Raw genomic sequence first — 144179 nt, 5'->3', positions numbered from 1 at the left:
CTGCTTCTTTAAACCTCATTCCTCTCCTGTATGTATTGTTCCCACAATTCCCATTTTTCCTATGTCGTTTACTCCTACTCATTTCTAAAGATCTCAATTCAAGCTGTTTTATCTGTGTCACTATATTCACTACTTCTAATATACTTGGTTTAGATTTTGATTTCCATTTCTAGTAATTGCTTTTTTGGCAGCCACCATAATTAGAAACAGCAAGACTCTACCATGTCTAGGCAGTTCCAATTCTTTATCATAGCTCAGAAAAAATCATCTCCCTTGTCACACCAATCTGCCCACCCAGCGTCTCCGACAATGCATCCTTCAGGCAATCCTTAAAGTCTGCAAACTCACCACACTCACAGAAAATATGTCCCCAAGTACCTCTTTCTTCCCTGTCACACCTCCAACATTTGCTGTCTACCTGAGGAAAAATCCTCTGGAGTCTACCTTGGGTATAAAAATATCAATATAAATATTTCCAAGCAAAATCCTAAATTTTCTAGATTTTGTTGCATATTTGGGAAACATACATATATCCTCCTATTGTTTATTTGTGAATTGTTTATCCAGTCTCTCTTCCCAATTCTTTCTAACTCCGCTGATTGATTCCTATAGTTATCATGCAAAATGTTATATGCTCTACTAATTATTCCTTTGCACTTCTGACTCAATTGTAGAATGTAAATACTTTTTAACTTGCTTTAATATTATGAAAGCACATTCACTCAAAACCATCAATGCAGGCAGACTGCTTAATCTATTAGTTATATACAACTGCTCAATAAGTTATTGTCATACTGGACAAAACTCTAGTTGTGATGCTAATAACCCATGTGCATGTCACATTTGTTACTGGTCTCCTTTGTATTTGGAAGAAGATACTGTAATTGTTTATTTGAAACCCCAGCTGTTTCTTTTATATTTGTAATACACTTATTCATCTAATTGGTATTTGCAATGAGAATAGCAATGTGTGTCATACCTCTCAACCTCTTAGAGCAAGAAATCTAGACAAAGCTATAAACAAAAGTGGGACAAAGGCCCAAAAATAGGGACAATTGTTAAATATTGTTCTTTCAAACTTAGAAAGTTGATAGGTTAACAGGTTTTGCATTAGGATGAATTTTCTGAAGGGTCTAACTTTAGTCTTTAATGATTTGCCACTAATTTGCTAGAAAACCACAATTTTATGGAAAACAGACCAAAAATATGAGGCAAAAATCTGGACATTCTACAAAAATCTGTACAGTTGAGAGGTATGGTGTTTGTGTGTGTGTGTGTGTGTGTGTGTGTGTGTGTGTGTGTGTGTGTGTGTGTGTGTGTGTGTGTGTGTGTGTGTGTGTGTGTGTGTGTGTGTGTGTGTGACACCAAGTTAAACCTGGTTAGGCAGCAAACTAAACCTCTAAACCTGATATGACACACTATTTATTCATGTACTTCACATACCTGTTACTTGTCTACTGTATACAATTAAACAAATAACTAAATAAACAGGAGGATTTCTTGTTTTTTGGAGGAATTCTTTTGGTCTGCAAAAAGATTTAAAATGCGTGTATATATTTAAATAGAAAGCCCAATTCAGTTAGTTTTGATGAAATTTTCATTTTGTACTTTTTCAGGAACTGCACTGCTGCTAAACCTATATCCTCATTGCTTAGCTCCCTATATTTCCAACGGAACCCAATGGAGGCATACAGCTGCATTTCCCACAGTGACTTATATTGATAGAGTATGTTAGAACACGGCACATATTAGTTCTATGCTGGGTCTCAGCATCTAACTGAATAGAGAAGTTGTGACCAATAGAAAATTCTACTGAAATACAAATATCATGGTTGCACTAATTGATTCAGTAATTATTTCTCCTTACCAGTTACAAATTTGTTAAACATCTTTAAAAATTCCTTCAGTGTCATTTTTTTTTCAAACATTTCTCACTTGTATAGTTAGTTTAATGAATTAAGTAAGTTGCTTCTTACATTTCTTAAAAAAACATGTCTGGCAATTAACACAGAGGAGGTAGACCATAATCTTTTAGTAAGTATCCTATGGTTTAATTACCTCAACCTCCATTTGTCCATTGTGTGATTCTAAGTCATTAAACCAAGATGAGCCTGAAAATGGTCCTTGTGGATCAGTGCTCTACTGCAGATAATTAATGCAAACGAACGATAAAACTTCATCCATATGGATGAGGAGATGCATATTCACTTCTCTACTGATCATAATTCAATATTACCTTGAGATGCGAGAGTGGGATCTTCAATTTCTTTTAAAACATTTCTCAAAAGAATCAGTCTAAAAGGAAGAGTACAGCTGAATTTTGCTGACCGTGAAGTGAAGAAGGAATATGCTTAATGAAAATCCCCCACATTAGAGAACATGATTCAACAAAGTCAACCCCAACAAGAATGAGCTTGTGGTTTCCAAAGTTAGAGAAAAAAAAAGAAAACAGCTATATTGTGTTCTAAATAAACTGCTGTGTACTCTCCAGGCAGTCTTAGATTCATAGGTTCATAAGCGATTACTACTTAACAGCTTAAGAGCCCTTTCAAGCCTAGCAAATATAATTCAATTTTATGCAATATATGGCCCCTTTGGGGAAGAAGATGGGATGGGTTTGGGCCTATGCTGTGAATATCTTACAGATTACAGATTGCCCTGTATTTATGTAGTGTCATAAACTTGTTAAAAATCGTGAAAATATAAACCTAGATTTCTTAATATCCTCTAGAACTCTGGAAGTAATGTATTTAGCAGTTGTATCTTTGAAGTTATCAAACAAAAAAAAAATGTCTGAAATGTTTTCAAAATGATTATAGCTTTAGGAACATAATGCCCACATGCTTGAGTTGCATCAGGAATAACTGAAAAGCACATTAAAGTTTGCATCTCTTTTTAGATTTATGTACACAACCATATCATATGTCAGTGACCTCATTCTGTATTCTTTGAGAAAGATAATTAACCTGCATTAATTTCTGATTATAGTGTGCTTCCTTCACATACTTAACATTCTATAATAACAGTGAGTCATACCTGCTAAAATGTTCAGTAATTCTAAACAGCTTTCCATTTTTTTGGGTAACCTATATGCTGACTTTTGCCACAGAAAGCTTGTTCTCTTTCAGAAAGGAAAATTATGACATTAACTACAGAATTTCTCTCTTTTATATCATTTTCAGTATTACATCCAAGTGACGCCTCCAGGTGTATCTGCAGTAATTTACCACTGACATCTCTAAGCATCAAATATTGCTTGTCCAGTTTTGTATCAATAATTCCAAAACCATGCTATGTACAAGGCTTTAAAATATTTCTTCTTCAATCTTACACAATGGCAAATTCAGTTGCATTAGTATTTGACCTCCGTCTAGTGCAAGAAACAAGATATTAACTGTTGTTTTTATGATATTCATTTATATAGATATAATTTTCACAATTGTTTGAAATTTCTCAACAACCAAGTAACACAGACAGAACTCCTTAGCCTTGTATGAAAGTTCTCAGCTAGTTGAATGAAATGCTGCTGACAATATGCATGTAACTTGAGTGGTTGCTGAGATACTGTAAGTTGTTTACAAAATATTACAAACTTAATAGTTACTGTGTTTACTGTGACTTATAAAATTCAATTTAAGATCTAGAACCTAAAGAATATTACCATTATAAAACTAGTTTGTGCTGAAGGGTTTGCCATTTTATACTTCTTTCACAACCTCTGTGGTTTCAGAGCTATCAACATTTGTTTGAAATGTGAGGACATAATTTGATTCTCTCAAAAGGCTTAGGCTCGCCCACTTTCACCATATTTGTTTAATCTGTATATAGAAACAGTACTACTGCAAATTACTCAGAGAACATACCATCATTTTATCTATGTCTCCAACACCCAAAATAAATACACAGCATTTGTGGATGATCTTAATATCTACTTTCAATATCCAAATACTGACTTAAATAAAATACTATGTCTATAGATACTTTTTCCATGGTATCCAACTATGAGATTAATCCCAGGAAATCAATCATATATCCAATTAATCCAATAGGAAATAAAGAGTTTTACTTTCCAGAGACTAAGGTCAAAGTGCAATACACTCTGAAATATTTGGGTATAAACTTTAGTCATGTACAAGCAGAATTTTTCACTAACAATATTGGTAAAACATGGTACAATATAGTTGAGAGTATGAATAAATGCTAAATGCTTAAACTATCTACCTTATCAAAAGCCTCAATTATAAAAATGAACATTCTGCCTAAAATTTTATATCATCTCAATGCCATTTTTATAAAAATATCAGTTACTTTCTCCAACAAAATGAAAGTTAGACTGGCAGAATTCATATGGTACTCAAAGTATACGAGAATTAGCTATGATAAGCTAATACCCACAAAAGAAAAAGGTGGCCTAGGCCTTCCTGACTTTCAGTTATACTATGAAATTATCAATGCAAGCCATATCGTACAGATAGCGAATTATGACCCAGTAGGAAATACATGGTATCCATTATGGATCATATTACTATATAGGGACATAACACAATATAAAATCAATCCAAAATTAATTCCCTTTATATAACAGAAAACTCTTAAAACAATAAAAATTCATCCAATATTAATTAACAACTCTGAAATATTTAAAAAAACACTGATTTCAGTAAACTTAAAAGATACAATTACTCTCCTGCAACCAATTCACAATGATCCAGAGATAAAACTAGCAAACAATATGATAAATCTGGACAACTTTCCTTTAATAAAAAATTATACAGTTTGGGATTTTTATCAAATAAGAAATCTTTCATTGGAAGATATCACAAACTTAGTCAAAGTCAGTAAAAAATATAACCTGATAATTAAACAAATCATATATCTAGTAAATATTCTAACCAAAGATATCAAAGTAGTCGAGCAAGAAGTCAAGTTAGCACAACAAATTATAAAAATGCTATTAAGTAAAAAGAAAATCAAACACTTATAAATTGATAGTAACTATTAAATACAAAAACACTATCATCTTTTCAAAATTTTGGGATAGGAAGGACAACACCATAACAGATAACCAAAAGGAAGTAGCTATCAAAAACACTATAAAACTGACACCATATAAAAAGTTAATATATACACAACTCATGATTTTTAACAGTGCATACTTCACGCCTGTACATCTTAACAAATTTAACCCATCCAAGTCACCATATTGTCCCTTTTGCCCAAATAAAGAAGCAGACATCCTTCATATATTCTGGAGTTGTAAAACAGTATATAAGCTATGGTGTTCACTTAGAATTCTATTGTAGAATTCAGGATACTCAAAATTTACGCTCTCATGGCAAATAGTTATACTCCATTTATTTAAGGGTAATATTAACAAGTTATCTAAACCTATCGTAATAACACTTTGCACTGTGATGAAAGCTTATATAGCAAAAAACTGGATTGATAGATCAAAATTAACCTGGTTAGAATACAAAAGCGTAGCAAAAAAACACATATTAGCCAAAAGCTGTATACAAAAAGTTAGAGAAATCAAATAAATTATCAAGAGTACTGTAAAACATTAATTGAAATACTCTCTTAATAGTCTTGTATAGTCTATGTATTTTAAGGATAGTAAACATTACTGCTGGAATCAAACCTGCTACTAAAGGTACTGCAATACATTAATTGATATCTTGTCATGAATAGTATGTAAATACTATGTACATAAGAAATGTAAGCACACCACTCTGTTGAGATTAGCAACCAAAATAAGTAAGGTGACATATATGTATATATGCATGTGTTTTTTTTTTTTTTTTTTTTAGTAGAATAGAATGTTATCATATTATAGGTTGATGTTATGCATATAATATAGCTCACATTAGTAAAGTTGGTATAACAAATATGCCATATGAAAAACTTTTAGACAAACTTATAATTTAATTATATCAGTGTGATAATACTACAAAATATGAATGTTATTAGCATAATGGGCAATAACTATCATTACATGCTTATGAATGTACAATGTAACATCAACTGTACCACATGTAATTGTCTTGTTATTCTTTTTGTTTTGTTTTTATAACAGAAAAGTTTTCAATAAAAAGATATTTGATAAAAAAATCAAAAGGCTTAGGCTCTGCCCATTGGAAGTTACAGTGCAAACTTCCTGAGCTCCATTGGAGGGAATAAATTTCAATAGGGAAGCTGCTTGTTGTAGGTGGATGACTCAGATGACCTGAGTTCAATTAACAGCAACTGGGGGAGACTAGGGAAAGTTAAGTGTGAGATTCCTATGCCAGCTTGTTCATCATGGGCAGCAGGATCAGTGAGAACCACAGTAATTGTGGTACCTACTTGTAGGCAGATGCATCACTCTGTAGCATTAACATGGAAGGCTTCAATTGTCTAAAAGGAGCTTTTCTCTGTAGTAAGTGGAAAGATATATATATATATATATATATATATATATATATATATATATATATATATATATATATATATATATATATAGCAGCAGGCATGCCTCCTCTTCCTGACTAGGTATCAACTACTTGTTTACAAGCTGCTCATGTGAGGGACAGAGAGGACTCTCTTTGGGACTTTAAGCTGATCTTCCTAACACCTGACTCACACTAAAAGGAGGAACAAATAGTCTGATTAGTCTCCCCTGCTAGAAGGAATTGATGTAGGGCATTCATCTAGCCCAGCGATACCTGCTTATCACCTCTGACAGAATGAATTGATTAATGGGATGCAGGTAAAAGAGTGATTGAGCAGTTTTCAGACATGTTTGGGGTTAGGGATGGAGAAGTAAAAATTACATTTTAGTAATTTGTGAGCTGATGCTGCTCAACCAACAGGTTTCCACTAAAAATATGTTTTCTTTATGATGTGATACATTTTTATGTGATGGTTTGTCATATTTTAAACTTTTTAATCAAAACCAACAGGTCAACAACCTAAAACAAAAAATAAAAAAAGAAAAAATTCACCGAAACAATGTAGCCGATGACGGTTTAATGCTCAATAATCCACAATACCAATGTTAACATCCACAAGAAGTTGTTCGTACTCTCCTTGTGGATGTTAACATTGGTATTGTGGATTATTGAGCATTAAACCATCATCGGCTACATTGTTTCGGTGAATTTTTTTTTTTTTATATTTTAAACTTTCTTGGTATGATACTACATCCTTGTGAATCAGACTATAATGAAAAATGTGTACTGCCACTGCTAAAAATAAACCGATACAAAGCAAAGAAATTTCTGTTCCATACTCAAGCAAAGCCAATTCCCTTTGTGGATCTTGCCATTTGAGAGAGATTTTGCCAATATACATGTAGGAAAAGCATGACTTTTGGCTTCTTTTGGAAAGTCTCTTGGAACAATAAAGTAACTAACCTTCAGAAATTCCTTCATCTATGAAGTATTGTTCTTACAAGAAGATGGGGTATAAGGAGTCACTATAGAAATGGCTAAATGCAGCTCATTAATCTTTTGCTGATCCTATAAAAATATGGAACATTCAGTCAATTTTTGCACATTGCTCTTTTCAAGACTAGACAAAAAAATCTGAAAGGTGGAAGTGTAATAAATATTAAAAAATGACAGGTAATCACTGATGAAGGAAGTGTAATTTTTACTATAACCATGAATTTGGCTTAAGGAATTCTTACTGTAATTTTTCTCTGTTGGCCTCCTCTGAAAATGGGTATACTTGACCCAGTCAGACTTTCCCAATAAATAAAGAAAGAAATAAAGACAGATCAGTCTGTAATATTACATTCCTGCTGTTAAAGATCTGCAGTCAATGTCCTAGTATAATGAATTGCACTACTGAAATTTCTACTGGGAATAATACCCTTGGCTTTGAGAATATAACTGCCTCTTCATCTAGGATCTCTCACCTTTGCATACTTGCATTCCTTTCAAGTCTTTTTTCATTCAGGGTAAATAAATATCTATAGAACAAGTCAAAAATGATTTACTAAGTAAAACAGTAGAATGATTCTCACTCAGTCATGGATTTTAATTTCATACCAACATCTATGTAAAGATATCTGCATACCTAAAACCCTCAGCTTATAAATAGTTCAGTGATAATTCTCCTCAGTGGATTTAGGCAAATAAGACTGAAAAGAAAAACACAGAGAGGTCTGTCAAAGGATGACTATAGTACCCAGGCACAGGAAAACATAGCAACATTTTCTGAGTTGCTTTCAGCTGGTAGCATATGCCAACAAACAGTACAATAAGTAGACCAAAATACTTATTATATTTTCATGGGAAATTTGCACATCTTCTATGATGCCTTGATACCATGATATTTGCAAGTAGATTCATAGCTTTGTACTGGGCTAACTACCCTCATGGGCTGTTTTAAGCCTAGCCAATTACCCCATGTGAGAATCAAACCCTGCAACTTGTACTTCTTAGGTAAGCACCTTAACCATTACACCAATCTCCTACCCAAGTATGCTTTGACAGATATTTCTCTGTACTGTGGGGGTTTCTCTTCTGGGGTCTTATATGCATCTGTTGTGGCACCTGTACTCTTTCATTTTCAAGCAATAATTCCTTAAGAGGAACTTTATTTATTTATTTGACATTTGAATTTCTTTACCAGGGAGGTTCAACCGGGGCAGTACCCCATTTTCTGTGGAAGCCCGGTGAGGAGAAAAGCTGCACATATAGATATACTGTTATATTTGATGATTTACAAGTAGATTTTTTAGAATGTATGCAAAATGTACAAAGTTACTTGATTGGGTACAACAATTACATCATTTTACATCTATTATACATTTTAGAATAGCTATAATAGACAGCACAGCCATGCTTTACATAGATTCTCTAATCACGTATTTGCTATCACTTACTTGCATACAGATGACAGATCTGTACAGAAAAAAAAATAGTCAGCAGGAGCAACCTGCTCGTGGGTTTTAACTGCTACAGGATTTAATCTCTGCCTCAGATTTATAAGAGGAGTTCAATGCTCTGAGTTTTTAAGTTAGTTTATATGAACGGTATACTGCTGGTGGCAAAATCTGAGGCTGAGATAAAACCCTGTAGATGCTAAAACCCAGGTGCAGGCTGAGACACTCTAAATAGTGTGGTTTATCACCTAAGTGACACATGGGATGGCCAATGTATGCATGAAAAACTATCGTTACCATACACGGTCATCAAATATATAACTAGATGGTCTATGTCAGAAAGTACAAAGTCTAGGAAGGAAAGTGTAAACAATGCGAAAAATGAAAAATATGCCTACTGATGATTTTTTGCAAATAACATTGTGTGTGTGCATGTGTATGTGTATGTGTGTGTATTTATAAATTCAACACAAAGGAGAAAGTAGCAAGAAAAGAAATGAGTCTTTGATGTTATGAACTATGACTCCAATGCAGAAATGATACAATATGATATAGACTAGGCTACAGAGACAAACCTTGTATTGGCTGAGACAATCAATTGCCAACATGTATACCGTCTGATAAACCTTAGGTTTGGTGACCTTTGCTTCCACAATTTAGTTTATTGAGCTTGTCTGTTGTTACAAAAACATTCATACACAAAAGGTAAAGTGAATGATTTTACCTAGTCAAATTAATTTTAGCTAGTTAAAATATACATAGGTTCATAGGTAAGTACTAGGCTATCAGCCCAAGGGGCTATGTAAGCCTAGCCAACAAGGTTCCCTATCGAGCAGAGGCACAGAAGTGATCTCCAGGGTGTATTTCCTATTTCCAATCTACTCAACAAGATTTTTCTTGAAGAGTGCTAATGAAGAACTTTACTTGACATAGATGGGTAACCATAACATTTTAAAGAAAAAAATCTTTCTTGAATTAGCACTTATAAAACAGGCAATCATACATTTATATAAATGAAAACAAACCATACTAACATATTTTCAGTTTCAAGCATTATATATCACATATAATCTTTTATACAGTTATTGTCAATCGAACATTACATAGGTCATTCAATTCCTGCCTTTCTTAAACCTCATTCCTCATACAAAACCTTATTCAGCATGTATTGTTCCCACATTTCCCATTTTTTTATTTAATTTGCTCCTACCCTTTTTTAAACATCACCCCACAGTTCTTTTATCTCTGTTACTATATTCACTACTTCTGTTTTGATTGGTTTAGACTTTGATTTCCATTTTCCAGTAATTACTTTTTGGTAGCCACCAGAATTAAACTCTGCAAGGCCTTACTATGTCTAGACAATTCAGATCCTGTATCACAGGTCAAAAAATAATTTCTGTAGTTACACCAATTTGCTCACCCAGTAATTCAGATAGAGTAATCTGCAGGGAATTTTTAAAGTTTGCCAACTCTTTACCCTCCCCAGATATGTTCCCTGTTATCACTTTCTTCCTCATCATACCTACAATATTTACAATCCATCTGAGGAAAAATTATTGGAAGTCTGCTTGGGGTATAACAATACCTATGCAACCACTTCCAAGCAAAGTCCTAAATCTGCTAGACTTTGTTGCATATTTGTTAGCCATGTGTATATTCTCCTGTTGTTTCTTTGTGAATTGCTTATCCAATCTCTCCTCCCAATCCTTTCTAACCTCTGATGATTGTTTCATATAGTTATCATACAATATTTTATATACCCTGACAATTATCCATTTTTAACAGCAGTTTCTGTTCTACATTAAACTAAAAGCTTTACCAGTGCTGGAATTTCACTTAGGATTTCCAATTCCTTTTTCTTTGCCAGTACTCTGATATCAATCAATGAATGGGATGGTCTTCTCTAGCCTGCAGTCCAAATGTATTCTTGGACTCTTCCTACTATATTCCCTTTCCCTCTCTAATTATTTTCTCCCAATACCTTGGCTCCTTTGCCAATCTTCTCCAGTAAATTCCAGGACCCTCTTGCCTACTCTACATACTTCTAATTGCAGTTATTCCTATCAGCAGAATCTCCTTGCTTCTTTCCCATGTTGGCTTAGTTCTTAGAATACTTTCTGCTACTTTAAGTATATAATATTATGAATGCTATTGTCATTCTCCTTAAGAATCTCCATTCGAAATCCCAGTCTCTCCTTATTTTTGAGCTTCCCTCTGTTTCATCATCATCCCTTTCCACACTGAACTATAACTGCCTGCATTTACTATGTATAGGAGTCTTAGGTTCATAGGTTCATAGGTTCATACTAGGCTATCTGCCCAAGGGCATTTATAAGCCTAGCCCATAGTTATTTGGCTTTCGCCACCCCTTTAGTTTGAATAAAACTATGCCTATTATTTTGCTGTGCCTCTGTCAAGCAGTGACACTGAAGTAATCCCTGGGGTATATCTGCGATCCCCCATCCATTGGTCAAGATTCCTCTTGAACAAGGCCAGCGAGGTGCTCTGCCTCACATGTACTGGGATTTTGTTCCACAGCATAGGGAGTCTCTGGGTGATGAATCTGTCCCTCCAGCACATTCTATTAATAACCGTGTCAAGGTTTAAGTCTCCCGCCCTTGTGGTTCTGAGGGATCTAGATTTTTTGAGGTGAAGCATATTCATCAAATCAGGGTTTGACATGGCCTTATACGTCAGGCACAGGTCACCTCTGAGCAAGCGGTATGAGACTGAATAGAGCTGGAGTTCTTTCAGTCGGGCAGCATAAGACATATTTTTGAGACCCTTTATCCTTTTGGTGAGGAACTTTTGGGGCCTTTCCAGCTGCTGCAGGTGTCGGGTCAGATACATTCCGAATGGGGCATTGTACTCAATCATAGGTCTAATGAGTGATGAGTACAGGGGGATGATGACCTCCCTTGATCTAGATGTGAATGCCTTCATGATCAGGTGGGCAATGTAGAAGGTTTTCCTAACCACTTTAGCAACATGAGTGTCAAACGAAAGGCTACTGTCAACCTGGGTCCCCAGATCCCTGATGACTTCTTCTGTGCTCAGTGGATTGCCACCTATATGGTAGCTAGGGGTAACCTTGTTTTTCCCGAAGGGTATGACTATGCATTTCTTGGCATTTAACTTTAGGCCATGGCTCTGGCACCAGTTATCCCTTTCTGTGAGGCCCTTCCGAAGGATATCTGTGTCAGATGTGTTTTCGACTATGGCGCCCAGTTTGCAGTCATCTGCAAACTTTGTCAGCCATAACCCTCCTGTGTTTGCTTGTACTTTAGAAAAGTAGATGCCGAACAAGAGTGGACCCAGGACTGAACCCTGTGGGACACCACTTGTGACAGGCTTTGAGTCTGACATGGCTCCAGCAACTCTGACCTTGTGGGTTCTGTCACTTAGCCAGTTTGCAACCCATCTTGTGATGTATGGGTTTACATTCAAGCTGATGAGTTTTTCGATGATACCTGAGTGGGGTATTGTGTCGAAGGCCTTTGCCAGGTCAAGGTAGGCTGTATGGACTGCCTTTCCTCATCAATGGCCTTGGTGACTGTCTCGAAAAAGTCAACCAAGTTTAAAAGGCATGATCTGCCTTTGACAAAGCCAAACTGGGTTGGATCCAAAGTCTGCAAGTTCCCTATGTCTTTATTTATGAGTTCCATTATGATCCTCTCCATGGCTTTGCAGATAAGGCTTGTCAAGCTAATGGGACGGTAATTTCCAGGGTCGGTGGAGGCACCGCCTTGTGAAGTGGGACCACAGTCGCCGTGCGCCACTCCTTGGGTACGTATCCTGAGGTGAGGCTAAGATTAAACAGCTGTCCTAACTGCGGGTTTAATTCCTCATTGAGTTCGTGGAGCACACAGCCAGGGACACCATCCGTCCCATGGATGCTGTGTTTTTGCTTTGGAGAGAGCAGTTCTCACCTGGGCGTTGGAGATGTTTGGGGCTACAATCCTCTGGTATAGATATCTCTCCTTTGGGGAGTTTGCACTGAACCTGTCAGCCAGTATGTTGGCAATGTGTGTAGGTTCAGTAATCTTCACATCATTTTGAACTAATTCTGAGCATATCTGGGAGTTTCCTCCTAGGTTTCTAACATAGCTAAAGAAGGCCTTATGATTGTCTTTTGAGTCCTTGGCGATTTTTCTCTCAAAATTTGCCTTGGATGATTTTATGAGAGCTCTTAGCTTTTTACTTATAATGATCAAAGGTGTCTTACCTTTCAAGGATTTTGCTCTATCTTGTAGTAGCTTCCTCCTTTTGTTGTAGAGCTTGTTTATGGCTGGGGTCCACCAGACTGGACGCTTGCCTTTGGTACAAAGAGTCTTAGTTTTGTTTGGGATTGCCTGATCCATGCAGTCCTGTAGGTGCTGGTAGAAGGCATTTGTAAGTGATTCAGCGGTTTGAGTAATGTTTACCACTGTCTCAGGGGCCTTAAAGGAGACCACACTAGTTTTTAGAAGTGTGAAGTCGGCTTTTGAGAAGTTTTTCACTGTGGTCTTTTTTATTTCAGGTGGGGGCGGGATGAGGACCTCCAGCGAGATTAGCTGTGTAGCTCTGAAATATCCCTTCAAATTAGTAATCCTAAACTGCATTGTTCTATCAGAAGGATCAACTTATTCCAGTTGACTCTTGACTGCTTCCCCTTCCAGACAAAATAATTAAATTCTGTATTAATTGCTATCTACAATTTATTTTCTGGTTCATAAAAATACACCTGACCTCTGTATAAAACTAAAGTGACTAAATACATTTTTACTGCTTGTATCCTGTTATCCATATCCATAAAACAGAACTTCCAGTTTCTCAGTTTTTGTATCATCTTTTGTTTAGTCTCTTCTCATATATCCGTAGCTGCCATAACAGAATCCATTTAATGCATAGTCCTAAGTACTTAATTTTATCATGTCCCCATAATCATGGGCGTTGCTGAACCAATTTGTGTGGGTACATAATCTACAGCTATTGCCTTTGTTTTATCTTCATTGATTTGTGTGCTGAAAAGACTTTAAACTGTCACAGAATGTTCCATAACACTGAAATGTCCTTTTCTGGTTTTATTTGGTACAAAATAATATCATCTTAAAATAAAGCCAACTTTTCTTGTTCACCATACCAATTATATCCTTGAATGTCTGTGTCCCTTACTTTCTATGTCAGTGGTTCTAAATATAATGCAAATAACATGGGGAAAGATGAAACCCTGCCTGGTTCCCCTGTTGAAAGAAAGCTTATCATCAGAAAGGAACCCCCCCCCCCACACACACACTTTAATTTTCACATCTGATTCCTCATATATCATCTTAATTAACCTTATTATTGTGTCAGGGAATGCAAATACTTCCATTGCCCTACTCATAAAGTCCCATTTTACTCTGTCATTCTCCACATCAAGACCCAGCAGCAACAGTGGTATTTTCTTATGTAGTGCTTCCTTTTTGAATCATCACTGTCCTATTAATCAGTGGCGGCTGGTGACTTCAAATCAAAGGGGGGCTGCGGGAGACAGCTGAATTGGTGGGGCCAATGGGAAGTGGTGTGGCCAACTAGAAAGCGGTGGAACTATGCTCAAAACCACAAAAACTGGGACTTTAATTAAATGCGCTGCCCTAGGTGCCAAACCGTCATTATGAGAGTCCAATCAAGACAAAATGAAGTGGAGAAGAAAAAATATTTCAATGCATTGGCTACACGACAGCTTACTTATTATCTAAATAGAAACAAAAAGGTTGTGAGGCATGAAAAAATAAATTACTTTTTACATACATTACTGGAATGCCAGTCGAAATCAGGTATAAAAAAACAAGCAACACTCAACTCAATCCACTTCTTGCACTGCAGTTCTAATTATAATTATATTTAGCTTTATAAAAGTACCAAGTAACATGCTGAAAGTAGCAATACCCCACTTGTAAAAATATTTCTTATCCAAAACAGACCTGCTGCCTGACAGCAACTATCTAGTTGTTTCATGGGGAAAACATGATCAAAGTAAAAAATGAACAGCAAACAAGAAACAAGCTCAAGATAAATTGCTTAAAGAATTACTGCACAGGTTATGGACCACACATGATAGACTGGCATTCTGTTTAGTTTACAGGTAAAGCCTGCAAAGATGTCTGAAATCTCCAACAAATATAATGAGCTTCTGAAAATACTGTAATCCTGTCCTTTATTACAAATACTGTCATACGCATTTCAGTACTTAAGGCTTATATGCTATCTAGTTATGTAAATATCCTCTGCATGACAACAACAAAAAGGCCTTCAATGTTAATAATTCTTTAACAGCATGCTTATTAAAGCTTACTTGTATCTTGCAGTCATAAACAAGCTTACCTGATGGTCATTAAAGCATTGCTACTTAAACACAGAGCAACAGGCACTGCAATGACATGCATTTTCTGAATAAGAAGCATAAATCAACAGTATAAAAATATGACAGAAAACCAGAATATTCTTCAAAATCAAGGACAGATTAAAAGACACTGTAGTACTTGTGTCTGCCTTGGATGGGGGGGGGGGGTAATCTGCACACTTACACTGCATAACTGCTCCTTGCCTTGCTTGGACACATCCAGAGTCTTTAAGTGGGGGAGTGGGGTGCAACAAGTATGTCACAATTAAATGTCTCTGGCTGACGGTGATGGCCCTGATACATTTGTCATATCTCTCAGCCTCAGAGCAAGAAATCTGGACAAAGCCATCAACAGAAGTGGGACAAAGGCCCAAAAATAAGGACAATTTTTAAATATTGCTCATATAAACTTAGGAAGATAATAGAATAGTAGGTCTTGCATTAGTATGCATTTTCTGAAGGGTATGAAATCTGAAACTCAAATGTCTGTCATTATTTTCTAATTTCAATCTTTAGTGATTTGCCACTAATTTGCAAGAAAACCACAAAATGTTATGAAAAACAGACCAAAAATGTGATGCAAAAATATAAAATACCCACACAATACAGCTGGGAACCTGTCAAAGAAGGGACCCTTTTAATATGAGTACTGTTAACTTGAGCAACTGACAAAATAAGAGAATCTACATGCATTTCTGAAATTAAAAGTAATGTATAATTGATCATTACAATTATTTATTAATTGTAAACCCTCCGACCCAGCCACAGGGGATGCACAAGCCAGTGCATTTCTTTGTGTCGGTCCCAAGCCCGGATAAATGGAGAGGGTTGTGTCAGGAAGGGCATCTGGTGTAAACTCTTGCCAAATCATACATGCAGACAACAGTACAGATAGATGATCTGCTGTGGTGACCCCTAACGAGAGCAGCCCAAAGAAGAAGAAGAAGATTAATTGTAAACCCTCCACATTTTCTTCCAAATTTGCCATTTTGCGGAGGGATTATTAGGGGGAGAGCAACATGCTGAGCTGAAGTCAGGGACAGTTGAGAGGTTTGGATATAAATAATTCTATAAAGTGATTTATTTGTGTGTACCTCTCATCCTTTTGGCACAGGAAATTTGGACAAGGCCAAATATATTGGGGGAACATACGAACAGTACTAGAAGTTGGTCTTGTATAAACATAGTCAGTTGACAGAACAACAGGTCTTGCTTTAGCATGCATTTTTCTGAAAAGTATGGAGTCTGAAACCCAATGTCTGTCATTATTTAGTGACTTCATTCCTAAATGATTTGCCAGAAAACCACAATTTTTATGACGAACAAACCAAAAATAAGAAGCAAACATCTATTCATTCTGCAGAAATCTGGACAGTTAAGAGGTATAGTTCAGCTGGGACTGTCTGGTTTGCCGCCCTTCCCCACCTCACAAAATCATGGTCAAAAGGGGCCTCCCCCCTGCAGCTATTCCAATGTACCATGACTTGGCTATTTCACCACATTTACCATAAACACTGTAATGTGCATACTGCTTTACTTCTACGATTATTTGGATTTCATTTAACGGTTTTATTTTACATTTTACAGCACAAACACTAATAGAAATCTGCTAAACAAAACAATGCAATCTCAAAATGAAAATAGACAGCATTAAAACTTCTCTGCCCTTGAAACTCACATTTATTGAAATAGCATTGAAACCCACATTCAAAGAAAATACATCTAGCCAGTGTCAGATAAAGATTAACTATGGGTTGTTTTCAAATCATAGACCCCTTGCACAGGAAACATACATGTGTTCTTTGATACACCTTCCTGATTGTATTAAATTGCATTCCTTGTATAATACAGTACAGCTGTTAGAGGGCATTTTAAATATATTGTTTTGAACATTTTTCCAGTAAACAAAACAAAATACATGCACTAATAATGACAAAACTGCCCAGTTCAGAACATTTCCATCATAAATGTCTACTCAAACTTCTACATCAACCAGTATCAGTAAATATGCACAATGTCTGCAGAAGTAAAAGTAATCCAAATACTTCCACATTAAAGAGATCTGTAACTAATGAAGAGGTTGCTGCTAGCAAATAACTTTATATTTCATTGTTTCATCTACAAATAAAGTGTCTGTTGCCATTGAGGAATAAATTGCCTATGTTGCAATAAAAAAATGATAAGCTAGTAATATTGTAATAGGGAATGGATGGCAAACTGATAACAGGTTCATAGTTACTAGGTATCTTCACTAAAAAGGACTGCAGCATCCACCCCTTCACAATACAGTACAGTATCAGCAATACATCTACCTACTGTGGGAGTAGAACCCAAAGCTTTTGGCATCAAAAGCAAATACACTACCTGTTGTGCTATTAACAATACAAGCAGACTCAGCATAAGCAGCACTAAACTTTTGTTCCCCTGCAGCTCTCAGCTCCTTGTAAAATCTACTCGACACTCAGCTATATCTCTGAACTTTGCAGCACAAGAAATCTGGAAAAAAACAAAATTTATGGGGGGGGGTGAAAGTCCAAAAACCAGGGACACATTTTAAACATTGCTTGTATAATGTTGGAAAGTTGCTAGAAAAAAATGCTGTGTTGCCATCATACATTTCACTGCCAAGTATTTAACCCAGGACCCTGTGCAAAACAGTCAGAGCAACATACCATTATGCCAAATCATCCATTTTGCAAAAGAGAGGAAGACTGAAACTTAAATGGCTACTATTTAGTGACTTCTGTTCTCACCATAGCTGTCAACCTCTTAGCACAAAACACCTAAACAAAGCCAATAGTGGGGGAATACAGCCCCCAAACATATTCAGTGAATTCAGATCTCACCATAGCTCTCAACCTTAGCACAGAAAACCTGGATGAAGCCAGTAATGGGGGGAATACAGTCCCAAAAACAGGAACAAATTTCAAATATCCATGTTATAAACTGCTAGAATAAAAGGTTTAGTGTTACCATGTACTTTTGGAAGAACATAAATTCAGAAATTGAAATGCCTGTTATTTCTTTAACATTTTAACCAACATGCAGACTCCACCCCGGCCAAGAATCAAACCAGAGAGCCTGTATCTGTCAGGCAACAATGCTATCAGTACACCACTGTACTACTGACTGTGTAAGGAAATAAAATACAGAAACCACAGATTTTATGAGTAACAGAACAGAACAAATATGAGGCAAAAATCTCAAATCTTTTACAAATGGTGGTTGGTAGGGAATTCAGGCCCTTGCCACCTGCACCCCAAGGTACAGGGTTCAAACCTGAGGTATTTTCTAGCCACAAGTATATAGCAACTGGGGCATTACACACACGTGAAGCTAAAAAGAGAAACCTAATAATTCTACTTTAATGAGAACTTTGTAGCCACCAAGTATGCATACTGTTTGAATGGAATGCTGTGATCTGGACATTATGATCACCAAAGTTGGCACAAATCTGTGAATGGATAAACCATCCTCATTTTTTTTTGGTGTGGGGAAGGGGAGGCAGCGGGGTTGAGGACAGCAATACGCAAGTAGCTGAATTATTCAAGAGATGCACATCCTTTGTGAAGGGAAACAGCTGATGACCTCTTGGACTTACAAATTCATTAATCAGTAGTGATACTGGATAAGCTATCCATTCAGCTACTAGCCTGACACTGAATGAGCCCCTCCTAGGGAAAGATCAGTACTGCAGTATATATCTAGGGACTCTGGTGTAGCACAAGTCCATGCATTTTAGCTAGAATTAGTGGCATCAGGAAACACACATTCATGGCACTGCATCACAATTTTAAAGGGGCCTACACAACAAAATCTACCAGCTTTCACTGAATAAAAGACATAATCCACAACGACTTCCCATTTCTGGTGTCTTAGAATGCCATCAGTTAGGGAGAATGACTATCAAAATGGAACAGGTGAATTGTGGTCAATGGGAGAGGAGGGACAGAAGCCAAAAATTATTTTTAGAAGTTGAATTAGGCACCCTGTGGGTCTGCACTACATGGGTTTAGCCCTATTGATCAATGTGTACATGACTAAATAGGAGGAGACCATGGTGGGATGGACCCACAGGTTTCTGAAGGACTTGCCACAGAAAACATACCAAAACTTGGCTTTATTGTCTTTCAAGCATTCCAAAGGTGTAATAATCTTATGTGTGTACACCTATCACATCCTCCAGTTTCTGTTTCACTCACTTGTCCTTGCTCCACAGCACACTGGCTTCTCATCTGTATCACTTTTTTTCATATGGAATTCACCAAGACCCCACATCAAAGGTGCCTTTTTTAATTTTAGGAATTTCTTTTTCTTTTGTAGCTAGATTTTCCCAAAACATTGCTGTTAGTAGGTTCTTAATTTGGACCATCTTATCCAGTGTACTTCATAGTGGTAAAGGGGGTTGGTCTGGGATCTTGTTGCCTATTTATTTATTGCTCAGATTACACAGCCCTAGCATTGGCATTCTGGCCCAACAATGAACATCTAGTTTGTTATTTTTACAGTTAAATTTGACAGGAATCACCTGGCAGTATGGTCTGGTAACACTGGTAAGACACCCTCATCCTCATGATAACATCCGATAGGTTTACAGACATTCTTGCACAACAAAAAGCAAACCACTGGCATCACAACTGCAGGCTACTTCAGCTCTTATAACAGACTGATGAAAAAGTTTATAAAGTATGACATACAAATGCCTCTGTTAAGCATGTGAGAGGGCAGGAGCTAGAGCAAGGACACATCTATTACTCTGTACACATTATCATTAGTATCTAGAGACAGGGGAGAGAGATGGAAGGGGGAGAGACAGAGGAGAGAGAGATACACACACACACACACACACACACACACACACACACACACACACACACACACACACACACACACACACACACACACACAAACTTATTAACTTACCTTACTTGGTCCAGGGCCTTCCGTTGCATAGCTCCATATTCCACTCATCGTGTGATGTCACCGATCCCATAGTGAAGTTTTTCCATTCCCTCGAGAGCAGGCCAGCCTGCCAATGTTGCAGTCCGATCCCTTTCCAAGTCTATGCAGTTGTAACTAACTGCATAGACTTCTGGGATTCTCCTGACTGCTGTGTTTCTAATCCAGACTGCTGCTGAATTAGTCTGGAGCTCTGTGCATGCTCCAGACTGGCTCAGAAGCAGTCTGGATGTCGGAAATGCCGGAAGTGCGCATGCGCGAAGTTCCTCGATTTTTTATTTTTATTTTTTAATTTTATATTTCTTTCTTCTCTTATCTTTACGGCTGGGGGGGGGCTGCAGTCCTGCAGTACAATAGCATGAGCTGCCCCTGCTATTAATGTTGTCAAATGTTTGCCTCCCCACCACAAAACTGCATTGATGCATACCTGCCAATGTTGGCAACAACTTTGCCACTACTTTAGCATCATAGACATAAACACTTTATAATCATGGTTTATAATCATAATGGGCTTATATGAAGCTGAATCTGATAGGTCTTTACCACTTGTAGGTAATACAGCCACCACAGCTTTCTTCAAGAATGTTGGTGCTTCATTTCCTTTTAAAATACTGTTAAACAAATCTGTCCAGATCTTTATCACTTTCTAACCCCTAGCTTCAGAACTTCCACAAGAATATCATCTATTCCTAGAGATGTTCCTGTAGATTTTCCATACATCATGGTTTTGTCTCATTGTCTCCTATTTTAACTGCTAATAACTGAGTCTCATCTACCTATAACCTTAGTATATTTAATTCTTCCATAAATATTTCCATTGATACTTTGTATTGATTTCCACATTTCTCTGCTTTATAAAGATTTTTATAAAATTTCTGAAATATTTCTAACACCTCTACAGGATCTCTTTTTATTTTCCATGTTATAGGCTCACTAAGCTTGGCAACAACCCTTTCTGCTTTTTGTTGTCTGAGCTGTTGTGCTTAAAGTTTTTGTGGTCTGGAGTTATCAAAAACAGTTGTGTAACAACAATCTACATTGAATAAGTAACATCTTTTTTCATCTGAATGGTCATTTTCTATGTGAGACCTGACTCAAATGACCCTCGTGTTCTCTCCTCCAATAGACAATTGTAGTGCACATTCTCTAATTACAATATACATCTTGCATTTTTATATTAATGTAATTATTTGCCTTTCTCCCTGGACATGTATTAAAATGCTCACTGAAACAACTAAAAAAAAATATTCTTTAGCCAATGATTTATTGTGAAGAGTTGAATGAGAATACAAATTATTGTCTTTGTGAAAAGTATGACAGATTGTCTGGAACGTGGATGTTTGCATATAAGTTACAGCACTAGTTTAGTAGGTGGTTAGGCTGATGACAGCCTTTTGTGTTTGAGAAGGCATGCTTTTTTCTTTATGAAATCTGACAACCTAATTAGTAGATTGTAACAATTTTATATGGGAGTTAGTTGAGAAATTTGAATAGTAGTCTGAACTTACATTGTATCCCATGGTGTGCCTAGCATTCCTTATTAATTATTTGTGGGCATTTACATTTACCCAACTGTAGATCATTAAACAATTTGTACTTGTATCAGTAGGTTAGTAATTTGGCAGAGAACCTATATGTAACTTTGTAACTTACAATGTATTTGCATAGGGAAGGAAAGAGAACATTGGTGTGCAGGAATCCATTATTATTATTTTGTACTGACTGACAGGATTAACAAATGCGGCTATGTGTATTATTTGGCATATGTTATGATTAGAGAATGAAAGGCAAATGGTTTGGAGACGGATTCCATTTTAGTTTAAGCTCCCCAGAGATAGCATAAAAGTCTTTGTGTACATATGGAATAGTCAAGGATAGCATGCTGGGGGGGGGGGGGCATGGCCAAGATGGTGACCTGGAAACAGCACTTTCTCACAGTTCTCTTACCTCAATAATATTTCTGATAGGAATTTTGAGAAATAAAGAACAATAAGAGGATACATTTACTACCAACTAGCTTTTAATACTCAGAGACATCTTCAGAAAGTTTTTACTGCTTGTCATCAAAAAATTCTTGTCAAATTAACTACCAGAAAATCAACAGCATCATCAGCTCTACAGAATGAGCTATCTCAAGAATTCAACTCAGGAACCATCCTTCTAAAAGGAATTACATTCACTTATTTCATATATTTAGAAACTGACAACCAAAATAGATAAGATGGACAACAAACTAGACTCTTTTAAAGAAAGGTGTTCTCAACAACATGAACAGCTTCAAGAAATGCTTACACAACAGAAAGGACAAATATCTCTCATAGAGTGCTTATTAAATGATATTTGGCTCCAGGCTCCTTCAAGAAGAAAAAACAAAAAAAACAAAAAAAACAAGAATTTTTACTACAACAGAATACGCAGTTATTGAGAAAATAGATGACATGGAAAACTGAATGAGAAGAAACAACATCCGAATATATGGTTTACCAGAAAAAGCTGAAGGGGAGAATAAAATAAACTTTCTTACCACTTGGATCACAAATATATTGAAATTGCCTGAAGCCCTTTCCTGTGGTATAGAACGTGCACACAGGTCATTAACAAACATAGGAAATAGATCTTTAATCAAAAATAAACCAAGATCCATAATTGTGAGACTTTTCTCTATGCAGGACAAGGAACGTATCCTTAAAAATGCCCGGACTAATTCATCTATCAAATATAATGATGCCTTAATAAAATTTGACAATGACTACACTACAAAAGTGGTTTCCAAAAGAAAATAATTCTGCCAATAATAAGAATAATAAAAAAGAAACCGCTAAAGACTCATCTTTTGTTACCAGTAAGACTTAGAATCTTCCTCCCAGAAGGAATACAATTCTTCAGAACAGTGGTTTCAGCAATAAAAAAACTTACTAATAATAACATCTTAACACAAGAAGAATCTATGGACTGGACAAACAGCACACCAAAAAAGAAATGCAGAAGTAAATAATTGGAAGACTATTGAACAGAAGAAAAAATTAAAGGACAAATAAATTATAAGTTACATATACTTCAAAAAAGTTTAAACAATGCCATAAAAAACAACAAGAAATCTTCCAGATATCAAACTCATTAAAATAACAGGTACTTTTTACATTTATATTTTCTTAAATACACTTAGACAGTATAAACTAAGTTAATTGTAAATATCAAAGTCAATACAAATATATTTAAAACATAAGAACAATTTTCTTAATTTAGTTATTAGAAGCCTGATTCTACCATCAACATGTAAAACATATAGAACAATATATGCCATGATTCATATAATTTAATATGGAATTTAAACTGATATAAGTGTCACTTCATGTATTTTCGTTGGTCTAGCAATGTGTTGTAAATTTTCTGAAATCTCAGAAATTATAGTGTTTTTAAGCAAAGCTTTTTCAGTGTGGAAAACATGCAGTTTGGGGATGGTGGGAGCATGCTAAATTATATTTGCAATTAGAGTTTTGATGTATGTATATTGCTATAGCAACTAATTACATCAAGGTGAAGTGATTGAATTGTGATTGTACAGGGTATACATGCAATGTTGTTTGCTTCATCTAAAAGCGCCATATAGATTATCTCGCACATAACACATCCACTCACGAACATGTTAGAACATTCGCACGAGCTTTACCTTGAAAGTAAAAGAGAAATGACCATCTCTTTTCCCACTCTGTCCTTGAGATATTAGCCTTAAATTTACACTCCTGGCTGTATCCAAACACATTAATTTTCATCTGCAAGTGTTTCAAGCTTACATATATTGACCTTTGAATAGACTGCAACCTCAACGTCAGAGGACAACAATGTAAATCTCAAAAGCCCACACTTTTTTAAAGTACTAGCCCTCCCAGAAATACAGAAAAGTAAACAGATGTAAAATAAACAACAATGTATTCAATTACATCTTCAAACATAATAAGCCAAAGAAAATCATCTGTAAACTAGCTAACTACACTGAAAAACAGGAAATAAAATGTAAGCTTTTCCATTTAAATTGATATTTATAATACAGTAAACACTAGCAGTCATGAAGACACAGCCCCCTTTACATTGCTGACAGTTGTTAATTCACCTAAGCTGAAAGGGGCAAAATCATTTGATTTGATTTAATAAACAGATACTTATGCATTTCTTGTTAGGCTGCGCACATATCAATTGAAGTAAGATCTTATACAAAGTTACTGCTTTGACATAGTTTAATTGAATTATTATTAGACATACTGAGAGACATTATTTTATGTGTTGATGTACAGATTTATGTTGAGAATTTCCATTGTTTGATTAGTACACATATATACAACAGATGATGTTCAGCTATATATTACACCAGTAATCTGTGGAAATGCCTCTAGAAACATTAATGTAGGTTTGTTTGTCTTAATAAATGGTGGCCAAGGAAATATATAGAGAAGTTTCATAATTAAATGAATGCTGTAAATATACTAGCTTTCTGGATATATCAGAGAGAGCAGGTGTCATAGGGGGTTCCTATTATATAATCAAAGATGGAATCCTTCGAATGCGTCTTGATCGAACTTGAAAGCACGAAATAGAAAATAGTAAAACAGGATATGAGCGATTTCTTTCCCTGGGAAAGAAATCACTTGGCCACCTCTGTTACTTTGCTGTTTTCGTCACTGTAGTGTGATCTCGGAGTTGATATATTTAAGCAGGGCTCACATCGGGGGGGGGTTATGTAATGTTTTGATGATTTTATTTTTTTTTTTGGTGGAACACCAATTTTTTTCCTTGGGAAAAAAATTGCTGTTCCGAGTGTTCGGGGTTGTAAGCTTTTGCTTACATGGGGTTGATAAATCAGCATTCGCTATTTTAAGTGTTCACTGATTTAATATCGACCCTATATCGACATTATGAAATATGTGTTGAAGGGAATGCAGATGTAGTTCCCTACATATAGACAACATACTTAAGTCATTCAAAATTGATACTTTCAGTCCAAAGTGTCTTACGATTCATTTATGAAATTTCTTATCTAGTAATAATTGTTATATTAAACGTTCAGTTTACAAGAAATTACTGGAAGAGATATTATAACACTGTTCTTTGAATATACTCATTACTATTGTACAACTGGAAATGTTTATTGAGAAGTTTATCACTAATATATAAACTGTTCTCTTACATGTTTAAACCAAAATAGAGATAATTAAATGTCCCTTCAGCAGAAAGGAAGAGAGAAGAGAAAAAAGAGGAACCTTAATAGCAAGCAAGTTTTAACAAATTCTAATGACATGTGAAGAAAGACAACACTATTTGCAACATATCTGTCAAGAGGCACATATAAAAAATTAAATCAATATTAGCTTGTTAAACACTCTACAGTTTTTAGATGCATAAATATTAATACTTCCACAGACATATCCATTCACTTACTTATTAGTTGATTGTGCTATACTTTAAGAGATGTAAATATTGTCACATTTATATAATCACATAAACTGCCACAATATTTTGAAGAGTCTTCAAATATGATTTGGAAAACTTGCTTTCCAAATCTTGATTGGTGGTAAAACTTAATTTTCTCTAGTGACATGGTAAAGAAAATGAGAACTATCAGCCACATATCTATGTGTTAGATAATATGTCTACAGCATAAATGTCATATGATATAGATTTTGGATGCAAAAAGAAAATAACAGTACATTTGCAGGCATTTGTCATAATGCCTTTGAAATGTCTTTTTTTTTAGCTGTATACACTTCAAGCATGATATGAGATTAATGATACTATGGTCTGAAAAGAACATAAAGAAAATAATTGGAAACTTGATCTAAGTACCTATTTCAAACTTCACACAAAGGTACCAGAATACTTTCATTATGAATTAAAAATAACTGTGTTGTATTAGAATGTCATGTAAATTGCTACACTGTTTTGAAGTGATTCTAAATGTAAAATTAGAAGCTTTGCTTTTCTAATCTTGGTTAGAAATAAGTTTACATATAAAAATTAAATCAATATTGGCATGTTAAACATTCTACAAATTCTAGATGTATAAATAATACTTTCACACACATTTTCATATACTTATTTATTAGCTGATTATATAATTATTTTAAGATATATAAATATTGTTATATTGAGTTATGAGGTTAATAGAGATTAATCTAAACACTATTTACAGGCTTAGAAGGTTTGCTTGGGTAGTTTCACTAGTCAGGCAAAGGTACATTACCTCATAGTGATAGCAAATGGGTTATAATACTAAAAATTACAAGTTTAGGTGTTCTTTTTTTATATAATGGTTTGGTGTCTACAGGAAATATACAGAACCTGTACATGAAAAATTTAAATAATTTTTACAAAGCAAAATCAAGGGTCAAAACTATTTGCATATACTGTCATACAAAATCAAACATAAAGTAAAACATGAACTGTTTGTCTATAAATGTTAATGGTCTGAATAATAGCAGTAAAAGGAGAAGGTTATTCAAGTACATACATTTACACAAGCCACACATAGTATTTCTTCAAGAGACACATTTATTAGATAAAAATATAAATAGTCTCAATATCAATAACTACACAGTACTCATAAGCTCTCAATATAAACAAAAGAAGAGAGGAGTAGCCATATTAACTTGTAATGCAACCATATCTCCCAGAATAATCAACACCTATCATTTCACATCTGGTATGTTTTGCCTAGTGTCTATGGCATTAAACAGAAAAATATAATCTTTAGTTAATTTATACTGGATACCAGGACTTGGAGTAGGAACAGTAAAATATAATTTTAAAAAAATAATACACTTAGCTAAAGGTAGCCTGGTAATAGCAGGAGACTTCAATTGTATAATAGATGACAAAGATAATGATTCAAAAATCACAAGAAAGAAAGTTACCTATATCAAAGGCACTTTTAAAGTTCACAGATACAGCATGCATAAAAGAAAGATATAAATGAATTTGCTGACCCAGACTCATTAATTTATTCCTTTTACTCACATAGACATATGACTTACTCTAGAATTGACATTAGATATACATATCTAATGACTCAACAACAAAAATTGACAAAGTTAAAATAATAAACTGTCCATTACTGGATCATAATGCTCTAGTTTTTAAGCTAGATCTTATAAAAACACAAATCTCATCACAAGAACACCCTCTTACATCACAAAATTAACAGAGTTTAAGGAATTCTATGAAAAAGAAATTAAAACTTTCTTGAATCGAATACCACAGAAGAGGACATCTCAGAAATATATATTTGGGATTCATTAAAAGTATATGTGTGTATATATATATATATATATATATATATATATATATATATATATATATATATATATATGGGAAAGTATTATCTTGGTACATCAATAAAAGAAAAACATGGAATAAAGACATGTTAGAACTACAAAAGAAAGCTGATAAACTGAAGTTAGAAGTTCAAAAAGGAAATATGGATCTAGTTCAAGAACTATTACAAATCAATAATAAATATGCAGAAATATTACACCATAAGATTATGACTAATCCAGAAAAGATAAAACACAATTCTTATTCCACAAATCCAGCACACCAGAGACAACTATCTAAAAGAACAAAAAAAAATAAATCTAATCCAAGCAAATAAAAGAATTATATATTCCCAATATCAAGAAAAAAAATTACAGATCTAAATGGTATTTAGATGCTTCTAGACTTCAATATAACAATGATAATTCTTCAAATTCCCAATAAATACCCACCAAAGATATAAAAAATTATATTGAAAATAGAATTCTCAATAGACTAGCACAAGAACAAATAGATACTATAAATACATCAATTATTATGATGGAACTGAAATCACAAATTAAAAAACTTAAAGTAAATAAAGCACCTGGCCCAGATAGTATACTACCATAAATGAATAAATCAACACTTAATCAAGCTATATATTTACTTTTAAAAGTATATACCATAGTTAAACAAGATAGAAATATTCCACCCTCTTGGAAATACTCATTGATATTCCCAATAATTAAAACAGACAAAGATGAGAAACAATGTTCATCATATAGGCCAATATCCTTATTAAACATAGACTACAAAATGTTCATGGCAATATATGCAGACAGGATCAAACACTTTCTCCCCATGTTAATTAATAAAGATCAGACAGGCTTTATCAAAGGAAAAAATACATATGACAACCTTAAAATAATTCTGACACTAATAGATTATAGTAAACATATAAACTTAGATTTAAACATAATTTTCCTAGACATTAGCAAAGCCTTTGATTCTGTTACTTCTAACCCTCTCAGACACTAACAAATCTTTGCAGGCTTTATTTAGTGATATAAATAATTTTCAAAGTGTCTCAGGTTTACAATTTAATGAAAACAAAACAAAAATCATGCCATGCAATGCTAAAAAGAAACATATAAACCAAACATATTCCAAATACATAGCAGTGGATAACAAAGTAATATATTTAGGTATATATCTACTTGAAGACTTAACTTACTTATTTTCAACTATAAAAAACACTAGATAAAATAGAGCAAACAATATCTAACTGGAACAAATATATGTTTACAATGGGAGACAGATTATCTCTTTTTAAATCAATAATTTTTCCCAGGGTATTATATCTAATACAAAGTTTTTCACTACCACCTCCAGAATATATCATTCAAAGATATAGCAAACTAATATTAAACTTTTTATGGTTCCCAAACAAACCTCAAATTGCTTTAAATAAACATTTGCCAAATTTTGAAGATGGTGGAATTAATTTACCAGACATTGAGACATACATTATATCCTCTGTTGTAAAAATATAACTTTATGGTTAAATGCCTACTATATACGTATTTGGAAACAAATGCACAAACAGGTTTATATAGAACTTAGTCACAACCATATGCAAGACTATTTAACTATCATACCATCACCCCTTGTTTGGATGTTAAAAGATCACTTAGAGGGAAAAATAAAAATAATAAACTTCCATCAAAATATAAAAATATTACACTAACAACATTTAAAATATACATAAACAAAGTCCCAAATATTAATTCTTATTTTTTTCTGACCTTTCCCATAGCCTTTACACCCACTATCTTTGATATATCCCAAACTGAGAAAATGAATACACTCAAGAAAGGCTCAATAAGCTATTGGTACCAATTGGTAGAACAAGGGAATATATTAACTAATGATCAAATGGTTAACAAATATAATATAAATAATGACTCATGGCTACTTCTGCAAAATCTAAGACAATACCTTATAAATAAAACTGAATAAATGCAAGTAACAGTCAGACATATTGTTCCAAAATTCATTGAATATTTTATTATAATCACAAGTCACCTTTATCAAGGTGGTGGTTACATGTCTAATATTTACATAAATGTTAAAAAAAAAAGTCTACCATGTAGACACTTACTGGGATTATTACACACAGATAACCACCCTCCTAATGAAGAAGAAAACAATATTATCTTAAAATCCTCAAAACAGACAACATTATCAATATACTGGCAAGTATTCACTTGGAGATATTTACACAGAAGTTTCTATACACCACACAAATCAGCCAAAATTTTTGCTAGTGATGATCAATGTTGGAGATGTCAAACTCAACCAAGAGCTCACTGGCAACATGTTTTCTATAAATGCAAGTGTCTCACTTTGTATTGAAATAATATTAATTATTTTTTCCAGACTGTCTTTAATGATAATTACCAATTAACAAAATCAATGATTTTATTCAATTCTCCCATCCTGGACTGTGTGCCAAAAATATTTTAAAATCCTATGGACATTAATGGCAAAATCATCACCATTCACTGCAAAAGGTGCTCCCATGTTCAAGGAATTTAAAAACTTATCTTTAACAGTTGGACATATTGAAATATCTACACTGAAGAACAGAACTACCAGACTTACATCATTTTATAATTGTTGGATGAAAATACTGGAAATATTTGAGAAAATGGTCAAAGATATATAAAGTACTATATCATTCTTCACAATGTGCTTAAATGTATTTAGTGCTTTCTTCTGTACAGACACCAATGTATATAGTTATATAATGTTCTGAAGTTTATAGGTTTTAAAATTGTATATATGTTATTCATTCTGAATTCATGTAGTGTTTGACAAAATATTATATTTTAAATTAAAATAAAAAATTTAAAGTAAAAAAAGGATAATATGCTATCTACAAGTTTGTGCATAGTAAGAAGGAAGTTGTAGTCAGCAGCAATATTTAGTATAAGATGGCTGCTTGAGGAGCACATGCAGATAACTCAACTGGGGCCATGGTTAGTGAAAGAAAGAAGAAAGTAGCCATTAGATGACAGAAGCTAGTGTCCTTGATAAATGTAGTCCTCCATGTGGACATTTTCCTGATATTATGCTAGAGTATGCTATGTATATTCCTCCATGTGGACAGTTTCCTGGTATTATGCTATGGTGTACTACATGTATCCCTCCATGTAGACATTTGCCTGGTATTATGATATGGCATGTTATATAACTGGAGGCTGATGCTATGGCATGTTATATAGCTGGAGGCTGAGTAGTAACTGACACTCATTTATACCAAATTTGTCAGGCTTGTGAGAAGGGTCTGTAAATCTACTAGCTCTAGGATGAATTCACATGTTAATATTGTCATGGAAAAACAGGACATGAAAGAAGAGATAGGAATGAATGTTTCTGCATATGGGAAGGAATGGGTATCCTGTGTACAGCTCTGGAATTATACAATAAGGTAAAATCTATGTATCTTGTTAAGATGTTAATGAGGAATAAAGAAATGAAGGTTTTGGAGGATGCATGAGATGAAACTGCAGGCACTATTTTTTTTCATTGACAGTCATACAAAACACAAGTGGATAATTTTAAAGGAACAGCATTGTGAGACAGAGTGACTAGCATAGGCTGTATTCTACTTTGACTATATTATTAGGAAAAATAACTTAGCGGTAAGATAGTTAAAGTACTGTGTGCTGGTAATGTGTAGGAGAAATAACAAAAAGTGCTACTACAGGATTGTTGTTAGGGGGAGGGTAAAACTTTTTTTTTTAATTGTAGGAATGAATCTTATCGAAGTTTAAATTGAGCAGTAGTTGTTAACTAAGAAAGTTATATTGATTTAGTTAAGAATTGAAATAGGTGAAGTTTAAAAGCTCTACCCCCTTGCTCCCCTTTAGTAATGGGTGCTAACCCTAACCTGTTGTAATGCTCCATCTTCCCCAAACCTAACCCCACACTTTACCTTAATAAAATCCTAGACCAAGCTGTTTTGCCACCACTTTTATTATAGATTCAGTACCTCAGCTATTCTCCTTCTCAGGTCTTGGTCTTGAGAAGACGAATAGCCGAGGTACCAGATCCATAATAAAAGTGGTAGCAGAACAGCTTGGTCTATTGTGTTGTTTGTTTGTCTTTTAGTCTTGTTACATTTTTTGTTGCTTAACAAAAACCTTCCTGTACCTCTGCCACTGAACAAAACACACTCGGACAAACAAGCCAGAGACACAAACTAGGACAGACAAACGGAGACACACACAAACAACAGTACATCTATCCCTCCACAATACACACTCGGACAAACAGAGACATAAACTAGGACAGACGAACAGAGACACACACTAACAACAGTGCATCTACCCCTTTACTTAGCCCTAACTCTAACCCTAAAATACACACAGGCACACAAACATACAAAACCTATCCCCTCACCTATCTCCAACCCTAACACTGACACACACACACACACACACACACACAGACATATATATATATATATGTGTGTGTGTGTGTGTGTGTGTGTGTGTGTGTGTGTGTGTGTGTGTGTGTATATATATATATATATATATATATATATATATATATATGGATCCCCTTATAAATCATGAAATCTATATATGGATCCCTTATAAATTATGAAATCTTACATTCTTGAAGACAAAAATACTGAGACCATTGTGCCAAAACAATATAAGACTGAAAATCCATAATACCGAATATGTCAAAATGTTGAATTGGCTATTACAGTAGTGCTGCTTAGCTTTTTACGGAATTAAAAAAAATAAAAAAAGATGGTTGCTGTTATGTCAGAAGCTCCGTGAGATATCATAGAGGTGTATGGAAGAGGAAGTCTCAGAAAGGTAAGGAAGGTTTACTTATAGCTTGGTTTGTATATTATTTAGAAAAGGGAATGTAACTAAACAGTAATGGTGTTGTTAGTTGAAGTCATCAGAGGAGCAGAACAGAATACTTACTGTTGTCATCATTTTTGTGTTATCTCAGAGTTGATATATTTAATTAGCAGGGGGTGTGGGGGAGCACAGCTCACCATATGGGGGATGCAGGGGGGGCTTGCCCCTCTGCTTAAATGTACAGAAGTCGACTGTGATTTGTTTGTGTTAGTTGATGTGTGTTTTGTGGTGGACTGTAATACGTACAGGTGTGCTTTTATTGTTTCTATATTTTGGGAGTTGATCTTTCGACATTTCAGGAAATTCATGTTTCGGCATTTTGGTCTTGGTATTCTGGTCTTTGGGAATGTGAGATGTGATTTGAAAGTACATATATATATGGGATCTGTACTGATCCCCAAACAACAACATCACTGAATCACTATTGGCCAGGCATACTTACGTGAAAGTGCTTTTCATTGAAGAAGTACTTTTGCGTAAATATGCCTGTTGTGGAGGTCATACTATGGAACAGATAAGGGAATATTCCATTTTCCTCACTATAGTGCAATCTTGGAGTAAGGATATTAAAGTTGGGGGGGGGTGTGGGGGCACAGCCACCCCCCCCCCCACATGAGGGGTGCAGGGGGGCTTGCTCCTGCATAAAAGTTGATTTAGTGTTTTTTTTGTTTGTTTTTTTAACACACTTCAACGAAAGTGCTGTTTTGGTGAAAACACTTTCATTAAAGTGTGTTCGGTGATTGTGGATTTGGATTATTGAACTTTCATTCAAAAGTCCTAGATCCATATATATATATATATATATATATATATATATATATATATATATATATATATATATATAGATATAGATATATATTTATATATGTAAATGCAGCACAGTCATGCACAGATTAATTCTAGTGTTAAAATTGTTTTGACTTTCTTGCATTAAAAACAGCTAAACAAATTCCCCTTCAAAAGAAATTTGAATTGTTAATAATCATATCTTTAACATAGCAATGCTTTCTGCTGTGTAAAGTTTATATAGTTTTGATACAGCAATCTGTGGCAAGATAATGCATCTGTGTTATATGGCTAAAACACTTAAGCAATAGGACTGCAAATTATAGCCACATATATTTTTATTCTCCCTTAAACAAATCATAAATTTCTAGAAGCATAAAATGGATCTAAAGGCAGTGACAAAAATAATTGTTTCAAAGTCCTATTAAGTGGTTATGATATAGCCCTAAAAGAAATACTGCATATGTTAGCTATCATATCACTTTTTGTATGACATTAGTGGATTTTAAGAGGTCTCTCTTGTAACTGCAAGATCCAGCTCAACTCTCAGATTATAAAAATTAAGCAGCAAATCAGATGGAAAACAACAAATTTCAACTCATTTTGTACTTATTTAAAAATATGTTTGCAGATTACAAACCTTCCTGCCTACACATACTAACTCCAAGAGCATTGTATGCTGGCATAAGGGGAATATTCTAAAAATATAAAATCATGGGCTACTCCTCTTTCTTTCAAATAATATCACCATACTGGGAATCACATTTGCATCAGTAAGAAATTAGATAATGCATATATAAGGCAGAAAATGCTGATGTATCCAGAGCATTACAACGTTCAGTTTACATACCATCAAAACTAACCATACCATATTTTCACAGTGAAGTGGCATAGCTGTGACTGAAAATATGCCACGCACAAGGAAAACTTAAACTGGTAAAGTGGCCGAATCAACTTGAAAGAAAAAAATAAAGCCCTACAATGAAAAATATGTAACTGCAGAATATACCTGAGTATCCAAATATAATTTCATGAAAATGCTAAAAATGACAAAGAGCATTGTAACTATTCTTTTTCTTTGCATGCTCCAAATGCAGACCTATGCATACCCTGTGCAACAATAGTCTATATATAAATAATTGCTATATAATTTTTTTCCCAATAAAACAAGTAATGCAGATTTTTCAGAATGTATCTGTAGCTGTTTGCCATAAGACCAAAACCAAGAATTATTTTTTATCCTTTAGTTTAAAACGTATGTCATACAAAATATATTAGTACGTGCACACACACACACACACACACACACACACACACACACACACACACACACACACACACACGCACACACGCACACACACACACGCACACACACACACACACACGCACACACACACACACACACACACACACACACACACACACACACACACACACACACACACACACACACACACACACACACACACAGAAACTTTACTACTGACAAGGACAAAATGCCCCACATGTTTAGAGTTGAGGGATGCTTGTAATTCCCTTTGAGTCAAAAAATCTAGTAAAGTCCAATACATATCTAAAAGTCCAAGTAAAAATTCTTAAAAAATATATTATAAAAAGTATCAAACAGTGGGTCTGATTCCAAAAGAAAGTTGTGGACAGTGAAGCATACCGAAGGAAGACATCAGCATATTAAAGTATGTTAAAACAACACCAAGTTATTATCTATTCAGAGTAGGATAATTATGTACTTTGTGCCGACCTTCCAAATTCCAAAATACAACGTGGACACCCACACAGTTTAAAAGCAAAAAGTACTTCACTGACAGCTTTCTGAAAGTCCTCTGTGGAGGCCATATGTGTTTAATTTTAACACCTCTATATTCCATAGATTCCTAGGTAATCTCTTTGATTCTGCAAACTTAACTAAAAAAAATTGATAAGCATTATATCTAGTACACCTGACTGGTGTACTGCAAGCCATAATAGACAACTATCTGTTAAGGCATCCTAGAAGGCAGCCAGCTAAGTGCAGAGCTAGGCTACAGTTAAGCCAGCTCTCTGAACAGGAAATAATAAATTGATACAGATTAGACAGATTGGCTGTGTTTAAGATGTATATACCCCACATGTGCACTCATATTCTGTGGGGCAAGCCAGTGCCGGCAGAAAAAAAGTGTGACTGAGTCTAGGTATATTGGTCCCTAGGACATTTCAGTGGCTTATGGGAAATGCCACAGGAGTGTCCCAGACAGATGCCAGTTGCGTTTGCACAGTTCCTGGCAATATGGATGGAAAGTGCCCCGAGGTCTGCTTTACGTGGTGGAGCTTCTACTAGGTAAGTACATGACCACCATTATATTGTAAGTAGTAGCTAGACATTGCCACAGAAAGCAAGATGAAAAATATTCCTTATCATGCCCCTGAAATCAGATGACTGTGGTTATCCACTGGATCCTCGGCTGATGACACCATACAGAGCCCCATCAGCCCCTGCTACGAATGTTTATAACAGGGTGCACAACGTGACATGAAATGCAATTGTGCATGTGTTTGGCATGCTAAAACCAAGATTCAGATCCCTTGGCACATCTGGGGTGCACTACAATATACACCAGAAAAGGCATCACAGATGGTCACCATGTGTGCCATGCTACACAACATGACAATAGCAAAACATGGTGGACTGCTAGCTGCAGCTGTGGGTGACCTACTCCAAGAACCGTGGATGTCTAATATTGATATAGCAGAACTGTCACAGAATGATTAGGAGGACCCAGGGTTGAGGAGAGATAGGTGTGTGTGTTGTTGGATGAAGACATATGCCATAGCTCAGGCAACATGGCTGTATCTGACACATACCTCTGAGTCACAACAAGCCACACATACAAATATCCACAGACTAAACAGTGATGTTCATGTGTTGCCCCACAACAGCAGCACAGAGCATGATTAATGGAAATAAACCATTAATTGTCCTCATTGAGTATCATACACAACAGAAGTATATGATAGACCTGTAAGACCATATACACAACACTCATCAAGGAACATATATGGATGTATACAAAGGAAACATCACCACAGGAAGTCTTTCTGTAAGGTACATCACCAAAGAGGACCACACAGGCAAATGTGAGGTAAAGAGGAGGTGTCATTGACAGACTTGATATAATTGTACAGATAACTAGCATGTGAAGGTAGCCATAAAATAGACTGTACCAGAAACATCTAGGCCTATGAAATACATAGGGATGATCGGCACAAACATAGATGAAAACATGGAGCTGTACGCTAACATTGATGCATCATACATAGAATTGTGTCATATGTTAACAGTGCAGTACAACACAGTAAACAGCACACAGCAGCACTAGCATGAGTAATTATAAGCACCTCAGGGGCCGATCAGAAAGAAAAAAAAATGCAAACAAGCCTCACATTCCACGCCTGACATAGAATACCATACATGAAGCAATGCTTTGATGCACAGGTTATTGCTCCAACATGATTCATTTAGAGGAAAGAATACATTCAGTCATGTAGAGCATCAATGACAGTGAGTACACAGCAATCACCAAACATGCAACAATGTTGAGGATACAGCAACATAGGTAAATACATGTGTGTGGAATCAGTGAGATATGTGAAAGGATATATGGGAACTACATGTCAGCATATGGATACAAAATGGAAACAGGTCCACAGAAGTGCAGTGAGTGATGAGGGTGAGGCATGAGCAGTACCATATTAAAATACCATAAGTAATGTGGTTATGCACACAGAGCTGTATCTGTGCATGTGGAATTGGCAGACAAAAAGGAAACATGTAATGTAGCAATCAATGTTGGATGCCAAAGATAACATGCAGTTAACCATGTAAATATGTGCTAATGTCAACTAGCAAGAGCTATAAACATAGAAGCATGGAGATAGTTACATATAGCATTACTGTCTTCAATATCTCTACTAACATATACTAATGAGAAAAAAGTATTACATGTCATTATTTGAAGCTAGTCACCTAGGTCAGAGAAATGATCAGAAAAATCCTGTTGTGTCACACATTAAAAAAAACACCTAGATATTAATTTTTCAGTGGTCAGCACAGTGGTCAATATTGGCACAGGGTCAGAATTATACAACAGACAAGACATCAGATCAACCATCAGTGTTACTGTAACACAATCTAAGCTGCCATGCTGATGGCTCACACCAGTCTCCTAGCTGCCCCAGCCATGTGTAGAAACACATGGCCCATAGTTCTGTACTGAGAAGGTGGATGTGGTAGCAGTAGTATTTTGTGACACAGTATGGGTGGGAGCAGTAGTGTGATGCATCTGTCTGGACATGACTGCTGGGTTCACAGCTAAGTAAGCAACAGCAGATATGCATGCATGTTGCTTCACAGGCATTGATGTCTGAGAGGTGTCAAACTACCTTCTGCTGCTGACCTGTGGATATAATGAGAGGTGGTCTGCCTCTCTCCACTGGAGGTAATCTGCTCAGTACAATTAGGGCATGTAGCACATGGTTTTCACTATAGCATTGCTTTAGCATGGCTGCAGCATGGCTTTCAACAGAGTGTGTGACAGATACAACACTGTCATGCAGTGCAATTAGTGCTGACATGATCTCTCCATGTCTGCATTCCTGACCTTCATGTAACATACGCAGATCATGTGCTACATGACTGGCGTCACAGGCAAGTGCATGCAGGACATAGTCAAGATATGGCTGTAAACATTCATGTGCCTCTAATTCTAAGCTGACACTCTCTGACAGAAAGCCATCCAGCCACATCAGCTGCACTCCCACATATAGTCCAGTGAGCAGTGTCGGTCTATTATGGGGAAGAGTTACTATCATAACCGAACTCTACATGAGACACTGGATTGTGGTCAACATTATGTCTGTCTTCTGATATACCCACATCATCAGAATGGACATTCTCTCTTTTGAGGTCTACTCTTTTAACCACATGGCTGTGACTTTCGGGGCTAGGTAATGAACCCAATGCACTAGCCCATGTGCCATGGGCCATACTTCACAGTGAAGCACATCATATCCCACTTCAGGATCAGTGATCAGGCTACTGGAGGAGGCAGGTAGTGGACATGCTACAAAAAGAGACAGATGACACATGTGACATACAGTCACAGAAATCAAATGATGCAACATAGTAATGACATATGGGACAACTATGAAACTACAATGCTAATGATGATATGAACTTACCAGGTCATTCTAGTGGTGGGTGGTTCAGGGACTCTGTATACCAGAGATATGCCATGTAATTTATATTTCAAACAAATATGACAGATTATCTCAATACAACTACTAAAACATACCTGACATGCCCTCTTCTGACTCAATCTCAGGTGGTGAGAGTTAAAATGCCACTGTCATCTGAAAAGAGAGATGTGAAAAACTTATTATTAAGTGCATTCAAAGCATCATGTAGCATTCCACCTGATGTATTACAAACAAATAAGATATGCACATACCTGATAGGTGATGATAATGTTCAGATTGCAGGTGTCCTATGCAGGTGAATAAGACCAGATTAGTCATAAAGGGCACAGATATAATTATCAATACATGGCAAATGGTGTGCACACTGTATAGATGTACCTGTGCAGGGAATAAGCCAACCTTAATATCCCAAATCACAGGTGTGCCAAACATTGGTCTACAGTAGCAACAACATGAAAAACTTTGCCAGTTCCATCTGTGAGTAAAGCTTTATGGCCTGTGAATTCCAAGGATGTAGCTGTAGGTTAAAATGGCACACGACCAACATTTAATTTATTTTTATTTTACATTTGTTAACCGGGATGGTCTGACTGGCCACAGGTCCATTTTCAGTGGAGGCCAAGGGAGAAAAGCTCCACAGTAAGTAAAGTTTTACACAATATGTTAAAATGCATTATACAGAGAATTATTTTTAAACAATATGTTAAAATACAGTATAGAGCGAAAGACATAACAAGACCTATATACACAGGAAAAATAGTTACACATGGTTAATAACAGAATAAGTATACAAATTCAATCAGCATTCGGAGAAGACCTAGACTGTAATATATATTACAGTAGGTATATTAGGAAGTGAGGTATATAAGAGGAATAATTTGAGGACTTATGTAATACATGGGCATAGCCACGTATTCTTTAAGTGTGTTCTAAGTGAGTTTTTAAAGTGAGAAGAGGTAGGGGCAGAAATCAGAGCAGGAGGGAGATTATTTGAGGTTCTAGCTATGGAGTGGGAGAACAGTGTTTTTCCTGCAGTACTGTTAGCCCTAGAGATACAGAGGAGGGGTTTGTCAGAAGATCTGAGAGGATGATTTGTATTATAGTGGGTGAGATGTTGGCCTAGTGCAGGGTTTTTTTCTGGATGTGTTACCACATTGTAGGCAATAATTAATTTGTGATAAGTTAGTATCTGGGGAAGTTCTAGCCATTACAGCTCCCTTAGAGCCTGACAATGGTGGTTATAAAGGTGGAGTTGTTTGCAAACTTGGTGATTTTATTATAACATGATTCGAGTATGGCAAGGTCAAGTTCTCTAAGCTGGGTAAGAATTGGAGCAGCATACATTAGGTAGACAAGAGGTGAGTTTGGGCTAGGGTAATCCATGCTTGTTTCGAGAGGAATTTCCTGTGCCTATATAGTATTCCCATTTTTTATGAACTTTTTTGATAGTTTGTGAAATGTGGATGTTGAAGTCTAGATTTTTATCAATTTCAACACCTAGGAGTTTGGCATGGTCAGAGGGAGAGATAATAGTGCCATTTTTGGAGGAAATAGTGAATGATAGAGGGGTGGAAATCATTTTGTTGGGGGTGAAAAGTAGTAATTTGGTTTTATTAGGGTTTAGGATAAGTTGGATCTGAGTGATCCAACTTTCCACAGAGCTAAAGGATTCCTGGGTGAGTAGGGTGGTGATGGATCTGAACAGATAAGAGTTGAATCATCAGCATATTGTATAAGTGAAGCATGCTGTATGGTGGTATGGAGATTATTGGTAAATATGGAGAAAAGAAGTAGGCCTAATATGGAGCCTTGTAGTACACCTATGGTAGTTGGGAGTAAGGGGGATAGTACACTTTGCCATTGGACAGATTATTGCCTATTTGGCAGCTAGCTTTTAAACCAGGCTATAGCAGAAGGGGCAAAGGATAGGGATGTCAGGCTGTCTAGTATTAAGGAATTTGAAACCATGTCAAATATTTTGGAGAGGTCTAGAAATATTGCAGATACAAAGTTATTATTATTTCTGTGTTGGTTGATCAGATTGGTGAAAGAGAGCAGAGCAGCGGTTGTGCTATGGTGTTGCCGGATGACATGCTGTGTGGGGAAGAGGAGATGTTGTGAGTTTAGGAATTATGTTACCTGAGAATGTATACATTTCTCTAGTTTTTTAGATAAGGGGTAGAATGGCAATGGGGCAATAATTTGAGTATTCATAAGAGTTTTTGCCTTTATGTAGTGGAATAATTTATGATACCTTCCATGGCTGTGGGACATATGCTTCTTGTATGGAGCCTATCGATAAGAATAGAAATAGGGTAGGATAAAGAATCAGCAGCTATTTTTAGGAAGTTAGCAGGTAGATTGTCAGTGGCAAGGGTGGTAGGTTTCAGTTTCAGGAGGTGTTTTTTAATTGTTGAGGTGGGAACAGGGGAGAGCGTAAAGGTTAGGATGTTGTCAGGGCATTTGGTTGGATTATATGTAGGACTGTTTTTGGATAGTTGGGAGGATAGTGTTAAGAGGGATTCTGTGAAATGGTGATTGAATTGGGAGGCAATGTCCCTGTTGTCATTCATGGAGTTAGGAGTGGGAGTGGGAGTTTTCCCTGGTTTTAGGAGAGAATCAATGGCATGCCAAAACATTTGGGGATCTTTTGAATATTTGTTTTGGATATTGAGGAAGTAATTTTGTCTGCCAAGTTTAGTTTGTCTCTTGGCCTGATTTCTAAGTTGTAGGTAACTTTGTTTGACTAGGCTAATATTGTATTTCTTCCAAATTCTAGTTAGCCATGGTGCGTACTTTGACTTGGCTCTTATTTTCCTAATTGGTGTGAGTCTATCAAAGATATTGATAAGAATATTGTTGAAGCAGTCAACAGCTTGGTCTAGATTTAGGGTTTGCAGTGGTTTCCAGTTACTATGTTTTAGAATACTGTTTAGTTCTTGTATATTTAGTTTACAATAATCTCTGACTTGTCTAAAAACAATGGGTTTGGCTATGTTGGAACATTTCCACAGAAGGAAGGTGGGGAGATGGTCACTAAGACCATCAGGAAGCAGTTAACTGTTGTCCAATCTAGAATAGACTGCTTGTGGGGGGTTTTTTTGTCGATTCTAGTGGGTTCTTGGAAATGTGAGTATAGGCACTTTTCTGACAAGTGTTGCTGATGTTCAGATGTTGATGGACCTATCAAATTGAAAAATAAAACATTACGTATGTTGTTGACATTGTTAGGTATGTACTTTGTTGGTAAGATAACAGGCTATAACACATTAGGTGAATTATTACATCCCTAGTGTTATTTAATGTCCTTCAATGAGAACTGGTGTATGCAGCAGTGTTTGTGAAGGTCTGCCTCAATACCTCCCTGGGTATCTGACGATCCTGGCAGATAGCATGATGGGAGGACAGGAGCATCATTATCTCATCCAGGGGATGGAATGCTGACCAACTTCCAGTAGTATCCATTGCCCTCTTATGGCAGCTGAGTCTGTTGGCTGCATGGGAGATCATGTCAGAGCAATGATGTATCTACTGTGACCACCCTTACCATTTACCATGTGTGTGTGTCAAATCCATCCTCACTAGATTCCACCACACAGTATTGTCCACCTGTCCAAGAGGTTGGGGCCATACTGGCACAGAGCCTCTATTATTATTTCATTTTCCATGTATTTAAAATTGTCTCTCTTATTGTGGGTTGACATCTAAAAGACAGGATGATTTTCACATCTTAGAGTTTACAAAGGGGCTCACATATTGACATGGCAATGTCCAAAGCATACATCAAATGAATGGTGTGCCTGTCATTTGCAGTGCATAGCTATAAAAAAACAGTCTGTGTGATGTATATTACTGTAATGTACAGATAATATGAATGACATCTGTGTTCTACTGACATGCATATTGATTTTAATTTGAATTAGTTGTGTGTGCTATTACTGATCATTTGCACAGCATGCAGTAGCAAACTTGTATATATCATGATGTTTCTTGGAGAATTATATGCTGTGCCTAGCTTACCTATTTTATTATGGAATGTGTGTCGACTGACTGAGCATTCCTAAAGTGTGTTGTTACACTTTTTATACATCTGTGTTTTATATTTAATTTTATTTCTGAATATACTCCTGATGTTAAAGCAGCAAGTGGTTTGAAAAAAAACTGTTGACTTAGTTTTTGTTTATGACGACACCTACAAAATAATGTCATGTTAGGTACTGGTGATAGTTTACATACACACACAAAAGCATTGTGGATAATTAAAAGCACCATACATCTTTATAGGAACTGCTTCTTATTTAAATCATACTTGTTACACATGTTAAATGTTCAAGGATGGGTGTTCCACCTATGAGAAATAGGTGACAAATTCTCATACTAGGATGTAAGACTCCTTTATTATCATGTATAGTATGGAAAAAATGGTAGCTTATACTTTAATGTAGGTAGTGAGAGATTATGGGTACATTCATTCATGATGTCATGTCAGGCATTTTCTGTTTCAAGAAAATATTCAAGGAGCAACACTTATGAATGAAATTAATTATGAAAACAGCACAATACTTGTCTCAAGCAGTAAAATTTGACATGGTGTGTGACAAGGACATTACTCTCATTACTAAGGGTTGATCATTTACATTCAATAAGGAAATTGTGCTGAAACACTTTCATGTTGTTTGAAGACCATTATGGCATATACTTCTTAAGCTCCACTTCTCTTGCAATGCTGCATAACTGCTCTGTAATGGTTTGTTAAACAAATTACTTCCATTTCTTGTCATCTGTGTGCCACAAGCCAATCATAGTTTTATTGTACTGTATGTCTGAGGTGTTGCATAATATATTCATGATCATTACATTTTTTTTGACTGTGCATGTACATATGTAAGCATAATACAAATGTGACAGTAATAAATTTGTTGAGGGACAGTTGCTATTATATGCTGCCACCATGCCTTTGATAATGTTCAATTGCTCAAAAGCTTTCAAATTCCATTCTGATTATATGGTGTTGTGATGCCAACATCCATGTTGTGTGGCTTATCTTATTTGCATATACATTTTAAGTGTACTGTTGATTACTAATCTTACAATACATTTTCAACACATATATTTCAAACATGGTAAGTAAACATAATGCATCAGTTGCAAAAAATTATAATTAATAGTGAGAATTTACATATGATACTGACACCTCAACATAAATATGTGAGGCACACATTGACTACCGAATAGGGACCATTTTCTCTAAGCAATTGCTCTCAGTGTTTGTGATTTATGTTGGTGTAATATCTGTCTGGCAACATGATTATATTAGGGACCACATTTCTAAAAATCTATTTGAATCAATCTGCCTGCTAGAATATCATAGCATACTTGTCTCGATACTTACTGATATGTTTATGTCTGTGTGCACGTTTGTGTTGCATTCACAACGAAGGCTGTCATGTGCATGTAATAAAAGAAGCATGTCTGATAAACTAAGGACTGTATCCCATATAATGCATTGGAGTAAATTAATGACAACATACAATGGGCACACTGACCCATTCTTTGCTTTCTATTCATATCATCAATATATGAATATTATGCCATTTAAAATGTCACATAATCATGATATTATGCTTGCTATTTTGTATAAATAAAACATATGGGACAAATCTGGTGAATGCTGTGGTATCACAACAAATGTATTGAACTGTGATGTAACTTACACAAACATTGCACATATCCACCTTCATATATTTTGATGTTGTTTATTGCATGTCATATAATCTCTTTACAATTACACTGCTGCACATGACATTGCAGTAATAAATAGTTGTTTAAAATGTCTGCCTTTAAATCTTGATTGCGTTATTTGACATATGCCAATACATACTGTTAAGCAGTAGATAGATGTGGCAATATAGTGCAACTTGCCATGAGCATTATATACATACATACCACTATTGAGTGACCTCCTTTCCAGGACCTTCATAATGCTTCATTAACACTTATTGTATGTTGTGTAATCTCACATTTGTTATGCTATACACATGCATGCCACTACTGTCAAGTTTTATAACAGACATGTCATAGCAACACATTGTACAGTGTCATACAATTTATGTTATTTCTTCCTTTATACATATCCAATGAAAATGTATGTTAGTTGCAATATGCTTTTATGTGCATGCCTTATCAATGATTTTGTTTTATTATAGACATGTTTGACACATGACCATGATGCATGTTCCACACCATTTTGTAATTTAGCATGGATTGGAGGTACGAGAGGGTAGTGAGACCAGCTATGTTATATGGGTTGGAGACAGTGGCATTGACAAAAAGGCAGGAGTCAGAGCTGGATGTGGCAAAGTTAAAGATATTGAGATTTGCACTGGGTGTGATGAGGGTAGCCAGGATTAGGAATAAATATATTAGAGGGTCAGCCCAGGTTGGACGGTTTGGAGACAAAGCCAGAGAGGCGAGATTGCGTTGGTTTGGACATACATGTGCTGAGAAGGGATGTTGGGTATATTGAGAAAAGGATGCTAAGGATGAAGCTGCCAGGTAAGAGGCAAAGAGGAAGGCCTAAGATAAGGTTTATGGATGTGGTTAGAGAGGACATGCAGGTGGTTGGTGTGACAGAACAAGATGCAGAGCACAGGAAGAAATGGAAACAGATGATCCGCTGTGGCAACCCCTAACAGGAACAGCCGAAAGAAAAAGAAGAAGAACGAAGTATATCTGACATCACATAAAGAGTTATAGTTGGAGAAGTTCAGATAATAGCGTAGCATCACATACCTAATTGTTGCAACATGCAGATTGTTTAAGTTTTGTAAGAATGTTTATTTATTCATTGATTTTTAGGTTAATACCTATTATGTATGTATAATGTTTTTTTCCTAAGTTGAAATTTGACAGAGTATGGGACTCATGCCAGCCAATCAGATGCCAGTAATGCCAACATTCCATACCACTGCCAGTTGAGTCAGGTTCTGAAGACCAGGATGATGACCTAGGTGGAGATGATGATAATGACAAAAGACTGGGACCTGAAGATGCTATTGCTCCTCTGGTTCAGCATAGAAGACGTTCAACACCACTCCAGGCAGATAATTTTCAGGACTAGATCCAGGACATAGAGACAGATATTTTCTGGATGCAGATGAGGGACTTGATAGGTAACTTAATTCAGGACATGGCTCAATCTATGTGTGATTCCTTCCATGAGATTGCTATACAGATCTTTTGTCATGTTTGACCCCCTCAGGATAGTCCCTCACAACTGTAAGTATTGTCTGTGTGATCTGCTTTTGTAATGCTGCCACCATTGTGATTTCCATGTTCAGATACTTAAAACCTTGGCATGCAGACATCCCATATAGCTGTCATGCTTTTCCTGACATATATCATAATGTACACTGCACATTTCATGCCATATGTGGTTTTATCTTGCTGCTGCAGTATGACACACATTACCAAATGACACATGCTGCAACCAGTTTGATTTACATGTTCATTATGCAACTGCTGCATACATTGCTCCTTAAATGTGTGTGTGTGTGTGTGTGTGTGTGTGTGTGTGTGTGTGTGTGTGTGTGTGTGTGTGTGTGTGTGTGTGCGTGTGTGTGTGCCTTCTCCTATGCATGTAGCACAGCATGATATTTTTATGTCACATTCTGGCCCAGTATGTGACAGATATGACAGCTGCAATTAACTTAATGCGAGTGGGACACAATTGCTCTGCTTATGTTCTTCCTGTATATACTTAGGAGGGATTAAAGCAATTTGCATGTTATATTATTCCCATTCCTCTCACATAACACAGTGTGGATAGTCAACTGTTTATTTGCACATTATCCATGTGTATGCATTGCACCCATTTGTGTATTGGTTGTTGCTGTCTCATGTCTGTTCATCAACATGACATGTCCTTAAATTTGTAACTTATGTAACATTCTTGGATTATGCTGTCCCACTGGCACAATGATCATGTGTGTGCCATGTACTGGCTATTATTGTGTCATGTTGCTTTACAGTACTGAGACAGGTATATATGATCATGTATCCTTCACATTCTGCCTTGGCATTGTCTAGTTCCTTAGTGAATATACAGGCATGATGCTTTGTTTACCATTATTAATGGCTCCCCTTTTTATCCATGTCTTGCTTATGTTGATAGCCATTATTTTTGGTCATAAATTATATTAGGACATGTATATAGGGGTTAGCATACATATGTCCATATGCATTTGTACTGATTTACATGGATGTACATGTGTATTGCCTTAATATGCTCAACACACAACTGGTTATGTGCACTTGTTTCATTTTTGTGCATACTAATGGACACAGAACTGTCCATTAATCAATCCTACACATGTATGGTGATATATATATATATATATATATATATATATATATATAATAAAAATAGGTTGATGTGTGTTATACTATATATGCATGGTGGTAGTATATATCATATATATTTTATTTATTTATTACCTACTGTTGTTTGTGTACAACATTGGTTGTTTTGTTAACCTTTGCATGTTTGTTGTTTGTTTTGTTTGTTGTTTATACTTGTTTATTATGACCCTGCACACATCAGATACTGGCTATTTGCTTCAATGTATCTTGCAAGGATTTGCAGTCCATCTTGTGTTGTGGACACATATGTATACACTGTGTCTCTTTAGTTAGCTGCTTTATTATGTGCCTGCCTTCTCTTTCTGGCATTTCCTTACTGAGGTGGGCCTATGTTGTCCATCTCCCTTCCCCCTTATAGTTTTGGCTTGCATGTTTTTTTTATTTGTTTAAGCCTTACCATCCTACTCTATACTGATAGTAATACAATGGACTTGACGATTAAAGGAAACATAAAGTAGCAACTAATTATGTAAAACAGGTAAACATTTTCAAAAAAGATCATATTAAGATAGTTGGCCTGCAAAATGGATAAGTATTTCATCTGCCCTTTTTCTTCTTTTTTTTCACAATAGGAACAACAAAGTCACACAAACACACTCTGTGGAAAATGGTGGTTTGCATCATTCAGAGCAAACTTTCTTTCCAACATACAACTAGGACTTCTTTGACATTAAATGTTTAATCTGCCAGAAAAATACTCCTCTAGTCCATCAGTTCTATGTGCTTACTGTTACTGAAAAACTCAAATCAAATCATAACTTTAATCAAAAGTGAGGAAGTGCAGACCAATGAATAAATACTTTTTCAGTTTAAGCTGCTTATACATCTCAGTTTTGAAATAATTAAAGTCTATAATTGCGCAGCCTCACAATAGCAGTGCAGAGAAGTATTATATTAGCAGGATTTGTTTATCTAAGTTGTAAATATTGCTTTCATTGGTGCTTTATAGCTCCACTGTCAAAAAATTCTCTCAACCCTTTCAAAACAAGGAATGCTTCATGCATGGGTGCTGACAACATACCAGGTTGCCTGACTATCTGTACCAAATATGTCCTATCTGAATACCTACTTAAACTCTTTAATTTAAGTCTCTCCATTGGTTACATTCCTGAAGCCTGAGAAACAGCCACTGTAATGCCATTACAAAGGGTGACCCAGTCATAGATCCTGGTAGGTTTAGATCCATTAGTCTCAGTAGCCTCATATGTAAAGCTACAGAGCACATTATCTCAGTCTTCATTAAACTGGACACCAAAAATCCTGGACCCTCATCAATTTAACTTTATCAAAGGAAAGTCCTCCCTCTTTAACCTCATTAATTTATTTGAAAAGTAACTGCAGCAGTGAGTAGTGCTTATTGCAAAGCATGTGGCATATCTAAAACTGGCATTGGCCTTTGACACAATTCCTCATGCAAGCATCACTGATAGAATTGTAAATCTAAATGTAAATTCTTATATTGTATGATGGATAGCTAACTGGTGTCTGACAGAACCCATGTGGTTAGAGTAGCAGGTGCCACTTCTGAAAACAAAAGTTACCAGTAGTGTACCACGGGGCTCAGTTTTGGGCCATCTCCTATCTGGCATATATTTCTCAGACCATCAAGCTGGGACATCTGACCTATGGTTAACTAAATTTGTAGATGACTGTAAATTGAGTGCTGTTATTTAATCTGAATGACTCACAATGGCTCCAACATGACTTAGACCATGTTAACAGTTGCTATAAGGACAATGGTTTGAAGGGCAATGCTATCAACAGTGTTCATGTGTGATGTACACATGTACTGCAATACTGACAAGGCAGATTTTGATCCAGTACATCAATAAACTACAAGCTGGCTCTGCTTACATTATGGTTAAATGTATACATGCACATACTGATCTATCTCTACAGCTATAGCTACTTTTTTTGTATACAAGTGAGCACATACTGTATCTGATCTCATGGGGTCTCACATTTGCACACAGTCATCTACTTATATATTTGGAACTGGTATGTGGCATACTATCATGTCCAGATGCTGATGGTAAACAGATTTTTATGCTAAGAACATAGCATAGCTATGGGCAACATAACTTTGTGGAAATTGTGAATCAGTACCCAAAAGAGGTGGCCAAAACAAATATTAAATTAGTAGCTGCACATTAAACAGCTCCCAAGGATGCCTCACAAATATATGCAGTATCACAATATACAGGTTATATTATTTTCCATGCAAAAGTGTTCCTCAACATCAACAAATGTCAGCAACACTATTGTCATAGATATATGCAACACACAACTAAAATGTGATACATCCTGTCTGGTGTAAAATAATAGATAAGTGAACATACTTTGCTATCAGGCAACTACACTTTCTGCCTATGTAGAGGTAATGATCCCATATATGTGCTTGTCTTAGAATATTACAGACTTGTATGACATAATGGCACATTATTAACTTCTCCAATACTATACATAACTAATGGGTCTCATTAGCATGCAACATTTCAGAATAGTATTCTCTGCCAAATGTGCACCTTTCCAGGGACCGATAGACACAGTGCCAATATTCACAAACATTTGCTGATCCAATAGTATGTGCCAAAGTCTGCATGTCTTGCAGTGCAAGCCAGCTATTTTAATGTAGACAGGTGACGCTCTGACAATGACTCTGACCTGACCTGGAAAGGGAAGAAATCACAGAGACATACCTGCTCACCTATTGATGGCAGGGATAATAACAATATGCCAGAGTGAGGCAGGTGGTACTTGTGGCTCAGGACCTTGAGCAAGACCAGAACTATGAATAGCATGTGTACTATGTGAATTCCAGGCCATAATTGGGTATTGTTACTTTTGCAGGGGACAGGGACACACCTAGAAGTGGTTGTGCCTAACAGGTCATAATATCATTTTAAGAAATGCCATCACATAGGGGTAGTGCCTCCAATCACTGTTTCAAGCAATATCATGTGAGCATCAGTGATAGTTCCCAGACTTGCTTTCATCTTGTGCTCAGCTGTTCACCTCAATACAGAGGGGTTAATTTCCTGAGAAACACTTAATAACTCACAGTCAAGGAGATGAATGCTTAGAGAAGACACATTCCCACAAAATTAAGCCCAGCTCATGTAGTCTTCATGAATTAAAAAACAATTTTTCAGAATATATATATATATATATATATATATATATATATATATATATATATATATATACACACACACACACATACGATATAGGACTTACCATCAAAGCAAGTGTAATTGCAGAAATCTGGACTTTGTGGCTATGTTGAGAATATCACATATAGTTAGAACACAATGCAGTATGGTTATGCTTAGGTAAACATAAAGCTGTTATCTCTTATCATTCCATAGCATGTGAAGTATGAGCTCATGTGTACAGTATTGATATGTGTATTATGTAAAGTAATATTAAACAGCAAGTAGGTAGAGGTTAATGCATTCTTGTACTGTGATGGATTGTTAAACTGTAGCAATACACTCACATATCACTCCTCAAGTGCACAAGATTCAATATTACCCCTTATTCCATACTATTATAATAGGTTTTGCCAAGCTGGTAAAATGTAGTTACATGAGCAGAGAACTTGAAAAATAACATTCGCATTTATGGCGAATGTATTACCTGGTTACCCTGATTAAGTAACATCAAACATGTGCTACAAACTGTACTGGCAGCAGTGGCATATACAGGTAATATAAAATATGCTCAATGTGTATTATGTCTACCAGGTAGTAAAGCAACTATGTGCAATGAATATTATAGCATAATACATTCTTAGCAGTAGCATGTTGTTTCTTATTATTGATCGTGGATAAGATGTTTGTAAATGTAATGGTATTGCACATTTCTCAAAGCCTGGTGCTGAAGGAGCTCTGTGTTGTAGTATCCCTAGTGAATTAATTATTGTAGAAAAAATGGAGTCCTCATGTACTGTGTTCCATTGGTCTCTTTCTACCTTTTTAAATCAAGTTATTTTGGAAGGCATTTAAAAGAAACTATGTTGCAATTCATGCATCCTTTTGGAACTACTACATCTGGATTCAGAGGTGCAATAAATTTCTGTTCAGCTATAATTTATATATTACCCATGAGTCCTTGTCAAATGCACATATTATATATGGTCTATTAACCCACCAGTGTACAAATGTGTATTAAGAGTGTACTTAGACAATATACTGGCATATAATATGTTATGCACACACTGTGCAAGCATATATTCTTGCCACCACAATTGTCATTTTATGTACCGTATCCTTCTAAGAAGTTATATGAATGGCTGACAATGAAGATAAGACAGATAACACGTCAAAATGGATAAAATTCTTCTTGCACTTTGTAAATATATACATACAAAGATTATATCAACCAGTTTACAACAGCATACTTATAAAATAACATTTTAAGAACTAAGCTCAAAATTAGTTAATAATTTCTCAAAATGAAAACAGGTATTTTGAATTTGTATTATCAATGTGATGACTGCACAGAATAATTATATCACACAGAATTGCTTGAACCTGTGTTCTCAGAGACTGCCTTACAGAATATCTGCAAATACAAAGAGCTGAGTATATATTTTTGGTCATATAGCTTGTTAATTGTTGCTTAGATCTCTGTTGAAACTGTTGTCTCACTGTTCTGAGAGACTGATCTGCAAATATACAGAGCTGAGTATATTTTTTCATTTTTAAGGTTTGTACTGTTAGTTGTTGCTTAGATCTCTGTTGAAACTATTTTCCTCACCCCCCCCCCATTTTCTGCCATGTCTTCAGTTGGTATAACTGTTTTATATTGTGTGTTATCTAACTCAATGATCACTTAATTTGACCTGTTAGTGACAGCCTGCATTCAAATTGCTGGAACCTGTGTTCTGAGAGAATGCCTTACAGACTGTCTGCAAATATACAGAGCTGAGTATATTTTTTGGTTATAGAGTTTGTTAATTGTTGCTCTCTGTTGAAACTGTTTTGTCCCACCCACCCTTCCTATTTTTGGTTTGTAGTTTAAATTTGGTGGCTTTTGCAGTTGCCCGCCCCACTGTAGATTTGATCTGGGACACTCCCCCAGTCCCATCACTTTACCACTTTCTACTTAATAAACTCTTTCTGCATTTGCTTTTAATCCTTTTTAATTTAATTGCATTTTTTAAACTGTGTTTGGTCTAATATTGCTACATACTCAAGTGTGCTAGCTTGCACTGCATGTGAATTGTTTTTACTACTGTTTTTGCTACTTTCCTGTAAAAAAAAAAAAAAAAAAAAAACTGTAAGCCTGTTTCCTACCTTTCTTGTAACTAGTGTACCAGATACAGATTTGCTATATCCAGGACTGTATGTAAGCTTCTGAGCCCCCCAAGACTTTCTGTGTTGGAGGGAAGCCTTCTAGCTTATCAGTGGGAGTGGTAAGCACTAGGTAACCTGTCTACCACATAAGGAGTGGTTCTGGCCCAGAAATTGTAGTTATTGGCCGTTTGGGCAATCTTCCATCTCTCTCAGCTTTCTGATTTGAAAGCATGCATTTGCACTTGTTTCAGTCATGTAACTCGTCTAGTGCCGATACAGATTCTTAGTTTTAGCACTTAAATTTGCTTATTCATGTTCAGCACTTGTTCAAAGCTTGAAAGCACTAAATAAGCTACTAATTACTTTAGCACTCAGTCTTCCTCATTACCTAGAGGAAAACAGTTTTGTACTTACTTTTCTCACTTGCTTAGAGAAAAGCCACTCTTGTACTCACTTTCCTCACTTATCTAGAGGAAAATAGTTTTTTTATTAAGGCATGTCCAAGGGTCAGCTCCCAGTGTTCTCTCCTGTCTATCTGATGAATCTGGGCATCTTGAGGCAATGTACAAATTGCCTCATGTACACAGACAACCCTCTCCTCCTACCAACCAACACTACAACCTGTGAGAGATGCACTTATCTAGCCAAACTGGAGGTAAAGCTCTCTCCAACCAAGACTGAACATGGCAGTCATGAGGAGAAGGTAAACATTTGCACAACACCACACTCATCACATAGTCTCACTAAATCTACACCACCAAAATTCACACATAGTAACACAAAAACATTCGCGGAGGCTCTCAATAATAATCTGTCTAAGCAACAGAGACCTCCAAAGCAGAAACACAAGCAACCTCCATCCCCCAACACAACCCAAATGACACATAGCTCACAGACTCAGTGTTCCACTCAACCACAGCCAATAAGGCAAAACAACGTACCCAACACATTAGTCATAGGTGACTCTATGGTCAGGCACACTGATGTCCCACTCACCAGGCTAAACAAGGAGAAGGTTACTGTCAGCTGCCTGTCAGGTGCCAGGATCCGATACATAACCCATGCACTCAGGTCACTCCACAAGAAGTACAAATATGACTCTGTCATTGTCCATGCTGGTTTGAATGACCTGAGATGTATCTCCCTGGGCTACATGAAAAGAGACATGGAAGAGCTCTCTGATCTTGTAACCCAGGCAGGTATGACCCTAGCTAGCCCTAAGTAGCATTCTGCCATTGCCCAGAATGATACTGCGGTACAAGGACAAAATGATTGACTTCAACAATTGGCTAAGCTTCTGGTGTCATTCTAAGGGGATCCAGTATCTGTCTGCTTGGGATGACATGGTCAACAGACCAGGATGCTTTGCCACAGATGGCCTGCACCTGTCATCCCTGAGATTCTGGATACTGGCTAAGGGTCTTGCTGCCCCTATAGTGCCTTTTTTAGGCAGGGTTCAAATGACAAATTCACCACCATAACAGGAACAGGAAAGCACAAACTGAGGGTAATGCTACTCAATGCTAGAAGTCTACATCTCAAAATGCACTCACTCGAGGCACTAATTAAAATGGAGAACATCGATATTTGTGCAGTGACTGAGACCTAGTTCAAGGCTCCAGAGAGTACCCCTGCACTACCAGGCTATAAGTCATACCACACTTTTCGGCCATGTAACCTGGACCGAAACACCAAAGGTGGAGGTGTGTCCATATTCATTAAGGATATCTACACCTCCAGGCTAGTTGCTCAGCATAATACATCCGAGGTTATCCAAGTGCAACTAACTCTGGGCAAAACGGCAATCCAAATTTTAGCTTGCTACAGAACCCCCACCATGCCCCAGGATTCCCACTCCTCTTTTCTTGATCTACTGGAAAATATTAGGGTTCAAACAAACACCCTAATAATGGGTGACTTCAACTACCCCACCATTAACTGGGAAAACTACTCATGTACCAATTCCTTAGCTCAACACTTTCTGGAATTCATAAACTCCAATGCCCTAGATCAACTTATCCACACCCCCACCAGGGGCAACAATATCCTAGACCTAGTCATTACCAATACGAGTGACCGGTGTTCCACACCTGAAGTCAACTCCTCATTGGTCTGATCCGACCATAAGCTTATCACCCTTGATATCCACATCCCGCCCCCACCCCCCATTAAGGAAGCCATAGTAAAAAATGTTTCCAAAGCCAACTTCATGCTTCTTAAGACAGAAGTGGTGAACTTCATGACACCCATGCAGATGGACAATACAGTCACAACTGCTGAATCCTACACAAATGCACTCTATAAGCACTTACACGAGTGCATGGATCGTGCTACCCAAACAGAACCAAGACGCTATCCTCCAAAAAAGGAAGCCAATCTGGTGGTCCCCTGCCATAAATAAACTGTACAACAGAAAGAAGAAACTGTTGCAAAAGAGAGTAAAATCCCATGAGTGGAGGAGCTCCCTGGTCAGCCTCAGTAAGAAGCTGAGATCCCTTATAAGATCCTCCAAAGCTAGCTATGAAAACAAAATCACCACTAAATTCAAGGACAACCACAAAGCATTATATAGCTATAACAAGAATCTAGATGGAAACTCCCAGATCTGCTCTGAGTTATAGCACAAAGGCACGAAAATTACAGAACCAACTGATATTGCCAACATCCTGGAAGATAGGTTCAGTGCTAACTTTACCCCGCTCTCACCCCCTAAATGGCCCATATCTATACAGGAAGAATGCAGAGTCCCTGTAATCACAACTATGCAGGTAAAAGCTGCATTCTCTAAAGCAAAAAACACAGCATCCATGGGACTGGACACATCCCAGGCTGTGTTTTACACGAACTTTAGAACAAACTGGCTCCCCACTTAAGCCTCATATTCAATAATAACCTCGCATTAAGCTTTGTGCCCACTGACTGGCACACAGCAACAGTTATCCCACTCCACAAAGGGGGAACTACTACTGATCCCGGGAACAATCGACCTATTAGCCTGATGAGCCTGGACTGCAAGGCCATGGAACGTATCATCATGGAATTCATAAACAAAGACATTGGTAACCTCCAAACTCTGGATCCCACACAGTTCGGGTTTGTGAAAGGCAGAGCATGCCTCCTGAACCTGATCGACTTCTTTGAGGCAGTCAACAAAGCCGTGGATGAGGGTAAGGTGGTTCACACAGCCTATCATGACCTCGCCAAGGCTTTCAACACCATCCCCCATTCTGGAATTTTAGCTAAACTCACTAAACTAGGTATAAATCCAGATGGGTTGCCAACTGTTTCACTGACAGAACCCACACTGCAAAAGTTGTAGACTGCAAATCTGACCTCAAAGCAGTGACAAGTGGAGCACCACAAGGTTCCATCCTTGGACCTCTCCTGTTTTATATCTACTTCTCTGAAGTACAGGCTAACACAGATGGCCTCCGGCTAATGAAGTTCACAGATGACTGCAAACTAGGAGCCATAGTCAAGTCCCCAAATGATGTGGACATCCTATAGAAGAGCCTCACTGAGACAGATGCCTGGTGTCAGAGCCATGGCCTCAAGCTCAATGCCAAAAAGTGCAGTGTCATCCTCTTTGGTAAAAACTCTGTACCCATGAACTACCACATAGGCAGCAATCTACTTAACACTGAATGCGTGATAAGAGACCTTGGGACCCAGGTGGACAGTAGTCTCTCCTTTGATAGTCACATCGCTACAGTAGTCAGGAAGTCCTTCTATGTGGCACACCTCATCATAAAAGGGTTCTCATCCAGGAAAAAAGAGGTCATTGTTCTACTCTACTCGACACTCATTAGACCCATTATAGAGTACAATGCCCCTTTTGGAATGTACCTCACAAGACATCTACAGCAGCTGGAAAGGCCACAGAAGTACCTCACAAAGAGGATTACTGGCCTCAAACAAATGCCCTACACTGATCATCTCAACAAACTCCAGCTTTACTCCATAGCATATCGTCTAGTCCAAGGTGATCTCTGCCCAACATATAAAGCTATGTCAAACCCAGAGCTGTTGGACATGCTACACCTAAAGAAATCCCAATCCCTCTGAGCTACACGCTGTAGGGACCTAAACCTTGTCACCACAATAAACAAGACAAGCTGGAAGGATAGATTCCTGTCCCAGAGGCTTCCTATACTCTGGAACAAGCTACCCATCTATGTCAAGCAAAGTTCTTCATTAGCACTCTTCAAGAAAAATCTTGATGAGTGGATGGGAAATAGGAAATGCACCCTGGGGATTACTTCTGTGTCTCTGCTCAACAGTGGCACAGGAAAATAACCTTCTTGGGTGGCGTAAGCCATGGAACCTTGTTGGCTAGGCTTACGTAGGCCCTTGGGCTGATAGCCTGGTACCTACCTATGAACCTATGAACGTGGAAAGTATAATGTGATTAGAATGTTATCTTCCTATGCTAGGAATACATAGTAATACCTGAGATAACTGATATTATAAGAGCATAGCTATAGCTGTCTCGATATATGCAAATTAATGAACATTTCTAGGCTGTCTACCAATATAAAATTGATTATTATTTCAGAGTCCCACTGTTAGTTTATATCCTCTATGTTTTTACCTGACAGCTCACCTTGGAAGATAGTTGGTGTACATGCCCCAGGATACATACTGCTGCCATATGTTTTACACTGCACATGAAAACACATAGCACATTATTTAATGATAGACACTTTCAGATATATGTCAAGACACATTATTAGCAAACAGAAAGCATCCAACCACCTATTACTTTACATAGCCATACTTTTCACTACACATGTGGCTACTAAACTGCTTGTGTGAAGATAATGCATGTTGAGTATATTTCATGGTACCTGTGTATGCCAATACTGGGATATGATAAGTGTCACATGTACCCTGTCATATAATCATATAACCTATCCTACAAGAAAACAAGTAGTAGTCATGGGTGATTGGATAATATGTTAATCATAAATATAAAGTTCCTTACATTTACAAGTATAACAGAGACGTTTATGACAGTTACAGATACTAGTTTGTACAGCTAGTAGTACTGCTTATGAGTAGTAAGTACCATATTCTTACAGTTAACATTTTTGCACAATAACTGCATTGCAAATATGTGTGAACCTATATCAATTGTGTGTTCCACAGTGTATTACTGACACTCATCAATATTGTACACACATAGACTCATACTGTTGAGAGTACAACATAAAAGCAAAGATCAGATATATGCATATCCAGGTATAACCATATTGCACTGTACTGTCTGCAGTATTCAGAACATATTTGAAAAGCCAGACACTTCTGAAGCTCTCATCATCTTTCTCTATCTCTCTCTCTTTCTCTAGTAATATCCTTTGCATCATAGAGATGTTTATCTAGAGGACTTTTTTCCTTTTGTAAATCTGTGGTGGTTCTGCTGGATGTGATAATTTCTATGAAGTGTGTCTCTACTGAGCCCTCCTCTCCATAATACCACAGTTATATAACATAACACAAGTATTAATCCCTCCCACATGGCCAGGTTCACTAGCTGGTATGAACTGGAGAAGACAAGGTGAGGTGCAGGAGGAGAGAGACTGGGAGCAATACTGTTGCTCTCAGACGATGGCTTGATGCAGTATGGAAGGCCTGACCCCTTTATGCTGGCGTCTCTCAGAAAAGCATTGTGAGCTGTTAGCCATGAGCATCTCTGTAGGTAAGTCCACAACCCTCCTAAAGTTGTGACTAGATTTTCACATACTCTGAAAACTGTTCATGTGTCTGGGCTTCACTGAGACTTCACAAATGTCTTCTATGAAGAGGTATGAGCAGGCCTAACCTAATCATTCTTCCCTTCATCCATCAGTTCTTACAGTTACTTGGGACACAGTAGCCTGCCTGGGTCATAGTAGAGAAACTCTATCTCTATATCAACAGGGTGGGCTTCCTCTGAAAGACATTTGAATTTTAGCACATACTTTTCAGTTAACAAGAGTTGGAAGACACTGCCATTGCTTGCTGTCATTCCCCAAAATTCTGAAATATTGCATACCTCTCTGGTCCATTAATGATATAAATAGTGCTGAAGGGCATAATATGGCAGCTAATATGTCATATAAGCTTGTAGTATTCTGACATGCTCACATATATGTGTCTACCTCTACAAGGAGAAATAATGTAGCTACCTGATACCAAGGTATGTTCATTTATTTTATGTTATGTATGTTGTGCTGTATCATCTTTTAGATCTGCATTCAATATATGCATGACTAGAATGATCCTGCCATGCTGAAGCTGAAGATTTGCTTGAAAGCTGTTCCATATATATTATGATATTGCATACATTTGCAAGGCTTCCTTTTCAATCCACTGTATGTAGTTGGCAATATATCCACTGTAGTGCTTGTTGTGGCAACTTTTGCAGACACTGATGCATAGTTTTCCACATGTGTATGCTGTTCATTGGTCTGTTGGGTTCTTACCATAGAATGCGGTTTGCTGCTCACAGCTACCCTTATGATAGTACACTGCATGCCCACAGGCTTTCTTTCTCTATATAAGCATATTGCAATTCTCTATCATACATACATACACACACATGTAATACACACATACAGTGTGTGTCAGTGTCTGTGTCTGTATAACCATAATATAAGCAGCTGCACACAAAATGTGTTACACTGCCAATTTAAGTATTCCGAAAATATTGCACTTTCCCTGTAATTACTTCTAAAACTTGAAGCAGCTTTGTTTAAGACTTTTCAGAATCCCACCCTAGGTGCAGATAATTGCATTTCCTAGAAATGCCTTTACACGTGTTTTGGTTCTGAAAATACTGAAGAGCTACAGATAGTCACTGATAACTAAATGCTTCAGGTAAGATATATTATGAGGAAGATTAAATTTTGAACACTCCCTCATGTATAGCATAAATTTATGTGTTAAGAGAATGTTATACATGACAGAAGAAAATAAGATATGTTATGACAAAGATTGATATTGTAATTTAATTTAACGTTGAACGCTCTCTAATGTATATCATAAACCTGTGCAATAACAGAATGCTGTGCATGACAGGTGAAAATGACAGATGTGTTCACCTGAGGGAATTTGGTGAAAAAAAAACAATGTTTGCATCTCTGAGCCTTAACAGCTAAAGATGATGCCACATATTTTATTAGGTCTTTAAATTCAGTTATCAACTTTGGCCCTCTAGCTTTCAAGAAGAATGATTGCTATAACTCTATATTCATTTTTCTACTTCTCAAATTAAAATTGTGTGTGTGTGTGTGTGTGTGCGTGTGTGTGTGTGTGTGTGTGTGTGTGTGTGTGTGTGTGTGTGTGTGTGTGTATCTGTTTATAATGCATTCATATGTTCTTATTGCCATAATGGAGATATACCATGTCTTAACTAAATTCACTCCATTTAAACTGCTATATGACAGATATTGCAAAAGCTTGCTAAATATAGCAAAGGAAACATGAGAAGAGGAAAATACCACCTTTAGAAGCATGACAGAACACTTTACAGATGTATAGCACAGGGTAAGAACAATAATACAGAGGGTAAAAATATGGAAAAATGTAGAAGAAACACACAGTAGATAGGAATGGCTTAGAGACTTCAAAACATTAAACAATGTACTTAAATGTGTGTCTACTGGTGAGAAGTAGTTCTCTGTAAAGAGACAAAGGCCTTTTGGATTTATAAAAAAGATAAATTATAAAGTGAAACAACCTGGAAAAAAGAAACTAGAAATGATAAAATCAAGTAAGTGTTTTGAAGCTTTGGAATGAAATGTATTTATCTGAAATTAGTATTTGTAGAAGAGGTTGAGGCCCCCACAACATATCCTGAAATCAAGATAAGATAAGTGAGACAGTATCGAGGATTTTATTTTTTTGTATGATTTTTGCCCCCACTGCCTACTGACCCTCAGGTCTATTGTCTCAGTCAATCAGCCCATTTGTTTCCTACTGGGCATGAGGCAACCATTAAGGGTCATCATTCAGGTAGCAAGCAGGGGTGCTTTGTGGTTCCTCTGTATTTTTTCCTGGTCCTAGTTGAGTGCACATTTGATGAGACACCATGGAGGGGACATGTAAGTGTCCTTAACTTCCACAGGTGCCATTGCCTTTAAGCATCCCTGCCCCCTCACAGCACACATGATGGTCTCTCTGGTCTCCAATAAGGAGTTAGACCATTCTCTGTGCCTTTGACTACATGCAAACCCACTCTCCTCCAGGGAGAGGTGAACAGTCCATGCTACATTAACTCTACCCACTCCCTGAGGCCACCAATTGAACCTATTTCCCATGGGTCATACTCTGGGCTTCATCACTCTGTGTCAAGCAGCCTAATAACTATCAAGCAATTTGTTCTGAAGAATAAGGACTTGGCTTCAGAGTTGCCTGACAAGATCAGTTTAGTCCAGTGCAACACAGAAGCAATTCATAAAACTAAATCCACACAAGTACCAGTATCTCCATGCCTAGAAGTTAAAGAAGAGTTAGAAAAAAATCTTCAATCATGAGGTCATATGAAAGAATCCCAGATTGAGAGAAAAATATCCCATTATATAGGACACCAAGCTTGGTGTACCTATTAAATTTTGCAATGACCTCAGAAAACTAAACAGCGGTGGGAATTCAAAAAATCCTACATATACTCATTTGCCATGTAAGCATAATGGCACGGTGCTTACATGGAAGCAAGCAGATTTGTGATCCAGAAAACAGAGCAGTGGGGCATGCGTGCTCGAGTGTGACAACATGGAAGTGTCTGTGGTGAGCAAATCACCTCATAAGCAGGTGAAATGCATGCAAATAGATAGGCAGTCATGCAGACCCCATGCTGGTCTCCATAATGTACACAGAAAAATTCTGTGTACATGATGTAAAATTGACAACAGGGGCTGTAAAAGTGTACTGACAGTGGGAGAAATAGCATAGAGGGCACAGCTATGTGCAAAACTTGGCACCTTGTGTCCCAAACCATATGGAAAACAATGTAATTTTTTAATACCCTGGGTATATTTGTGCAGTGCTACAGTGTGCAAACATGCCATTATGGAAAAAACAATATAAAAATGTTGTAAAAACCAGAACTGGTGAGTATGTAACAGTAATGCATTATAGGGCCCTGTGTGGAATATGTACAATGTTAGACTGCTGTGACTGCTAACGAGGTAGGGCCTGAAACCATGTAATTTCCAGGTACTGTGTACGGATCTGTATGCAAATGAGCTGGGGTTTCTGAATAGCACAAATGGGTATCAGTATCTGCAGATCCCATCTGTGTAGGCACAGAACTGTATAGGTGTCCACAAAAGAGGTAGCTGATATCAAAAGGGGGTGTGTCCACAAACCTTTAAGCTGATTGGAACCCAGCGGTGCCTATTTGTGCACAGAACCACTGAGTTGAGCAGGGGGGCCATGTGCACTGACTGCTACACTGTATTTCCCTATGAGGTGTGTATTTTATCGTGTTTGCCCATGTTTGCTCAGCGCACTACCATGCTGAGCATGACCTTTCCTAGGGGGTGTGTCTACTGCTTGCTAAGCTTTGTTTATCTTTGCAGAGCGGGTTTGCATGGTATGCTGCAGTGCTCAACAAGGAAGGCTATCAAAAAAAAAACTGGCTGAGAAAGCCAATGATTAATTACTGATGAGCCCTGTTTCACTTAAACTAGGGCCATTAAAACCTCTTAATGATGTACTTGGCAGGGGGAATGCATCATAGACAGACAACCACACATGCTACACCTACAGCAGAGCAATATAAAGGTTGCATACACCCTACAATCTGATTTTTCCTCCATAATCTGCACCACTGGAAATTTTAACTGAAATAATGCTAGGAGCTGCTGCAGGTCTGCTACATATGTATGTGTTAAATGCTGAGGCCAGTGCAGCTGCTGCTGCTGACAATAGGCCTAGACTGAGAAGGAGAAGAGTGTTCAGGCCCAAGGTAACCTACCAAGAACTACATGAGGTGGAGATTATAGAGGTCTACAGGGTGGACAGGGACGTACTACAACAACTTAGTGAGCTCTGTCACCATCAAGTCAGATCCAGAGCCAACAGAGGGAAACCCATCCCAGTGGAAACACAGGAATGTGTAGCCCTTAGGATACTAGATACAGGTACTTTCCAAAGACCGACTGGGGATATGATGGGGGTCTCACAGGCATCTGCTTCCAGGCTACTCCAGCAGTTCCTGGATTCCATGCTACCATATGCCAGTGAGCACATTTATTTTCCTCACACCCCTGAGGAGAGGGCCAGCAGTATGTGACTCTTCTACCATGTAGCACACTACCCTGAGGTACTGGGTGCCATAGATTGCACTCATGTACACATCTAAGCACCACCCAGTGAAGAGGGTAGAATGTACATCAACCACAAGGGATACCATTCCATCAACTCCGAAATCGTATGCAATGCCCAGGGCATTATCATGAATGTTTGTGCTGGCAGCCCTGGCAGTTATCATGACTCCTATGTTTGGCACTCATCACAGCTGTACCAGATGTTTGCTAGGAAGGGACATCCCACATGGCCATTTACTTGGGGTTTCTGGCTATGCACTGGATTCGTGGATAATGAAAGCCATCAGAAATGCACATACACCCACCAAAAAACACCATAATGAGGCACATGCTCAAATTAGGAACATCATAGAGCATGTGTTTGGGCTGCTGAAGTCACGGATCTAGAGCCTCAGTATATCTGGTGGAGCCCTGCAATACTTTCCAGCCACATGTGCACAGATGTTCACAGTGTGTACCATGCTACACAATATGATCCTGCTGAAAAAGCTGCAGCAGGATCAGCAAATGGAAGGGATAGACAGCCCCCCCATCACTGCCTCCACAGCGGCACCCACAGGGGGATTCAGATGAGGAACCCCCTGAGGCTGTCCCTGTAGGCAGACATAGGCATGCTCAATATGCCTTGGCCTTGGCCAAGAGACAATAAATAGCACATGCACTGACAACCTATGGCCCTAGGGACTGTCACCTTACTCTGATTCACATACATATTAGTAAAAATGATGCCAGCCAGACCACACAACCTGTATCTCACCATGTATTGGCTGTGGACTGCATGCATTAGACAGTCAGACCAGAACTACAGGTCTGTCAATTGCGGCATTCACAAGGTAACCGACTCTCCTATACTCCACTTGTAAAGGGTACTACACTATGGTAGCATATGTATGGACCTGTCGCATGTATGCAAAGAAATATAGTGGGCTATGTATAGTGTGCTACTGGGCTACTTGCGGAGATCTATAGTATGCTACTGGGCTAATTGTACAGATCTAACAGCCACTTGGGACAACAGGTACTCTGTTCACTAGTATGTGCCCCCATAATATCCACTAGGCCACATGGCTGGAAACTCCATGACATTATTCCAAGGAGATGCCAAACAGTGAGATCACAGAACAGTCACACCACTGTCAATGCTAGCTGAGCATAGGCTGGTCGCCCCCCACCCCAAACAAGTCATTGTCCCCATATAACTGCTGTAACAGTAAGACTGCAGTGACATACCAGCAGACAAGACAATTCCTGTATGTTGTTGATAGTGTGAGGAATGAAAACCCTCCATCTGGTGGCTGGTATGGCTCACTGGGCCAGGGACAGTTGCATGGTCAATGGTGCTGATGATTCAAATCTTGCAGCATCCAACATCTTTTGCATGTCAGGTACTCATATGATGGTATTCCCACATACTGTCATAACCCCTCAATCTGTTATTGGAAGAAAGCTGGACAAAGCCAGAGTGAATGCAGGCACAAAGGGCCATACCTAGAGACAGACATTATACATGCTCTGAGCAACCTATCAGGTAGCTAGTATAACAGCAGGCTGGAATAGGCAGATTAGCTGCAAGTTGTAAAGACCATCACTTAAGTATGTCAGTAGTTACAACAAGTCAATGACCACTGTTTACAGTATACTACTGGAAAACCACAAATGTATGAGGAACACAGCAGACATAAGGGGTGAAATGCTGGACATTCTGCAAAAACATGTACAGGGAGAGGTATGGAGACTGTCACAATGTGTGTGGTGTTATATCATGTACCTCAAGTCACATAATACTTCTCAACTTCTTAGAGCAGAAAATCTGGCCAAAGCCATGAATAAAAGTCGGAACAAGGTCCACAAATAGGGACAGGTTTTAAATCATTGCTCCTACAAACAAAGAATGTCAATACAATAACAAGCCTTGCATGAGCAAGAATCTCCTGATGTGTATGTAGTCTGAAACTCAAATGTCTGTCGTTAATTGTTGACTTCAATCTTCACTGATCTGCCATTAATTTTCCAGAAAGCCACAGTGTTATGTGAAATGTACCAAAAATATTAGGCAAACTTCTGAACAGTCTGTGAAGCTCTGTACAGTTGTGAGGTATGAGTAACATAATAAGGTAAGCAAACAACTGGGAAATGCCTTGGACAATATCAGGGAACTGCAGTACTGTGGTAACAGGTGCAGCAGCCAATGGTCTGCAGCACACAGTAATCCCAGACTGGAGGACAGGTAGCTCTGGCCTGGAGTCACCTTGTAAGTACTGACAATCACACTGGGATGCTCCTACACTTAGCTAACGTGAGCCAAAGTCTGTTGCCTCTACTGCCCAAATCTGTTTCTCCCAGTCCCCCTCACGCTTCATTAGTGTCTCTATCAGTATGTGGTACATATATACATATATATATATATATATATATATATATATATATATATACATATATAAGATGTATATATAGCTATTTAAAGTACAATGATAAATAGAGTCCCCACATATATGTACATAACACATTTACATAAAGTACACACACAACAATATTTAAGGAGACATCCCTGTTATACACATTTATATAGATATGATGGGTGGGGATGTACTAATGTCCCCACATACCCCAGAACATTGGGTTATCTGCACTTACACATCACAACAGTTGAACGATGGAACAAGTCAAATGCAGGAACAGTACATAATCTACTCACCCACAAACCCCTGTGCCTGCAGATTGTCACCCTGTAGACAGACACAGGTATGCAGGATGTACAATGGGTGCAATGCATGCCTTGGACAGGCCATATTGTCCATGGCCACATGTCCACCTACCAAACTGCAAACAACCACATATGGCCAGACAGGTAAGTGTACACACACAGCAGGGATACTACCAGGTGTCTCACTCCTAGGACACTACAATAAGTGTACCAAGCAGTATCACTCTGCAGGTCACACATGCTGTCTAACAGAAGGCCACTTTGTGTACTCCACAAGTACTGTGACTGTGGCAACATATACAACAGACATAACCTGTGGTGCATGCAAATAAGTACTGTGAGCAGTAATGTTTAATACGAGATAGGTAGGAGTTCCAATCTCACATCATCCAGATCTGTGTGAGTGTATCAGTATATCCTTTCACAGCAGTGTGGACATGCCCATATCGGCTATCTCCATGCAATGGTATGCATTTTATGGCCCTGTGACTGGCTGGTGCCCTCTAAAGTCCCTCCTCCACAAGGCCTGCTGATGTCATCCATCTTAAGAGCAGTGGCAGACAATCTAATGTATGTGATTAGTACTGCAAGCTGTAGTATGTACTACAATATAGATAGTGGTTCTAATCTCACATCATTCAATGATTTTGTGTGTGTGTGTGTGTGTGTGTGTGTGTGTGTGTGTGTGTGTGTGTGTGTGTGTGTGTGTGTCTGTGTGTCTGTGTCTGTGTGTGTGTGTGTGTGTGTGTGTGTGTGTGTGTGTGTGTGTGTGTGTGTGTGTGTGTGTGTGTGTGTGTGTGTGTAAATATATCTCCATGCAGCACTTCAGACAAGCCCATATGTGCTATCTCTGTGCAATGGTTATGCATCTTATGCCCTGTGACTAGCTGCTGGCCCCAACATTGCCCTCCTTTACAAGGACTTTTGATTCATACACCTTAAGAGTGCTGGCTGACACTCTGATATCAGATAAATCTCATGAAGCATGCGATACGCACTGCAATTATGCATTACTAGATAGGTAGGGACCGTAATCTCACAGCATCCAATGTGTGTGTGTGTGTGTGTGTGTGTGTGTGTGTGTGTGTGTGTGTGTGTGTGTGTGTGTGTGTGTGTGTTCGCTCGTGTGTATAAACATATTCCCTTGCAGCCAATCTTGTTAACAGATAATAAGGTGAAGGCATTAATAACTCAGGAACCCACATTTTGTTTTAAACACAATAAGAACCTAAAGGATTTGCTATGTACAGACCAACAAGGGGCTAGGGAACCTGTCATGGGGCGACAAGGGACATTCCCCTATAGACGTTGCAAAGCTTGCCAAATTATTAGACATAATAGCATATTTATCCATCCACTGTCTGGAAAGAGCTATTCATTGAAACAATATGCTGACTGTTTAACCAGTTATATTATGTACTTGGCTGATTGTATGCAATGTTGTTCATTTTATGTTGGCAAAATGAATTGTAGATTGAAAGATAGGGTGTTGCAACATATGTCAACTATACGTACAGCAAATATACATAATGCTCTGTATCAGCATGTAAAGCAGTATCCTGGACATGTATTTTTCTTTTATTGTTTTACAGGTTTTTCATCCAACCAAAAGGGGCAGGTGATTTGAGAAATATAACAGAATGTAGTGAAACTAGATGGATAATTAATCTGGGTATTGATAGAGCACCAGGTTTGAATGGTGTTGTATCTATTAAGCCTTTTTTTAAAAAAGGAGGGCTTTTTACTGAGCCTTTGATTGCTTATTATGTATTTTAAAAGGTGTTTATAACTTTTGTATGATGTCTGAAGAAGGGTTTTTCAAACCTGAAAGTGCTAACCTACTGCATTTTATTAAACTACTGTTTTTTATCAGCCTGGTGGTCTGGACTGTTTGTTTTTGCTGTTGGAATTTGCTGTGAAGCTGGACCTTAAGTATGAAGTCTACAATTGTGTTTCTTGAGGTTACAAGAGTGCACACCCTTACTTAGTGTCACTATGTCATACATGTAATCCACTATCTTTACTACAATAGGTGACCATTGTAGGAGGAATTGACAGGAATAGAGCACAGATGTGATTCAAAGCACAGACAGTTCAGAGGCATGCCTCTAGATGTTGGACAACAGTGTATCACTAACATTTCAATATCATAGATCTAATACATGCCTATTGTTGTAATCCCTATTCCCCATACCTCCATCCTCCCATCTGCATCCCGTTTTATGGAGAAATCTAGTACATACCCGGTAGAGTGATTTATTCCTTTTTTAAGCATTCCTCTGCAAATGTTTTGCACATACACAGTCTGTGTGAGTAAAACCACATACATATCTGTTCCCCATAAGGAGTTGTTTGCCTTTTGTAGGTAATGCTCATTAACAGGTAATTGCCTCTTCACCAATCTATGGCTCAGAATTGCTAATTGCATCCAATACAGCTGCATTGCACTATCATTAGTCAATGACATGGCACCACAGTGCAATATATGAGGCCTTCATCTAGGCTTTGGCCCCTTTCTTAGTTGTTGAGATGGACATTACTTAGGTGTGAAGACTATAGCATCACAGAGGGTTAGCACTAATACTGACCAGTGTAGATATGTATGAAGTATGTTCACAGCTTTGCCTCATATGTTTGGTCAGTATCCCATGACACTGTGGTCATCTGGCAGCTCAGTGGCCAACATTGTGGGTTGAGGTTAGTAAGGAGAGAGAGAGAGACATGAGAGTGTCACACTTCATACCCATCAGAATATGCATGCTAATGTGGTAGCTGTTATTCTATCAACTTACTATCTTTGTAGGTGCAAAGTGTGAAACATGTCCCTATCTATAGGCCTTTGCACCCTTATGTATGGTTGTGTCAGGATCACCTGTAATAGGGGATTGGGAGGTATGGTAGGTCTTTAGCAGCAACCATAACATACAGTTGTGTATGCTCCAGACTGCAGCTGCAGCCTAGGACACATAGAGGGGGGGGTCTAAACACTTTGGAGGCCAGCAAGCTGTACATGTAACTGTGGTAGCAGTGTCAGCCCTGTCATTACACCAGGCCAGGGTGAGGGTACCCTTTACAGCCCAATTGAGGCATGGGATAAGGTATATCTGTTATGCAACAGTGCCAATAGCAGAATAGTAGGCGACATATAGTTAGACTATACGAATATGTGCAGTGTGTCCCTACCTGCAGGTCTTTGACTTGCAAAAACTGGGTGGCAGACAATCCAGTAGCAGTAACCTGTGGGGATTAAAATTGTATGACTCAGTCATTACTTGCTGTTTTCACAACAATGTAATTGAAGTGCAGCAGACTGGATTCGAACCCACGACTGTGTGTGGCAAAATGTACTGGATATAAGGCATTTAACAGACTGAGCTACTGAGTCAGTTTTGTACCAGGTGTATTGGCAAGATATATGTGTAGACATACAGGCTGTGACACACATTGTTTGCAGTCATCAATATGTGCATGGCTTTCAAAGGCAGTTGCCCAGTTGAACATATGTACTGTGCCACTGATGTGTTTAAAATGCTTCAGATAAAAGGGAAAATGCACCTGCTATCCCAGGACTCACATGCTGCCATTATGTATTTGGCTGTCTACTGGTGTATTTTTGCATCATACTCCCAGATACACTCCCATTTTTTCCATTAGGTTTAATTTCAGTCTGTCAGTGAAATCAGTATGTTTTGATGGAAACACGTATTTTAAGTAAGACCTGTCTGGTGTAGTGGGTTAGTGCAGTAGGCTGTAGTTGACAGGGTCCTCAGTTCAAAATATGGGAGAGGTGATTATTTTGTACATGTGCCTAGCATTGTGAGAAACACATAAGATCAAGGAACATTAAAGCGCATTTAAGCAGATTTGCGAGGTGCAATGCGATGCGCCACATAGCGTCACTTCTCTTAGCTTTGCACAAACCCACTCTAAATAAATAAAAAGAAAAGAGAAAGGGGGTGATAGGACAGTGGAGAAATGGGGGCAAGCAGGGTAAAAACATACTGAAAGGCAGGTAGATTAGTGCAGGAAGGGTGTATGAAAGAACCATATATTTCCATTTCTTGTACAGCAACAGTTGTGCATTTTGCCATATTTTGTTGATGAATTTGGACTCTCAAACCCCAGGTAGACTGGTGAGGACAACATAAATGTGTTGTCAAGTCAGTTGGACCAAATTAGTTGTGTCCAATGGACACGTGCAAAATGGAGAGCTATGTATGGGGCAATATATATATTTTTTTTGGGACAGGTGTCCATTTTTTTTTTTTTTTTTTTTTATTTATAAGGAGAGAGTGGAATGTTGGGGAAGGAATATATGTACATGTGGAGAATAGAGGTAAGTTGGGTAGGATAGGATGCAATTTCAGACAGACAAGACAGACTAGACAGCAGACAGTGGTGGTGTGTGACACATGAGGGGGATAAATACCTTGGATGGGGAGGGTGCTGTGGAATCCAAGATGTATGTGCCTCCAGATGACAGCAGTGTCACTGAGATCCTCATCCATGGGCAGTTGACACTGCTCCTTCACTGCCCCAAAGGTCTATGCTGGAGGCTGGGTGCCAGATCCAGCCAGCCCCACCAGGTTGTCCAGTCTGCCGTCAATCTGTTGCAGGCAATGTTTATTGCTCCTTTGAACAATCCTGCACACCATGGCTAGTAGTTGATCTTGGGTGACTACTGACCCTCTGCCACCACTCCCAGGGTGGGCCGGGGCCCATCCCCTGAGGCAGTTCCACCTGATGATGGTGCAGGACCAGCAGATGATGCACCACCAACCTGGGTCCCAGATGTGCTAGGACCCAGTACCATGGCCAGTTGAGGTAAGGTAGGCAGATCTCCAGGAACCAGCCTACCCTGACATGCTGTGGTGATAGAGGTCTAGCAATAAGTATAGGTTAGTTATGAACAAAACCATTGTTAGCAATAACAGCATGCCAGGACATTGGAAATAATCCCATTATGTTTCAATGCATATTATGTGTAACACAACAATAAATAACAGAACAGTCAGTATATTAACAGCATGCCAGTAACAGTTAAGGCATAAGGCCAACAGAAAAGGTAATTCAACAAGATATGTTAATATGCAACCATTTTAATACATACAATAATAAAAACATCCCCCAAAATGCAGTTTAATGTAACAATCTATATTAATAGTAAACCATAGCCAATGAATAACAATAATAAATATATGAAGATAAAGGGTGGATGAGATAGAAATACAACCCATTAATACCATTATATGCTATATAATTGACAACAGTACTGCTCTGTACTCCACAGGTCTGTCCTTTCTTTATGTGTAAAAGTGCTGTATAGCTACTGTAGCATGTACATACCTGTCAAGCTATCCGGATGGGACAGTATGGAGCAAGCAGTAACAACTGCAGGTACACAGCTACACAGCTACACAGAACACTTGCACATCAGGTGGACCTATATAACTGCCAAGGTGTACTGTGGGCTGATGTAATGCTACTTTGATATTTACATAACCATGTTGAAGATAAATCTGTGACAGAGGGATTATGCACTAGTAATTATATTACATGACAGCATAACACTTGAGAGACATGTATGTGTACAATTCAGAGAGTAAACAACTATCACGCCTTGCTTGGCAGACATGGGGATAGAACCATATAGCAGTCACTGCAGAAGACATCTGCATTGACTGTATTAATTGTCTGCAGCAGCCTTTAACAGACACTCCGGGCATACAGCCATACCAAAGATTACACATTTTATTTAATTTATTTTGTTATTATTATTATTATTATTATTATTATTATTATTATATTTATTTCCTTTATTTTATGCTGTGTTTTCACATTCCTGGTAATGACTGTAACCGTCTGTGACATCTAAACACATAATTATTTACTCATAATATGGGCTATGTCACCCATTTACCTGTTCCTGTAGAGCAAATATCTGTTAACATTACATGACTGATACTGTAATATTTAATGCTGCATAGCACTAGATTCGAACTCTGGTCTGTGTAAGGCAAAATGTACTTCATATGGAGCATTTAGCAAACTGAGCTACTGACTCACTGCTGATTACTGACTGACTGGTATTTGCCTAGAGCTCACCTGGCACCAGTATATGACCTGGTAATAGTAGTACAGTTTTATACTAGATTTTAGTGACAGTTGAACACACATGCATGAAATTCAAGCATAACAGAGATAGTAGGTAACCTATGCATTACTACATAGAATGCAAGTGTACACAATATATTGCTAGTGTGTTGAAATATCTGTGAAGTCAACAAACAATATCTGATTATGACTGTTTATTGGCAGTCTACAACTATTACACTGTTATACCTGACTGCGGCTTCAGACCTCACAGCCTGAATGCATATATAGCTGACATGCAATGGTGAAAACTAGACAATCCTGATGTATACAATTTACCTTGGTGTTATTGGTCTTGGTTTATGTGTAGTTGCAGAACAGTTGTCATAATTAGTTTCTTACAAAACAGCTCAGAATCTAAACTTACTGCACAATGGACTTTATTAGATATACCTTCATGCAGGTACTGATATTATGTCATGTTTTTTATTGCAGAACAATTGTTATAATTGATTTCTTGCAAAACAGCTCTAATTCTGCACTTATTGCACAACAGACTTTATTAGAAATACCTTCATGCAGTTATTGGTATAGTTTTGAGTATTTTATTGCACAAAAGTTGTCATTATGCAGGTGTTGCAATACAGCTGTAATACCACAGTTATTGCACTACAAACTTTATTTCATATACTTTATTTGGGTTAAGACATTTTATCCTATAATTAGTGATCTTTTTTAATTGGTACTAGCTGTTTTGGACTCCATATGCCAAGATGGACTACCTGCATGGCAGAAGCCTAAATTGGGGCTGCATAATAAGGAGGGGAATAGTAGAGCCACAAGTTGAAAAAGTAGAGGCAGTATAGACCTGGCCTAGGACTACAAAAAACATGCATGTTAAGACTTTTCTGAGCTTTATGAACTATTATTTCAAGTTTGTCTCAAAAATGGCCGATGCTGTCTGTCTGTTTACTAAGATAACCAAAGGTAGGGCCCGACTATATTTCAGATTGTCAGATCCATGGAAAAAGTGATAGGCTCAGAAGTAATTTTTATTAACTTCAGACTTATCTAAATAATTTCCTGTTTTTATTGATGCTTTTTGAAATGGTACTACAGCTGTTTCCATAGATCATGGACTCACCCAAGGGCTAAAATGTCATTTAAGATGTTTGATACAAAGACAAAAATGTTTGTGTTAAGAGTTCTCTGTGACAATGTTGATGGCATGAAATAAATATGTTGTCTGGGAAAATGGCTGTGATTAACTTTAAGAATGGATAAAATATGTATCTGAAATTAAAAAAGAAGGCCATGTTTATTGTATTAGTTCATGAGTTCCTTCCACTGTTAAATAAGGCATAGCTTAGTTTTTGATCATTGTTGAAAAGCATATCAAGAAAAAAAATAAGACAATATAATAGCAAGATTCTTCAGAAGACTGGGGGATGGATTCCAAAAACTTAGTGGAGAACTGTGGACTGTGTCAAGTACAGCATAACAACCCTGCCAAACAAAACACAAGACAAGAAATAATACCTTAAGTTGCTCAGAGGTTATTCATAGAGAGGGTCTCCTACTTTAACCAAACTGAAATTACAAATATATTTGCACACACTTTTAATGCCACCTTCAACCCTGAGACTTCTATTCAAAGCATACAAATAATTTGAATTCCATACTCCCCAATTATCTTTAAAGACTGTTTACTGAAAATGCTAACTAGGACTAAAATACTTCTTCCCTGGGACCTGATAATATACCTGGTTACTTAATTAATATTGTTAAACACACCCTTACAGATGCACTCCTCACACTGTTTAACTAAAGTTTAGCTTCCACTTTTGTCCCCAATGGGTGGCATACAGCAGTAGTGATGCCTCTCCATAAGAGTGGACTTAAAACCAGTTCTGGTAATTACAGATGTATCAGCCTTGCAATCCTCATCTGCAAAGCCATGGAAAGTATTATAACTGATCTCAGTGATATCAGGAATCTTATTAGACTTGAACCCTAACAGTCTGGTTTTGTGAATGGTAGATCTTGTTTATTTAATTTGGCAAATTTCTTTGAAGGGTTTATTGGGGCTGTAGATGATCGCCATGTGCTACATGCAGTGTATCTTGACCTAGCTTAAGCCATTGTCACCATTCCCCATGGTGGCATCATACAAAAGCTAAATGCTTTAAAAATCAACCCATGTATGGTAAGATGGATAGCAGAAAGACAGACTGAGTTGCAGTTGCTTCATCAAAAAGTATGAAAGTGACCAGCAGTGTCCATCACGGCTTGGTTCTGGGACCTCTCCTTTTAGGTATTTATTTCATAGGTCTCCAAGCAGAGAGACAAGACCCCTGGCTAAAATAGTTCACAGATTATTACAAAATTAGGTGTTTATTTTATAACTTTATGACACTCAGACCCACCAGAATTAATTCACCCTAGTAAAGTCTTGGTGTTTTAAAATGGGCTCAAACTAAATGCTAAAAAAATGTACCATTGCTTTTGGTTAACATCCCTTCCTTACATCATACTGTCTAGACAACACATCTCTACAAAAATGGAAGTGTAGTTAGGGAACAAGGTACTTTGGTTGATAGCTCCCTCCCTCTCTTTTGAATATCATGTAAATACTTTTATTTAGCCCAGCTAATTGCCAAAGGCGTATTATCAAGGTCTAACGATGCAATCACTCCCTATTAATCAGCATCGATCAGGCCAGTTATTGAGTACAACACCACATTTGGGATGTATCTCACTTAATATATCAAATAATTAGAAAGATTTCAAATGCTCTTAAGCAAAAAGATCACAGTCCTAATGTCCCTCAGCAATCAAGAGAGGCTGGGAACTCATATCTCTTTATTCAGTGTCTTATAGACTTTCGAGGGTAGATCTCAACCTTGCTTACTGCATCATTGGAGACAAGATTATCCTGGAACTAATATTTCTCTGTGAGTCCAGTAACTCTGCTAATACTAGTATCAGGAATCTAAATCTTCACCAACAGATAAACAAAACATGATGTAGGGATAGGTTTATAACCAGATCTCTCCCAAATCTCAGGAATAAACTTTCCTGCAAGTTCAGCAGTGCAACACACTATCTTCCTTCAAACATAAACTAGATGAATGGATGGGAATCCACAAGTTTACTCCAGGATTGGCCTGTACTTCCCATCTAGAGTAAGGTTGTGCTGCCTGAGGAATGTTTCTGGCTAGCCGAGAACGATCTTGAGACTCTTTGGCCTTGGAATTTCTATGACTCTATGAATCTAAGCAATGTAAAAATGTAAGTAAAATTAGTTGTAGAATTAAGATTTTCACAAGCACACTCCAGCAAAGATCAGAGGATAGAGCTAAACATTAGATGAGATGATACAACTACATTAATTGAATTGAATGAAAATAAAAGTCAAAAGTAAGAGTGCAAAGGAAGTGCCTAACTACTTTGTAAAGGTCATATTTATGTAAAATATCACACATATATGTCACAAATGCTAAAGAAATGCATGTAGTGTTCTAATATGTTTTAATATATAGTAATATACTAAGTACATGCCTATACACTTGCTGCTTATGGAGCTGTCATATGCATGTCTCAATGCTGCAGAATCCACTGGTTAGCTGAAAAAAATAACAAAAAAAAAATATTTTGGTTATGTGGAATAGCATGCCATATCACCATTAAATAAAAATCAGGTATATAAAAATTATTTTGATTGGCATGGCATTTTTGTTTTCTTTGGCAGGAATTTGCTCTACTTTTTCAGAGAGAAGAACTGGGGAGTTGCTGGTAAAAGACCAAGATAATTAGGTCAGGAAGAAACACAAAACATAAAGGGCATCACATAACATAAACATATGATGGTCCTATATAAGGGGAGAGGGTATTACATACAAACAATGAAGAGACAGACAGCACAGGAGGGACATGGATTGGCACCAAGAAGCACAAAACAGCAAAGGATGGGGTCTGGGATGGCCATAAGAAGTACAAACAAGGGAGGGTTAAATTAAGCATGGCCCACCATGCCAAAAACAGCAAAGTAATGTACTGATGTGAAGAATGTTATTGCTGTGGTGTCACCAGCTGTGTGTGAGTGTGTGTGTCACTGGATCCAAAATGAGTGATGGCATGAAATGTGGAGCAATGCATTTCAAAAAAGGATACCACAGCACAAACATATGTTGGCAGTTATGGACATGTGCAAAAAATTATGTGTTGCACTAGATATGATCCCAGTATATGTATGATAATCAGAACAAAAGGCTGGATTGAGGCTTGAACCCAAGAGATGGAAGGCAGAATTCTTGCTGTTATACAAGTACAATACACAGTTACGCAGATGACTACATGATTGAGTAGTACACATCAGTATTCTGTCGAGGAAGTACTCCAATGCAATTATTGCACCAGTGGGTCATCAATATATAAACCCCAAAATGTTCAACAAAATGATATAAGAAGATAGAACACCATGTGCCATCTATGCACATTGTTTAGGCCCAATGCATATACACCATAGGTATACATTCCTGATATGCCACAGCTAATGTTAATCATAGGACATGCACAGTAGTATCTGTTACAGTAATGTACACTAATCATAAGTTCTTGTAGGTTTACTATGGTCAAAAAATGGTAGTTGTATTTTAATACTGCTGCCACTCATGGCATCTTTATACAGGACAATGTACAGGCATGACATATGAATTCATGAATCCAATATACATGACACAGACATTTTATTGTACACTAGCATTATAGTACTGGTACATGTGGTGCAAGCAACTAACAGCGACCATGGAAACCAAAAGTGCTGCTACCACAAAGTTGTTGTGAAGTTACCATTTGCAAATGTAACAAATATGTGTTGTCTTACATCACATGTATGCACACATGTCATCACATGGGATAACATATGTGCAACCAATAATAATGATAAGAATGTGACTGTGAGTTTACATAATATCTATACACATCTGCCATTGTGAAGCCTGTGTACAGAGCATGAAGAGTATATGTATGGGGAATTCTGAAGAAATGTGCTATGCATCCATGTGTTACAGTGTGCAAAAGCACATCTTGCAACATGGACATAGTGCTGAATACAATCAGTGAAGCAGTATCAATGCCTGTTGCATTACAGTAAGAGTTTATATGGGGTTGGGGTCTAACTACACATATCCACTTTTGTTTGCAAATCATATATACAATATAGCAATGTTCATAGCAAATGTTTCGTAATCACAGGTGCATTACAGCTAATAACAAATCAAATGATATACACATATATACAGTCATAAAAACACACTCCTACATTTGCTACCACTCAAAAATATGATGCAGCATTCCTGCACATGTGTGGGAAAAGGCAACAAGGAAATGGATGTACAAAAATTCAACATCACCTGATAATGTGAGGAAGGGACATGTGTAATACATATAGCATAATGTAGACTCATGTTTCCTTGATACTGACATGTAAAACACTTGAATATGTCATGCAACAATGTTACACTCTTAGTTCAGAAACAGACTTCAATTCGTGCAACTTATATGCACAGAAATTTAATGGTGCACCTCATGCACAAAGCAGGTTTCAGTAAGATATGTGGGAGCTACCAATACCCTGAAAACATGATTTGTGCAACAGTGCTGAGCAACTGTACAAGTACAACTCACAAGCTATCAAGAGGGTCATACATAGACACACTCATGTGCATGTTACACAGGGTATGCAGGACAGTTGCACATACATTTTTCATCAGCACCGATTCATTTAAGTACCAAATTGGTAATGTACTCCCATGAAGTGCATATGATCTAACATATAGATTCACTCCACATAAGGAGGAAAACATTCTCACAGAAATCACTCACAAAATCTCAGGTGCACACTGTTGTGTGAGAATGCACACTGGAATTGAGATATGTCTACACATCATAGACTACATAGCATGGGGCACTGCTGACATAAAGCACAGCTTAACAATGTTGTCATTCCACTCACAGCAATACACTGACAATACTACAGATAATGCTAACACAGACATGAGTCCATGTTGGACTTTTGGCGATGTTGATAACAATGGACTGTTGTGGCCATCAGCACCAAGCCAACTGAGAGGCATGTGCAAGTTGTAATACTGTACTGCAGTGCATATCAATGGAGACCACTGATTCTGGTTTGAGCACATTTCCTATGTTGTCACACAGCATATATGACACAGCCAACAGACATGAACAAAAATACCTCCTCAAGACAATTTGTGTTCATCAGTACACAACTGTGTTTCAGCAGTTCAAGCAACAGTGTTGCATATTCTGTATTGCACCAAATGTTGGCATACTACAGGCATGGAGAGGCATACCAAAAGGTAATACAGCAAGGGGTACCATAGTAGGACATCCTGCAGTACTGCAATGGCATTACAGGGAAAGCATTCCTATCACATGGAAGAAGGTGCAGAGATGTGTGCCATTATACCTGTGATGTTAAACTATGTGTCTACCACATGCAAGTTACAGGACTCATTGCAGGAACACAAACACTACACCTTTCTGGCATCTAATGGATGATCTCAGTTTTTATCTCCCATGATACGTCACATGTCCTATGAGCCTTCTCATCAAAGAACTACCCAACCATGACCTGCATCTCTTTTTGCAACTCATCCTGGATGACCTTTATCATCTTGTCTTCAAAGTCCTCTCCTCTAGCTAAGGCATATGGTCACTGTTTGCTAGAACTATGGCACAGGATAGTCCAGGTTCCTCTGCCTAGTCTTTTCCTTCCTCTGCAGGTTCAGTATATATAGGTTCAGGTATAGTAGTTCAGGCAGAAGTTGTGCTTATCTGCTGGTGTGTCTCTTAAAAAGCCAGCACACATATTATGGTTCATCTGTAACATACAATATGAAAAAATAAATGCAACATTTGTGTTGTGTGCAATGAACTACCTCTTTTACTATGCAATGTAACAGAATAATGTAGTACAAATGTTCTTAATTACAGATTCACATAACACATCAAATACCAAAGAACCATGGAGATATGCACAGCATATGCATGACAGCTGGACACACATGTACATGCATGTGCTATGTCACATGTAGCACAGCTATGTGGGGAGGTGAGCAAAGCAGAGAAATATGTAATCATGTTTGCACATGCAAGTAAGCACATTTCATACTGTATGCAGTACATTAGAAGGAAGACTAACTATCCTCTGCACAGTTCAATAAAGATATTGTAATACACATATGGGGAACAGATCCATGATAAAGTGCAATGGGCCTATGTCTCACATTCAACAACACTTCTGTTCTGTATTGTATTGTACCTGTCTGCTCATCACAGTGGTACTCCATATCCCAGAAATCATATGGCAAATTTAGATATGTGCATGAAATGTGCATCACATTGATAATTAATGGCCCGAAGCACTGCTATGCATATGTGGTATATTAGTGAACTGAGGTGAGAAAACATTTTTCCAGTGAAGCAATGACACAGTGTATGATTACTTCTATGTTAAAATGACAGTGGGGATATCTATAGATGATATATATATATATATATATATATATATATATATATATATATATATATATATATATATATATATATGTGCTGATCTCCTGGACTATGAAGGAGAGGAGGGGAGGTATATATATATATATATACAGTATGCTATCACTGTAAGCAAGCAGCTGAATAGAAATAATAGCATCCTACATAATCATATACAATGGTGCACGTGCACTATGATTTGTCACCACCAGGATAACTACTGACCTGTGTGTAATACACATCCACCACTACTTGCTGGCAAAGTAATCCTGAAAGATAATACAAGAAACCCTCTGTATCCATGGGAAAGGTTATACAACTGTAAAATTATGTCACAAACCTGCTCTAAGTATATCTTAGCAAGCAAAACACAGAAACATAAATGGCAGCATCGGTTTTATTACAGCAGGATAGTAGAGTACACTGCCTGGGTAGTACCACTACAGATACACACTTGCTAAGCAAAGTCAGGTTGTGGTAATACAATGCAGTATAAACAGTGTTGTCAATAAGCAAGCACTATACATCAAACTACTCCAACACACATCCAATATACTAGTGGCCCACAAAATGTGATCAACTTTTTAGGTCATGTAGACGTCAAGATCATGTAAACTTCGGCATCAATAAAGTAGTAACACATATTAGATGCTGTAAAACACACAGACACCGTAGGCCACATGGCTGAGTTCATAATGTGCAGAAAATACAGGTAGTATTACCTTTATGCAGGACTGGTGCATGTTGGGATTAAATACATATTCCTAAGCGCCTCCATTGTGCTGTGGGGCGGGGAAGGCAGCATCATGTGTGAATGTTTGTAAAATATGTTTAACCAGGTTTTCAGTGTGCAAGAATGACAACATTTGCTTATATTCTTACTACTGTTCCTCTACTGCTCCTCTGGACAGTGCATCTGACCCACCATTATTTCTTTGTCCACAATGATTTCATCTTCATCTCTTGGAAGAAAAGTGAACAAGTCTGACTAATACATTTTTGCCACAGCTACTGCATTATACACCAACATATGATTGAAGTATGTGACAGACATAATTCAGGTGGACCAGCACTGATATATGTATATCACCTGCATACAATAAACATCAGCATTGCAAATGCACTTATGCACAAATAATAGGCTACAGGTAAGCAATCCATTAAGCAGAACAGATATCTATTGGATACAACACAATGCACATTCTGAGAACTACACAGATTATCTGCATGATTGTGTTTGTAATACCTGTAATGTAACATCCAAACACAGTAACACAATTTCAGCTAACACTTAGTGTACCACTTCAGCTAGCAACACCAGGATTTGAGCCCATAGTTTTTGCAACATCCTACTTTAAAATCAGTGCTGGCTACCTATTGTACAACATGCAGTTTGCTGTCAAATATGTAGTCTCTAAAGTATTGACACATAAGCAGGTGCTACATACTGCATGTGCATACTTATAACAGATGCATGCATAAATGACAGGCATGTAGGGGAGTATATAAAAATGCTTGAATGCATATATACAGATAAATATGCCCTCACACACACACACACACACACACACACACACACACACGCACACACACACACACACACACATATATATATATATATATATATATATATATATATATATATATATATACATATGAATCCACTATGTAATCTCGTAATACTGAAATCCTGAATTTCAGTATTTCGAAATAACATAGCCGAAAACTCAAAAGTTCCAAAACCAGCAGAAGCTCAAAATTTAAAATCCCGAAGCACGGAGATGTGGAATTTCCGCTGGTGCGGTGTGTGCATGGATGGGTGGAAGTTTAGGTAAGTATGTATGTGTAAGTGTGTTAGTTAGGGGCTTTAGTGTGTATAATTGTGTGTTGTGACTGTGATGTGTGAGTGTGAGTTTTGTTTGTGTGTCTGTGCGATCTCGGAGTTAGAATATATAGCAGGGAGGTGTGGTGGGCACAGCCCCTCACATGGGGAGTGCAGGGGGGTTCGTCCCCTAGCTTATCTGTAGTGTAGACTCATTTATTTGATTGTGGAGGGGTGTTGTGTGTGTGTTTATGTGTGTGCTGTATGTGTAGCGCACCTTTTTTGAATTTCGCGGTTATGCGGTTTCAGAATTGTGTGTTGTGGTTAGGGTTTCTGCCTATGTAATTTCAAAATACTGAAATTCGGGATTTCGGCATTTCAAGATTACATAGTGGCCCCATATATATATATATATATATATATATATATATATATATATATATATATATATATATATATATATGAATGAGCTATATATAGGCTTGTAAAACTATATTGCTGTAAATAGATACGCATTTTGAATTTATGTGAGAAAGTATGTATTTGTTAATATACGAAAGCATATCTACATTAATTTCTAAATACTTATAATACACTTAATAAACTTGTGCAATATATTCACCTGACGTTGACATATATATTTGAATGCCTGAAAGTATACGCATGTACACACACACACCACACACACACATATATACATATATATATATATATATTTATATATATATATATATACATATATATATATATATATTTATATATGGGAGCACTACATAATCTCAAAATGTTGGAATACCAAATTCCAAAATCTCGAGACTATATAGCCAAAACCCCAAAATACCGAAAGACCAGAAGCACGAAATTCAAAATCTCGATGTTCGGAGATATTGAAGTAGTGCTTGTGGTGTTGCGGATTGTTGATGGATAGGTGGAAGTTCAGGTAAGTATCTACATATAAGTGTGTTGGTTATGGGCTTTACTATATGTCAATGTGTGTTTTGACTGTGATGTGTGCATGTGAGGGACAGTAAAATGTTTGGGTGTGAATTTCCCTTGTGTGACTGTTTGTGCAATCTCGGAGTTAGTATATTTGAGTAGGGGTGTGTGGGGGGAGCAGACCCCCACATGGGGGATGCAGGGTGGCTTGCCCCCCTGCTTATCTGTAGTGTAGGATGATATGTTTGATTGTGGGGGGAAGTTGTGTGCATGTGTATGTGTGTGATGCATGTCTGTTGTATGTTCGGGATTTTGAATTTCGCTCTTCTGGTGTTTCAGCATGTAGGGGTTTCGCCTACATAGTCTTGAGATTTTGAAATTTGATATTTCAAAATTTCGAGATTATGTAGTGAACCCATATATATATATATATATATATATTCATAAATATACACACACACACACACTTACACTCACATATCTATAGATATATATATATATATATATATATATATATATATATATATATATATATATATATATATATATATATATATATTCACTTTATAATCCTGAAATCCTGAAATATCGAATTTCAGTATTTTGAGATCATAAAGCTGAAACCTGACAATTCCGAAACCCCAGAAGCGTGAATTTTAAAATCGCGAACACTACACTTACCCTACACCACACACACACACACACACACACACACACACACACACACACACACACACACACACACACACACACACATACACACAGCTTCCCCCAACACACTAACACTCAAACCTACACTACATACACACCCCCACACCCCCCCTACTTAAATATACTAACTCCACGGTCGCACTACACAAACACACAAAAACACCACCATACAAGCTACATTTCCCTCGCACACACAGATCACAGTAACCAAACAAACTGACGCACACTAAAGACCCTAAGCAAAACCCTTAAACATAAATACTTACCTCAACTTTCAGCTATTCCTTCACACAGTGCATCACCAGAAGAGCTACTTCAAAATCTCTGTACTTCGGGATTTTGAAATTCGCGCTTCTGGGGTTTCGAACTTTTGAGCTTTTGGTTTTATAATCTTGGGATTCTTTATATATATATATATATATATATATATATATATATATATATATATATATACATCTATATTCTATATATATCTATAGATATGTGAGTGTAAGTGTGTGTGTGTGTGTGTGTGTGTGTGTGTGTGTGTGTGTGTGTGTGTGTGTGTGTGTGTGTATGAATTTTATACCTTCATGTAATATGGACATAAGTGAGGCAATTTTGTCTATAAGATTATTCATATGCAATATATCTCTAAAGTTATTGTTTAATGATGGTCCTAGTCAAAATTTGAGTTATTTCAAATGAAATGTAATCCACATTTACCAGCAAATTTGGAAACATTAATTAAAGCAGTTGAGAACATTTTGTATAATGACTTGGAGTGTTTCCAAACTGCTAATGACAATAATTTAACAAAAAGTGAGTTAGCTGCACTGAGTAAACTTAAAAACAATAGTGGTATAGTTATATGGCCAGTGGACAAGGGAGGGCCTGTGGTTGTGATGGATTATGACTACTATGCTCAGTCCATGTTCAGTATGTTAGCAAGTGAGGTTTATGAGGCAGTTTCACCTGATATTGTATATGAAATTCAAAGAAACACTTGTAACACCCTTTATGAGTGTAGGTTATTGAATATAATAACTACTGAGTTGTTTGATTTTTTCTGTGTGGAGTATCCAATTATACCTAGATTACATGGGTTACCTAAGATACATAAGAATCCCACACAGCCAGCATTTAGACCCATTGTATCAGGTGCGGGCTGGCTCACTGAACCGATTTCTATTTACTTAGATTATGAGCTAAAGAAAGCCTTGTCTAAGTTTACGTACGTATTGAAGATACGGAGCAGTTCTTAATAGACTTATATTCGTGCACAATGAAACTTGATACCCTTGAGGATGTTTTATTAACGACTATGGATGTGGACTCACTTTTTATGTGTATTCCAAATGAACAAGGTGTAGGTATAGTGAAAACAATATTGATACACGAGAATTAGATGGAGGGGGAAAAAGTTGATCTGGTTTGTCTGTTATTAGAACAGGTGTTGGAGCATAATTTTTTTCTTCCAAAATAAATGAATCAAAGAAAAGGTGTAGCTATGGGCACAAGCTGTGCCAACACCTATGCCAACTTGGTCATGGTGGCGTGGGAGAGAATGATTATGCTCAATCATCCCAACATCACTTTCTACAGACGTTTTGTCGATGATCTCTTCCTTTTGTGGAAGGGCACTGATCAAACACTTACCACATTTTTTCAACAGGTAGATAATATGGATGTTTTTTTGAGGTTTACCTTAGAGTTTTCAGAGGAGATCATTAACTATCTAGATGTAATGGTTTATCGTCAGAATGATTGTTATATGACTAAGGTCTATAGAAAACCATGTTATAGACCAGCCTTTTTGCATAGAACCAGTATGCATAATCCGATGGTGTTTGACAATATAGTCAAAGGACAGGCAATGAGAACGATTAGTCTTTGTTGTGACGACTTACTATTGAGTGAGGAGTTGAATAAACTTAGGCAGGGGTTCTTAGAAATAGGTTATCATCAACAGGAAGTTAGTAAGGCATATATTCAAGTGAGTAAGATGAGGCACACACAAGTCAAACCTTATTATTCCTTTGGGGACAGAGAGACCTCTGAAAGGATTACTCCATTCACGAAGTTATCAGTGATACTTCCCTGTTGCAATAATATTGATAAAAATCAAAGAAGTAATTTCATCCAACTGGAATATGCTCTTGGCAGATGATAGAACTAAGGATCTGGTACGGAGTTATCCAACATTTACATACAGAAACATGAATAATCTTAAGCAGCAATTGTGCTATCATGATTTGAATATGGCTAGACCTACAGGACATGATAGTGTATACCTGGGAACAAAGAAATGTGGTAGTTGTGCCCAGTGCTGTGTCATAGACGAGTCACGTTTCTTCAAACACCCTGACACTGGTCAACTATGGGAAATTCGGTGTGATAGTAATTGTAACACCAAGAATGTGGTATATGTGGCCCATTGCCTGGTATGTTTTAATTTTTATGTTGAAAAAACTAACAGAACTCTTAGAGAACGTATCAGGGACCATGTATATTGTTTATTGAGAGAACAAGAATACAGTGCATTGGCTAAGCATATGCTTCACAAGGGCAGTGACCTGTATTTATATTTCAAGTACTGCATGTACAGGCAAATAATATCAGGTTAGGCGACATTGTAAATTTGACGGAGCAAGCTGAGGTCAAGTGGATACTTAGGCTTGCTGCACACAGAGTGAGAGGGCTCAATGATAGTGTTCCCCTCAAGCCTCTGCTTAAAGCTAGAACCCTCAGATAGATTCATAAGTTATTAATAGGTTTATAAGTATTTAAAGCTAGAACCCTCAGATAGATTCATAAGTTATTAATAGGTTTATAAGTATTTAACTGTTATATTATTTTTGATATACTGCTACATTAATAATTGGATACTATTGTTGACATGATCACATTCTTTCTTATGCAGTAATATGTTTTTAAGGTTTTTGAATATACTCTATATGTCAACTAGAGTGTTTGTAACAGGACTATAGTGTTTATGGTTTTTAATATAAATATTTTTATTATATTAATATGTAGTGGTTCACATATATATTCATATATATTTTATATATATATATATATATATATATATATATATATATATATATTTTTTTTTTTTTTTTTTTTTTTTTTTTTTTTTTGTTAATCATATCTAGACCAGTTATGCATTTCTAGTTAATAAGTATTTATGATAGTATAGATGTGTCTTGAAAGTTAAGTAATACACTTAATTCTTTGTAAGGTTGTATGTTTTAATTATTGAATTTAAACATTTGATTAATTGATTGATTAATGCATTATATTATATAAGAGGATGTAAGCATTCGGTTGAAGTACGTCTGAGGAAGCGGAATTTACATCCGTGAAAGCGCTAACGTTTGTCAAATACAAGTTTGTATCCTATTGACCTGGACAATTTTTGTGTTTTGGTGAATACCCACAGTGGTTTTTGCTTCTTCCATATTCTGTGTTGGGTTGTTTCCATATATATATGTTTATACCTATATATATATATATATATATATATATATATATATATATATATATATATTTATACACATATATATATATATATATATATATATATATATATATATATATATATATATATTATATATTTCTGTAGTGTAGGTTTGTGTGTTTGTGTTTTGGGTGACGGTGTGTGTATGTGTATGTGTGTGGTGTATGTTTAGTGTAGTGTTCGGTTTTTCAAATTTCGTGCTTCTGGTCTTCTCGTCTTTCGGTTATCTGGTCTCAGGATGCCAGTCTTCGATAATGTAAGTACTCGGGGATTTAGATATGTTCCTCTATATATCTATATATATATATATATATATATATATATATATATATATATATATATATATATATTTATAGACACACACACACACACACATATATACAGATTATATATATAAATAGATGTAGAAATAGATATAGATAAAAATGTAGATATAGATGTAGATACGATTCTATCATGAAAGATCGAATGCTCAAAAGAGAGCATCACAAATGGTAGAACAAAACAAAGAGAATTGTGAAACAATGACCTGCCAGTAAGACTGAATCACAAAATGTTAAATATTTCCCTTCCAGCAAAAAAGCCCTATCTAATAACCCCAGCTAAAAAAAAAAGACTGAGTGCTATGTTAGTAGTGGCTTGGGGGTAAGGTTAGGGTAAGCACACATGAGTAAGGGGTAAGATTAAGGTTAGCACTCATGAGTAAGGAGTAAGGTTAGGGTAAGCACACATGAGTAAGGGGTAAGATTAAGGTTAGCACTCATGAGTAAGGAGTAAGGTTAGGGTAAGCACACATGAGTAAGGGGTAAGATTAAGGTTAGCACTCATGAGTAAGGAGTAAGGTTAGGGTAAGCACACATGAGTAAGGGGTAAGATTAAGGTTAGCACTCATGAGTAAGGAGTAAGGTTATGGTTAGCACACATGAGTAATATGGGCAGGGGTTACTCATGCTTGCTAATGATAAACCTAATCTTATCTTTTCCACTTTTTCTAACCCAAACCCTACAAACTGCATTACTAAAACCATTTTCCCCAACAATACAGGAAACAGAACAAAGATAGCACCAAACATGCACAAAACTGAATCTATCCCCTTACAGTACCTTTCCTGTAACTTTAAGCTGAGAACACTTGCACATACTGCTGTTAATGCACACAGATTTTGATCTTATGTTCTTAAGGCAACTAAAAGAACACCATCAGTTATTTATTTGAATAATATACTCTACTAAGTATATGTATACTTACCTTCCTATTTTTTTCTTTTTTTTACCTTCAGTCACGGTACTTTTTATTTATTCTTTTTATTCCTACCTAGACTGATTGTATTAGTGAAATGCATAACATGTATTTTTCATTTTGTGCTTGTATCTGAGATTGAATTACATTTGTATCTGTACATTGTATATGTATCGAACTGTTATTTATAAATGTGGGGATTTTCTCCCAGGGTCTTCGCTAAAAAAGAACTTTTTTTTTCAGTTGGACTTTCCTGGTAAGCAAATCTAAAATAAAATAAATAAAAAATAAATAAAAATACATTTTACTCAACAAAGTATATTTTTGTGCAGCAAAATCATATATGAAAGACTACATGCATTCATCTGCTGCATCCCAGTCTTGGTCTTCTTCACAACCATATCTTTTTCATTCTCATATTAATTTTGCTGCATACTCCTGTTTATCTACCCAATATAAAATTATATTGAACCATATATGACACACACAAATGAGCATTTCCTTATTACTGCATGCTCTATTTTATAAACCCACATCACTTTAATCAGATGAGTATTTGATCTTTTGAGTTATAACCACAAATTAATACATATTTATATATATATATATATATATATATATATATATATATATATATACGCACTAAAGAATCCTGAAAGCCCAAAATTCTGAAGACCAAAATCCTGAAAGTTCAAAATACTGAAAACTCAAAGTCCAGAAAACACACAGTTTACCAACACTTACTATATTCCAGCACAAGTACATACAGAAATATATTACCCTTCAACTATATGCAGGTGGGCAAGACCTCCAGCATCCCCCATGTGGGGACGGTGCCCCTTGCTACTTAAATATATCAACACCGAGATTGCACTTCACTACACTAAGTGCAATCCTGGAGTTGATATATTTAAGTACCATGGGGTGTGGGAGGTGCAGGGTGGCTTGACCCCCTGCTTATACTTGGAAAACAGTAATATAATTTGTGTTTTGTTTCTGTATGTACTTGTGCTGGAATATAGTAAGAGTTCTATTCCTTGTTATCCTGTATATTTTCACGATTTTGAGTTTCCAGTATTTTCAACTTTCAGGATTTTGGTCTTCAGGATTTTGGCTTTCAGGGTTCTGTAGCACTCCTCTCTCTCTCTCTCTCTCTCTATATATATATATATATATATATATATATATATATATATATATATATATACATATATATACATATTTAGAGAGAGTACATATGTAGATTTTCAATATACATTTGTACACAACTATATTATTACACGCACACACATGCACACACACAGACATATATATATATATATATATATATATATATATATATATATGTCACTTCTTAAATAACAATCATCTAGATCCAAGGTTCACACCACTGTGTGGCTAGCCCTGCTGATACAGCTGTTTTTCTGTATCACACACTCACATGCACACTCACACCTATGGCTAATTTAGAGTGTCCAGTTAACTTACTGCATGTCTTTGGAATGTGGGAGGAAACCAGTGCACCTTGATGAAACCCACACAAACACAGGAAGGAAAAGCAGATTCCACACAGAAGGCACCCCAGCTGAGAATTAAACTGGAGAATCTCTTTCTGTGAGGTAACATTGCTATCCGGCACTCCATTCTCACCTATATATATTTATACACACACACACACACACACACACACACACACACACACACACACACACACACACATATATATATATATATAACATTTAAGAGAATTAACATATTACAAGTAAATAGACTGAGTCAGCTGATTCATGATACAGTTAAAGCCCCGTTAATATTAAATAAAATAACTAAAGACTTATTCGATTTTTTAATAGTGGAGCATACATCAATACCTATGATAAAAGGGTTGCCAAAAATGCACAAACAGTTCCTTGATCCTCCATTGCATCCTATTGTGGCCAGGGCCGGTTGGCTCACTGAGCCTATGTCTATATATGTTGATCGAAAATTGAGAGAAGTACTTGACCCTGTACCTACTGCCGTAAGAGACACTAAAGACTTTTGAGTATCATTATCCAACTGTAAGACAACACATGGAATGACAGAGATTTCTTACATGGTCACCATGGATGTACAAAGCCTTTTTACGGGCTTACCAAATGATTATGGTTTGAAATCCATTAAAGGTTATCTTAATGAATGTACTGTGTCAGACTCAGACAACACCTATGTGTTGCTGCTGTTATAAGGACAGTGCTGAAAAATAATGTTCTGATGTTTCAGCAGAAAATATATTGGCAATGATCAGGGGTAGTGATGGGAACTCTCTGTGCCAGCTCATATGCCAACTTGGTGGGAGGTGGACTTTATACTTAAAAACAATCCTGATGCTGACTACAAAATAATAAGATCAGTACTTCTTTACACTATAGGAGCTGCAAGAGAAACAATCTGTTAATATGTAACAGTATCCATCCATGGTGTATTTATTGTAACATAGTTAAAGGGCAACTTCTACGTGCATCAAGACTGCACACAGATGAAAATGACAATACAGCAGCAAATGCTATGATTAAGAACATGATTTTTGAAAGAGGATGTGACCGTAGTGAAGCTGAAAGGCTCTCTGAAGAAGTTTCATCACTAAGAACACCCAGAGGAGCACCATACTTTTCAAGTGGACCCTCTTTGCAGCATGAGACTTTACGTCACAACTGGTCACATAGGAACAGAATTATTTTGAAATACATTACTGACACACAACAGATAGGTAATATTATTAAAAGTAATTGGTGTATTCTCACTAGTGATGAAAACATTAGAAGAATAGTTGGTGACACATTGTGTTTCTCATTTAGGAATTGGAAGAACTTAAGTCAGACTTTATGTAATAGCTTTTTGACCAGATTTAAGTTGATTTCCAACAAAAAAGGAACTTTTCCATGGTGTATGTGCACCTGTTACCAATATATTTTAACCTCAGATGCTTCTGTACATCCAGTGAATGGCAAAATATACAAGCTGAGATCTTATGCAGACTGTAGGACCAGAAATGTTTTTATGCAGTTCGTTTTATGTTGACAAGACTAATCGGCAGTTTAAGGAATGCATTTCAAAATATGTAAGTGACATTAGGTTAAATGACTCTAAGAATCCTGTGATGACATATATGGAGAATAACAGTCACAGCTTTCACTTCTTGGCCCTACAGGTCATTAATGGGAATACAAGGGGAGGACATTTAACAAATGTTACTGAGACAGCTGAGATAAACTTGATAGTTACTTTACAGGCTGATAAACTACCTGGGCTTAACAGCAATCTACCTCTCAATCCAGCCCTAAAAGGGTGCAGATTATTGCAATGATTTTGATTCGCTGGTAAAGTTTTTAAATAGAGAATGGTTTGCATGGAAGATTTGATCTGATGAAGGATACTGAGTTATCCAACATTGCTAATCTTTATGAATGTTTTATTGTGTTAAAGTTTTAATTTTATGACAGCCGTGGTTGTTGCACTGGTTGCTGCATTTGTTGGATACTTTTTACTATGGTATTTTCCTTTGAAAGCCAGCTTCTTTTTTTTTTTCTTTGTTTTATGTTATATATATATGTATGTATCTATCTATCTATAATGAATGTATCAAAACAACTTGGTGCAACAGTGTTAGTCATCAGAAGTCATCCAAAATAATAATCAGTGAACAGAACCCATGTTCTTTGTTAGATGCTATCAGCAGGGGTGAGAGAGTAATATCTGGTGATCCATGTGCACCACTTGATGCTCACCAGTACTGCACACCAAAACATTTACAGAAATGCACGTATGTGTGGGTATACGGATACAGGCAAATAGTATATATATGTGTAGAGTTAATAAAATAAAGTGAGCACTGTGCTGTCAAGTGGGACTGCAAGAGCAGCATCTGTCAGTCACCATACTTTTCAGCTGTCCACATTTTTGCAGAACGTACAGATATTTAACTTATAGCTAAAGTCTCTTACTCATAAAATTAGCAGTTTTCTGGATTTTTGTGTCAAATCACTGAGGACTGTATTCCCTAAATATTGACAGGCATTCAAGTTTCATCCTTCATATCCTTCAGAAAATGCATGGTAACCCAAGATCTCTTATTCACTTTCTAAGTTTCTGAAAGTAATATTGACAAGTTGTCCTTATTTTTGGGGCTTTGTTCCACCATTATGTTTTGCTTTATCCATATTTTTTGTGCTAAGAGGTTGAGAGGTATGTTAGGCACCATCACCAAATGACAGCAATACCTCCAAAGAGAATAGAATCTGCAGCCTAATGATTGATATGCTAGCATCAGTGGTAACAGTCATACCTAGTGATTTACATAAATAGTGACACTCCAATGTACTGCAATGTCTCCGGCCAACACCATGACATATTCAGGGCTATATCGCTACACCTATTTCTCTCTCTCTCTCCCTATATATATATATATATATATATATATATATATATATATATATATATACATACATATATATATATATATATATATATATAGAGAGAGAGAGAGAGATTGATTTGTATTTATACATATACATATACATACATATATAGGATCATAGAATCATAGGAAATTACTAAGTTGTTGTAGGAGGAGGTCATTTTAAGCCTAGGCATTTCAACCCAATGTAATACCTTAGAAGTACTAGTCAATACCAAAGATTGCATTTAGTGATGACTGCCCATGTCAACGATGGTTGTGGGCACTATCCCCGGTAAGAATTTATATTGCCCCATCCATTCGTCCAGGTTCCTCTTGAACAGTGTCATAGATGTGCTCTGTTTCACATGAATTGGTAGCCTGTTCCAAAGATGTGGCCTTTGCTGAGAGATAAATCTGTCCCTCCAGCAAGTCCTATTTAAGTCACAGGCCATATTTAAGTCCATGGAACAGGTAGCCCAAGACCCATTTGATTTATGAATATGCAGTAAGTTTATTATGTCTGGATCTTGGGTTGCTCTGCAGGGCAGTCATAAGTCTTCCCTAAGAAGTCTACATGATAATATGGAGTATAGTGACAGGGACATTAGTCAGTCCATGTAAAGCACATGCTGGGGGCCCTTGATCTTCTTTGTTATTAACCTCTGAGGTTTCTCTAATTGATACAGGTGCTTAGTACAGTACATACTAAATGGGGAGTTGCACTCAATTATGGGCCGAATAAGTGCTAAGTGTAGGATGGGGTTATAACCTCTGTTGCCCTCGAGGTGATGCCTTTACTAATTGAGTGAGCTACGTGGAAAGTTTTCCTTACAACAGTAGACATGTGGTGGTCAAAGTTAAGATCACGGTCAACCTATGATCTCAAGTCTCTTAATGGGTACTTTGGGTATTGTTGATTTGATAGTGTGAAGAGACACTGTGCTGAAGGGAATGATGATCCATTTTTTCCATTCAGTTTCAGACCATGACTACTACACCAGTCATTGGTCTGTGTGAGACCCTCTTGGAGTATACTGACATAATTTGGGGATTCAATGATTGCACCTAGTTTGCAGTTGTCTGAAAACTTGCTTCACCCCAACCCCTTAGTTTTGATTTGAACATCTGAGAAGTATATACCAAACAGTAGGGGGCCCATGACTGACCCCTGTGGCACCCCTCTGGTAATAGGTCTGTGGATTGATGTGGAGTCATCCACTTTGATAGTATGTGTCTGGTTTGTGAGACAGTTGGCAACCCATCTTACAACACAGGGGTTTACATTCAGTTTGCAAAGTTTATCTGTAATGCCTGAATGTGGGATTGTGTCAAAAGCCTTTGCCAGGTCAAGGTATGTTGTGTGCACAGATTTGACCTCATCAATGGTCTTGGGCACACTGTCAAAGAAATCCACTAAATTTAACAGGCATGATCTGCCCTTCACGAAGCCAAATTGGGTAGGATCCAGGGTTTGGAGGTCACCTATGTCTTTATTTATGAGGTCCATAATGATACGTTCCATGGCCTTACAGGTGAGGCAGATCAGGCCTATGGGTCTGTAATTCCCTGTGTCTGTTGCTAGGCAACCTTTGTGGAGGGGAATAACTGTAGGTGTTCTCCATTCCACAGGATCTAAACCCGTGGTTAAGCTGTGATTGAAAAGGGTACTTAGTTGTGATGCTAGTTCATGCTTTTGCCTGTTTAGAAGACAGCTTGGGATGTCATCTGATTCCATACAGGCAGTGTTCTTTTCCTTGGACAGGGCTTTGAGGATCTGCTCTTCAGATATATAGCATGGGGGGAGTTTGGAGTGGGTTTCTTGTAAGTTAGGAGGGGAAAAGGGAGTGAAATTTTGACAGCCCTATCCACTGGCAGGTCTGCTATCTGTGTGCAGTCAGTGTGTGTGATACATTGGGCCACCAGTTCTGCACATGCTCGTGTCCCTTTAGGTTACATACAAGCTGTAAAAGGCCTTATGGTTATCCTTGACAGCGTTTGCTAGGTTTCTGTCAAAGGAGCTGTTGGCGGATTTGACAAGCTGTCTTATTTGCCTGTTAAGGCTGAGGAAGATGCTTTTCCATTGTTGGATCCTTGTCTTTGTTTTCTTGGACAACAACTTTTTACATTTATTGTCAAGTCTGTTGATGCTGGAAGTCTACCACGGCCGCTTCATTTTACTTGGGGCTTTAGATAGATATATAAAGGTCTCCTGATCATTTGCAATAATAATACAGCATTGGTTCATACAACTGCAATCTTATCACACAGATGACATAGAATAACTGATCTTCTAATAAGATTCTACAAAGGGCAATTACAACACACTAACATGTAGTAGATACCACTGAAAAACAGACTATTCACTATCAGTATACAAAGTGCATTTTCAGCAATGTAGCGATATCCATCAAATAATCTAGATGCACAAAAGTGATAATGACAGAATACATAAACTATTCACAGCATTACAACAGTATGCACAGGATAGCATTGCATAATTTAACTCCATTACTACTGTGAGTACCATATGGAGCCTACATGCATACCACAGAGATTAAATGCACTTCACTCTGAAAAGTTGTAATAGCTTAGTAGAACAGCTATAGAACATTTCTGTCTACAGAGTGAATAATGGAAAAAATAATACCAGCAGTGACTTTAACCTATAGTGTTACAGATGTACACAACCAAGGGTGACACTCCTTCCTGCTGGGCCACATAGTAAAAGCACACAGATGTACTAGTTACAGAGGAGTTTATATGTGTTTAAGCTACATTTATTTGTCTACGTGTGCTGGTACAGATAAGCATATCTTATAAATATATTGTAATTTATTGAAAGGTATTCCTTGACCAGAATTGAATTGGAACTGATACTGTCATCCAGGTACATTGTTGTAATCACTCAGTACATGCAGCCTATAACAGGTACCTTTTTCTTACTGTCTGAACATCGGTGCATGTACATATTCCATATATGTGGAAAAAGACAGTCAATATTACCAGCTCACTATCCATAAGACATAAAGTTGGATCAAAACACTAAGTGGGCCCACTATATCACCTCAGTGACTTACATAGTCACATATAAATGTAACTTATGGGAAAAAGAAGTTGTATACACTCTTTAATTACTTAGACCACTATATACAATGCTGAGGTGTTAAGGTGAGCCAACTGTCACCTTCTGCAGGGTTTGGTATTGTGCAGCTGATCTTTGCAATCTAATTCTCCAACTGCTGACTTGTCCTCCAGTAGAAGTCATTGTAACAGTGCCAGATCTGTACTGAAGAGATTCCCATCCATCTGTGGAGATCCTGAGCAATTGTGTTTCACATGCTTATCAAATCTCCTCTGTCATGTGCAATGCATACCTAAAGATGGTGCATAGTCTCTGAGTGGGTCCAGATGGAAGCTTGGACATGCCACAGTCTTTGCTCTGATACTATTGTTAATATTAGCTCACTGACTCACTACTATCAATTGCCAGGTAGAGATGGAAAGACCTAGAACAGACTTACTGTTTATGCTACTTTTTAAATGTGGTACACTATAATAGGATGGATCTTATCTGCACATGTTATCAACTTGCTGTCTATGCTCAGTTACACTGGCAAAAGCAACATATTGTGCCGATGTATAATCGTACACTGATATATGAAACTTTACACCAATGCATGACAATGCTATACTGAAATATGACATGTTAATGAACCTCTTCAATTATGTTGAGAGCAAAATGTATTTATTCAGAATGATTTGAATGTTGTGTCTGTGGCATTCTTCAGGAGTATCACATTCAGTAAACATTTCCATAGGTATGTGAGGTGACCTCCATATTTTAAATTATACTGTTGACCTATTCATGTTGCAAATTAAGAAATATATGCCAGTAAGGTTTGAAATCTGATAGTGTCCTCTTGTAAACACTGATAAACCTGGTTCTACTGAGTATGTACATCAGTGAATTGAGTATATATATACTTTCCGTAATAAATTTTATGCAGAATGCAAAGGTCCTGAGACAGTTCTGTGGATATGAAACTACATAATATGTGAATGTACATCTTTTGTTCAAATGAAGTTTACATTTATGTTGCATTTTACTGCAGCACAATAAGACTGTTTTCCCCAACTTTTCAGTATGGTGCTTTCAGATGTGTTCCTCTACATTTTATCTGCATGTTTTGACAAGCATCCTGTGGTATGATGAACATATCTGCAACTTATGCAGCATGTCACTTCAGTTTTGTACATTCAGGTTATCCCTCTATTTGTGTGCATTCCTTTCATAGCATTATACATACGTGTATGGTATAATATCTTCACTTTTTCATAATTCTGTAACAAGGGACTAGAGTACTTGAGATGATCCTCACATTAGTGTCATGGAAACTTTATTTGTCAGAAAATGTCACGCACCACTTCACAAAACTGTAAGGGCTACTAGGAAGCTATGTTTCCCAGTTTGGGGTGTGAGCCTACCTGCTCCAGGTATATGACTGTCTAATTGGCATTCGATTCTATATATTTTTCCGTGGGTAAATGTTCACAAGTTTCTTACTAATCATTTTCTTTTCATTTTCCATTGTTTATATAGATATCACAATTGAGACCAACTTTTTATACTGTCATGTACATACTCCACAAGGCATGTTGGCTTTCACTTACACATGTGCATATCTTTTGCGCATGGGTATGTTGATATTCCTTCAATTATGCATTGAAGTTGAGTAATAGAAGGAGCAGCAGCTGCCTTTGCACAAACACTTGTGTTTTCTGCAGAAGAATGGGCCACATATGCAAAACAAAACTTTACTCCTAGAGAGAATAAGGTAATATTTTATGCCATACAGGTTCATGGCACCAATATTGGCCAGTCTTGGAGATACAGTATAGGGGAATTGTACTTGACAGGCCATAACTTGGAGTTAATGCAGCTGGCAACCATAAATGTTACCAATGCCTCTCATTACTGTTACACAGATATGATTGTTAATGCTGTATCATAAGTCCAGCAGTATAGACATCAGAGAGACGCCACTGGAGGTGTCACATCTGCTCCAGCATCATCTGAGATCTAAGAGTTTCTGGCATCACTCAGGCATTACTATAGATGATGTCAGATCTCAGGTGATGATACTAAGGTTGGCATCCCAAGATGCAGAACTATGGCATGTTTTAACTTCTTTTACTGAAGAGACATTACAATGTATGTTGTACAAATTATTACGCATGACACTTCATGTTTACAACAACTACACAAAACACTAGAACTAATTAAGTATCATCAGATGACAACAGGCCATGTAAGTTTTAATATATGTCACATCAGCATACATATATTTTTGTGCTGTATTGCTGCTCACAAGTCCTACATTACAAGGTTTTTGCATGTTGTCACACACCATTGGATTGAAGACCATGTATGTGTACCACTGCAGTGCTGTACAGTACAGACTCTTATATGGCTGTCAAAGCAATTTTACATAGTTCTTATGTAGGCATGTACAATATGTGCTTGTATTTTTGTCTCTGTTATTGCAGCTCATCCACATACTGCATCCTCCGAGGACTGTGCCAGTGATAATGACAAAGGGCATGATGTGGTAGAGAGAAGCAGCAATGTCAGTGACACACAGGACAATGTACCTTTGGACAGTCCACGGCACAATATATTTCCTTGGACAAAGAGGACAGCGATTACAGCCAGTCTGCAGGTCATAGATCATCAGCTTCTTGTCGTGATGATGATGATGATTATGACCTTGGGCAAATATCTCTACATGAGTCTTCCAGCAGTAGTGTTGACATTGGTCCACAACAGACAGCAGATGTCTGTCCAAGAGCATGTGCCTAGGTGACATGGATGTGTGGATCCTTCTCAGAAGTTGTACACCTGCAGTTACAGACACATGATTAATAACAATCCCATCATGCCACAGAGCTCCTTGCACTTGATCAGGCACCTGATTGCATTAGATACCACATCCTAGTGTTGCATAAGTGCCAGGAGTGCAGGCATACTGCTGTCATGGCAGCACTTGCTGAACATAGAGGCAGTGTGGCACTGACTGCATGCTCTGTAGGGCTATTTGTCTCAGTTTTGCTGGAACAGTGCCATATGGCCTCCTGGGTCATATCGACCCTGACCATATCATCAGTTTGTTACCAATGGGCTGAGTGAGATCTATCCTTGCACACAGTCCCCATGGCACACCCATTACAATAGGTCTTACATAAATACAGTTCTCTCTTATAATATGCCTGAAAATGTATCCATTTTAAAGTATGCCTTACATGTTATAGTTCATATTAGTTTTAGTAGAAAAATAAAATTGAGCTGTGTTCAGTGAGTGACCTTTGGGTCAAAACGCTATTAAAGACAGATGTTCAGAACTCTCGGTTTCTCAAAAGAACAGTTTTGTCGGAATGACATTATAGAGATAGAAAGAGACATTTAGGAGACATTCACAAATTAGCCACCTGGAGCAATATTCTTCTTCTCTTTCGGCTGCTCCCATTAGGGGTTGCCAAAGTGGATCATCTGTTTCCATTTCTTCCTGTCCTCTGCATATTTCTCTGTCACACCAACCACCTGCTTGTCTTCTCTCACCACATCCATAAACCTTATCTTAGGCTTTCCTCTTTTCCTCTTACCTGGCAGCTCTATCTTTAGCACCCTTTTCCCAATATACCCATCACCCCTCCTCAGCACATGTCCAAACCAATGCAATCTCGCCTCTCTGACTTTGTCTCCAAACCGTCCAACCTGAGCTGACCCTCTAATATACTGATTCCTAGTCCTGTCCATCCTTGTCACACCTAGTGCAAATTTTAACATCTTTAACTCTGCCACTTCCAGCTCTGACTCCTGCCTTTTTGTCAATGCCACTTTCCCCAACCTATACAACATAGCTGGTCTCACTACCCTCTTGCAGACATACCCTTTCACTCTTACTGGTACCCGTCTGTCACAAATCACTCCTGACACTCTTCTCCACCCATTCCACTGTGCCTATACTCTCTTCTTCCCCTCTCTTCCACACTCACCATTACTCTGAACTGTTGATCCCAAGTACTTAAACTCATCCACCTTTGCCAACTCTACTCCCTGCATCCTCAACATTCCTCTAGCCTCCCTCTCATTCACACACACACATAGTCTGTCTTAGTCCTGCTGACCTTCATTTCTCTCCTCTCTAGAGCATATGTCCACCTCTCCAGGATCTCCTCAACCTGGTCCCTATTCTCACTACAGATCACAATGTCATCTGCAAACATCATAGTCCATGGGGCCTCCTGTCTGATCTCGTCTGTCAACCTGTCCATCACCATTGCAAATAAGAAAGGGCTCAGAGATGATCCTTGATGTAATCCCACCTCCACCTTAAATGGATGTGTCACTGCCACTGCAGACTTCACCACTGTCACACCACCCTTGTACATAACCTGTACCACTCTTACATACTTCTCTGCCACTCCTGATTTCCTCATACAATACCACAACTCCTCTCTAGGCACCCTTTCATATGCTTTCTCCAAGTCCACAAAGACACAATACAACTCCTTCTGACTTTCCCTATATTTCTCCATCAACAGTCTCAGAGCAAACATCACATCTGTAGTGCTCTTTTCCAGCATGAAACCATACTGCTGATTGCTAATCATCACCTCCCTTCTTAACCTAGCTTACACTACTCTTTCCCATAACTTCAAGCTGTGCCAGATCAGTTTTATCCCTCTGTAGTTACTACAACTCTGCACATCACCCTTATTCTTAAAAATAGGTACCGAAACACTTTTTCTCCACTCCTCAGGCATCCTCTGACTTTCCAAGATTTCAGTAAACAATCTGGTCAAGAACACCACTGCCATTTCTCCTAAGCACCTCCATGCTTCCACTGGTATGTCATCTGGACCAACAGCCTTTCCATTCTTCATCCTCTTCATAGCTGTCTGTACTTCCTTCTTGCCAATCTGTTTCACTTCCTGATTAATTATCCCCACATCATCCAACCTTCTCTTTCTCTCTCTCTCTCATTCTCTTCATTCATCAGCCCCTCAAAGTACTCTTTCCATCTGCTCAACACACTCTTCCCGCTTGTGAGTACATTTTCCTCACTATCCTTTATCACCCTTACCTGCTGCACATCTTTCCCATCTCAGTGTCTTTGTCTAGCCAACAGGTTCTTTTCTCCCTCTTTAGTGTCCAACCTTTCATACAACTCTCCATATGCCTTATTCTTATCCTTTGCCACCTCTCAATTTTCCATGCTCCTCATCTCCTTATACTCCTGTCTAATTTCTTCAACTCTCTGGCAATCCCACTTCTTCTTCACCAGCCTCTTCCTCTGTATACTCTCCTGTACTTCCTCATTCCACCACCAGGTATCCTTGTCCTCCTTCCTCTGTCCAGATGTCACACCGATCACCTTTCTAGCTGTCTCCCTTACCATCTCTGCTGTAGTTACCCAGCTATTTGGTAACCCTTCACTGCCCCCCAGTGCCTGTTTCAACTCGTCCCGAGCAATAATACCACATATTCTTGATGAGTTGGATGGTACAAGGCTTGTGAATCAATGTAAAGAATGAGTGTGAAACTTGCAGAGGAAACATTCATTAGAGAAGGTATAACACAAATATTTTCAAGACTAAAATTCAGTTATTTTAGTTCTGTGTGGGCTGTCAGTTTGAAGGGAATGTCTGACAGTTCAGTTACATATGATTTTTTCTTTGCCGATATTTACCTCCATTGTAATCACAAATACACTTGCTAGCATTCTATATCATTGTTGTATTAACAAATGCTGCTAATCAACTACAGAAGACTTCTGAGTGTGAGTGACTTTTATGCTGAGAATGCATAACATGGTTTGAACAGTAGAATTTGGCACTTTTATGGATCTATATATAAATCTTCCAGCTCAGTCATCCATTGCACCTTTGCTGCAATGTGCATGTACAGATGATGCTCACAATGCTCACGCTCAGACCAACAATAAGTGAAGTACAGCACATGACAGTGAACAATCTTCTAGTATGTCTCACACCACCCAGGCTTCCACAGAAAGATCTATAGTAAAACACCACACTGCTAAAGTTTCCTGATGTGATACAGCATCTAAGACCACTGCCTGAGCTGTCAGCATGGGTGACACTGTGATGATGTGAGATAGTGCCAGCTATGCCAGAGAGAGTATGGAAGTGCAGGTGTAACATATGGCAGTATAACTAGCTGGAGTTTTGTAAAGAAGTTTATGTCATTTGAATATCAAACTGATTTGTACAGATGCCTGTGTTAAAATGTATTTGTAAAGTTGCTTGTGTTAAAACTATATCAACAGTGGGTTCTGCTGGACAGAAAAGAAATATACATGTATGTCAGACTGTATTGTAACTGATGAAATGTATATATGTTAACAGAGGGTCCTGGAAGGGAAGGGGCTAAGCTCAGCCCAGCTAACCTTAAGAAAAAAATAGCTTGAAATTAAATGACTTGGTTTAGGCCATAAAGATTTTATCTCACAGGCCTGAATGCAGCCAGAGATGCAATTTATGGGCTGGGATCCTACTCTTATTGTCCTTAGTGGTAAACTAATTGCTATCCTGGGATGCCAGAGAATGGCTGGTTAGTCTCTGCAGAAAGAATGAAAGGGTTGGAATTGTTTTCCAGTCTCCAGATGCTAAAATAAGCCTTAGCAAATTTCTATGTGTTTATTGTGACACATCTGTGCTAGATCCTGTCTCAGCTTCTTATCAGGCAGTTTTGTGGGAACCACAGAATCAGGTGACCAGATGTGATGTCATTTTGTAGCCAGCACTGAAATTGTATTAAGATACTAGTGACAGATGTTCAAGATCAAACTCAGCACTCTGTTTTGGAACTGACAAGATCACCCACCCACTTCATCTTGCTTTGTTTTAGTAAGTAAATTAACTAGGGAACAGTAATTATTCAGTCAGTTAGGAAGATATAGTGAGATTAGCTAAAAGTATTGTTTTTCTGTATCTGTCCAAGTCTTTCCATCTGTGTTATTTTTATATTCCTGTGAACTGAAAATCTCTTTAGTTTATTGTAAATATATGCTCAATATTCTCTGTTTTGTTATTATTTATTATTAAATATATCTAAACCTTTCAATGTGGCTGCTCTTTTAGAAAATAGTTTAACCCTTGGCAGTACTTACAGTTATTTAGTGGCACTGCAGCATCATAGTCCTGAAAGTCTTGCCAATTAATGAATACTACCATTTGTATAAGTATTAAATTTAATAAGAGTAATTGGGTACCCTGGTAAGAGACTTAAATTATCTTGCTGGTGGCAGTAAATGTACCTTATAGTAAAAAAAAATTAAGCTTGTTTCCTGCCTTTCCTGTAAGTAGTCTAGTCCAGATACAGATTTGCTGTATCCAGGACTATTTGTAAGCTTCTGAGCTTCCACAGCTTAGCTAGGGTTAAACTATTCACAGCGCCATAAAGTCTACTCTTCAAAATTTCCCTTAGAACTAGCCAGTTTTTTAGTTTTAGCACTCAAATCTGTTTCTTTGAGCTCAGCACTTGTTCAGAACTCATTGTAAGTACTAAATAAGCTACAAATTACTACAGTACTCAACTTTCCTCACTTGTCTAGAGGAAAACAGGTTTTAGTACTTAATAAATAAGTGCCTCTCCGGGCATGTCTAAGGGTCAGCTCTCGTTGTTTTCTCCTGTCTACCTGATGAATCTGGGCATCTTGGGGAAATTTAGCAATTGCGTCATGTACATAGACAACCCTCTCCTCCTACCACCCAGCACTACAACCTGAGAGAGATGTACTTATATAGCCAAACTGGAAGCAAAGCTCTCTTCACCCAAGACTGGACTAGACAGTCAAGAGGAGAGGGTAAACACTTGCACCACACCACACACATAGTCCCTCAAACCGTACACCACCAAAACACACACATAGAAACACACACCTACATTCATGGAGGCTCTCAATAAAAATCTGCCCAAGCAACAGGAACCTCCAAAGCAGAAACACAAGTAACATCCACCCCAAAACAAACCAAATGACACATAGTCCCTAATCTCAGTGTGCCACTCAACCACAGCCCAATAGACATAACAATGTACCCAATACTCTAGTCATAGGTGACTCTATAGTCAGGCACGCTGATGTTCCACTCACCAGGCTAAACAAGGAGAAGGTTACCGTCAGCTGCCTGATGGGTGCCAGGATCTGCCACATGATGCACGCACTCAGGTCACTCCACAACAGGTACAAATATGACTCTGTCATTGTCCATGTTGGTGTGAATGACCTGAGATGTACCTCCTTGGACTACACGCAAAGAGACATGAAGGAGCTGTCCGATCTTGTAGCCCAGTCAAGTATGACCGTAGCCCTGAGTAGCATCCTGCCATCACCCAGAATGATACCACATTACAAGGACAAAATGACTGACTTCAACAATTGGCTAAGCTACTGGTGTCAATCTAAGGGGATCCAGTATCTGTCTGCCTGGGATGACATGATTGACAGACCACGATACTTTGCCAGAGATGGCCTGCACCTGTCGCTCTTGTGATTCTAGATACTGGCTAAGGTTCTTGCCACCCCTATAGTGCCTTTTTTTTGGGAAGGTTCAAATGATAATCTCACCACCGTAATGGTACAAGCAAGCAAAATCTGAGGGTAATGCTACTTAATGCAAGAAGTCTAAACCTCAAAATGCACTCACTCGAGGTATTCCTTAAAATGGAGAACATTGACATCTTTGCAGTGACAGAGAACTGGTTTAAGGCTCCAGAGAACACCCCTGCATAACCAGGCTATAATTCATACCACACCTTTCGCCCACCTAACTTGGACCGAAACACTAAAGGCAGAGGCGTGTCCATATTCATTAAGGATATCCACAACTATAGGCTAATTGCTCAGCATAATGCATCCGAGATTATCCAAGTGCAACTAACTCTGGGCAAGAAGACAGCAATCCAAATTGTAGCTTGTTACAGATCCCCCACCATGCCCCAGGATTCCCACGCCTCATTTCTTGATACACTGGAAAATATTAGGGTACAACCTAACACTCTAATAATTGGCGATTTCAACTACCCCACCATTAACTGGAAAAACGACTCATGTACCAACTATTTTGCTCAATGTTTTCTGGAATTTATAAATTCCTTTGCCTTGGATCAACTCATCCATACCCCCACCAGGGGCAGCAATATCCTAGACCTGGTCATTACCAACATGGGCAACTGGCGTTCCACACCAGAAGTCAATTCCTTGTTGGTCAGATCCAACCACAAGCTAATCACCCTAGATATCCACATCCCACCCACACCCCCCATTAGGAAAACCACCATAAAAAAATTATCCAAAGCCAAATTCATGCTTATTAAGACAGAAATAGCAAACTTCACGACACCCATGCAGACGGAGAGTAGAGGTACGACTGCTGGATCCTACAGAAATGCACTTTATAAGCACTTACACAAATGCATGGATTGTGCAATCTCAAACAGAACCAAGATGCTATCCTCCAAAAAAGGAAGCCAATCTGGTGGTCCCCTGCCATAAACAAACTCTACAACAGAAGAAAGAAACTGTTGCAAAAAAAAGTAAAAATCCCATGATTGGAGGAACTCTCTGGTCAGCCTCAGTAAAAAGCTGAAATCCCTCATAAAATCCTCCAAAGCTAGTTATGAAAACAAAATCGCCACTGATTCTAAAGACAACCACAAAGCATTATATATCTATGTCAAGGATCTTAATGGCAACACTCAAACCTGCTCTGAGTTACAGCACAATGGCACTAAATAAACAGAACCAACTGATATTGCCAACATCCTGGCAGATAGGTTCAGTGCTAACTTTACCTCCCTCTCACCCCTAAAAAAAAGCAAAGTTCCTGTAATCACGGCTGCACAGGTAGAAACCACACTCTCCAAAGCCAAGAACACAGCATCCATGGGCTCTGACAACATCCCAGGCTGCATTCTGCATGAACGACAGAACAAACTGGCAGCCCACCTAAGTACCATATTCAGTCATAACCTCACCTCAGGCTTTCTGCCCACTGAATGGTGCACAGTGATGGGTATCCCACTCCACACAGGAGGAGCCAACATGGACCCAGGGAACTGCCGGCCCATTAGCCTGACAAGCCTGTTCTGCAAGGCTATGGAATGTATCATCATGGAACTTATAAACAATGACATTGGTAATCTCCAAACTCTGGACCCCACCCAGTTCAGGTTTGTAAAAGGCAGATCATGTCTCCTAAACCTGATAGACTTCTTTGAAGCGGCCACTGAAACTGTAGATGAAAGTAAGGTGGTTCACACAGCCTATCTTGATCTCGCCAAGGCTTTCAACACCATCCCCCACTCTGGAATTATAAATAAATGCACTGATCTAGGTATAAATCCCTATGTCACAAGATGGGTTGCCAACTGTCTCACTGACAGAACCCACACTGTTACAGTAGCAGACTCCAAATCCGACTTCAGACCAGTGACAAGTGAAGTACCACAAGGTTCAGTCCTGGGTCCTCTTCTGTTTGGTATCTACTTCTCAGAAGTACAGGCTAACAAGAAGGTCTTTGGCTAATGAAGTTCGCAGATGACTGCAAACTAGGAGCCATAATCAAAACTCCCAATGATGTGGACATCCTACAAAAGGGCCTCACTGAGACAGATGCCTAGTGTCAAAGCCATGGCCTCAAACTCAATGCCAAAAAGTGCATTGTCATCCCTTTTGGTAAAAACTCTGTACCCATGAACTACCACATAGGCGGTAGTCTACTTAACACTGAAAGTGTGATAAGAGACCTTGGGACACAGGTGGACAGTAGTCTCTCCTTTGATAATCACATTGCCACAGTAGTCAGGAAATCCTTCTATGTGCCACACCTCATCACAAAAGGTTTCTCATCCATGAAAAAAGAGGTCATTGTTCCCCTCTACGCATCACTCATTAGACCCATTATAGAGTACAATGTCCCTTTTGGTATGTACCTCACAAGACATCTACAACAACTAGAAAGGCCACAGAAATACCTCACAAACAGGATTACTGACCTCAAACAGATGCCCTATGCAGACTGTCTCAAAAACCTCCAGCTTTTCTCCTTCTCATATCGCCTACTCAGAGGTGATCTTTGCCTACCATACAAAGCTATGTCAAACCCAGAGCTGTTGGACATGCTCTACTTAACGAAACCCCAGTCCCTCCAAGTTACATGCTCTAGGCATCTAAACCTTGTCAGAACAATAAACAGAACATGCTGGAGGGATAGATTCCTGTCCCAGAGACGTCCCATACTCTGGCCCAAACTACCTATCTATATCAAACAAAACTCCTCATTAGCATTCTTCAAGAAAAATCTTGATGATTGGAAGGGAGATAGGAAATTCACCCCACGGATCACATCTGTGGCTCTGCTTGACAGGGTCACAGGAAAATAATTTTCTTGGGTGGTGAAAGCCAGGGTACCTTTTTGGCTAGGCTTATGTAGGCCCTGGGCCCAACAGCCTAGTACCTACCTATAAACCTATAAGTGGAGGTGGCATAGTGGGTAAATCTGTGCCAGCCTTTCCCATGTATGTGTGTGCGTGTGAAAATCAAACCTCAAAGAGTGTGTGTGTGTGTGTCAGCTACTTGAAACAGGGACACAGACCACTGATTTCTGCAGAGAGAAAGGTGGTGTGTTATTTGGGGCCTGGACAGGAATTCCAGCCACTCAACTGGATTGTGCTCCCTGTGTGCTCTTAAGGGAAATTGTGCTTGGTGCAGAGAGCTGAATATGAAAATACTGTATGTATTTATTTTTATTCTAAGTGAACATTCCCCACCAGTATCGGTGGTGAGGACTGAAGTTCCTTGATTTTTGGCTCAGAGGGGGGGCGTCACATATTGTTGAGCAGTGGTGAGATGATTAATTGATCTTCTGTAGCCTGTAAGCAGTTGTCACTGAAGGTGTGTATATATTCACCAGCAACAAGGTAAGCATGCAGAGTTTCATTTTTCACAATAGTTTTATTTATTTTTCTTAGTTTAGTTCAGTCAGGGAAAGCAGACAAAGGTGTTAGCAGAGGATTATGGCAAGCTGACAGTGAACCAGTTGGCGAAGGTGTGCAAATCCAAAGGACTGGTGCTTGCCAATCTGACTAAAGAGGAAATTATTTCAGCCTTACTCACAGCTGCAACACAGACCAGCAACCAGGAAGATAACCAGCCTGGTGATGGGGATGTGCATCCCTCAGAAACAGGACAGTTCACCTTTCCCTCAGAGAATTTAAAGACCTGTCTTGAGTTAAAGAGACTTGAAGTGGAGGAAAACACATGGAATTAGAATTGGCATAGAAACTGCGGCTTTTAGAGGTCAACAAAAATTGACACTGCAGCATTTGGAGGTCGGAGAAAATGAGAAATAACATCAACATGAGAAGGACATGCTGACTCTTCAACAAGAACATGGAGGTAATGGGAAGGGAATAACCAAATCCCAGAAACAGCAAAGGTCAGTCCACAGTATAGAGAATGTGATAATTTTGATAGTTTTATTCATATATTTGAAAGAATATGTAAACAGTATAATGTTAACCAAGGGCTCTGGGCATGGTTCATGGTGCCCTTACTTCATGGTAAAGCTGTAGCTGCTGTTTCTAAATTGCCTGGTACTGATTGTTAAATTATGACAATGTTAAACAATTTTTATAGTAATGCTCTAAGTTAACACCTGAACCTTACAGAAAAAAAGTTTCATGAGCATAGATGTAAGGCAGATGAAAGTGAATGTGATTATATTGCTGAGTTAATCACTTATTTTCATAAGTGGCTGAGTGGGTGTCTGGTCATCACATCTGAAAGGCTGGAAGAACTTTTGGTGAAGGAACAACACCTCAGCACTTTGCCTGAGGACATGAGAGTCTATCTGGCTGACTAGGAGTGGAATTCTGCAGATGAGTTGGGGAGAAAAGGGGATCTCTACTTAACAAGCAGGGCATCACTGCATAAGAAGGGGATACCCAGTACTGCACATGAATATAAGGAAACCCATGGTGGGCAGCCTAAACCATCCCAACAGTGCTCTTAGGGGAAATTGTACTTGGTGCAGAAAGCTGCATCTGAAATAACTATGAGTATCTATTTTTGTTCTAAGTGAATGTTTCCCACCATTGTCAGTGGTGAGGACTGATGCTCTTTGATTACTGGCACAGATGAGGGACGTCACTGATCTTATCTATGTTAGTATTACCATGGTGGATATAACCTTGTGTGTATTGTTGTCTCTCCTAACATTTGACAATAAATGACTACTGTGCTGACCAAAGCACTCGGTGTAACTTTGTGGTCTTTGAAAAGTCTGATGACATACGAATGCCACTTTTCTAATATGTCCATCAAAGCTTGCTACTCTCTTTTATCGTAGCAGTCACATATGTTTCTCACAGGTATGATATCTATGATAATCTCTCAAGGCATTTTCATTAGCAGAAAATTCTGTAGTATTAGTGATGAATGTCATGGTTCACATTACAAAGCAACTGCATTCCTTCCACACATCAGAGAACTAGATTATCCCACAAGTTGTATGAGGATATGTAGGGTACACAAACCCCACACACAATCTCTCTTTTTTAGCCTATATCTAGCTATTATTTCTTGTTCAGAGAGATGGTTTATCTGCAGCCTGGCTTACTGCCATGCTGGCTGTATATGGATGATAGGATGCATTTCAGGATCATCCTCAAACATCATCTTTAGTACCCTGACCTGCAATAGGGCATTATAAGCATGTTTTTCACAGACATATTTCGGTATCTACAAGTTAAGATGTGGTAAAAATCTGATGAGAAATAAGTTTTGGAATGTGATGTTGACCTCCACCATAATTTTGCCAGAAAATAATGGAGTACTCCATCATTAGCACTAGTTGCTTTTAATTTCAGAGTGGTGTTCATGATGTGTTTTATAATAGGGGGTTACATTGACAGAAGTTGCAATTATATCACTCTATTCTCATCATATTTGCCACACTGCACTGTTGAGGATTCAGTTATGCCTGCAGCTCCTTCAGTGTGCTATGTCTCGCATAAGTATCTGTTGGAATCTCACCCTGAATTTCACTCAGCCAAACTAGAGGTTTAAATGTGGAGCAGCTAATAATTTTTAAACCTGTTTTAAAGTTTGCTTTTTATGTTTTATTTGTTGTTTTGGTCAATATTTGGCAAATATTGCAATTACCCCTTCAATTGTTGACATAAATCATTTTTATAAGTTGAACGATTTTGGAGAATGTTCAAGCAGCCCACTTATGCTATACTGGCAAGGCAAGATAAAGTACAAACCATGTCATATATACAGCTATTTGCATTTAGCTTTAGGTCTGAATGCATCAATAAAGGCTTATAAAAAGTAAATAAAGAGTAAAAAGTCACTTGGCATTCAGAAGCCAGGTAACTTGACAACTTGTAAGTCCATAATAAGTCATTTGCATATTTCACATGGGCCTCCACCCCTAATGTTATAAGGTTTTCTATAACTTGAGTATTACCAAGAAATGGATGAAATATCTAGCTGTGTTGCACTAACAGAGAGAAGGGTGAACCATCCTTGTTTGGCTTTATTGGTCTTACTGTACCAATACAGATTTTTACAAAGTACATATAAATTCAGACACAACATTCAAATGCTGTATAGTCAGTATATTAGCATGTCCTTAATGTTATATTTGCATCTTTCTCTTGGGACTTCTTCAAATGTGGTTTAAGGAATTACACTGAATATTCTGGTTTGTCAGTGTCTTTTAGATACTACCACCCCTCTTTTCTTTTGTCAGTGCAACTTCTCTGTAAACCCTTTTCACTTGTTTGTTCCTTATTTGGGAAAGTTTGCAAGTCACCCCTAATGTTGTAGATAAAAGGCTTTTTAGTGTGATCTGGAAATGGCCAAACTACCTGTTTATGCTGTACTGAGAACACTGGAAATGGTGGGAAACATCTCAAGTCTGTAGCTAGTTTGTGTTTATTGGCCTGAATGCATCAGTAAAGACATAAAAAGTAGTAAGTCAGTGGGCATTCAGAAGCCATGAAACTGGGCCACTTGTAGGGCCTTAAGGGGTCATTTACATATGTCACATGGGCCTCCTTCAAATGAGGTTTAAAGAGTTATGTGATAGCTGCTTTGTTTATCAGGATCTGTTTTTGTTATTTTTACCTATGTTGCTTTTTTGTGTGACCTATTTACTTGCTGTTTTGGGGAAATTTTGCAGTCTCCACATAGACAAGATTTTTTGTAATCTGAGTAGTTTCAATGAAAGGCTGTATAATTCTTTTGTACACTGTTGTTGAGCTCATAAAAGGAGGGGTGATGGGTCTTTTACCTTCTGTCAGTATTGTTTGGTTTTGTTAGTTTGAATGTATCAGGGACAACTTCTAAAAAGGCAGTAGTAGGCTTTCAGAAGTCGTGTAATTAGAACTTCTGTATGGCCTTAAGGAGTGGTTTTACATTATACCTAGGCATTCTTCAAAGAATGTTTAAAGAATTATACAGTAAATAGTTTGCTGGAGTGTTTTTGTTTTTCTTGCCTATGCAATTTTTTATGTGATCTTTTAACTTGTTTTTTTGTTCCTTTTTGTGAAAAATTTGAAGTTATCCCTAATGTTATAGATTTAAGGCTTTTTATAAACTGAGTGTTTTCTGAAAATGACCAAGCTGTCTGCTTATGTTGTATGGTTGACTCCAGAGGAAAGGCAAAACATATTGTGTCTACAACTAGTGGAGTAGGTTTTGTTGGCCAAAATGGATCAATAAAGACTTATGAAACATTAAAGGCTGTGGGCATTCAGAAGCCATGTAAATGGAGCATTAGTAGATCCTTGGGACCATTTGCATATTTCCCAAGGGCTTCCTTTAAAGGAAGTTAAAGGAATTACACAGCCAATATTCTGCTTTGGCTGGATATGTTTGTTGTTTTTGGTTGTGTAGCATTTTGGTAGGACTATTTATTTATTTATTTTTAAGAACAGGTATCAAAAGTTTGTCTTGTTCTTCCTGTGTGCTGTGTAATATTGGTTCCCCTGTAATATTTCACCTATTTGATAGCAAAAGTTCTATCAAGTCTCTCATAAAATAAATTGTTTGTTGATAGGATAATCAAAAGATATATGCCAGGTTCATTAAAAAAAGTGAAGAAATATTAAAAGTAGTACTAAAATATAAAGCTGAGTTTGCTATCTATATTCTGCTGTGAAATAGTTTTAATTTCATAACACTTTGAGCATAAATATTTTTGGAAAAACCTGCTAGATGGATGTGAGTTGGTTGATTTTTCAGAATGAATAAAAATATAAAAGAACAAAGTGACCACAGCTGTGGGATAATCCAAAAAGAAAGTTTAATCCAAGTATATCCAAGTAAGCGCTTTCACGATCTACAATAACTGATCACTTCATCAGGCTATACACTCAAATTAGCATTGCATATTTAAGCAATCATCAGTTAGTAAAACAACAATTAATATATTAATCAATTAAAAATAAATAGTACCATTAAATATAAGTTAAAATCTTGTAAGACTTGAAAAGATGTAAATGTATGAATAAAAGTACAAATAAACTGTTTATCAAAGCATGTTCAATATTAAAAAAAAAAAATATATATATATATATATATATATATATATATATATATATATATATGTGTAAAAATCAATGTCTAAGAGGTTTAGCCTTTAAAAAGGGTTTCAGTGATGCTATACCTATATACAGGGTATGTAAAAACACTATTAGTATATATACATTTTTGGTACATTTCCATGCAGACATTGTATGGCATGTACATTTATATATATTAATAGTGTATTAACACACCCTAGCCAAAACTTTTCAATAGACTTTGAATTTTATCCAGATTGTAGGACCAAGCATGTTGTGTATCTTAGTTTTTGTAAATGATGTTATGTTTTTTATGTAGGAAAAACCAATAGGATTTTTAAAGAACGAATTTTAGAACGCATAAGAGATATAGCAAATCAAAAATAAACTAACACACTTGCAAAACACATTAAAGAACAAGGTCCTTCACATGTTTTTAATTTTTTAGTATTATAAATAATAGAAGATAATATTAGAGGTGGTGACATTAAAAATAAAACAGAAGAGATAGAACAGAAATGGATATTACAACTACATGCAGAAAAGTGAAAAGTCACCAGGCATTAATGGTGTAGCATCAATGAAACCCTTTTTAAAGGCTAAATCTCTTAGATGTTGATGTTTACACACACACACACACACACACACACACACACACACACACACACACACACACGCACATATATATATATATATATATATATATATATATATATATATATATATATATTTTAATATTGAACATGCTTTGATAAACAGTTTATTTTTACTTTTTTCAAGTCTTACAAGATTTTAACTTATATTTAATGGTACTATTTATTTTTCGTTGATTAATATATTAATTGTTGTTTGTTGTTTTACTAATTGATGATTGCTTAAATATGCAATGCTACTTTGAGTGTATAGTCTGATGAAGAGGTCAGATACTGTAGATCGTGAAAGCACTTACTTGAATATACCTGCATTAAACTTTCTTTTTGGATTATGCTGCAGCTGTGGTCACTTTGTTCTTTTATATTTTTATTCAGAAGCTTTGAGGTGAAGACCAAGTGTTTATCCAGTACAGTAAACTTTTTTTCTTTTTACTGATTTTTCTGAATGTTCTTAAAATATCATGGGTGATTTTAATTTTTCTACCATTGACTGGGAGACATACAAGACCACATACATGCTGACTCAGAGATTTTTGGACTTTGTCAATGCAAATGCTTTGGAACAGCTAGTTAGCACACCTACAGGAAGCTCAAATGTCCTAGACATAGTATTCACTAACATTGCATTGCATCCCCCCCCCCCCCATGTGATGTCCTCCCTAGTAAAATTAGACATAAATCAGTCTCATTGGATGTAATTATAGGACCTGTCAAGCTTTAAATTGCATAAGAATTTTTCAAAGACAAATTATCTCCTACTAAGTGATGGTATAAGCAATTTCAAAGCCCCCTCGAATGCAGATAACATGGAATGCTATGCAGAGGTGTACACCAATGCCCTGTATAACCACTTAAGCATCTGTATAGAATCAGATGTACATGACTGGATTAAAACCATGTCTTGCAAAAAAAAAAACAAGCCACCCTGGTAGACCCCTAGTATAAACAGGCTATACAACAAGGTAAGGAGACTAATGCCAAAGAACAAGGGGAAACTGGCTCAGCAGAGGAAATCTTTCACTAGCTTAATCAAGCAAATTGTAGATCTTGTCAAGTTCCCCAAAACTAATTACAAAGGAAAAATAGCCTTCCTAGCTAAGGATAATCACATGGCATTTTTTAACTATGTCCAAAATCTAAAAGGGAATACCCAGCTATGGGCTGAAGTGATTGTGGATAGCACCACCCATACTCAATTGGAGGTAACAGCCAACCTGCTAGCTAACAGATTTAGAGCACACTTCATCTCCCTGTCCCCTCCAGTCATCCCCCAAGGTATACCTGCCACCATTGCTCAGCCTACTATCTCAAGAGCACGGGCCATCTCAATCATCTCAGTGCTCTCTAAGGTCAAAAATCATGGCATTGGTGGGACCAGACAACATCCCAGATTACCTTTTAAACAACTTAAAATATAACCTCGCTGATCCACTTGGATCCTTGTTTGACCACAGCCTGTGAACTGGCTATGTTCTGGCAGAGTGGAGGACAGCAACAGTAATCCCTCTGCACAAAGTGGGACCATCAACTGACCCTGGGAATTTTAGGCCCATAAGCTTGACTAGCCTCATCTGCAAGGCCATGGAAAGAATCATTATAGACTACAACTACATCAGATCATCTATTTACCTTCGATCCAGTACCCATATACACTATAACATCTCTTCTTAAAAAACTAAAACCCACTAAGCTAGCAGCTGATCTTCTCCCAGCTGAGTTTCTGCAAAAAGCAGCTGAGGCCATTTCCTATCCCATCTCCATAATCATAAACTGTACCTTGTCAGAAGCCTTCATCCCCTCCATATGGAAAATGTCCCACATTATTCCTCTCCATAAAGGTGGTAGCTCACTAGAGCTAACCAACTACAGACCTATAGCTATACTCTCACCCCTGGCCAAAATTATGGAAAAGTGTGTCCACAAACAACTGTTGGAACACCTCACCAAAAATAAAATTCTAGCCAACTCCCAACATGGCTTCAGGCCAAATCACAGTACCACATCAGCCCTACTATCCTTTTCTAATACCATCAATAACTTCAGAAACAATAATAAACTATCATCTGCTCTTTTCTTAGACCTCTCCAAGGCCTTTGATATGGTGAACCACATTCAACTCCTCCATACATTAAAAAAACTATCACTCAGCAATTTCACACTGAAATGGTTCCAATCCTACCTGTCCAATAGGCAACAGGCTGTTCTATGGCAGGACAAATTATCCACATGCCTACCTGTTACACGTGGAGTTCCCCAAGGATCTATTCTTGGCCCTCTTCTCTTCACCATCTTTGTTAATGACCTGCCCACAATCACCCGCCATGCCACATGCATTCAATATGCAGATGATTCGACTATCATCAGCACTGCCTCCAACCTGGCAGACCTCACTGCTTCAACCCAAGACACCTTCAACCTAATAGAAAAATGGTTCTCAAGTCGTCAACTAGTTCTCAACCCCAACAAAACAAAACTACTTACTTTCTCACCCACTAACAAGACTCTTCCACACCTTCTCTATTACATCCTCCAATGGAATCACTATATCACCAGAAGCTCACACAAAGCTATTAGGTGTTACCATTGATAACTCCCTTAAATTTGACACCCATTTCAATCTTACCATCAAAACCGTCAATAAAAAGCTTGGCTCTCTCTATAAAGTAAAACACTTTCTCACTCCTCACGCTAAAATTACAATTGCCAGCACACACCTACTATCAACTCTTTTCTATGCCTCCCCCCTTTTTACAAACCTAAACAAGACAACCCTTAACAAACTTGCTTCTTGTTACAATCACATAGCTAGATTTGCCACAAATTCCACCTTTAGAACGCACCACTGCACTAACTTGAAGCAACTAGAATGGTTAGAGTTTTCCAGCCAACTCCATTTCAACCAACTCAAAATGGCTCACCAGATACTGTATCACCCAGAGAAAACACCAGCTCTGAAAAACATCATTCACCCGTATATTAACCTGCAATCTTTACGCTCCTCCAATAAGATCTTAGCTCAAACTACCAAAGCCAATAATTCTGCTGGGGATTCTCTATTCTCAAACTTTGTAGGTAAAATGTGGAACTCCCTACCGACCATGCTCACCTCAGAACCTTCACTCCTACAATTCAAAAAAAAGCTTAAACCCCATCTCAATACTCTCTGGCAATGTCCCTGTTCCAAACCTGATTAACCACTATCATTTACCCTTCTCTTAACTCACTATCCTTAACCGCTTTTTAACAAGGCACCTCGCCTTTGTAACTGACCTATGTTTTTTTTATATGCTGCTGTTATTTTTTTCCCAAGATGTGATGTATCTTTATATTGTATTTAGAACTCAACTATCTTCCTTTTTTGCATTAACAATGTTCATATGTCTGTTATGTACCTGGAGCTTTTCTCCCCGGGCCTCCGCTGAAAATGGACATGTATCCAGTCGGGCTCTCCCGGTTAACAGATGTAAAATAAATAAATAAATAAATAATTAGCATGGACATAGGTAATGTCCAAACTCTAGACCCAACTCAGTTTGGATTCATCAAAGGTAGATCATGGTTGACTTCGAGAAAATCACCAAGGCCCTGGACAAGAAAAAACAACACATACTGCCTACCTTGACCTAGACAAGGCATTTGACACAATCACCCACTCAGGTATTATAGAAAACTCTTCAAATTGGGAATTAACCCCTACATTATGAGATGGGTAATCATATGGATTTTCACCTCTAGCAAAAGACTAGTCAACTGTGGTGTACTACAGAGTTCTCTGCTGGACCCCTTACTGTTTGGAATTTATTTCTAGGAAGTCTAAGCAAAGTCAGATGGTCTGTCGCTGACCAAGTTTGCTGATGATTGCAAATTGGGAGCAATCATTAAATTACTCGATGTTAATATTCTGCAGGAAGGTTTAACAAAGACAAATGCTCGGTGGCAAAGCCACAAATTAAAGGGAAATGCAAAAAATGCATTACTATTCCCTTTTGGAGAGCTGACATTCCTGCCAGTTACATTAAAGACAGCTTTTACCTAAGTGTAGACCAAGTGGTGTGTGATCTGGGTATTCAGGTTGACAGCAATCTGAACTTTGACCACCACATATCCACAGTGGCACATCTTATAAGTAAAGGCATCACATCTAGATTTAAGGATGTTATAATTCCATTATACTCAGCCCTCATCAGACCAATAATTGAGTACAACTCTCCCTTTTGCATTTACCTCACCAGACACCTGCAACAATTGGAGAGACCACAGAGGTTTCTCACCAAGAAATTATGGGTCTCTATTAGATCGACGAAAAATCTAAATCTCAAATGGATTAGAAGTAATAAATGCCGTTCTTCATAATCGTTATTGTGAGATCACAGCACAGTGAAGATGGGGGAAAGACTGAAAGCTCTATGATTGTATTCTGTCTCTTACAGGTTGCTAAATGGTGACCTGTGCCTGGTTTACAGGGCAGTCTCTGACCCAGCACTGATGGAAATGCTACACATTCATAAATTAAACTGTGCAAGGGTCAGTCTCTCCAGGGACCTTAACCTAGACTCTGGCATGAATAGGTCATGCTGGAGAGACAGATATGTCTCCCAGAGACTGCCACTTCTCTGGAACAAGCTTCCAATTCACGTGAAACAGAGTCCTTCCCTGGCCCTCTTGAAATGCCACTGAGATCAATGGATGGGTGACTGCAAATTTTCTCCTAGGGTGGCACCCATGTCCCTCCTGGACAGAGGAAGTTGGTACTAATTACCATAGACCCTTACCTCTGTGAACTTCACTAACCTAACCACAGACAATTGGGGTAACTCAGGATAATTATGGCTAGGCTTGTATGGGCTCTAGGGCCATTAGTCTAGTAACCTCCTATGAACCGATGAACTATGAACCTATTTATCTGCACAGCTCTATTGGTCTGTTTTCTTTTTATCCTGTTTGCTTATTTATAACAAACCTTGCATGACTGACGTATTTTACCACTCTGTTTGCTTTTCTGTAAATACATGCAGAAGTCTGATATCTTCTCTATCTCTGACAGTTAAAATACTTCTCATGATTCTTTTTATACTTATTAACTCAATTTTCTTCAATATTTCATTATATGCCAAATGTTTTTGTTGGTTTGAGTCACAGCTGACTTGCCATGTTTCTCTCTGTAGTCAATGAATTAAAAAAATAACAGGGCATACCGAGTACTGAAGTGCACCAAATGCCTTATTTATTTTATATTTATCCACATCCAGCAGAACAGACAGTCCACATAATGTTACATTGTCTTTGTCTGTACTAAAAACAACTGTAGTAGTATGTTTAGTGAGCTTATAACATTAATACTGTCAAAGATCTTGCTCATGAAGGGAGCAAGTAGTAATAAACAGATCAATGTACAGCAGGAGTACAAATAAAAATGAAATGGAAAGGGATTTAGGATTGTTATATCAATTGACAAGCACAGCACAGTGCAGTTGGGGTTTTGGGTGCAGTTTTGTAAACCCTTTTTCTTGGTCATAGCAAAATGCATCTACAATAAAGCACCTTAAAAGAGAACATCTTACTATAAACAGTTTTTTTTTTTTTTACTTTTTTTTGTTTGTTTTTTTACTATAAACATGTCTGTGAAAGTTCATTAAAAACTAGTGAGCTATAGTCCTCAGTGTTTTTGTGTATCTCTCAAAATGTTATGGCAGTTGCATAACATCTAAGAGCTACGGCATATTCTCTCATCTCATTTTCACTTGTTTGTAAATCCTTACATCCAACATTACTAGTGTAAATGAGTTCAGTAGCAGGTAGTCACAGCAATATACTGGCTATCAAATCCTATCTCTCGGCAGCTTTGTTCAAGAAATATGGGCAGATTTTTGTTAACATTCTCACCAACACCCTCCACAAACCACACAATAGGCCACGATAACAGAGTATGCAGATGACTCCACTCTCATTTGCACATCTGGCAATGTGGCACATCTCCAGCAATTTACTAAAGAAGCTTAAGCAGCCACTAATACATTGTTTTGTAACTCATGCTCAACCACACCAAAAAGCAAATTACTACTTTTTCCCCAAATCCATCTGTCATGAAAAAAAATCTAAAGTCCTCTCTCTTGATAATACAACCATTATAGTCACTTCTCATAGCAAGTTAATAGGGATGACAGTAGATAAAAATCTTAAATTCATCTTGCATCTATAAATTTGCATAATTAAAACTCATCAAAAATTATGGTTGCTTTCCGGAGCCCAAACGTTTCTCACCAATGCAACTAAAACTGCACTTGCCACTATTTATCTCTTTCCCACATTTCTTTAAGGTGCTGCCATTTTACTAACCTCTAGGCATCACAAAAATTAGAGCTTGAATGATGCTATAACAAAGTTACTAAATTTGTAGCAAATACCCCTTTCAGAACCCACCACTGTATAGTACTAAAAAGGCTAATTTGGTTAGAACTACCCCATCAACTAACATATACACAGTTTCTTGCCACCTATAAAATTATATAGCATCTGTCTATCTAGCACTAAATACCATTCTACACAACTATGTTATCAATCGGTTATTATGATCGTATGACCCAAAACTCATGTCTGTCTACAAACCTATGAAATCTGCTGGGTATTGTCTGTACTTATACCATGTTGCTAATTCCTGTAACTCTTTGCCTATTTCATCAGGTCAATAACCTCCCTCCCATCTTTCAAAACCACTCTAAAAGACTTCCTATCCAAAATATGGTTCTTTTCTTGTTCAACACCAGCATAAGCTATATCCCTAAATATGAACAAATACCCATTCATACCGTTCACCTCCTTTCTGTCCCTTCTTCCCTTACTTCCTTATTTCTGTCAATATCTCTCCCCTGACTTTTTCTCTAAATAAACCATAGTCCTGCTTCTCCTGTCACTTCATATTACAATTCCTGTTTGTATTATGCTAACTTTCCCTTAATTTCTTTATAAACTGGCTAAAATTTCTCAAAATTTGAATCATTGTCATATAACTTGTATCAATTCTTAACCAATGTTTTCATATTATGTCTAAACTGGTATTATTATTTAAACTGTAGATGTGTTTATATTTTGAAGATTGAAAAATTACTGTTTTTAAAATGTTTTGTAGTACTTTTTAACTTTTCTCCCCAGGGCTCCATTAAAAAAGGATTCCTTCCCAGTTGACTTTCCTGGTAATTAAATGTCAATAAAATCAATTAATCAATAAGTAAATAAATGCTACTTTTAAGGCATGTAAAACATTAAGGAAAACAAAAGGTTTCACATAAACTTGCATTTTTCTGATGAAACTTTTTCATATCTAGCATTACTGACTGTGAACTTCAGCGATTTTTCAGAAAAAAACTGAATGTTTTACAAATAATATGCAAAATGTAATTAGACAAAATAAGGCACATTGCTTAGTTACACACCAATGTGTCAGGCAGATAGCTCAACAACTTAATTCTCAACATTTCTTACCTCCAGAATCAGGACCACTTCTTAAAATATTAAGATGATCAACATGAGAAGTTGATGCTAAGCAATAGAATGTGAATTATCACGCATTTTCTAACTATAATTATTGTAATTCACCCTTTTTTATCCTAAATTGCTAGTCTTAGATGATAATAGAGAACACTGGATGCCACTCAATATATTGATTGGCAATTATGTGCGGTCCATGTTCTCTGTTATAAACAGCTGTCATAGCCACAAAGTATTGTATCAGTATATGAGACTACCTAACTTGTTAACTAAAGAAACTATATATTTAAAACTTAACATGATATTTCACTTTTTCTATGCATATTACAATGCAACATTTTTTATTTGAAAATGCATAACAAATAGATATCTTTTTGAAAGAGATTCTTTCTGGTTGACCAGAAGGCTGTTGTTCACATGTAGATATCTGCATTTTCACTATTAAACACTTGCAGAGTAATATCACTAGCTCACTATAGCCACTGATCTCTTAAAGATCCATTGCTGCCAATATACAGCTAGGCATCTAGACAGGTATACCATTTGGCAACGCATAGACAGGTATACCATTTGGCAACGCATAGACAGGTATACCATTTGGCAACGCATAGGCAGGTATACCATTTGGCAATGCATACCACTTGACATGCATGTTAGGTAATTCTGCATCTAGTTTGGTCAGAGATGTGATACCAGAACAAATTCTGAACAACTGTACTTGATTTTCTCATTGACTTATTCCATTCAAATATCTTTGAGCTTTTCTAAAGGTTTAAGATGCCTTATATTCAAATAGCAATCCTATGATTTGAAACTAGACATTTGTTTGTTTACCACATCTCTGTGGGCACTGAACTTTTGAAAACTGTAGATTTAGTTGTCGTCTCTAATAAAGGGCTCTCTTGACCACCATTCTCACTGTGAAACCATGAACTCAGAAAAGTTTCCATTTGTTAGACACTGACTGAAGTGTGTCATGCTGATAATGACAACTTGGACTGGTTCTTCTTGTACTTGTGGGGTAACAATGCTACCCAATCTGCTAGAATGTGCCTACCTCCACAACCATCCATTTATTGCTGCTATCACACTGTCCCAAACCTTTACTCTGGCTGACATGAGCATGGATGGGCTCCAGTCCTTGAATAAGCTATTAGCAGTCCTTTTCATTGTTTACATTTACTATGGGTATACCCCGTCTTAATCTGCTTGCCTGGGATGACATGCTTGACAAGCCACGCTGCTTCACAAGGGACGGCTTGCACCTGTCACCCCTGGGCTTCTGGATATTGGCAAAGGCTCTTGCCACCCCCATAGTGCCTTTTTTAGGCAAGGCTCAAATGATAAACCTACCGCCCTAGAAAACAAAAATGGAGAAAAACTAAGGGTAATACTGCTCAATGCCAGAAGTCTAAACCTCAAGATGCACGCCCTCAAAGCCCTCCTCAGTATGGAGAACATCGATGTCTGTGCTGTGACTGAAACCTGGTTAAAGGATCCTGAGAGCACCCCAGCACTATCAGGTTATACCTCATATCATGCGTTCCGGCCCCAAAATCCGGACCGAACCACAAAAGGAGGGGGAGTATCCATATTCATAAAGGATACCCACACCTCCGGGTTAGTGGCAACGCACGAAGCATTGGAGACCATCCAGGTGCAATTAACCATAGGTAAAACTGCCCTACAGTTTGTAGCATGCTACAGACCACCTTCTCAAACTCAGGAAACCCACACAGCCTTCCTGAAGACACTGGAGAGTATGAATGTCTCTCCAAACACCATCATATTGGGTGACTTCAACTACCCAAACATAGACTGGGAACATTACTCAAGCCCCAACACCCTAGCCCAAATGTTCCTGGAGTTCATAAACTCAAATGCTATGGAACAACTACTCACCATTCCCACAAGAGGAGAAAATATACTAGACCTGATCATCACAAACATGGGGACAAAATGCTCCACACCGGAAGTATATCCCTCATTGGTGAGATCAGACCATCAATTAATCTCATTGGAGATCCACATCCCGCCCCCACCCCCAGCAAAAAAGACCACAGTGAAGAACTTCTCAAAAGCAAACTTCACACTTCTTAAGACTGGAGTGGTATCCTTCAAGGCCCCCGAGCCAGTGGAAACCACAACCCACGCTGCTGAAACCCTTACAAATGCCTTCTACGAGCACCTCCAGGAATGTATGGATCAAGCAATCCCTAATAAAATCAAGACCCTTTCCACCAAAGGCAGTCTGGTGGACCCCAGCCATAAACAAACTCTACAACAAGAGGAGAAAGCTACTACATGACAGAGCAAAATCCCTAAAAGGGAAGGCATCTCCGATCAATACTAGCAAAAAACTACGATCACTCATAAAATCATCCAAGGCCAACTTTGAGAGAAAAATTGCTAATGACACAAAAGACAATCATAAGGCCTTCTTTAGCTATGTTAGAAACCTGGGTGGAAACTCCCAGATATGCTCAGAATTAGTCCAAAATGATAAAAAATCACTGAACCCACAGACATTGCCAACATACTGGCAGACAGGTTCAGTGCAAATTTCTCCCCTCCCTCCCCCCCAAAAGGAGAAATATCTATCCCACCAGAGTCTAGCCTCCCAAACATCTCAGATACCCAGGTGAGAGCTGCTCTCTCTAAAGCAAAAAACACAGCATCAATGGGACCGGACGGTGTCCCCGGCTGTGTGCTACACAAACTCAATGAGGAACTAAACCCACACATAAGGCTGCTGTTTAATCTTAGCCTTACTACAGGATACGTACCCAAAGAATTGCGTACGGCAACTGTGGTCCCACTCCACAAAGGCGGTGCTTCTATGGACCCTGGAAATTACCGCCCCATAAGCTTAACGAGCCTTGTCTGCAAAGCTATGGAGAGGATCATAATGGAACTCATAAATAAAGACATTGGGGACCTACAGACACTGGATCCTACCCAATTTGGCTTTGTCAAGGGCAGATCCTGCCTCTTGAACTTGGTCGACTTTTTTGAAACAGTCACTAAGGCCATTGATGAGGGTAAGGCAGTTCACACAGCCTACCTTGACCTAGCAAAAGCGTTCGACACAATACCCCACTCGGGCATCATAGAAAAGCTCACCAGCTTAGATGTAAACCCATATGTCACAAGATGGGTTGCAAACTGGCTCAAGGACAGAACACACAGGGTTAGAGTTGCTGGTGCCATGTCAGACTCTAAGCCGGTCATGAGCAGTGTCCCACAGGGCTCAGTCCTGGGCCCCCTCTTGTTTGGCATTTATTTTTCTGAAGTGCAGGCAAACATAGGGGGATTGTGGCTGACAAAATTTGCAGATAACTGCAAACTGGGCACCATAATTGACACTCCATCAGACACAGACATCCTCCAGAGAGGTCTCATAGAAATGGATAACTGGTGCCAGAGCCATGGCCTTAAGCTAAATACCAAAAAATGTATAGTCATACCCTTTGGGAAAAACAAGGTAATCCCTAATTACCACATAGGTGGTAATCCATTAAACACGGAAGAAGTTATCAGGGACCTGGGGACCCAAGTTGACAGTAACCTCTCTTTTGACACTCACATTGCCAAAGTGGTTAGGAAGACCTTCTACATTGCCCACCTGATCATGAAGGGATTCACATCCAGATCAGGAGAGGTCATTGTACCCCTGTAGTCTTCACTTATCAGACCAATGATTGAGTACAACGCCCATTCGAATGTACCTTACCCGACACCTGCAGCAGTTGGAAAGACCCCAAAGTTCCTCACCAAAAGGATAAAGGGGCTCAAACATATGTCATACGATGCCCGACTGAAGAAACTCCAGCTCTATTCAGTCACATACCGTCTGCTCAGAGGTGATCTGTGCCTGACATACAAGGCCATGTCCAATCCGGAATTAATGGACATGCTCCACCTCAAAAAATCCAAATCCACCAGAGCCACAAGAGCAAGAGACTTAAACCTCAACACGGATATAAATAGGACGTGCTGGAGGGACAGATTCATCACCCAGAGACTCCCTACACTATGGAACAGAATCCCAGTCCATGTGAGGCAGAGCCCCTCACTGACTCTGTTCAAGAGAAATCTTGACGAGTGGATGGGAGATCGTAGGTTTACCCCGGGAATCATCTCTGTGTCACTGCTGGACAGAGGCACAGCAAACTAATGGGTATAGTATTCTCATCCTAAGGGGTGGTGAAAGCCACACACACTCTGGATAGGCTTATAAATGCCCTAGGGCAGATAGCCTAGTATGAACCTATGAACCTATGAACAAGTGAATTGTAACTTTAGATGGCTAATACTGCTGCTATGCTGTAAATTATTGCACCTGATAAGGAGTAATATATTACCTTACTGACTGTAGAAACTAGCTAGTAGTTCAGCTCAAATAATAATGCTTGGTATATTCAGTGAGCTTTTTAATATCCTGAATGACTATGCTAAATTTAATTTCTGTTTTCTTTGCAGTGATTAGTTACTGCTTAGAAACCTGTTCTATGAAGTGTTGCATTTTTAGGACTAAGTAGATGTTCTTTGTGTTTCACTGTTGCAGTCATTACATTTGGGTAATCTACTGGCAGGTTGCCCTCAGTCGGCCTGAATAACAAAGTATTGGGTCCTGTGTCGGTTACTGTCTCCTCTTCCATGATGTCAGATTGTCAGGGGTATAAAACATGCAGTCGACACCATTTTATTCAGTCTTTCTTGCCACGCGGTACCCAAAGCAGAAGCAGTTCGCAAGTGGCGATCGGCTGACTCCTGAAATTTTCGCATTCGAGTTTCAGAACCAAAGTCTTCAAATAAAGCTAAGTACCCCATTGAGGAAACTTTTTCTTGCTCCTTACCGATGTCAGTAAAAGTTAATAATTGCATTACTTGTGGGAAGCAAATACCTCATAAGGATTTTCATTTGTACTGTATTCCTTGCCTAGTCCCAGATCATAACGTGCCTTGCTGTCAGTTTTGTGCTAGATTTAACCAACGCACTATTAAGCATCGGTATATTTTTGCTTCTAAATATTTTGGGTCCAGATTTAATTACCCTGAAATGTCATTGGTTAGCAATCCGACTACTGGAGTTCACAAAAGACGCAAAGAAAAAGACAGAGACAGACCATCGATGTCTAAAACTGATGACGAAACTTCTCCTAAGCCAGTCGCTGGTTCACAGGTACTCAGTGTGGTGATTTCACAGCCCCTGATACCCGCTACTTTTGAGTCGCAGGCCTCTACTGAGACCCATGCGGAGTCCAGTATGCCGTGAGATTCTCAGAGTATTGAACCCGCGGATGTCTCTCCGTTAGATGGATCCAGAGTCGCTGAGCAGGTACCAGATTCTGAGGGTGTTTTCAGGCCTCAACAATTTTATATAAAACCGACACCAGCCTCAAAAACAAGATAAAAAAATCTTATATGTCTAAAAGTCTGACGCATAAGCCAAGTACTCAGGCCCCTATGCCTAAAAAACAGATGATCAAAATGGCTGAGGACATAATTACCTTGATCAGGGGTTCCCAACCCCCCCCCCCCCCGCTAAGAGACCTAGGCAAGACACTGATTATGAATCTTCAGATCAGTTTTCTGTTTCTTCTGATTCCTCTTCTGATCAGGAATTTTTCTATTCTACCCTATGAGGATTCTGATGCAGAAGAATCCATCCCATTTGCATCTCCTCCTGAAGATTATTCTTTTGGAGAAACCTTTCATACTTTAAGGGAACATTTTCATTGGGAGAGTCAGGATTTCTCTGAATCAAAAAAGAGGCTTAGGGATTTCCTTCTTCCTCAACATAGGCCTTTGGCTATACTGCCTGTATTAGGCATTGTTGATGATGTGTTTTCAGAATCAAGCATGTCTCCTGATTTCCTTCCTCTGGCTCCTAGTAAGCCAGACAGATATTACAGGGTTCCTGACTCCCACAAATTTCTATCTAAAAATCCTGCTGCTGATCCTGAGACTATCTCACAGGGTCCCAAAGGTGTAAAGGCCTCTACAGCCAAAAATCCTACCCCCTCTGATAGAGATTACAGGGTGCTGGATAGATGGAGAAAGAAGGTTTATATGTCTGCAACCTTGGCAATTAGGGCCTTAAACTGCCAGTTTCATATGCTTAAATATTAGCAGCATATTATGGGCTTATTGAAACAGAAGATGGTGTTGATTTCTGATTGTGTGGAAAATAAAGAACTGCAGGAATTATTGCTTTCAGCAGAGCAGATTGGAAAGCATACTTTGCAATGTGGTTTTGATTCATTGGAGGCCTCTTGCAGGGCTGCAGTTACGGAATCTGTGATTAGAATGCATGCCTGGCTCAAGGAGCAAAATCTGCCTGATCATGTTAAAGCTAAATTGTTGGGTGCCCCTTTGCAGCATGATACTCTGTTTGGTAATAAGGCTGAAGAGGTTTTAAAGAAAATGGAAGACAAAGCTAAATCTATGAAAACTGTAAAAGATTTCTTACAAGTGCAGCCACCCAGGTTCAGTAGGCACTGGCCTACTAAAAATTGGTCCTTTCCTGTGTCCAACAGAGCCTCTCAAGGCAAATTCAGGTGCTCAAAAGGCTCTAGATAACAATCACAGGGTTCTTACAGGTCAAAGCAATGGGGTGCCTCCACATCCAAATCTGGAGGAAACAAAGCACGACCCTACAGTAAGCAGTCTCAATGACTTTCCTCTACCTACACAAAGCACTTATCTTTTGGTAGCCCCCTTGGGGGGGAAATTAGCACTTCATGCTCAAAATTGGCAGTTAATTACCCAGAACAAGTGGGTATTAAACATAGTATCCCAGGGGTACAGATTTCATTTCCATACTTTGCCAATTCCAAACAGTTGGCCAGATCTGCCACAAAATCAACAGGCAGAGGCTCAGAAACAAGTTATGTCCCTCATGGATATGGGGGCTATTCAACCAGTGCCAGAAAAGGAAAAAGGACAAGGTTTTTATTCAAGACTTTTTCTGGTACCCAGAAAAGACAATGCCTGGCATCCAGTACTGGACTTATCGATTTTGAACAAGGTCCTGGACATTCCAAAATTCAAAATGTTGACTTTACAACAGCTACTGCCTATGCTGGGCAGGAACGCTTGGTTAGTGACTCTAGACTTAAAAGTGGCATACCTGCATATCCCAATAAGGGAATCGTGCAGAAGATACCTCTGCTTCAAGACAGGCTTTTTGCATTACCAATTCTCTGCACTGCCCTTTGGCTTATCTACTGCACCCAGAGTCTTTACAAAGTGCCTGGCACGAGTAATTGCATTCCGCAGACAAAGAAGCATACAAATTTATCCTTATCCGGACAACTGTCTCATTCAAGCAGAGAACAAGGACACTCTTCTTCAACATCTGGCATTTGTAAAAAGGTTTCTAACATGCCTAGGGTACACAATAAACAAAAAGAAATCCCAACTGGTACCCTCTCAAATAATTACATTCCTGGGTGCAAGCTTGAATACAACAATAAGATGGCTTACCTTACGCCAGACAAACAAAGGCAACTGACAACATACATTGAATAGATGGTAACAAAAACCCGGTTATCTGCAAGACAAATTCTACAGGCTTTGAGGTTCATGGCATCCTGAATTCTACTCAGTCCATATGCAAGACTGCATATGAGGAAACTTCAATGGTACCTAAAAGGTTTATGGAGTCAACATTGTCACAGTCTGGAAACAATGATTCCTCTCATTCCCTGCCTACAACAGGAGTTTCTTTGGTGGGCAGAAACATGTTACCAAAACAAGGGACTGTTATTCACTCTACCCCATGCCACCCAAACCCTAACTATAGACACATCAGACTCTGCTTGGGGAGGTCACCTGGTGGGGAGATGCATTCAGGGCAAATGGAGCCCAAAATAAATGCATCTGCATATCAACCAGAAAGAGATGCTAGCTGTTCAGAATGCTCTGACAGCCTTCAAGGACTTACTTCATCCAGGACAACTACTGATAAAGATGGACAACACCACCGTTATGTGGTAGATAAACAAGCAGGGGGGTACACATTCCTACCCCCTTTGCAGACTAGCCATGGCATTGTGGAACACAGCTTTGACTTACCAAGTACATCTTCAAGCTCAATTCCTGCCAGGAAAATAAAATACTCTGGCAGGCAACCTAAGCAGAAATCTTATGGACTCGCATGAGGGGAAGCTGGATCCAGAAATCTTCAGCATGGTAACACAGAAATGGCGGAGCCCAGACATAGATCTATTTGCCTCTCCCCAAAACTATCAACTGGACAAATTCTCCCCAAGGACTTATCACAGACAAGCATGCAAAGTGGATGCCCTATTCTTCAGTTGGAAAAAACTATCAGTCTATGCCTTTTCCCCTCTTCCTCTTCTCTCCAAGGTCTTACTAAAGGTCAGACAGGAAAAAACAAAAATTATCCTAATTGCTCTGGACTGGCCTCTCCAGCACTGGTACCCAGTTCTAAGGAATATGTCTCAACTCCCTCCTTGGTACTTGCCTCAAATATCTCATCTACTGTCTCAGCAGAACAATCGAATTCTGCATACTCAGCTCCAAACTCTGAACCTTGCAGCTTGGCTGATCATTTAATTATTCAAACAACACCTCTCAGTAAATCTGTGATGGATGTCATTTTGGAAGTCAGAAGGCCTAGTACTAGAAAATCTTATGCTGATAAATGGAAGAGATTCTGTGCTTGGAACCAAGTACAAGGAACGGACACAGCAAATCCAAATATCCCTCAGATTTTACAATATTTGACTGAGATGCTTGACAAGGGCCTATCTTTTTGTTCAATAAAAATCCATTCCTCTGCCATCTCAGCCCATTACAACATGGAGACTCCCCTCTTTTCTAATCCACTGCTTAAACAGTATCTTAGAGGGGCCAAAAAGTTAAGGCCTCCCAGAAGATCACCAACTCCTGCATGGAACCTCAAGTTTGTGCTGGAAAAACTCACCCTGCCACCTTTTGAACCAGATATATTTGAACTGCAGATATAAAATTTTTATCTTGGAAAACAGCTTTCCTATTGGCAATCACTTCAGCAAGAAGGGTTTCAGAACTACAGGCTCTCATAGCTGTTTAGCCTTTTATTACATTTTACCCAGACAGGGTGTCCCTCAGGACCAATCCTTCTTTTATGCCTAAAGTGGTATCCAGTGTGGCTTTTAACTAAACAATTCACATGCCAACTTTTTACCCAAATCCACAGAACAAAGGGGAGTGGATTCTGCATTCATTGAATGTACACAGACAACTAAGATTCTACTTAAACAAGACCAACTCTCTAAGAAAGTCTGAGCAACTACTGGTGGCATTTGCTGCAGGATCAGAGGGGAAGACTATATCAAAACAGACTATTTCTAAGTGGATAAGCCACTGCATTTGTTTCTGCTACTTACACCAAGATAAACCTGTACCCAAGGGGATCAGGTCACATTCCACCAGGGCTGCCTCTACCTCAGCAGCTTTTCTCAGAGGAGTTCCAAACAAAGACATTCTAGAAGATGCTACTTGGAGCTCGGTTCATACCTTCACAAAGCATTATCATTTGCCTCTCTTCTCCAAATCCAGGGCAGGCTTTACCACTGCAGTTCTACAGGGCCTTATAGCCGCTCCTAATGCTATCTAGTTCCATCCTCCCATCCATAGCTTTGGGATTCTACCCAAATGTAATGACTGCAACAGTGAAACACGAAGAACATAGTACAGTTGTGTACACTTACCATAAATGTAGATGTTCGAGTGTATTCACTGTTGCAGTCCAGGTTACCCACCCACCATCCCCCTTTCTATACCTTTTCTTTCCTTCACTATACTCAAAAGCCCTTGTGGTGTATTTGCTTTTAGTTGAAGGTAAAGTTTATGTTTCTAAAAGTGCAATTATATATTTACTGTTTATTTATATATATATATTTTTGCTCCCCATTTGGGGAGCACCTGACATCTGGGGCAAGAAAAACTGAATAAAATGGCGTTGGCTGCATGTTTTATACCCCTGATGACCTGACGTCACGGAAGAGGAGACAGCAACTGATGCAGGACCCAAGACTTTGTTATTCAGGCTGACTGAGGGCAACCTGCCAGCAGATTACCCAAATGTAATGACTGCAACAGTGAATACACTTGAACATCTACATTTATGGTAAGTGTACACTACTGTACTTTCTTAATCTTTGACTCTGCATATTTCTGGCATCTTGACAAATTCCACCTTCTACAGCTTCCCTTAAGATACATCACTCGAATGTTTGCTTTCTGTAATATATGTATTGCTGTATCTATATTAAGATGTTCCATGGGTCTAGTCTGGCTCAGACTCCAATATGGATAACATGTAGTATGCTATTATACCTGCCTTATAGTGACACTGTCTTAACTGCTTCAGACATTTAAATTGAATGTCAAATCAAAATAGCTATAGAAAGCCTAAGGCTGACATGCTAAAGGAGTAAACCTTAGCTGAAGTTTATTGTCAAAATCAAGATATGCCAGGGTAATCCTATGGTTAGGCTTGTAAAGGCCCCAGGCCCATTAGCCTAGTACACACCTATGAACCTAGGAATAGATTTTAAGTCAAGTATTCTGTTTTTTCTGCCTTCTGAATGCACTGAATTTTTAGATCATTCTTTCTTCTAAGATGACATGCTTACTCTTTTTGCTACATGTTTTTTGACTGTAGATTCATACTATGTTTATGGAAACTAATTTTTATCTAAAATCAAGACATGAAATGTGTAAACAAACTCAAACGGTTACACATAGTTTCATTCTTCTCCTCATTCATGAGTATTATAATAATTTTTATGGTTAAATACCTCTTCTTTGGAAGCTTTTTGTAGAGCTTAAGAAGGTCTTTGACTTAGCTCATTAGCTTTTACTAGCTCATTTTGAAATACTTGGTATTGATAACCATCCACACCTAGTTTAACAACTACCATAAAACGTGAACAGTCTCTGTTTAAGTTGATGCCTTTATAACTGTTTGTACGACTCTATTTGTTAGCATACCAGAGGGTCTGTTTCTCATTTCAGAGCATTTTATGCATTTTATAAATAGCATGGCCCTTGATAGCCAGAGTGTCCTACAGGAGGTCTCATTTTCTGACATGGCAAGAAATCTGTTAGTTCAGTGCAGAAACCCCTGTAGGAGGACTTCATTAACGCCCAATACAGCTATGACCTGTAATTAACTACTTGCAAGCACTAATAAAATGCATACTGTTATGCTTGGGAAATTACAAATGCTATCAAATGCCTTTCTCTTCTTCATAAGGAACCTGGCAGCTGTGAAGTACTGTGAACTTGTCATAATATGCACCCTAGCTTTAGGTTTTACCTCTTCTAATTTCAGCTACCATGGCTACCATGCCTGAGGTACTACAGAGAAAAAAAATGTGTGCCAGCTAAAGCTGTGCTATAGTTAAAAGTCTCCTTATTTTAGAAGTTAAAGGTTGAATTAACATGGATATTTTTGATACCAATATATGCATTAATCTTAAGTATATGAGTTTGTCATACAACAAGCTGTTACATGCTATCTTGAATAAGGTCAACTGGTCAAATGATAAAACAGTTGAACTTAAAAAAGGCCAATTGGTTTACCACCTTATCTGTTCTGTGGGGACATCCCTTATAAAGTATTTTTCTTCTCTATATGCTCTTATAACCCTGTGCCTACTGGCCATTAAATCTCTGTCATCATAGCCTATTCATTCTCTACAAGGATGAGATAAGCTGATTCCCATTTATTCCCTGCTAGGAGCAAGTGCAATTCACACCTCTTCATTCTTTCAGGTGTTAGTAATTAGTGACATGGCCATCAATGAGGTAGCTATGAGATTTACAAGCATGGGTCAAACCCTCCCACTGGCGGTGACACAACCATTGCATCACCACTGTGATCAGCTATATCCCCTACATGAGCATTCATGCTCCACATATCCTCATGCAAATGTTACATTCACCCATTCTTGTGAAGACAACACAAGTGTAACCAGCAAGGGTTGTCGCAGCCATACCCAGTTCATCCTGTTTTATTGCCTTCTCACCTCTGCCCTGAAAAACACTCTTTAAAAATGTGAGACTACAAATCCCCCTGCTGGCAAGATGTCACTCTTCTCAGCCCCCTTGACCACTTCCTCCAGTACTCCATCACGTAACCATGCTCAGATAATTTTTTGTCATAGTTAGGTCTCCATCCCTCTGTGCCTCAGAGTTAGGTTCACCTCTATTTAACTCTTACCAAACTTAAGTGTCAACAGGTCAGCCCACTGTGTCAGACCCTGCAGGACTCTGAAATGAATATTAGACCTCACTGATTACTGTAAATGTTCTTCCTTCTCTGTGGCCTTAATATGATCTTTTCAGTAGTCCTGTTTATCAGAGGTTGCTTATGTGTAATGACATACATTTCTATTTGTCAATAAAGACTGTTTTTGTCATTCTTTCCACGTTTCTTTCTTAAACATATACCCAACTCAGAGATGTTTTATTTGTGCAAAAGTACAGAACATTTCTCTTTAACCATGTTACGTAATTCTCATGAGATATAAATGTTATGTTCTTGTTTAGTGTGCATTATGTTTGTAAATATATGCCTCTCTCCATTACATATTTTGTTATTTTTATGTAATTTTTACATAGACGTTGTTTGTCTCTCTCCATAACTAGTTAACAATGGCAGTCATTATTGTCTACAGTCTTGGACTTCTCTGAAGGTCATGAAATGTTTGAACCATTTAGTATATTAAATGGATGTTAGATATTTGCAGAAAAGAATACATTGTTTTGATCATATTGTTCTGGTTATTTGGAAGATAACCAGAGACTGCTTCCCTTGTGACACTATTTGTACAACTCTGCAGTGTTCAGTTCTACAGTACAGAAGAGATGTTTTATATCTGCAGAAAAGAACATAAAGTAATTATGAGACTCCACTTTAAACCTACTGCTGTTCAGGACATTCAGTACAATTACTCTGGAAGCATTTCAATGCCATACGTCACTTTAGGAACACTGCTGTAACTTGATTGACTATTTTCATATTGTCCAGAGCAATATATAAGCTGTATAATATCATTATCAGTAGGCTGTAAGAACTGCAGATAAAATGACATGCTCAGTAAACTTTATTATTTAAAAAGTTGAATAACTGCACTGCATTAGTAAGCTGTGATGCTAGGATTTTGTGATTCTTGTAAAATCTTAGACCCTGCATTTTAGCTCATCCTTCTTTCTACCCATGGAAGCATAGAATGTGAGAGAATGCAATAACCATTTGTATACGCCTATGTGCCAGTTAACATATTCTACATAAAATATTATATTATAAGCTAACATGTATTTTATTTTTCTATATCTATCCTATTTATTTGGGTCTATTACCAGCAGCTATTCCACCACAATATGCAAATTCACTTCAATGAAAGAAATACAGCAATGCACATCCATAACCATATCTATGGAAAGCACTTCTATAGTTTAACCTTCTGGTTCAGGATTGTGTAGCCTCCCTATAGTAGAACAATTGCTTTGTAGAATTATGCAATCCTTTTCAACTTCCTTATTGTTTTTTTAATGTAAATTTCTTTCTCTTGTCTATCCTTTCTCATTTCTCAATGGCTTGCATGTCTCATGTTATTGTAATCTATGCTGTATTTCTCTGTAAATTTATTGTATGTTACCACATTATCGTACGTTGTCACATTATCTTATTGTACACTGGCAATTGTTTGTATTTGTATCTTTGTTTTCTCTGTAACTATTCATTGGAGCTTTTCTCCCAGACCTCCACTGAAAATGGGCTCTTCGTGGCCCAGTGGATAAATAAATACATCTCTGTTCTAATGGCTTCTGTCACAGATCATGCAGTACTGTAATTAGTGTAATCTGAGTAGCAGCTACTGTATGTTTACTTTATTACAGATGTGAGGTTTCAAAAACTCCATAATCTGCTTTTTGTCTCAGTTCTCGTTACAGATGAAATGGCTAAATAGAAAGAGGGATAAAAATGCAAATCTGTCTGATGCAGTTCTGCCTGTGGACAGTTGTTATAAAATGAAGTGAGACAGAAGGAGTGCCCCCAAAATGGCTTCATATTGGATTGTGTCCAACAGGACATCATCATGAAATATGGTCAACAATGATAAAGATGAAGGCATGGCCATATAAAGTTATGCTGGATATCCCTGTACCCTCTTACTTAATATAGCTCAGAGGTGCTGCACTTCAGGGTAATGGGTGTCTCCCACAATATGCAACCTCGGCTTATAGATCCAAACATTGCTTGGTTATGCGGAGTGGATGCAGGAGATGGGACACAGTGCTTTAAGTCCAGCAATTAGTGGCAAGTGGCAAGTCTATAATGAGTGCAGACTGATGGCTGAAGTTCAAACACATCTGTCTGACCTGCTGATATAGCAGTTCCCAATTCTGACATTTCTTACACTGACTTCAGACACAGCTAAGATATTTGTTAGACTTCACTGCATTTACTGCACATAAAGATTATGTTGTATTTATGTTACCCTGCAGCACCTCAAATCTGAAATTTCATTCATCATGTCCCTACCAAAAGGGGAAATGCAAAATAAAATTTGAATGTTGATGCCTTATCCCAGAAAGCTAAAAGAAGGTCATAAGCAATATAAATAAATAAACACACAAACACATAAATAAATAGCTCTCATCTGTGGTTTCTGTGTCGCATTTATTCTCCTGTGCCCTTGCTGCAAGTGCAACAGCAAAAGAGAAAAAAATCTAAAATTCCATGCACACCTACTTTATCACCACTACTAGTAACAGGAATACTTACAAGATATACAGTTTACTGTCTCATGCACAAGTATTTTCATACTTTCTGATGTGATTAAAAAAGGATCTACAACTTCCATGGCATGCATTTCTCTTTCCAGCTTGCCTGCCGTTAAGTAATATAATGTGTGACAAACTGTGGTTCAGCAAAGTTTTCTGAATTTTTATTTGTAAAAAAAGCTGTAAAGCATGTAATTGCTCACTGACCATCCAGATTTTTTTATGTGCAGCAGAGACAAGCATACACTTAGCATCATTATCTAATTGCTGTTGTCCGAGGAATTCTTCCCTGCAAAATTGCTGTCATGACAAGAAGCTTCTAACATGCCAAACAGAACTATACCCTTAAAAGTATATTTAGAGAATATTGAAAACAGTAGATTTTGGCATAATACTGTATGCAGATTTGCTATCCTGTCATCCAAAATGAAAACCCATACACATGATAAGCACACTTGCATAGGAACATATCAAACCAGACCATTTCAAGACTTTCAGTTGCTCATTGGGTAAACAATTTTCAGGAGGTCTCAAGAATTATGTTAAATATTACAATAACAAGACATACCAAAAGGAATACTGTAGAAAATTAATAACTTTTCTTAGTCTTAATTAAGCTTTCTCTGTTTAGCAAACATATAAAGATTTTGTTAGTAGTTATAACTTAACACAATTTTAATTCTGTTCTTCATCTGTTCTCATTATTATCATGTTAATATAATGGGAAAATATAAAGAGAAAAACAATAAAATATATGCCAAAAAAGGCAAATAGTACAAAATATGGAACATTTTAACAATACTTGTGACTAGGGCATTTATTTTTACTTAGCTGCATTTTCAACTAACAGTTTTGCTAGATGTCAATGACAGCTTTAGCACAGTACATTTCCCACAGCATTGATTACTGATAATCTTTCCCTGAGAGAAAAGGAAGCATTAAGGCTCAAAGCTCTGTGCAGTTTTGTATGTTATGACTTAACTATAATTTTCTAGTAGTGACACATGGCCATGTGTATAACTGTGTTTTACCTATAATGTGCCATGCAGTGACCTGTGAGTGCAACCTCTGTGAGCAAAGCTAATCTTCCAATTACCATTGTATTGACATCATAGCTATCTCTCTCTCCCTCCCACCACACCTATGCTCAGGGAAATGTCAACCCGATGAGCTGGGTCATCAGTCACTCACACTCTCCCCACTTAAACAAGGTCCATGTAGTTACAAGTGAATACTAGGCTAAATGCCTTTGCAGTACATTTTAAGCCTAGCCCATTATCCCATTATCCAGTTAGTTTAATTTACCCTTACTTAATTCTAAGCTCTATGTTTATATACTACTCACAGAATAGTGATTATTTCTGGGTGTGTTAGTGATTATTTCTAAGGTAGTATAATTGAAAATGTATCTTTTTTATAATATAATATAATATAACATAACAATATAATATAATATAATATAATATAATATAATATAATATAATATAATATAATATAATATAATATAATATAATATTAGGGACTTGAGTGACTGTGTAATCTGATGAATCATAGCACCAGTCAAGCAACTAACCATCACAATATTTCTTTCCTCGGCCAGGTAAGAGGTAAATCTGGATATCTTACAATGGAGTATTGTATAACTACAGTATTTGTCTGCCTTATGGGCTTAGTGCTGAAGACTTTGGGACTCCTACTTCTATGTGAGGTGGTAGGCTTTGCAGTCTGAGAGTGTTGCTGAGGAGGCTTAATGTCTGTGTTATGATCTGAAACTCTTCATGTTTTAGGCAAGCTAGCCATTAATACATCAGCATATGATGGGATATGCGTTTTATTTTATTTACTTTATTTGACATTTGTTTACCTGGAAAGCGCAACTGGGCACAGAACTCATTTTCAACAGAGATATGGGGAGAAAAGCTCCAATAACAGGACATTTAATACATGTACAGTAATACACAATTTGTAACACAAGGTTAAGTACAGTGGAGACAGTGCAAGAGTTACACAATACAAATGAGGTGGCAAAAGAAATACCTTATGAAGTTGTGTTAATGTTGGAGTGATTTCTGTTGTGTGAAGTATTGTTTTTGATCCTAATTTATTGTGTGAAGTATTGTTTTTGATCCTAATTTATTGGTTGTCTGTTTGTCAGAATTTGGCCTTCAAGGACATTAGATAAGCAGATGTCTCATACACTGCACTATGCTGTTTGAGTAGGGAGTGACCATCACACAGCATGCGAAAATGCTTACATTGTCTCATGGTACTCATCTCAGTCAGGATGGCAACAGACAATTGTGTGGAAGTGCTGGTCCTTAGTTTTGCCAGGAGTGATGTTGGGGAGGGGGCAGTGGTGTCTACTGGTGGAGGTATGTTTTTTGGTATCTTAGATGCAGTGGTGTAGGGTAACAGATGGTGGTACTCAATGGTTTTGTCAATTAAAAGTTTTCTTGGTCTATGTAGGGTTTACTGCAGCTCAAAATATCTTAATTGTGCTTCAAGTGGATTACTGCATTAACAAAAGTATAGCTCTGAGGTCTGTTTAATTTATAGCAAGGCTTCCTATAGAAGAAACAAGCTCTTTCACAAACAATCCACTGTAAAGCAAGTTCAGTAGTGTTGGGGTGGGAGCTTTTCTCTTCCCTTTTTGACAGAAAATGCTGGTTGCAATGTCTGGAGGTCATCAACATCATTACACTGCTTTTCTTACTGTTTAAAGCTTACACACTGTTCAAAGCTTTGGTTCAAAGGCTCTGGGCAAGCACAGTTCATTGCACATTGTACGAGTAAGCCAATCAGAAAAGTTAAAATATTCAAGCCAAAGCAACCATAAACACATACTGGGTGGAAGTAAGGGACTGTATAGTCTCAAACAGAGCCTTTAAAAAATGCTTCATGTCTTTAAGAACCATACATACGGTATTCAAAATTGGTCTTATCTTCTCTACATAGATGGAAATCAGCTCTGTGAGCAAGACATATCAGTGAAAAAATGTACAACTATTTTGCTATTCTACATCCACTTGTATCGAAGATTTAAGACTTACCTAAAATTGACAAGGAGCCAATTTGCCCTCCCATGAGACCTATCATCTCTTGGAGAGGCTTGCTCACAGGTTTACTTTTGATATAACTTCTCTTTTCACTGCGATTCCAAATGATGTTGGGTTAGAATATGTTAGATCATTCATAACCACTAATAGAGACTATTCAGCCAGTCAGATTAGTCTGATTTGTATGGTTATTGAACTTGTGCAGGAAAACAATGTTTTTGTTATTAATGACAAGTATTATCTGCAAAAGTCAGACGCAGCTATGGGCATATGCTGTGAAAATAGCTATGCCAATATGGTTTTGGCACATTGAGAGACTACTAGAGTTTTAAATGATTGTTGTTTTTTTTCAAACTGTATTATTTATTATAAGCACTTTGTTAATGTCATATTTGTTTTATGGTTGGGGTCTTTTGATAAATTGAATCGATTTTTAGGGTTTCTTAATTCCTCCACCACTTTTTTTACATTTAAATTTCTCTATGAAAATTTCTAAGTATGAGATTGATTTTCCACATATTATGTATCACCAAGGATATGGATGGGAAGTTTCTCATCTAGTTTGTTTTGAAAGTCTTGCAGAAGGAGTCATACCTTACATAGGAGCAGTATTTATAGTAATATCACAAAGGAGCAAGGAATTCAGCTTTGCAGACCAAATATGAAGGACACAGATTTCCTGCAAGCCTTTTGTGAATTTAGAACATATTTAGTTACCATGGGATATTCTTCCTGGGAAGTTAATTTGAATGTAGATGTGAAGATGTTTGATTGTGAGGGAAGAGCTAAATCTTACTTTTCACATAAACTAGCAGAGACTGATAATCACCTTAGGTATGCTAAACCCCATAAGCTGGAAGCTGGAACCATCCCTGTCCTATACGCCTGATACTATTTTGATTTGTGATGTGTATAAGAAATATTGTTCCATTTTAATAGCTGATGACAAGATTAGGGGGTTGTTAGTTTGGAACCTAGTTTTTGTTTCAAGAAGCAGAAATCTTTGAAGTGGATGCTGTGCTACAACAGTTATAGACTTAAGATAAGTTTGGGCCAGCACACCCAATATATCGGAGCTTTTGCTTGTAGAGCACGTAGGTATGCTCTTATATTGACAGTACTGCTTCATTTATACATCCCAGCACTGGTAAAGAATATAGGTTTAGTTATATGTTGACTGCTCCACCTGCAAATTAATGCATTTAGTTAAATGTAGGCTCTGTTCAGCATTCTATAATGGTAAGACAAATCGCTGTATTTGAGAGTGTATTTGTGAGCACCTTTATGATATTAAGAAATCTGCAGACAAGAATGCTGTTGATAAACATTAAAAAATGTGGCCAGTTGCATTTATTTTCTTTCTTGGTGATAAAAATTGGAGATTGTGATATTAGATTAGGAGATCAAAGGAATTTAACTGAGAAGTGCAAATCACATTGGATTATTTTCTTGCAGGCAGACAAATGGTAAGGTTTGAATGAAACTGTCCCTTTAAAACCTCATTTAAAATCACGTGCTCTGTATAGATGAGCTGAATGGTTATTTTGTATCTATTGCATGTATTTAAATGGGTTTGAGTTTGTACGTTTTTATTGCTATGAAGATGCTCTGATACTGGAGTGATAGTGCTTATCCACTTTATTAAACCTTTTATGCATGTTTCTGCCATGTTTCATGTTCTCAAGTATTTACTTTCCCTTTGTACTTAGACTTTATACTTAACAATTATAAAGGCAACCTAATTATTGGAGGGGATTTTAATTGAATATTGGAGAATTCTGACACCAGTAATAAGAGAAAACTAAGGTTGATCTCCACTGCATTAAAAATTAGACAGAATCTATTAACATGAATGATAAATGTAATATGAAAGATCCCAGCTCACTACTGTTCTCTATTCAGGATTATAAATATAGTACACAGACCAAAACAGATAGAATTCTAGTTCCTCAAGGCATAATTTCTAAGATATAAAATTTTAGTATTATTCATTGTTCTATATCTGATTATGATGCCCTTAATCAAAAATTCAAACCAATTTTAAAAGATTAACCTTTTTGACCAGAATACCTATATATATAACTAAACAGAAATTGTTTAAACCCTGGTTCACGTCTGAACTAAACTTCTTTTTGGAATCTAATAATACTTCTGATATTAATATAGTCATGCTTTGTGATTCATTAAAGCCTAATATATATGGCAATATTTTAACCTGGAATAAAAAAAAAATAAGGAATGGGATTCAGAACTATAAAACATTCAATCACAACTCATAGTGGCTAAATTTAAATATACTAAAAATAATAAATCTAATTTAAAATAATTAGAAACATTAAATAAACAATATTTTGACATCCGATCTCATAAACCAAATTTGGCTCTGGAAAGTTTAAAATTAACTTCCTACTAATTATCATCCAAACATATGCATAATTTATCAAAACATGTTAAAATGCAATCAAAAATGAATAATATTCTAGATGTTAGACATGAAGGAAATAAGAAAAACACTATTGATATTGGAGACATACCCAATGCTTTTAGATTTCATTATACTTCTCCAAACCAAGATCCTAATTCTGATGTCAAGAACTTCTTAATAAATGTTGACGCTCTTCATATTAAAAAAATCCTGTCAGAATTAAAAGCTCATTTACAGAAATAAAATCTCTCATGAAGAAGTTATAGATAAAATTAAAAACTTAAAATCAAATATAGCTGCAGGTATGGGTGGAGTAATAATAGAAATTTATGAACTATTTCTTCCTCCTATTATTTTTCTTTTACATGAAACTTTAATTAAAGTCCAATTTCAAATAAAGATCCCTTCTTCATGGAAATATTCATTAATTGGTCCATATTAAAAGAAAACAAATTTCCTCAACTTTGCTCCTCTTATAGGCTCTTATCACTGCTAATTAATGATTATGAGACCTTCATGGCTATTATTACTGATAAAAGAACCTACAGCCCATGTAATCAATTTTGATCAAAACAGGTTTTATTCATCAAAGGAAATATCATGATAATATCAGGCATACAGTAGATTTTTTAGATGTGAACAGAAAAGATGAAAACTCTCTCTTAATTAGTATATAATTGAAAAAGCTTTTATTTTTTGTATTGGAACTATTTATTTAGAATTCTAGAATTATTTGATTTTCCTAGATGTTTTATTTCACACTCTAAGAATATTTATAAAAATAATACAGCATATGTTAAAATTGGCCTTTCTACTTCTGAGTACATACATTTGATTGAAAGTACTACACAAGGTTGTCCATTACCTCCAATTCTATTTACCACAGTCATTGAAATGTTTATTTTAATTCAAACAAATTTAAATATTACTGTGATAGATATTTTAATGATTACACTTCTAACATTGTCTTGTTTGCAGATGATGTATTATTAACTCTTCCTGATTCAAGATCAACTGTTTTAGAACTAGAACCCACAATAAAGTTATTCCAATACATTTCTCATCTTCACTTCAATCAATCTAAGTCTAAATGCATAATGTTAAATAAAAAGAAAAAATCAAATATATAAGAATCATATTATTGGCTAATAAGTCTCTTCATTTGAATACTTAGGTATCCCTGTATTGAAGCCCATAGATGAAATAAAATCTGTCAATTACGATAATATCATAAATACATTAGATATTCTTATTTCTAAATGGAACAAGTGTGGCATTTCCTTTGAAGATAGACTTCAGTTAATAAAGATGATTCTTTTACCTAAGATTTTGTATATAATTCAAGTCCTGTCTCTTTTTCTAGATTACCATGACTTTAATAAGATAAACAGCAATTATTAAAAACCCTTTGGTTTCCTAATAAATCTAGAATTGCATTATCTCATGATGTCAGTCCATGGGTTCTTGTAGGAGTTAATTTTACAGATACTGATACTTATATTAAAGCATCAATTTTTGAAATTATTTTAAACTGGGTAGATGAAAATTATAATTCTAATTGAAAAAAATGACACTTAAGTCTTCTTAAAAATAATAATGACAAATTGGGTAAATTTAATTCAACTAATAAAGACAATTTCTATTGGCATTATCATTGCAATTTTATACAGTATAACATTTCCCCTCATACAAGCTCTACTTATTTAAGCTTTGTACTTAAGACATTTAAAATACAATTCTGTCTAGTATAGCTGTTACAATATTGTTTGATTCTTTAATTCTAAATGAAAAAGCACAAAAGTGCACAAGAAAGCAGTTACAAATAACTGAAACCTGCTCCATAAAGATTCTTAACGGAAAATTTATTATTCAATAAAACTATAATAATGGTTTAAAACACATATAAATATGCTTTCCTGCTAGGAAGTACTATACCACATAAAAATCAACACTTATGGGTTGATACATTGTCCTTTGATTGTGTTAATACCACAGTTGACAGCAGTGTTATTGTCAATAACTCTTTAGAGTCTTCTTCAGCGCCCCAAATGGCTCCAACAATAATGCTCATGCAATTGATGAATTTTTTTTTAAAATTTATAATTTCTTAATACGATTTTAGACGAGTTACTTAGATATTGTTATACTTTTTATACTTTTTGTCTTTTGTACCTGGTGATGTCTCAAAGGAAAAATGTTTTGTGAAATGTTTTGTTTTGTTCGAATTAACCTGATAAAGGTGGTGGACTTGTGATTTTTTGGTCAGGATATGTACATTGATAAATGTACACTATCTTAGAATCTCCAAAGCTTCCTTAATGAGATTCAAGGAGCACATAACAGGTTGAGAGGGTACTTTCGTGATTTTTATATTGAAGGAAAAAAAAAATTAGATACTTACATTATATTGAAGACCTCTTAAATCCACCGATGAGGGGCATTGATGATGGAATAAAAAAATTTGGACAATTTCCCTACATTGTTTAGAAGGAACAATAATTTAAAGAGTTACTACAAAGAGACATGTGGTCCTTTCAAGTTACTATTGGAAATCTTAGAACTGAAATGCAGTTTGTTTGATTCTTTAATTCTCTTTAGTGCCACCAGAAAGTTTTTTAACAAACCTCATAATCCATTCACTATTTGGGAAACAAAGAATTGTATTTTTTGGTAACATTGTTTTATAAAAAAATGAAAAGACAAAGATATCCAGCAACTTATTATAGAATATGATTTTAACCCCCATGATTGGTTATTATTGTAAAGTATGAAAATATAAACAGAAGAACTACAATATGTTTCTCACTCACTCCCAATTTAAGAAAATCCCAAATTAGTAAATGTCCTTTATGAAATTATATATAAAACAAAAATGGAAAATGTAATGTAAAAGACTTTATAAAATATCTATAGATTACAAGATACATTTATGGAGCCACATTACACTGGGGCATGTCTCTTTTTAACCTCTGAGAAGAAATCTAAAATATTATCATCCATTACACCCTCCTCTTGGTCTCATTATTGGCACATATTTACATGGACATTTCTACACAGAGCATTTCTAAATTCAATTTTAATGGCTAAAATAAATAGAAACAATGCCATACACTGTTGGAGATGTGTGCAAGAATGCAATGCTGATTGCATACATTTTTAATTGTCCTTCTCAAAGTCAGTTTCAGTGGAAAAGTGATGATTTTGTGAAAGCTTTATTCTTTAACATATTTTTATTATACAACTCTTTAATATTATATAATATAAATGATGGACATGAGATTAAAATCTCTTTCTGCTATGGACTATTTTTGCAGTAACAAGGAAAAGTATTACCAGAAATTGGAAATCAACTACATCACCACTTTTGAAGACTTCTTATTCTTCTTAAAATAAACTGCATTAAGTGAGACCAAAGTAAAATAACTCAGGGTTCATCCTAAACCAAGTAACAATAATTCTTGAACAAAAGTGATATTTTGTCGGATGATTAAAAAAGAAAAGAATAATCTTTTTTGGAACGTTAATATTGTCACCTATTCAGTTTAGGTGTTGTATCTATTGCACATAGTTTAAACATATTCATTCTTTGTTTATTTATACTTTTACCATCATCATCATTATATTATTAGAGTAATTTAAAATGTATTATCTCTTCATGAAAAATAACAATATTTTTTTTTTGTGCCAATAAAAGAAAAATGGCTAGCTATGAAACTAAGGTAACAGAGTGTGGAGAGAACAGCCTGATAAATTAGTTAAATGACCTATTGAAATATCCAAGGCATTTACTGCCATTTATGGACATCTGTATTACAAGGAAATCTCTCGACTGAAATTCATTAACAAAGTTGAGAGATAGCTCCCCAAATCATTGTGGGTTATTCCTGGAGCAACAGCAGGCTCTTCAGGTTTCAATCATTAGTGATGAAGTTAACTTTATAGTTGGAGCCCAAGGTAAAAGGTAAACAACTAGTCTTGATGGAATACCCCTTGAGATATATTTAATGCTTGAAAAGAAATGCATCTTGAATTTTGTCTGATTGACCAGTCATGTGAAAGTGACTAGGGATACCCCTCCATTTTGAAAATATGCTGTAGTGTTTATCATGTTAAATTCAGGAAAGGTCCCTTCATGCATAAGTTCCCACTGGCCTGTTTCAGTAAGAAACTTAGTTGAAACCAAAAACCTCCTCTCTGCATGTTTACACCTGCTAAAATGCACAGGTTTACACAGTAAATAACAGGTCATATTGTAACTTTTATGCAATCAAAATACTAGCCTCAAATGTCAGACTAACAAGTTCTGTTGTTCTTGCCCTACACTGCAGGATTGGACAAAGTAAATACTCTACAATGGAATTCATCTTAACGGAAACTAAGCCCAAACAAGAACATTATCATACATTTATATATATCCAAGGTAAAGGGCTAAGATAATTAATAACTAGCAGTTAAGGGTAAAGACAAGTAAGCTCCACGGCAGTGAAAAAGAATAACAGCCAAGATAATGTGAGAACTTTACAACACTTTAAGTAAATAATAAGCAAAATAGGTAGCATCTAAG

The sequence above is a fragment of the Protopterus annectens genome, chromosome 1.part2 (genome assembly GCF_019279795.1).
Source record: "Protopterus annectens isolate FY-2018-M chromosome 1.part2, PAN1.0, whole genome shotgun sequence".
NCBI classification, from domain to species: domain Eukaryota; kingdom Metazoa; phylum Chordata; order Ceratodontiformes; family Protopteridae; genus Protopterus; species Protopterus annectens.
The sequence above is the reverse complement of the archived record's forward strand: the minus strand, read 5'-3'. Positions refer to the sequence as shown.